The following is a 144,179-nucleotide window of genomic DNA, read 5'->3' as shown; positions in this document are numbered from 1 at the left end:
CCCTCATTCTTCAAAACACATTTGCAAAAATAGAGGAAGAGGGGCAAGGAGGCAAATGCTTTTCCACGGCACTGTGGTTATCATCTTTATAAACAGGAATTTCTGTTTGTATCTTTACCCAGAGGTAGACCAACTTCGAATGCTAGCTGGCGTGTGAGTGAAGAGGGTCCTGCCCGGCTCCCCACTCCTGATGTCATGCTTCCCTCTCCCAGCAGCTTTTCCCCTTGGATTAGCATGAATGTATCGCTCCTGCAAGTGAACTGTGATACTTGGTGCGATGACAGAAGACACAAAATTAACCAGATTGTTCAAGCAAATTATACAAAAAAAACCTGTTCTAAATCCGTTAAGTAGTTCTCTCGTGAAAAACGGACAGACAGATGTTGGATTTTATATACAGTGTATATATATATATATATATACACAAACCGGATTCCAAAAAGTTGGGACACTAAACAAATTGTGAATAAAAACTGAATGCAATGATGTGGAGATGGCAAATGTCAATATTTTATTTGTAATAGAACGTAGATGACAGATCAAACGCTTAATCCGAGTAAATGTATCATTTTAAAGGAAAAATATGCTGATTCAAAATTTCACGGTGTCAACAAATCCCAAAAAGTTGGGACAAGTAGCAATAAGAGGCTGGAAAAAGTAAATTTGAGCATAACGAAGAGCTGGAAGACCAAACACACTAATTAGGTCAATTGGCAACATGATTGGGTATAAAAAGAGCTTCTCAGAGTGGCAGTGTCTCTCAGAAGCCAAGATGGGTAGAGGATCACCAATTCCCACAATGTTGCGCAGAAAGATAGTGGAGCAATATCAGAAAGGTGTTACCCAGCGAAAAATTGCAAAGACTTTGCATCTATCATCATCAACTGTGCATAACATCATCCAAGATTCAGAGAATCTGGAACAATCTCTGTGCGTAAGGGTCAAGGCCGTAAAACCATACTGGATGCCCGTGATCTCCGGCCCTTAAACGACACTGCACCACAAACAGGAATGCTACTGTAAAGGAAATCACAGAATGGGCTCAGGAATACTTCCAGAAACCATTGTCAGTGAACACAATCCACCGTGCCATCCGCCGCTGCCAGCTGAAACTCTACAGTGCAAAGAAGAAGCCATTTCTAAGCAAGATCCACAAGCTCAGGCGTTTTCACTGGGCCAGGGATCATTTAAAATGGAGTGTGGCAAAATGGAAGACTGTTCTGTGGTCAGACGAGTCACGATTCAAGTTCTTTTGGAAATCTGGGACGCCATGTCATCCGGACCAAAGAGGACAAGGACAACCCAAGTTGTTATCAACGCTCAGTTCAGAAGCCTGCATCTCTGATGGTATGGGGTTGCATGAGTGCGTGTGGCATGGGCAGCTTGCATGTCTGGAAAGGCACCATCAATGCAGAAAAATATATTCAGGTTCTAGAACAACATATGCTCCCATCCAGACGTCATCTCTTTCAGGGAAGACCCTGCATTTTTCAACAAGATAATGCCAGACCACATTCTGCATCAATCACAACATCATGGCTGCGAGGAGAAGGATCCGGTACTGAAATGGCCAGTCTGCAGTCCAGATCTTTCACCTATAGAGAACATTTGGCGATCATAAAGAGGAAGGTGCGACAAAGAAGGCCCAAGACGATTGAACAGTTAGAGGCCTGTATTAGACAAGAATGGGAGAGCATTCCTATTTCTAAACTTGAGAAACTGGTCTCCTCGGTCCCCAGACGTCTGTTGAGTGTTGTAAGAAGAAGGGGAGATGCCACACAGTGGTGAAAATGGCCTTGTCCCAACTTTTTGGGATTTGTTGACACCATGAAATTCTGAATCAACATATTTTTCCCTTAAAATGATACATTTTCTCAGTTTAAACTTTTGTTCCGTGATTTATGTTCTATTCTGAATAAAATATTAGAAGTTGGCACCTCCACATCATTGCATTCAGTTTTTATTCACGATTTGTATAGTGTCCCAACTTTTTTGGAATCCGGTTTGTATTTATATATATATATATATACAGTGGTGTGAAAAACTATTTGCCCCCTTTCTGATTTCTTATTCTTTTGCATGTTTGTCACACAAAATGTTTCTGATCATCAAACACATTTAACCATTAGTCAAATATAACACAAGTAAACACAAAATGCAGTTTTTAAATGATGGTTTTATTATTTAGGGAGAAAAAATCCAAACCTACATGGCCCTGTGTGAAAAAGTAATTGCCCCCTTGTTAAAAATCACCTAACTGTGGTGTATCACACCTGAGTTCAATTTCCTGATTACTGCCACACCTGTTTCAATCAAGAAATCACTTCAATAGGAGCTGCCTGACACAGAGAAGTAGACCAAAAGCACCTCAAAAGCTAGACATCATGCCAAGATCCAAAGAAATTCAGGAACAAATGAGAACAGAAGTAATTGAGATCTATCAGTCTGGTAAAGGTTATAAAGCCATTTCTAAAGCTTTGGGACTCCAGTGAACCACAGTGAGAGCCATTATCCACAAATGGCAAAACATGGAACAGTGGTGAACCTTCCCAGGAGTGGCCGGCCGACCAAAATTACCCCAAGAGCGCAGAGACGACTCATCCGAGAGGTCACAAAAGACCCCAGGACAACATCTAAAGAACTGCAGGCCTCACTTGCCTCAATTAAGGTCAGTGTTCACGACTCCACCATAAGAAAGAGACTGGGCAAAACGGCCTGCATGGCAGATTTCCAAGACGAAACCACTGTTAAGCAAAAAGAACATTAGGGCTCGTCTCAATTTTGCTAAGAAACATCTCAATGATTGACAAGACTTTTGGGAAAATACCTTGTGGACTGATGAGACAAAAGTTGAACTTTTTAGAAGGCAAATGTCCCGCTACATCTGGCGTAAAAGGAACACAGCATTTCAGAAAAAGAACATCATACCAACAGTAAAATATGGTGGTGGTAGTGTGATGGTCTGGGGTTGTTTTGCTGCTTCAGGACCTGGAAGGCTTGCTGTGATTGATGGAACCATGAATTCTACTGTCTACCAAAAATCCTGAAGGAGAATGTCCGCCATCTGTTCGTCAACTCAAGCTGAAGCGATCTTGGGTGCTGCAACAGGACAATGACCCAAAACACACCAGCAAATCCACCTCTGAATGGCTGAAGAAAACAAAATGAAGACTTTGGAGTGGCCTAGTCAAAGTCCTGACCTGAATCCAATTGAGATGCTATGGCATGACCTTAAAAGGCGGTTCATGCTAGAAAACCCTCAAATAAAGCTGAATTACAACAATTCTGCAAAGATGAGTGGGCCAAAATTCCTCCAGAGCGCTGTAAAAGACTCATTGCAAGTTATCGCAAACGCTTGATTGCAGTTATTGCTGCTAAGGGTGGCCCAACCAGTTATTAGGTTCAGGGGCAATTACTTTTTCACACAGGGCCATGTAGGTTTGGATTTTTTTTTCTCCCTAAATAATAAAACCATCATTTAAAAACTGCATTTTGTGTTTACTTGTGTTATATTTGACTAATGGTTAAATGTGTTTGATGATCAGAAACATTTTGTGTGACAAACATGCAAAAGAATAAGAAATCAGGAAGGGGCAAATAGTTTTTCACACCACTGTATATATATATATATATATATATATATATATATATATACACACACAAAACACACACACTAGGGGGCTTACCCCCTGCTTGCTTTGCGTTGTGAGTAGGGGGGCTGAACGCACTCCAAGGAGACACAGTCACTCCTCTGAAGCCCCCTCTTTAACGGTGATACAATGAGAAACAAATAGTTTTTTTTTTACCTCCTCTTTGCTCGATCAGCTGCTGGCTTGTTGCTGCTGCCGTGCCGTGTGATCTGCATTTCACATGGTGCTTCAAACATTTAAAAGCCTGTAGCAAGGTGGTCCTACTCTTTGTATTTTATTTCCGGCCCCAGGCCTGGTTAAATCTTTTGGCACAAAGTCTCACGGGATGCGAGTTCTTGATATTTTTTTAGTTTATACTTTAAAAACTGAATAAAAATCTGAAAATCTAACAACATCACATTAAAGTTTGATAAACTCTGAAAAGAATGATACCAAACATATATATAGGTTTTAAAATAAGCCCCATTTAAAGCGTGACATAAAATTGCTGCACTTTTATGTTTAGGATTTTGTATATAAAGAGTGGATATCTAGAGATATACAAGGCATCATCAGCCCCCATAACTCTGAAAATGGATGGATACTCAGTGTGTACATTGAAAGACACTGCTCAAAAAATTTAAGGGGACACTTAAACACACGTCAGATCTTGATGAATGAAATATTCAAGTGGAAGAGTAATAATGTGTAATGGAGAACAAAACGAAGTAACAGCGGTCCATGGAAACCAAAATCCCCAACCCATTGACGGCTGATTCGACACCACACTGAAAATCAAAGTCAAAAACTGAAATCACAGCCTCATCCACCTTGTGTGAATTGCATCACGGCAACCCCTAATGTGGCTCAGTAGTGTGTGTCTGGCCCCCTCGTGCCCATATGCACTTCTGACAGCATCTGGGCCTGCTCCTGATGAGATGGCACATGGTGGCCTGGGGGAATCACCTACCAGAGCTGGGCATCCATGACTCCTGGTCAGTCCGTGGCACCACTTGGTGGTCAAGAGTCAGTCAGGAAGCATCAGGAGAAAGCAACTGTCTGTGGCCGCCATTCCCTTTTTGGGGGTTGTCTCGCTGTTGCCTCTCCAGGTCACCTGTTGTCACTTCCATTTGCACCACAGCAGGTGACACTGATTCACAATCGCTTCTCCTTCCTAACTGGACAGATTGATATCCATGAAGACTGGCATGATTAAGTGATCCCTTCATTTTGTAAGCAGTGTATATTCAGAGACACAGACATACTGTACATGACGCAAGTCTAAAACCATATGGAACATTTCAAATGATCCCCGCTAACAGTAGTAGTAAGCTGAGTACCATCTATGGAGTTCAAACCGATTCTTACTTGAATGTCCAGCTGCACTCTGGCGTCAAATAGCATCAGGGCTCCTCAAGATCTCAAACACTAGTTGGCATCAGCACTGCTTTATGTTCATGTGGACAGAGACACTCACATTACATTTATCTACAGTGCATCCAGAAAGTAGTCACAGCGCATCACTTTTTCCACATTTTGTTATGTTACAGCCTTATTCCAAAATGGATTAAATTAAATTTTTTTCCTCAGAATTCTACACACAACATCCCATAATGACAACATTAAAAAAAGTTTACTTGAGATTTTTGCAAATTTATTACAAATAAAAAAATTGAGAAAGCACATGTACATAAGTATTCACAGTCTTTGCCATGAAGCTCCAGATTGAGCTCAGGTGCATCCTTTATCCCCTGATCATCCTTGAGATGTTTCTGCAGCTTCATTGGAGTCCACCTGTGGTAAATTCAGTTGATGTGACATGATTTGGAAAGGCACCCACCTGTCTATATAAGGTCCCACAGTTGACAGTTCATGTCAGAGAACAAACTAAGCATGAAGTCAAAAGAATTGTCTGTAGACCTCCGAGACAGGATTGTCTCGAGACACAAATCTGGGGAAGGTTACAGAAAAATTTCTGCTGCTTTGAAGGTCCCAATGAGCACAGTGGCCTCCATCATCCGTAAGTGGAAGAAGTTCGAAACCAGCAGGACTCTTCCTAGAGCTGGCCGGCCATCTAAACTGAGCGATTGGGGAAGAAGGGCCTTAGTCAGGGAGGTGACCAAGAACCCGATGGTCACTCTGTCAGAGCTCCAGAGGTCCTCTGTGGAGAGAGGAGAACCTTCCAGAAGGACAACCATCTCTGCAGCAATCCACCAATCAGGGCTGTATGGTAGAGTGGCCATACGGAAGCCACTCCTTAGTAAAAGGCACATGGCAGTCCGCCTGGAGTTTGCCAGAAGGCACCTGAAGGACTCTCAGACCATGAGAAACAAAATTCTCAGGTCTGTTGAGACAAAGATTGAACTCTTTGGTGTGAATGCCAGGTGTCACGTTTGGAGGAAACCAGGCACCGCTCATCACCAGGCCAATACCATCCCTACAGTGAAGCATGGTGGTGGCAGCATCATGCTGTGGGGATGTTTTTCAGCGGCAGGAACTGGGAGACTAGTCAGGATAAAGGGAAAGATGACTGCAGCAATGTACAGAGACATCCTGGATGAAAACCTGCTCCAGAGCGCTCTTGACCTCAGACTGGGTTGACGGTTCATCTTTCAGCAGGACAACGACCCTAAGCACACAGCCAAGATATCAAAGGAGTGGCTTCAGGACAACTCTGTGAATGTCCTTGAGTGGCCCAGCCAGTGCCCAGACTTGAATCCGATTGAACATCTCTGGAGAGATCTTAAAATGGCTGTGCACCGACGCTTCCCATCCAACCTGATGGAGCTTGAGAGGTGCTGCAAAGAGGAATGGGCGAAACTGGCCAAGGATAGGTGTGCCAAGCTTGTGGCATCATATTCAAAAAGACTTGAGGCTGTAATTGCTGCCAAAGGTGCATCGACAAAGTATTGAGCAAAGGCTGTGAATACTTATGTACATGTGATTTCTCAGTTTTTTTATTTTTAATAAATTTGCAAAAACCTCAAGTAAACTTTTTCATGTTGTCATTATGGGGTGTTGTGTGTAGAATTCTGAGGAAAAAATGAATTTAATCCATTTTGGAATAAGGCTGTAACATAACAAAATGTGGAAAAAGTGATGCGCTTTGAATACTTTCCGGATGCACTGTATTTGGCTGGTGCCCTCATCCAAGGTGACATACAACATTTCACATACCACTGGTTCCATTTCTTTTGTTTTTCCAATACGAGGTGAAGTGACTTGCTCAGAGTCACATGGCACCAGCAGTGGGATTTGAACCCACAACCTCATGTTTTAAAGTCCTAGGCCAAATGTTTTAACCACTATGCCACAGTGCCTATCCTCTTCAAGTCTTACAGTTAGAGACAAGGTTCCTCATGCCCACATTAACAAAGAGACTCTCATGCTCCTCTTCTGCTCTGCATGGAAGTTGCCAACAATACTCACCAGGTGCCAGGAGGCAATAGGGCCTCTCATGCACCTGGTAAGAGTGAAAATATTCATGTGCCAAATGGCATCAGGGCTCTTCAAACACGTGTTGGCAACAGCTGGCATCAACACTCCTTTGTGCATGGCCTAACTTTGGGTTCCTCGTGCTGTCATTGACCATGAAACTCCTCATTGGCTGTTAATGATTGGGCTGACAGGATAAAATCTCCAAGCCGTAGATGGCATCGGGTCTTCTCAAGTTCCTATTAGCAGCAAGACTTCCTAAGCCAGATGTTTCATTACTTCAATTACTCATTTCATTATCTCAACATTTCATACACCAGATGTTTCATTTTGTAGCAGGACTCCTTGTGCTAGGGATCTTCTTGCTTAAGTTGGCACTTAGACTGGCTTCTTATACACCTGTTGACAGTGAAAACAGTCATGTACCAAGTGGCATCAGGGCTCTTCACACTTCCTCTTGGCATGGCCTAATGGTGGGAGTCATCATGCTCCTGTTGACACTGAGAAATGTCATGTGCCAGCTGATAGCAGGGCGCCTACTGTGGTGCTTCTCATGCCCCTGTTGGCACTGGAATGTCTTATGCTCCACTTGAAACATGTCTTAAGGGGGTAACTGGAGTCAGCTGCCAGGGTTTTGCTTGACACATCGGCCTTCATACTACATGCGGACACTAAAGAGCACATGCGTGACGTGAGCATGAATGACAGCACTAAATGTGGACGGCGCAGACTGAGGATGAGGAGCTCAAAGGGAGGGCGCACTGGCCACCCTCAGAAGATTTGTTTTGTTTGTTTTTTTTTTTAATTGATTTGCTATACTTTGGTAATCCTTGAGGGGAAACAGTTTTTTCGCATGACCTTGGGGGGCTCAGAGCGCAGTCCCTGGAGCAGTTTCCAGGTTAAGGGTCTTGCTCAATGGTCCAACAGAGGAGAAGCTCTGCTGCCAGTGAGATGTAAAGGATCACACAGGTGCCCAAGGAGTAAGTGCAGTAGGCAGAGTGTTTCAGCACTTCCAGCGCCAATCTTCTAGGGGGGGGACCGTGTGTTGGGGTTGAGGGGGGTTTGTCACTAAGGTAATTTACCATCCAGCTGGATGTTGGCTTCTAGAATGAGCAGCTTGTTGACTACTGCATTTCTAGGTTATTCACTACCCACCATTCCATTAAGGTGCTCCCACTCTTGGTGGGCTTTGCCTTTTATACTCGCCATCAGCGGTTCTCTTGAACCTTACAATGAACAGAAGAACAAGATTTGTGGCCACTTAGGTGCCAGCCATGGTGCAGCTGCTATAAAAAAAATAAGCAGTTAAACAAACCACGTGGTCTGAAATGCACTACAGCATATAAAGTAACAAAGATTACAGCAGTGGGTCACTAGGGGTCTGCACTTGACTAAGTGGGTTTGATGATAATGGAAGTCACCACGCTGTACCATAACTAGTACTGCAGGAAGGGCAGCAACAGTGTCACCTCAGTGTGTTGGACTTTTCCATTTGTTTGCCAGCTAGTATGCCATGTTAAGGAGTCTGCATGTTCTTGCCCATGCCCATTTGCTCCATCTACTGACTAAAGTGGATCCGAAAAAAAGATGGCAGTAAACGTGGAACCTGGACACCTGCTGAGATCAGCTGACATGTTAACGGTGCCCCAGCTGCCCCTTTGATAAAAGTAAATAGTCTAAGAACTGGGACCAATCTGTAAGAAAGCCCAGATTGTTAACCTCTCAGTGGAGATGCCAGTTGAGAAAAAAAAAAAGGGGGGGAGGCGGATACTGTAAAGTTTTGGTGTCCGCATTTCTGAGGAAAAGAGGCTCAAGATGGATTAAAGCAAAGCCTGCACATTCCAGAGGAGTATTAGCAAAGCTCATGCCACCCACCACCCTGTGCCAGGCTCTGTGCCCCCTTAACATTTCACTTGAGGATTGAACCCAAGCCACCTGTGAGGCAGGCATGGAAATTATCCACTGATCACAGTGGTGTTGCAAGCATTTGCCAGGGTGACAGTTATAAAATGTCCAACCTGCTGACACAAGTTGCACTCCTAATGCGACCCACTTGCTCAATCTGGCGGTTAACAGCTTAGCGCTCCACAAAACAGAACGGTGAACGTTAAAATGAGACCAAAACAACAGCAGAGGGAGAATTAAAGACAGCACATTAGCACACACCACCTGCCCTGCAACTGCCAAATGTTATGCCTGTGTGGCTTATTTGGTGTTGCTGCCTCTTGGGTCCAAGGATCTAAAGTCAAGTCCACAACTGTCACCAGCACCAGGGACTCCGGTGTCCACCCCACGTCACAAAATCATTGCCCTTGCGTTGAATGGCGAGTGCATTTTGAGATGTCCTGGCAAGTCTGGAAAACGTGAAGGAGTGACGCACCTGGTGCTGGACTATAAGGGGTTAGCTGGCCATTTTGAGCTGGTCAGGTGAGTGACGGTGGGGGTCCTGTGATACACTGGAGCAGAGTCAGTTACTGCCTCGTGACCACGGACAGGTTCTGGCTTCACAAGACCCTCTAATGAGTAAAGAGTGTTCAAGAAATTAAGAAACTGATTAGATGTTTGTAAATGTCAAGAGAACGCATGACAAAAAGAGAGACAGAAAGAACATGAAAGGCACTATATGATAGATAGATAGATATGTAAGGCACTATATAATAGATAGATAGATAGATATGTAAGGCACTATATAATAGATAGATTTGTAAGGCACTATATAATAGATATGTAAGGCACTATATAATAGATAGATAGATATGTAAGGCACTATATAATAGATAGATAGATAGATAGATAGATAGATAGATAGATACTGCATGGATGTCCACCTGAGCTGTTTTTACAATCACTTTAAATTCCTACAGCACATGATCTCTTAGTGTTATAAAGGTGGAGGACAGAAGTGGCACCAGGTTAGGACTACAGAGGGTACTGGTTCATAGAGGGAAGTCCACACTGCAAACTGGAGAGCTACTGTTCAGGCCCAGGTGGACAACTAGGAAAGAGCAATCAGCTCTAAAATCCCAGAGCATACCCAATGTCCCAAAACTAAAAGGAAATCAAAAAAGTTACTATTGGGATCCAAAAGGGCAGCATGTATAACCAGCAAGGTTCAGAACCATCTTGCTGATTCCAAAAGGCGTTTAAGTCAAAACTGGAGCACTTAGTGTCGTCTATCTCCCTGGGGACTCTATAGAGTTATACAAGACATCCATGACCCTGGTGATCCCCCTTTGGGGGGAGCGGGCCGAGGCCAAGTTGGTGCAAAGGCCCACTACAGGACAGAGTCAGAGGGAACAGGAGATGACAGGGCATGAGACGGCCATTCCACACTGAAGGTGTGATAATAATCTGAGTTTATTATATTAAATACTAGCAAAATACCCGCGCTTCGCAGCGGCGAAGTACTGCCTTAAAATTTTTATTAAGAAGAAAATTAAACCTTTTTAAACTGAGGGAAAATATACCAATAATTATTTGTTAAGGATCTCTTTCTATACCATGTTGTCAATTCGGCCCTCCGGTTGTAATATGACCAAGCTGTGTGCTGAGCTTACTCTTGACCATGTAACTTACAGTTGGCCATGTGAAAGTAATCTTGTCTCAAATCTCACAGCTTGGATTGCTGCTGTCATAACCGGTTTGAGTTTCATGGTTTGTTTCAATTACAACAGTATTTGTAGGACTTGTGTTGAAGAGACATTTGTCATCTGTCAAGCGTTGTAAGCACACAATCGGTTTCATCAATAAAATCACATCCAGCTTTTGAGAGTTTAAACATTCATAAACATCAAAGTGTCCACTACTGAAATCGTCACCTGTGAATCTAAGATGTTTAAGAGGCATTGGCAGTTATTGAAAGGTGTAAAATATTTGGCCATTTCGGTACACTTGAAAGCGACAACCGAACAATTCAGCGGCAGCCATCAACTCACATGCAGAACCATAGGTGAAGGGCTTAAGCATTTCACTCTTCTAGTGCTCCTGTGTAGTATAATTATCTCCTGTACCGTCATCAGTCCACACCTTGAACCTGTCCCAGTCATTCAATACATAAGACACAATGTTCCTCCGGATATCAAGAGTGAGCCTGATATGGCCGTGCAATATGTAAAAAAGAGAATGGAAAAGGCAGGTGCCATCTCTGGGCATGGAAGCCACTCGGTAAGTGACAGTTCTTTGATCGATGGTGATCACCTCGATAGACATGTTAATGGGGGTACGGTTGGAATGATAAAGGAAATGGGTACCTGAACAATGTAAAGTAAGTCTAAAATACCTACACAATAACTATAATCGTAACAAATGAACAATAAAACAGCGGAGAAGCCGTGGATTAAATAAAAAGGCTGTAGTTATCAGCAGGGAGACGTGAATCCCGTGGCGAAGCAAGGAAGGGAATGTAGAGACTGGAGTCACGGATGGCCTTATATAGTCAGGCAGCCAACGACGTGGGAAGCGTTGGGATGGGGGACCCAATGCGGGACCGAGCGCAGGCTATGGGATGGGGACCCAATGCCGCCTCACATGGTGACCGAAAAGCTTCAGGCTATGGACCAAATTTATATACACGTAAGTAGGATTCAGTTAGCGTTGGGAACTCGTACGTTAGCAAATTTCTTGAAGATGGGCCCATAAGTAACAAAGACCGTTGAAAAGTTCAATATGGCGGCCGACAGTGGCATCATACCACCGAAATAAGTACCAAATTTCAGCCTTCTACCTACACGGGAAGTTGGAGAATTAGTGACGTTGGAAAGTTCAATATGGCGGCTGACAGTGGCGCCATACCACGAAATAAGTAGTGACGTTACATTGGTTTAAGTACGTACATTGGTTTCGTTAGCGAGGGAGCCGCCTACCAAATTTTGTGAAGATGGGGCCATGAATAAGAAAGTTCAACATGGCGGACGTTGTTGACCGTTATACGTAGAATTTCGAAATGAAACCTGCTTAACCTTTGTAAGTAAGCTGTAAGGAATGAGCCTGTCAAATTTCAGCCTTCTTACCTACACGGGATGTTGGAGAATTAGTGACGTTGGAAAGTTCAATATGGTGGCCGACAGTGGCGTCACACCACCGAAATAACTACCTACATCGGTTTTGGTTAGTGCAGGGAAGCCACATACCAAATTTCGTGAAGATGGGGTCAGCCTTCTACCTACACGGTAAGTTGGAAAATTAGTGACATTGGAAAGTTCAATATGGCTTTGCCTTTTATTAGTATAGATTCTGCATTTGAACACATTATTATTGATCATTGGACTAGAGCTAATATTTTTTGGGAAGAAATAAGTGGCTAGGACTGGCGAGCTTTGTTGGCCTGAATGGCCTGTGTTCGTCTAGATTACTATAATGTTCCAGTTCAGTACCAGTATGCATGCAGAGAGAGCGACACGGATACCAACTGTGTCACTGCCCAAATACTTGTGCACAGCGCCAGTGCTTTGTGGCCAAACACAAAAGCAGAGGCAGCAGTTGTGGGAGAGAGAAATGGGGATAACCTAAACCTCCACAGCTCCCATCTGTTTCCGACATTCTCTTCACGACTTCATAAGTAGGCCACTCAATCACACAACTTACAAGACTTAATAAGCCACAGGAGTGGAGCGACACTTTTTGATTTATTTCTCTGCTCGTCTTAAATTGGTTCCCTGTGGTGCCAGGATAGGCTAATATGACCCTGAACTGGATTAAGAAGCCTGGATAATAGATGAACGAATGTTTAACTGCTAACACAGGCATACATAATGACGAGTTAAGCAGCTACGTCACCCTTCTGTCTGTACATTCATCAAACTAAACCAAGACTGCAAACAGCAGAGTCCTTCTGCAAAGGAGGATCAGAAAAGACAAGAATCACACATACACACTCAGAACAAAAAATGCATTCATGCAATACGCGTCTCAAATGACAAGCGTCTCTGATACGACACACTGCTGCGGTGCAGATAAAGCTGTAAAACTGACTTTTATTGCACGTGCATATATTTTAATTCAAACTGCTGTACACAGCGCCATCACACTGTGCTCTTTAAAACCAACAACAACAAGGAAGCAGATGATACAATGCAGTTGTTTGAAGGTCAGAATGGAGACATACCATTTTCAAAGTGCAAGGTCTCTAATTAAATTTAGCCTCAGGATCGCAGCAATCAAGTCTTTTCAAAGTGAGTTCAAACACATCCACGCGTCACAAATTTTTGGTACATGATGGGGGGGCTTAAAAAAAAAAAAATAGGAAAACCCTGGGAATCCACACAGACATAAGGAGGATGTGCAGCCTTCACACAGACATGGAGTAGACTAGGAATTGAACCAAGAATTGTGGAGCTGCGAGGCAACAGCACCAACCACTCTGCCACTCCGACACCCCGGCCAAACACAGTGGCATTTTACTCAGTTACAGTAAGTACGGAGAGTATTCAGACCCCCTTCAATTTTTCACTCTTTGTTATATTGCAGCCATTTGCTAAAATCATTTTAATTATTTTTTTCCCTCATTAATGTACACACAGCACCCCATATTGACAGACAAAAAAAGAATTTTTGAAATTGTTGCAGATTTATTAAAAAAGAAAAACTGAAATATCACATGGTCCTAAGTATTCAGACCCTTTGCTGTGACACTCATATATTTAACTCAGGTGCTTTCCATTTCTTCTGATCATCCTTGAGATCACCTTCATTTGAGTCCAGCTGTGTTTGATTATACTGATTGGACTTGATTAGAAAGCCACACACCTGTCTATATAAGACCTTACAGCTCACAATGCATGTCAGAGCAAATGAGAATCATGAGGTCAAAGGAACTGCCTGAAGAGCTCAGAGACAGAATTGTGGCAAGGCACAGATCTGGCCAAGGTTACAAAAAAATTTCTGCTGCACTTAAGGTTCCCAAGAGCACAGTGGCCTCCATAATCCTTAAATGGAAGACGTTTGGGATGACCAGAACCCTTCCTAGAGCTGGCCGCCCGGCCAAGCTGAGCTACCGGGGGAGAAGAGCCTTGGTGAGAGAGGTAAAGAAGAACCCAAAGATCACTTTGGCTGAGCTCCAGAGATGCAGTCAGGAGATGGGAGAAAGTTGTAGAAAGTCAACCATCACTGCAGCCCTCCACCAGTCAGGGCTTTATGGCAGAGTGGCCTGTCGGAAGCCTCTCCTCAGTGCAAGACACATGACAGTCCGCATGGAGTTTGCTAAAAGACACCTGAAGGACTCTGAGATGGTGAGAAATAAGATTCTCTGGTCTGATGAGACCAAGATAGAACTTTTGGCCTTAATTCTAAGCGGTATGTGTGGAGACAACCAGGCACTGCTCATCACTTGTCCAATACAGTCCCCACAGTGAAGCATGGCGGTGGCAGCATCATGCTGTGGGGGTGTTTTTCAGCTGCAGGGACAGGACGACTGGTTGCAATCGAGGGAAAGATGAATGCGCCAAGTACAGGGATATCCTGGACAAAAACCTTCTCCAGAGTGCTAAGGACCTCAGACTGGGCTGAAGGTTTACCTTCCAACAAGACAATGACCCTAAGCACACAGCTAAAATAATGAAGGAGTGGCTTCACAACAACTCTGTGACTGTTCTTGAATGGCCCAGCCAGAGCCCTGACTTAAACCCAATTGAGCATCTCTGAGAGACCTAAAAATGGCTGTCCACCAACGTTTACCATCCAACCTGACAGAACTGGAGAGGATCTGCAAGGAGGAATGGCAGAGGATCCCCAAATCCAGGTGTGAAAAACTTGTTGCATCTTTCCCAAGAAGACTCATGGCTGTATGAGCTCAAAAGGGTGCTTCTACTAAATACTGAGCAAAGGGTCTGAATACTTAGGACCATGTGATATTTCAGTTTTTCTTTTTTAATAAATCTGCAACAATTTCAAAAATTCTTTTTTTGTCTGTCAATATGGGGTGCTGTGTGTACATTAATGAGGAAAAAAATTAATTTAAATGATTTTAGCAAATGGCTGCAATACAACAGAGTGAAAAATTGAAGGGGGTCTGAATACTTTCCGTACCCACTGTATGTTTGGACAAAAAAAGCAGCAAAGGAACTGTTAGCCTGAAGGCAATATGACAAGAAGGACAGTGCCATCTACTGGTGGCTCATATTCGGCTTCTTTCCAATATGAGCTCCTGTTCCAGGGTGTCTCTCTGTCTGCCTGCACACCCAAAAAATGGGAACTGTGTGCAGTGAAGACGATGCATGAAAGAAATGTAAAATGGCTTTAAAAAGTTTTTAACTTTGAGGACGACATCACAAAGTGTTTTAAATAATGAGGCTAAACACCAGGATCAGGCGTAAGAACTGACAGCAGAATGCCCAGGTGGTCTCTCGGCCTTGGAACCACAGGTTTATTTTTTTCCTGTCCTTCCTGGTCCTCTGACCACAGTTTGTAATGAAGCCAGGCATTGAAGCCAGGCATTTCTGCCACCATAAATAACCATCTTTTAATTTGTACTTTCTTTGGTGACTGTTTTTAGCCATTATTATTGTAAAACATTTTTGAGCTACTTTCATGTATGAAAATGTGCCATGGAAAATGCATCTTGCTGTTGTGGTGGTGGTTCAGGGGGCTGAAAGATCAGCCAGAGCACAGGAATCGGCCCTGGTCAGTTTACTGCAGAGCTCCCTCACCCTCGCCCTCACACAGGACCAGTTATGAGCCCCCAATTCACCTAATGGGCACTTCTTTGGGAAGAGAACAGTCCACACAGACGTAGGGAGAGCCTGCCAACTTCCTATTAAAACAACTGGGCACAGGATTCAAACCATGCAGGCAGGATCCATGAGACTTGCCACTGTGCTGCCCACAATGCCACCATAACCGCACACACTTAATGTATACAACAAATGACAGTAACATTTACACACAAGCAGTAACTCACTCTTTTATAACAATTTGGGTTGCAAACAGGAGTGACTTTGGGGGTTTTGTGAGTGAAGACACAATAAAAGGCCAACAATTTCCAATTAGTCAGAACAGATCGACACCAGTTCACATTCTTATGTAAAGTCTGCACCGTAATTAATGCATTTCAAGGCAGCACAAGTGCCCATTCTCCAGCCCCCCTAAAGAAGCATCTAGTCAAAACAGACACGTTACCATGCAGGGTTGGCAAATAACAACCTTGTGGTGCTGCTAAAAGGTTTATAAATCGGAGAAAATGCAAAGTAATGAGGAAAATATCAATTAAACTGGTCAAGTTACAGACTCGCATGTATTTATTATCCTTTTGAATATCATTTCTACATAGACACCCCCTCAGTCTTTAAGATAAACAGCCATTATGCAAGCCATCTTCATTCTGGCAGCTGTAATGAGGAGCGTTAAGAGTGAAGTGAGCTGTTGCTCTCATGCTGCAGTCTGCTGTCTGTAGCCCACCATAATGTACCACTGAAATTCAGCTAAACTGCTTGTGTGGGTTCTGCGTCAGGTGTGTGTGTGTGTGTGTGGAGATAAGGTCTATTAGGTCACTGCTGGTGCCCCTGGCTAGAGCAAAGCCCACTCTTCTGTTGCTGCTAGGATAGGCTGCAGCTCTCCATGCACTCCAAGACTCACAGTAGTAGTAAGCAGGTAGTAAAAGAAAAGTACATTAAAAAAAAAAAAAAAGGGGAAATATTAGCAAGTTTTTGGACCTAAAAGTAAGGAGAATGCAGAGGTGACATCCAAGTGATTCTTCAGAGGGGTCTAAACATCAGAGGACAGTTAATGTAAGGAAATGATGGTCTGCATTTGACAGACTTACAGTCGGCCATTTAGTTACAAGTGTTATTAAGTTTGGCTCTTAAGCGCTCTATTCTCACCGGCAGGAGGCCCAACATCTCTTCGCTGAGCTCCAGTTCAGTCTCCACTGCCTTTTTGGAATCAGGATTCTGTTCACAGTAATCGACCACATACTTATAATATTCCACGGACTTGCTGAGGGTCTCTAGCTGTCTGTTGCCATCTGAGCTAATAATCCTGCTGTAGAGCCGAGCGATACGGAACTTTGCAACAAGGGCAGGCCGAAGGACATCTTCCTCCAGCTTTTCTGGAAATTTGTTCTCCGCATTCTTGAGTGACTCAAGGAACTGCTCATAAAATGAAATAGAAGAGTAAATCAGGTGGTTGATCTTCTTAATTGTGTGACTGTCCAATGATTCCTGCTTGTTTGCCAGTGCAATTTTCAGATCCATCATCTCAAAGTATGTGTCTCCTAATTCAAACTGCAGCTGCCTGCAAATGAGAAGGTAGTATTGAGGGTTCAGGTCTTTGCAAACAGGCTCTAGCATGTCAATGCGGCGTTTGTGCATTTTGCAGCACCTCTCATAATCCTCTTCAAAAAAGGCTAGTGCCTTAAAGAGGGCACTGTGGTCCTGCAGAATTTCAATGTGATCTGTTACGTGTCCGTCCATTTTGAAGTACTCCTTGGCCACGTTGACATTGTTCTGCCCATATAAAAAGATGGCTCGGGCTTCATCAAAATCCAGGGGGTAGGCACAGCTTACTTTCTCTTCTACAGCCAGAATAGAGTCAAACGTGTCACTGGAACCGAAGAGGACTGCCGTCTTGCGGTCAATTTCCTTCGCTTCCTCTTCTTGACGCCTCTTTGCTTTCAGCTCATCCTGCCGGTCAAGGTCTAACTCGCCAATATTATCCTGAAAAACCAAGCAAGATAATACAGGAAGAATTCAAATTGGGTTTGGCAGAAAAAAAAAACAAAAAAAAAACAAACAAGACACACAATTGTATTCAAGATGGCAGCGTAGATATTGTAGCAACAAAATTCTTTTGGAATGCATTATGCAAATAAACCCAAAAACCACAGCTTTCGACTCGGGCCTTGTCCACACGTACTTGAGTAGTTTTATAAAAACAGGCATTTTTCCTCCTTTGTTTTTTAAAAAAATAATCCCATTCACACGTTCACCGTTTAAAAAACTCCATCCACATGAAAATGCAAAACCCAAACATTTCACTACAACGTCAATAAATGAACACTTGTAATCACAGGCGGCTTGTATGTTTAGTGAAAAGCTCCCCGTGCTGTTCAAATTATCCATGGGATCTGTGGATGGCCGTTTTATTTTGTACACGAGTCCTGGTGACACCCTGCTACATGTTCCTCTACTTTGGACTCGGTGACAGGTCGTTGTATACACACAGGGACCCAAGTGGACTGTCTTTGCGTCACACTCTAACCTTGCTATTTTAGAACCCACCTGTCTTGATAACCCAAAGGCGTTCGCCGTTTTGTGTAATCTCTCCTTGCCTGCTAAATAGTAAACTGACAACACTATAATAATAATAATACATTTTATTTATTTAGGCGCTGACAGGCGATCTCATTACAGTCATCTTATAGGGCAGCAGTAGCTCAATCGGTAGAGCGGGTGGTCCAGCAATCGGAGGGTCGCAGGTTCGATCCTGGCTCCCGGCATGAGAATGCAGCTGTTGTGTCCTTGGGCAAGACACTTAACCTACCTTGCCTGCTGGTGGTGGTCGGAAGGATTGGTGGCGCCAGTGTTCGGCAGCCTCACTTCTGTCAGTGTGCCCCAGGGCAGCTGTGGCTACATAGTAGCTTATCATCACCAGCGTATGAATGTGTGTGTGAATGACTGTTGTGTTGTAAAGCGCCTAGGGGGGTTCTTGAACTCTAGTTAGGCGCTATATCAAATATTTACCATTTACCATCTTTCCTTCCATGTGTGGGCCAAGCAGCTCACTACAAGACAACAGCGGGTGCACAGCTCTCAGCAAAGGCCTGTTTTAAATAAATAATCGCCACGCTCGCGGCTTAGCGAGGGGGCGTGGTAGTTGTGTTGCTGAAGCAGTTTAGCGGTGTGGGCATTTCTCACCCAAGTGCACAGGTGAGAGACTGCCCGCATCCATCATTGTTCCTGGGGCTGCTAATTTGCTGCAGCTGCCATGCCCTCTTGAGATATAGAAGTGCAAGTCGGCTAGGAAGGAAAAGTAAAAAGAAAAAGGAAATGAAAAAGAAAGAAAAAGAAGGATGGAGGTTGCGGGAGAAAGCAGGAAGTGGAGAGAGAAAGCCGGTGTGGGAGAGCAGGTTCAAGTATAGCTGGACTGTGGGCCCTAGTGAGGTGTTTATCTAACACCTTGGGCAGTTGATGGTGGTCTCTCCCGCTGAGTATTTTGAGAGGAGCGGGAGTGACTCGCCGTGGAAGGCAGTGGGAGTCAGGAGACTTGGGAGGATAATCTCCAGCGTGAGAGTCCTGACCGTTGGAGAGAAGCTAAGTCTCGGGTCTGGGTTGAGTGCATGACCAAAGCCAGGGATCGGGAGGCCTCCAGACCTGTGCGAATGAGAGAAAGAAGATCAGCTGCAGGTAGAGTGGCTCCCCCTGTTGCAAAGCCCGGATAGGGAGAAGCAGGGGAGTCACTAGATAGATGAATACACCAGGCTCTGTAAATGTTTTGAAGGTCTGCTTCCAGCGTTGTTTTTAAAGATTGTTTTTCTATATTTTAACCTCCACGCGTTTCACTCTTTTTTTATTGGATTATTTATTGAAGATTGTTTTTAAGACACTGCACTTGATTTAATTTGAACACCTTGTTTTGGTGGCTTAGCTCATCTCGGTTATAACTATCGACGGTGATGGGTTGAAGGGCTCCCGTACATCCGCATCATCACACGTCCTTGTTAAACGAAAATTCTCTTCAGCAACAACCACTTCACTCTCAAAGTTGCCCCACCAACTGGAGGTGTGTGTTGTCAGAGCGTTCGATGTAGCAGTGACCTCCGTAATGCATTCTGATGCCTCTGTTGCTCAAAACAGTGATAAAGTAATCGTACGTTTAAATGTATACTTGTCACATGTTCCGGTAACAAGGTTAACACCAGCACTACTTTAGCTATGACTGCAACTGCACAAAATTGCCTCCTGTGAAAAAACAGATTAATGGCGCGCACACTGACGTCAATCAAAGAAGATACTGGCACAGACTCTGGACGTTGCAAGCCAAAAAAGGGAAAACGGAGTTTTTGAACATCTTCACCCTGGAAGTTTTTCAAAAGTTCCATTTTCAGGGACTTAAAACGCAGTTTGCTTGTGGACAAAACACCAAAACACATACAAAAAACTATGTTCTAAAAAAATATCCAGGGACATGTGGACAGGGTCTCGATCAACAGATGTGAATCAGAAAGAGAACCTCCAGCCAACTGGGAGCCAATACAATGAAAGCATAACATACAGAAATCACTTCATGCTGCAAATAAGAGCAACAAATTGCATCATTTAGGACGTCCCTGACAAAAACTGCTTTTGGCAAATGCAACATGATAACTAAAGCAAAGCAACAACAAGACTGGTATTGAATTATGTGGGCGACATAACAGTAAATTAACTGCGTGAGCAGTGATGACAGTCAATAGGGAATGTTAGAATTAGCACAAGTATAAGAAGCCTTTAGAAACTGAACCATTAACAAACTTACTTAGCTTAGATCAGGGCCATGGAGGGCTAAACACACCCAACATACACCGACTAAAGCTGATGTCACATTACACAACTTCTAATCATGTCACACTTGCCAGCCACAGTCACTGATCTCGTCGCAGGACCATACTCATTTAAATGAGTGAAATACTGCTGGGCATGTCATAGCGCCTGACTGAGTGCCAACCTTCCAGCACTGTTCCAGCACAGTTAAGCTTCTCTTCTGATTGTGAGGTCACTTATTCTTCATCGCTGTATTATATGAATTGTACTTCCAGATGAGTATTCATCAATTGTCAGCTCTCATGCACACAGAGTCCACCCCTTGACTAAAGACACACATAAATCTATTTTGATTGTGTTGGTGTGAGTTATGGACTAGCTGGCGTTAGTCACTGGGCAGTCTCACTAGGCTTATGTAAAGGAAGGCTGAAAATCACTGGGAAATGTGTCTAGTGTGACAAGGCCTTAACACAAGGACTTACTAGATTTACCATTAGCCTAATGATTTAACATTTTTACAGTAACATATAAACATTCAACAGAAACAGACTAGAGAAAATGGCTACAAAATGCTGGGCAAGTATTAGAATATCTGAGGGTAGCATTTCATATTTAGTCCAGCAAAATCTGTCAACTGTTTTAGTACAGTGCTAAATAATGAAATGGCACAAAAACAAAAGAAACATTTCTTATAGAGTAGCCAGTGGGGGTCCCTCTAGTGGCCAAGGGAATCAACTCAACGTACAACTATAGTGGTTTGGATATCAAACTAAAAGAAGAGTCATGACAGTGCTGCTTAATCTACAAGAGTTATATGCGGTGTGTAAAACACTCGAGAACTGTTTTGTGAAAGGTTGTCCAACTCATGCAGTTTAACCGTTAAGATGTGAACAAAGACCAAATTTGATGCTAAAGGGGGCAAGAAGAAAAAATGTAAGTGAAAACAACACTGCAATCGCATAGTGGCCGTACCTCTAGCATTTTTTTGGCATCTAAAAGAAGATTCAGGCAATACTTAATCCAGCATCGTGCAATTTCAGCTCCCCTTTGACAAAGCTGTTCTCTCTTCTCGTTCTCAGCTTCACCTATAAATATTAACAACAATAGTATTTAAAAAGTGCTCAGTCATGCAGTATAGTTTGCCCACAAACTGGTATTTTAAGGAAAAGAATGTACGCTCATTTAGAATTAAACACAGTAACAGGATAACAATAACTAAAAATAAAACTAACTGGCTATAAACTAAAGGGAGCAGCCAAAAGAAGACGACACTTACTTTTTAAATATTATTAAAAAAAAGATGCTCATTGATATTAAAGCCTTCAGCTGAGTTAAAACATGAACGAAACTCTATAAAGTGGCTCATAACATGATAATCTTACAGTAAATGAAATGGTACTGTATGTTGAATAGTCACTAAATTATTAATCCCATGCAATATTGCTTATAAACTCTTGAAATCTGGGATTACAGAAGAACCACCGGAGCAAGAAAGAAAATAAAATGAATATTCCACACAGAAACTTACTTTCTTGTGCAGCTGCTTCTGATGGAATCTCCCCAGCCAGTTCAAAAACCACAGATGCAGCAGCTAAGCAGTGACGTCCCTCCATGTAGCACGACTGATCAGGAACAAGCAATGACAATAATAATCAAAACTTAGTTCCATAAATCACATTTCCAGATTATTTTATAGCTGTTTCCTAAACAGGACTATAAGAAGCACATTTCCACACATTTTTCTTACATGTATTTTTTCAGAATGCAGTTAGGTATGAATTGAATTTTTTAAACAATAAGGCATATACAGTAGTCTATCACATTGCAAGTGGAGGAGATCACGGATGAGTATATCATCTCTATGTATCATCAACCATCTCCATCACTTGTAAGTCACGCTTTGTCTGCTTCTCTCCTGAAATCAACAACAACATTTATTTCTATAGCACATTTTCATACAAACAGTAGCTCAAAGTGCTTTACATATTAAAGAATAGAAAAATGAAAGACACAATTATAAAACAAAATAAATCAACATTAATTAACATCGAATAAGAGTAAGGTTCAATGGCCAGGGGGGACAGAAAAAACAAAAAAACTCCAGACGGCTGGAGAAAAAATAAAATCTGTAGGGAAATGTAAGAATTCTAAAGAAGTGCTGCACACTTGTAATTTTTTTTCTCCAAAATATAAGAATTGCCTAGAATAAAAAACCAAACAATACGCAGAGTCTACCACCAAGAAAACATTACAGCAAAACTACAGGTCATCTTCTTTCTTAAGGAACACCATGTGCATTAGAAGCACAGCATTTTGAAAAGACCACCTACAAATCTTCATCTAAAGCTTAACTGAAAAATAGAATCCAAAAAGAGGGGGGTCTCCTTGCATTGTCACCACATATAAACTGCAGATACATTCAAAAAGTTTGCTTTCCTCCAATGAAAACAGTTGAGCAAAAAGGTAAAATGGCGAGTACAATTACAGCAGGATTTCTCGGTGTAAAAACCACCGAAAACAATCCAAATATAAGGTGATAAAATGAGCTACTGTTTAAAATACACACAGCTTCTACCAGATTACCTATGGTCTGTCAGCAACCTGTGTGCACACTCCACTATCTCATACAACTGTAATTTTGTTCAGCTACAGATGTGCTCTGTGTGCTTCACTTATGTCACAAGAAGACATCTCATCTTTTACCAGTCAATTCAATTCCATTTCCTGTCTGCTGGACTAGGTGTTCACATGCACGGCCAAAATTAAACTGCTCAAACTTTGCAAACAGCTGTGTTTCAAAAGGTTCATGCTTGTGGGGGCATCATTTGGGGGAGGAATAGTAACAAATATCTCATACTAACAAGACAGTCCTTCTAGAAGGAGTTTGGTTTGCCTGCAGGACATTAATGCATGACAGGAACTGCTTATTGTCTTTCACTGCACCAAAGGGCCTCTATGTTTGGTCACTATTCAAGGAGTGGATGTAGAGGTGGTCCGCTCCTACAATTACTTGGGGGGTCCAGATTAATGGCAGGTTGGACTCAGAACAAAAAGGAACCATATAAGAAAGGGAGACTGTGTTCCTTCAATGTGGAAACTCTGAGATGTCCAGTGAGATTTTCTATGCTGTGGTGTGCTGGGCTGGTAACATCTCATGGTAACAAGAGAGGACCACTGAATCAACAAGCTAATTTAAAAGGCAGGCTCAGTTACAGGATGTACTGTAGACCCCCTGGAGGTAGTAGCAAAGGAGAGAATGAAAACAAAATTTTGTGCCATTATGAACAATGATGAACATCCTTTCTCTGACACACTAACACTGAGGATTTTCAGCCAACAAATTATTCAGCCGCAGTGTGTCAAGAATGGAGACTGCGGGCTCCTTTATAGCAACAGCAGTATGTCTGTATAATACCTCACTGTGACTGCAATAGCAAAGTCAGAACTTTTCTTTCTTTCAGTGTGCATACATTTACTCATTTACTTACCTTCCTATTTTTGTACTTATTTATTTAAAGAGCTTCAGTAAAAAGCCAAATTCTCCCAAGGGGACAAATAAAGTTCTATCTATTTAATGTTTCACCCTTCAAATGGGTATTACATCAATACCATACATGTTGAAAAATACAGACTATACAAAAGTTTTGTTTTACTGTAAGGTTTTAAAGCTATTACTGGTTGCATCACACATAAAACAAGGGAAATTCCTAGGTTAGCAATTCCAGGAATAACTGGGATTTATTAGCTAACATGTCGGGATAACCTGATAATTTCCTGTACTAAATATAATGACGCATACAGTACTTGCTGAGTGCTTTGAGTAGTGAGAAAAGCGCTACATAAATACAAAGAATTATTATTATTATGATGGGAAAATGGGATCGGATTTGGGGAACAGTTCAATGCCCATTATGCTCAGTTTTTTCTAAAAGAAAGAAAGAAAAAAAAAAAAAAAAAAAAAAAAAAGAGGTTGGTCAGCAAAGATCACATGCTGGACTTGTTCCACCGATGCATATATAAAGCGTCTGTAAAAAATATTGAATGTAATGCTGTTGTGATGATTCAAAGATGATTCACTCCACATTCATTTAAAATTGCTACAAATAACAATACCATATTGACAAAAACCTCTAAAATTAGACATGCCTCATCATAAAATGGATCTGAATACATGTCTACCACTAGAAGTTACTAGTTACTAATTAGTAACATCCTCAGTTTTTCTCTTTCTCCTATCCTCTAAACAAAAAAGTATAGCTTTTATATATATAAAAATATAAGGAACTGCTTTGATATGCAGTATAGTATAATCTGTTTCATTTAGATTTATTATCTTGTGCACACAGTACAATTACACGCTACTTACCAGCAAGCAGTGCTTAAAATGGAACCAAATTACTGGCGTTACTCAGTTTAGTCAGCGTCTCGTTTATCCTTCCAATTCGTTATTACACGATGGGACGGGGGCTCCCCCTTGGAGGTCAGAACGTGTGTGTATATTATATGATATCGAAGCGGGGTAAGCTTCAAGTGCTACATACAGGTCCAAAGACACATCACCTGAATCTCACCTCATACAACTACCTTGGCTTTAACCCTTTCAAACTGTGAGTGTGACGCAGCGATCAGGCCGTGTTCCCTCAGCTACAGCACACTCCTGATAAACTAACATTTCACATGGCTCCTGCTGTGAATGCGAGTGTCTGACAACTAGATTAAAAACAAATAAATTATGCAAAATTTGGACAATACCATCCACCACTGGCTCAGCCATACTTGATTTGCAAAAATGTACTAGAAACACAGTATATAGTATAGAAAGATGTAAGCTACATAAAACCCAATTTCTGCCACACAAGATTCTCTTTGCTTTGTGCGGTGTCTGTGAAGTGGGCAGCGCCTGTGGTATCCTGGCTCAATAACTGCATCCTTGGGTTAAAATAAGAACAGCTCCTATAAAATTTAAAATGCATGCAATTTCTAGATACACTATATTGTCAAACGTACTGGGACCCTCCTCCAAATCATTGAATTCAGGTGTTCTAATCACTTCCATGGCCACAGGTGTATAAACTCAAGCACCTCGGCATGCACACTTCCTCCACAAACATTTGTGAAAGAATGGGTCGCACTACTCAGGAGCTCAGTGAAGTCAAGCGTGGTAACGTGATAGGATGCCACCTGTGCAATAAGTCCATTCGTGAAATTACCTCGCTACTAAATATTCCATGGTCAACTGTTAGTGGTATTATAATAATGTGGAAGCAATTGGGAACAGCAACTCAGACACAAAATGGTAGGCCACGTAAAATCACAGAGTGGAGAGAGTGCATGCTGAGCCGCACAGTGTGCAGATGTCGCCAACAGTGCGTAGAGAGCTTCATGGGATGGGTCTCCATGGCCGAGCAGCTACATCCAAGCCTTACATCACCAAGTGCAATGTAAAGCGTCAGATGCAGTGGTGTAAAGCCCACCGCCACTAGACTCTAGAGCAGTGCAGACGTGTCCTCTGGAGTGATGAATCACGCGATCCGATGGACGAGTCAGGGTTTGGTGGCTGCCTGGAGAACGGTACTTGCCTGACTGCATTGTGCCAAGTGTAAAGTTTGGTGGAGGGGGGATTATGGTGTGAGGTTGTTTTTCAGGGGTTGGGCTTAGACCCTTAGTTCCAGTGAAAGGAACTCTGAATGCTTCAGCATACAAAGCCATTTTGAACAATGTCATGCTTCCAACTTTGTGGGAACAGTTTGGGAATGGCAACATGACTGCACACCCACCAGTGCACAAAGCAAGGTCTATAAACAAATGGAGGAACTTGACTGGCCTGCACAGAACCCTGACCGCAACCTGATAGAACACCTTTGGGATGAATTAGAGCGGAGAAGGTGAGCGAGCCAGGTCTTCTTGTTCAACATCAGTGCCTGACCTCATAAATGCTTTTCTGGAAGAATGGTCACAAATTCCCATAAACACACTCCTGCACCTTGTGGAAAGCCTTCCCAGAAGAGCTGAAGTTGTTATAGCTGCAAAGGGTGGGCCAACTCTATATTAACACTAGAATTACCAGAGCCTACGAAAAAATTTGTAGATATGTCCCACCTTAAATCGCTTCTTAAATCCCTTCACACCTCTCCTCCAGCGTCATTTGTCCTCTAAATGTGCTGATAAAAAGAAGCTAAAAGCAGCCGGCTATTCCATCCCCCCACCAATTTAGAACGTGCACGAACTTCTCTCAGCTCATGCCTTGATTGAGTATCTGGGAGTGAAGTGGAGTTTTAGAGTGGAAATAACAGATCGTTATTTGGAACACACGCATTTCATGTCTGTTCCGTTTCTAACAGAAACATTTTTCACATTCTAGTAGTAAATGACAAAATGTAGGCATAAACTATATAATGTATGAAGCCTGAAGTCCAAATATCAAAGAAACATTTTCACAAAAGGTACAAATATAACACAACAATTGCGCTTTTATTCAAAAATATAGCTGCAGAAAAAAAGCCGCCTTAACATTTGACATTCACACCCGCTTATTACGACTGCCTCCGTGGCGCAATACAATCAGTTACTGACTGGGAAGCAAAAGGTTGCGAGTTCGATCCTGCACCACTCCGTTTTGAGAAGTAAACTGTTCTTATTCTTACTACTGTATTTTAGAATAAAAGCATACATTTGATTTCAGTCTGTAACAGCCGGTGTAATTAATGATACTTGTAAAGGTTAGCTTTGTTGTTTTTTTTTTTTTAAATTCACTTTTCATTCTCTCAGTCTCGTTCAGAATCAATCCATACGCCCCAAAGGGTTCTGACACACAAATGCTGGCAAAGCTGCCTTCTTCGTATCTCACCGTCACTTGATTTTCTTTTTATTCAGTTTTATTGAGTGTTCCTGCCAGTCCACACATGTTGCTGTATGCTGTTTCTTTTGTACTCCAGGACATGCAGAGGAGAGAATGGTAAAGAGCAGTAACTTCGGCGCTATATGCAATCATCAGACACTCCCCATCTGCCCGTGTCGCTCAAACACAGGAACATATGTTGGTGTAAAAGTATAACAAAACAAGTGCACTTTTTCCATCGCCTTTTCCTATTAGAAGCAATGTGGTTTCTATTACACACCTGAAAGAAAGAGACAATATATATGAAAACATCATCGCACTAATGCAATATTATTTGAAAACGAGTAGCGTCAGATTGGGTGTGAGTTTATGCAGGAACTGGAAATTCTCTGATGTGGGATCAGTTCTGTATGGTTGTGGGCACTTGTTTTGTTACACTTTTACACCAACATATGCATCGTGGTACACTGCAGAGCTATAGCGTGTCTTTATGTGAAAACAGCCATGTCAGATGGGGTTGTATGGATTGATTCTGAACGCGACTGAGAGAATGAAAAGTGAATTTAAATAAAAAAAAACAAAAAAAAAAAAAAAACAAAGTTAACCTTTACAAGGATCATAAATTACACCGGCTGTTACAGATTGTAATCAAATGTATGCTTTTATTCTAAAATAGTAAGAATAAGAGCAGTTTACTTCTCAAAACAGAGTGGTGCAGGATCGAACTCGCGACCTTTTGATTCCCAGTCGGCAGCTGATTCTATTGCGCCACGGGGGCAGTCATAATAAACAAGTGTCAATGTCGCATGTTAAGGTGGCTTTTTTTTCTGCAGCTATATTTTGAATAAAAGCGCAATTGTTGTGTTATATTTGTACCTTTTGTGAAAATGTTTCTTTGATATTTGGACTTCAGGCTTCATACATTATATAGTTTATGCCTACATTTTGTCATCTACTACTAAAATATAAAACACTTTTCTGTTTTAACAATGTGTTAAACAACGGAACAGACATGAAATGCGTGTGTTACAAATAACGATCTATTATTTCCACTCTAAAACTCCACTTCACTCCTAGATAACCAATCAAGGCATGAGCTGGGAGAAATTTGTGCACGTTCTAAGTCGGTGGGGGGATGGAATAGCCGGCTGCTCCTAGCTTCTCTTTATCAGCACATTTAGAAGACAAAGGACGCTGGCGGAGAGGTGTGAAGGATTTAAGAAGCGATTTAAGGTGGGACGTATCTACGAGTTTTTTCGTAGGCTCTGGTAATTCTAGTGTTAAAGCCTATGTATTAAGAATGGGATGTCATTAAAGTTCGTGTGTGTGTGTGTGTGTGTGTATGTAAAGACAGGCTTCCCAATACTTTTTCCAATACAGTGTACGTTTTAAACATCTACCCATAGGAAACATCCATAATAATCAAACTAATTGTAAACTTTCATTTGTCATCATATTAATCTCTTATAACTGGTTCAGTCCCATCTGCTTTAACGTATCAACTTGTGGATACTGCAACATTATACACAATTAAAGTGGCAATTTTCCATATTTGACCACACATACAGACACCAGGGAGATTCTGAGAATTAAATTAAGTTTTTTGTTCCAGGAAAGCTGCAAAAAAAAAAAAAATAAAAAAATAAAAAATAAAAAAAATAAACACTTTCAACCCTGCAATTTACCACTAAATTTCAAGGGTAGCTTTTGTGTGTGAAAAGGGATTTCTGTTACACTAGTGGTAAATTCCATAACCAAACTCTGCTCCTTCCAAGTCTTTCTCCATGGCCTGTCATCAGTCTGTGGTCCTCACATTTACAGAATCAAAAACACAAGAAACGCAGCCAGATGGCCTTCGAAAGGATGATCTTATTTTATGTGTGGAAAACTAGCAACACTAACATCTGCAGGTGCAGGGCCGTGAATAAGCTTTCAGGATAAACACTGTTACTACAATATTGAACTGTAGTGTTATGTATATGGTCATCCAATTCAGATTTCCACAGGTAGGGCCTATTCACTATCTTGAAAAGAATATGAAAAGTATAAAAATGAAGCAGCCATAGCAGAGAATCATAGCAGATGACGAGAGGTACAAGTGGATTACCTTAGTTATGTAGTACTGTGAAAGAGTTGCAGCATTGATGGCCCATTCCAGTGGAATAAAGTCGTTGAACTCCAGTTGCCTCTGAAGAGTGGCATGGCAATAGCGGGCTGCCTTTTCATTCTGCTCCTGGTTTTTATATACTTGTGCCAAGTAGTATAAAGTATAGGTGTAGGCTTTTTCAAATCTGCTTTCAAAACATGAAATAGAAATTGATTAAAAAATGAGAAAAAAATGAGAAAACAGCTACAGAAATACAGAGCCCTGGGTGCATTTAATATGGTGACTTCATAGCATGCCCATCTAGTCCTAGTCTGCTATACTGTATACAGGAAGCCGAGGTCTACAACTGGCACCTGAGACCTTAGGGATGCAAACAACAAAACAAAAACATAAAAATGTTAATGCATCACCATGAGAAATAAGACTCCTGTTTTAGTATCTAAAGACATTTTAATAGCACTGTTGCTATTAAATGTTTATTTGAAAAAACTACCCAGTAAATCTTCTCTTCTGTGCACTTGAATATGTTTGAATTACAAATAAATGAAAACCTTTTTTTTCTTCAAAGCATTTTTGCTTTAGAAAGCTTAAATTTGCCTTAACCTGATCCAGTAACTGTTAGAAATCTGTAGTAGTCTGAATATATTTGAATATTGGTTAAACTCCCAAACTCTGGAAATCTTAGGTTGCGCCATCTTTTCTGGCTCTTCCTTAACATCTGGCTTTTGTCAGATGCGCTCTGAACTGTGCGGCACAACATACTCAGCCAAATAACGTACTTATCTAATCGATGAATGTTATCATTGCCAACACCTTTAATGATCAATTATGATGATTAGTTGTTGCAGTCCTATTCTGAATATGTTTGTTTAGCAAAACATATATTTGTTTTGGAGGTTAAGGACATACAACTGAGTAAATGACATTTGGATTGGTGACCCAAGTAATGTGAAATTTGTTGTTCATGAATTTTTTAAGTGTTTGCTCTTGTTCGGCACTGGCCCCCACTTAAATCCACTGTATCAGAAAAATTGTTATCTCCATGAAATCAAAATTCTATTTTTTCTCAGCCATCACTACATATAAAACAGTCAATGGAAACTGAAATGATCTGTGAAGAGAACAGGATATCAATGGTGAAGCTGCCAACTGTGTATTTTCTGACGAATGCCAATCACGCTGCACAGTGGTGGGCTGTGAGCACAGGTCCCACTAGAGGATGTCGGGCCCTCATGTCACGCTCATGGAGTCTGTTACCTGACAGTTTGGTCAGACACAAGCACAGCAGTAACCAGCTAAAGGTCATTTTGTTGGGCTTTGGTAGTGTTCCTCCTGTTTCTCCTCTCAAAGGAGCAGATACCAGTCCTGCTGCTGAGTTGATGCCCTTGTACTGCCCGTTGCAGCTTTCTTCATGTAATGGCCCATCTCCTAGCATCTCTCCTAGCTGTTGATATTGAGACTGTGCTGGGAGTCGCAGCAAACCATCTTGCAACGGCACATATGAATGTGCCATCCTGGAGGAGCTGGACTACCTGTGTAACCTGAACAAAACTAGAGAAGAATCAGTCAGGAAGGATAAGGAGAGAGCAACTGTCTGTGGCCACCATTCCCTTTTTGGGGTTGTCTTGCTGTTGCCATTTTCATTTGCACCAAAGCAGGTGAAGTTGATTTACAATCGCTTCGGCTGCCTAACTAGACAGATTGATATCCCTGAAGCTTCACTGACATGGTGCTGGATGATTAAGTGTTCCCTTAGTTTTTTTCAGCAGTACACTTAGGAGTACAGAATGTATTGAATGATCTGTGTTCCACATCAAATTTTTGTTTTTCACCACATATTTTAATCTGTGTCTGTACAGTCATATCATGATGCAGACTGACACACCCAGGCAAGGCTTCACTATACATAAACAGGGAAAAGGCACGAACTTTATAAAATTTCACTTGATTTTCTAGCTTGGTGTGTTGACAGTCTTACCTTCCACGGGCCAGACAGAACCAGGCCACAGGTGGCATTGGGCCTGCAGGCCATACAATGCCCAGGTCTAAACTAGGCTGTCTCTCACCATAAGCCCGTATCTGGCCTTTTCAGCATTAACACTTTAGATGAGGTAAATGAAATGGCATGTGAGAACTGGGTACTGTTATCCTATTTAGACACAAGGTCCAAAATATGCATTTACAAACTATGATCTGCATACAGAAGTAAGCCAGAGGCAGGTCAAGAAAAATAGAGAAAGACAGAACATGAGTGGCAGGAGATAAACTGATTGGTATGGAAAGCTTTCTTTGATAGTTTTGGAGGTGTGCTCCATAACCCTGAGCACCGTTTGTTACAGAATGAAGACTCCAGTGAATCATAGAAAACTCCAGTACCTCAGAGTTGTGTTTGCTTATTACGTTGGTCATTAGAATATTATATGAATTAATTACTTTAGTCAACACTATATTTTGTTAATATAGTTTTGTTTTGTAAATAAATAAGACTATTGGCTAAAATAATCTACCGTATATCATTTTTAAAGTAGCTGTTCTGTTATCTGTCAATACCTCAGTCCGAAACCCTGATGGATAATTGAGGTTTTACTGTATATATGCGTACACACATTTTATATACAGTATGTGTGTATATATATATATATATATATATATATATAGTATTCACTGTATGTAATTTTTTTTTCTTTCTTAGGAAACAGTTCTTGTACTGATGGTTGTAAGCCAGTTCATTAGAAACACTGTACCTCCGGCTGCGTTCTTGTTCAGTTAATTTCTGCTCTTCTGCCATGAAGAATTCACTTGCGTCTAAAGGTGGCTTTCCAATCTACAATGCAAATTGAAGAATCATGTTTGATTTGAGTGGCTTTTAAATTAAAAAAAAAAAAACACTTTGCCTTTGTAATCAACAGAAACAGCAACTGAGCAAAAGCAAGACACTGACAGACCTGTCACAGAATAATTTCTTCTGCTCCATCAATTCTGGCTGCCCACTACTTACTCTTCTTATATTAGTATCTCATCAGAGCACACTCACACACACACACACACACTCACACACCCCTATTCTTTCTGTATCAGATGATACCACTCAATTTTGAAGTGCAGAGAAGTCAGTGGCTGCATGCTTTATAGACCCTAACAATAAGTAACATTTGATTTTGTTACAAGTGGTCATGCGCTGCCTACGTTTACTGAACAACAGTTGGGATGTTAGCTGTACAGCAGTCACCCTGAAATGTGGACGTGGGGCAGGAATGTGTTAAAATGATGGGAAACTAGCAAAAAGCTAACCTAAACTAAAAGAAAGCTCCGTCACAAACACTCAGGCCTTTATTCATTTTGGTTTATTATACATTGCCCATGTCACTATTCTCCTGTATATTTGTGCACCTGGCAAAACAAATCTGAGAAATGTAGCAGTGACAAAAACCTTGTTAAACGATGAGAATTATTTATTAGTGTTAATGAATCAGCATGGGGAAAAACCAAACATACAACTACAAGCACAAAACTTACTTTTCATACATTAACCAACTAAGATAATTCAAGACAGTACAAAATATCAATGTGCTGAAACAGGACTGCAAAGTGACAGGGGCCAAAGTTATCGTGCGGTATGAGATTAATCAAGAAGTGTACAAAGTGCTTGCTTAAAGCAGCTGCTAAAGTCCATGGCACATTAATTACCCATCCTCTAGTCAGAGGGGATGTCAAACTTGACAACTGCAGTTGCTCATCTCTGCACCTGAGAATAACAGATTTTACAACTAGAAATCACTGGGGATGTCAAATAACTCTGTGATGGCTTTTCTGCACTGTTTCACATTTCCAAAGTATCACAAATTCTTCTTTTTTTTTTTTAAAAAAGCCAATAGCATGCTGCCTGAGATGGTTACTCTGTAACTGATTTACAGGTTTGGAGAGGTCAGACGCAATCTCCCCTGCCATTATTCCATTCTAACCTGGTACGTACAACATAAGACATCACACACATGAGGCTCTCTTCTGTTTGTGAGGTCCAAAATACTCACATTCAGTATTCCTCATAACTGTACTTCTGGCTGAGCACTCACTGGCTCTCAGCTTTTCACACCGAGCACTCCCACCCATATAGCAGAAGACTAACATTATACTGGTTTGATTTTGTTGGGGTGAGTCACAGACTAGTTGGACAGAGGCACTGGTTATATGACACTACAGTCTACAACTGAAAATCACTGGAAAAGTCAAGTGATGTGACTGGCCTTACTTAAAGTAGGTAGCACCAGTTACAAAATCAAAAGTTTCACAAGATTTTCCAACAAAGACATAAGATGATGATTTTGCTCCCCAGAGAGATGAAAAGGTACAACTTTGGTGTTTCGACAATTCTGTTTCTCATTCACTAAGGTGAGAAATGAAATGAAAATCACAGCACAAGGTTTCCTCTCCTAAGACTTTTTTTCTATGGATGTCACACTTGCTTAAAGATCCCCAAAATGGGCACTGGGCAAACTGGTTGAAGAGCAATTTGCTGCCACATTACACTTACATAATTATGTAGGAACAGCCAGAGTTGCACAATTTCTAACTACGCCAGTCCTTTAATTTAAGAAGTGTGTTTCTCTTACCTCTTTTGTGTATTTAGTGTACAGCAGCTCTGCATTCTCCAAGAAACTCTGAGCTTTGTCAGTCTCATCTCTTCCAGCCCAAAGGATTCCAAGTTGGTTCTAAAGAGAAAAAAAAAAAAAGCTTTAATCAAACTTTATAACTTTATTCTGTCTTTCAATGTGGCTTCAGTGCAACATTGTGCATACAAAAAAAACAAAATAAAAGGCAGGCGAAACTCTTTAAATAAAAATAAAATAAAAACAGCTACTGTAAGATTAGGATCTAGAAGTAAACACTCGGACCCCTAAAACAAAGGATGGCTTAAATGATCATGAAATACAATGCAAAAACCAACAGGCTTCATGGCATAACATAACCAGGGCTGTGGAGTCGGTAGATAAATCCTTTGACTCCTCTGTATTTAATATGCTAATGTATTTTGCATGTTGATTGAAGGAAGTCATTTAACCACAGAACTACTGGATAGGAAGCGGACGCTCTACCATATTGGCCAGTTTAAACAAAAGACAAGAACCCCTGAACACACATCAGGCCATAGCACACCTCCACCTACATCATTACAGTTAGAACATTAGAACAATCTAGACGAGAACAGGCCATTCAGCCCAACAAAGCTCGCCAGTCCTATCCACTTGTTTCCTCCAAGAAAACATCAAGTCGAGTTTTGAAAGTCCCTAACGTCTTACTGTCTACCACACTACTTGGTCGCTTATTCCAAGTGTCTATCGTTCTTTGTGTAAAGAAAAACTTCCTAATGTTTGTGCGAAATTTACCCTTAACAAGTTTCCAACTGTGTCCCCGTGTTCTTGATGAACTCATTTTAAAATACAAGTCTCGATCCACTGTACTAATTCCCTTCATAATTTTAAACACTTCAATCATGTCACCTCTTAATCTTCTTTTGCTTAAACTGTAAAGGCTCAGCTCTTTTAATCTTTCCTCATAATTCATCCCCTGTAGACCTGGAATCAGCCTAGTCGCTCTTCTCTGGACCTTTTCTAGCTCTGCTGTGTCCTTTTGTAGCCTGGAGACCAAAACTGCACACAGTACTCAAGATGAGGCCTCACCAGTGCATTATAAAGGTTGAGCATAACCTCCTTGGACTTGTACTCCACAGATCAAGGCGCTATATAACCTAACATTCTGTTAGCCATCTTAATGGCTTCTGAACACTGTTGGGAAGTTGATAGCTTAGAGTCCACTATGACTCCTAAATCCTTCTCATAAGGTGGACTCTCGATTTTCCGACCACCCATAGTGTATTCAAACCTAATATTTTGACTTCCTATGTGTAATCCTTTACATTTACTGACATTAAATTTCATCTGCCACAAATCTGCCCAAGCCTGTATGCTATCCAAGTCCTTCTGTGATGATATAACGGATTCCAAATTATCTGCTAATCCACCTATCTTGGTATCATCTGCAAACGTAACCAGCTTGTTACTTATATTCCTATCCAAATCATTTATATATATTAAAAATAGCAGCGGCCCTAGTTGCTTACACTCAAATGAACTTGTTAAACACATTATATCTGAAATAAAATTAAAACCCTTTTTGTAATGTACCATAATCCAGATTACAATACGCAAATGTCAGGTTGTATAATACCTCAGCTGAACTTCACACTAGTAGCAACGCAACTATACACTGGGCTTTATTCTTACATCAGAGGAGTACTCGTTTGTTTGTGAAATGGGACATTTGAACTTGCTGTATTTTTTTGTATTACGATTTAAATTTATCAGGTACCCAAAATTGTCTCTGACTCCGACTCCACAGCCCTGAACATAACATTCCAAACCCACTTAATCCTATTCAGGTTCATAGGCAGCCATAACCCATCCCAGCAGCACGGTTCACAAAATATGAACCGACTCTGGACAGGGCCAAAAGTCATTCGCGGGGCCCACTCGTCCACACATCTACACTTAAACCAATTTAAAATTGCCAGTCAACCTAAGATACAAGTGTCTGGGATTTGGGAGGAAAACCAAGACAGAGATGGAGGGAACATGCATATGCCAGGCCGACAACAATCAAGTGCAGGACTCGCTTATCTGTGAGGCACTATCAACCACTGAAAATCTATCTGCTATATAATAAAATGCTACGGTCTGCATGTGTATATGTGAGTTCGGTTCTTATGGGAAATCTGATTGGCTTTGGTATGACTAGTCAAGTCAGGCTTAGGTGACACGACTTAAAGAGAAAGTGCAAGTAAAAGACACACGAGAAAGGAGCAAAGCCATAAAAGACATACTGAGAGTCGCATTCAAAGACTTGAAGTATAAAAGTAGACAGGAGGCGAAGCAACACATAGGACAAGAATACCAAATATATTTTATTCTATTACCTGTCTTTGATAGGTAACATGGCTAGTATCACAATAAAACATAAAAGAACAGAACACACTGGAAATATGCAGTGGCAGAAATAAATTCTAAGATCTATTTAGATATTGTATCATAATTGGACAGGGTGACACACAACTGTCAAGGCTTAAAATAACACTCAGTGTTTTATGTATCCTAAAATTACTCTGTTTGGTTGCACATTCAAACCTGAGAGGTAAACTTCCAGCATCTGTTAAGACAGCAGTAGTAATGGTGGTTACTGTCATGTGCACCGAGTACAGTGAAGTTCTTACTTGCATCTCCAATCAACTTTCGACATGTTGCCACTTTCTGGTATCATGATAAATAAAAATGAAATAAAAAAGTCAAAAAGTATCAACTAGAGCTTTAGGGAGATGGCCCCAAGGATTCCAGTAGGCAAATCTGATACCAAACTTGTCCCCCGACAGACATCAAGTAAATGTGGAGAAAAGAAGAGGTGAAGATCTACTGCTCAGATGGCAGGAGGAAAAGATGTCACAGAGAGGTGCAGAAGGTAAAATGAGTAATTGTGTGATAAGTATGACAGATAATCACACTAGACGTGACTAACTGTCTCTCTTGCCCCTTCACCACCTAATAGCTAATATGTGTGGTAATTAAATTATTAATTGGGCACACCAGCAGTATTGCCTTGCCCTGTGTACAGTGAATTGTTTACTTGCATGTCCAAATGAATAGAAAGAAAATAACTTTCAAACAAGAAGCAGTATGGAATGGTCCATACAATACTTCCACATATAATCAGAAAATTCACGTGTGCAAAAAATTGTGCAAATCAATAGCCCTGGTCCCTTGACTAAACCGTGCAGACTACAAAATCCTGGCTAAATGAAACAATTTCCATGGCAGTTATCATTCAGCTGTTTTTAAAGGTTATAGAGACATGTACTGGACCAAAAACAATCGGCCTGGAACAAAACAAACACGATGCAACTTGCTTGAAGAAGAAATGTCACTTTTTCTGGAAGTTATCATTGTACAAAGACCTCAGTGTTCAGGGTGGAAACCACTTGTTCTAACTTTTTGTATGTTTGCTAGGATGTAGTCATTCAGGAGCTCTACAAAACAAAACAAATTGTTATTTTCCAATGAAAAACTGCAATTTTAGGACCTGAAAATCAATTTTGATTTTTCAAGGATACACTCATGTAAGACAGCATTTACCATGCTAAAATCAACTTTTCTCTGGTCGGAACTTCACTTGAAATCAAATATTTGACCCAATTACCAAACTTTCATTTAAATGGAAGTAAAAGAAAAACAAAGTCATTGAGGATGTAAACCTAAGATGACCTTTTCTGTCCCCACCAGTGACATGCTGGGAGACCCTGAGCAACTGTTAACAGGGAAAAACACAAAAGCAACTGTACTCCATTTGTAGAATATGTTGGGACATTTCCTTCTAGTGGTTATTACAGAGTCATTATTGTCACATGATCAGAGTACTATAGAAATATATTTAAAAATACTTTGTATAAGAAAGAACTACTTTGAATAGAATTTGGTTGATTAAATTAGTATAAGCTGTGTTGTTCCCTACATAAAACAAAAAGGTTCCCTGTTCAGCGTAAATCAGAGGTAATTTTTTCCCTATAAATCCAGCTGTTCAAAGTGACGAGATACTTCATGCTATCCTTTTTCTGTGCCACAATGAATTTTATCATCAGCTTCAGCTCAATTCCTTGGTTAAGCGGTTTGACTAATCTAAATCTGAAATAACACCAGAAATTTGCAAGACAACCTGCCATAATTAAAGGAAGTCTTGGGAAGCAAGTAATGAGGGATACAATTAAAGAAAGATGGGATAATCACACCTGTTCACTGGCACCACGTGCAAAAATAACCTAACTGAACCAGGTCAGGATGTTAAAATATCAACACAAACTGACCTGGCTTTTTTTTCTCCTTCAAAGCCACACTGCAGCTTAAAAGACAGAAACTAAACTATTACCTAGTATGTAACTGATTAATGCCTTTATCCCAGGGGACTTGCACCATTTGAGAAATAAATTGGTTCCATTCCTTTTGTTTTTCCAATTGGAGCACAGGCAGGTGAAGTGACATGCTCAGGGTCACACAGTGTGAGTGGTAGGATTGGAACCTTAAACCTCAGGGTTTGAAATCCAAAGCCTTAACCACACTGTCAACCATAGGATACATGGGACTAGACACCTGCAACACTGTTTCCCAATAATCGCTTTTAAATATGAATTTCAGAAAATGTTAATGTTAAACTGCTGCGTGTTTGAATTGTTACTAACTGTTGTTCATATTTATATACGATCAAATTAAGAAAACGGATGTAATATATTCTTGTATAAAGGTACGACTTAGAAACTTTAAAATCAAGGTTTTTCACCTAACCTTGCTGGCTCCGGAATAATTAATACAAGTAGAATTACGAGGCTATTCCCGCGAGATTTTCAGCCACTGCTGACTAAATAATCCGATAAATAAAGACTTTTGCCATCAGGTGTTGAAAATAAACCCAGGATAATGACAGATGTTTGACAGCTAAATAGAATATACATGTATGCTTTATTAAACCCGATCAAAAGCGCAGTTCTTAGGGAGGAATCCTTAAGCTGGCAGCAACTGTGGTGTCCACCAACAAAAGCTGGACTGGCGTTACTGTCACAATACCACGCTGCCAGTTTTCATGAGTATTGTTTAAATAACCATGGGGACTGTAAACATTTTCACACATGACCACGATACCAGCACCATATCGTATCTAATTTAACATGCCCAACCCAACCTGCCTCTTCCCAGCAGCCATTCAGGCCCGGCCCTCAGTGCGCATGCTGTTTTTCCTGATATCGCTGCCAAACGTTTCCCGATTCCGAGCTCCTCACGAATTCACTTCTATAGCACTATAATTCTGATGACGCTAACCTCACTTGTCACTGTCCGAGTTCTATAAATCCCCAAACTGTAACAGAAAAGCAAGTACCCGGGCCTGTATCAACAAGGAGATGCTCTCCGGCGTCGCCTCAAACGTTTCAAGCAGACGGACGCAGTTCATCAGATGCTCCTCGCCCGCGGACAGCTCCTCGGTCTCGGTGTGGTTCACACCGAGCTGATACTCGATCACTGCACGGCGGAGAGAAGCCAGCGACGCCGGACACACACAGCTCTCTCCTGCTATGATGCCAGGGCCCTGCAGCTCGGGGTCAATGTCTTGTTGACAGCTGGCCTGCTGCTCCAAGTCTGACTCGTTCCCTCCACCGTCGGCCTGCACAATAGTCGCTTTAATCTCTTTGAGCAAATCCCGGGCGCTGTACTTGGAGCGGAAAGGGTCGTTATCTGGGTCCTGTTTGGACTCGATCTCAGAGAGAAACACAGAGCGCTGGTACTTCTCACACAAGCACCTCCACTCTGAGCCGCTGAAGGAGGCCATTGTAGACCGAAGTGCAACCAAATGAGCGAACCAGTGGGGTAGCAAGAACTTAGCAGCGTCCACGAAAGCGTGCTTGTAGTTTCCAGATATTTAGTGTACAACGCAACCGCGTCAATCTTAACGAAAAGTCGGTGACCAAATGTGCACAGAAGATATGCGTCTCAAGCACCGCGCCCGCCAGTCACCGAGCTCACGCTCAGGCCACGGCAGCTTCTAGTAGCGGATTGGCTGCAGATCGGCCACGCCTCTAACGGGTGCCCCGCCCTGTCAAACTGAACGTACTCAACAGATAAAATAAAAACGGGCTTCGTTTTTGTCTGGAGCTCAACTTTTACTCCATTCATTTTATTGTTAATCAGTTTGCACGAATTACGATGAACACCATTGAAATATTTTCGGAGGCATCTGGACTAATGACAATTAAATGTAATAATGTGAACATACGTATTACCCCAATCAAAAATCAGGTTTGCTATTTAGAAATTACAAAAATGTAGACACTAGATGAACTCTAAAGTTTAGCCCATTAATTGACAGAGTACAAAAAGATTCAAATTAAGATTCCTATGGGGAATTATCCCCTAAAAGGGGAGAGCATTTTAGGCTAATTCGGGGGGATCTCCAGACTACTACTACTACTACTAATAATATTTACATGTATATGGCACTTTTCTCACTACTCAGAGCGCTTCAGTGAGTGGGACTTATGCAGCCCTTTCCCTGGATGTTGAAAGTTCTGTCTGGAAGTCGATTAACAAAATGCTTTTTTAATTTGTACGGAAAAACAAAACTAGTTACATGAAGGATTGAGCAGTAATGAAATCCACTGATACCGGTGGTTTGGATTCTCTTGATTTTTCTTTTCTGAATTCATCATCATTACCATTATCACTCTTCACTCCCTTCTGGAGCAGAGGCTGTCAAGCAGGTTCCTAGAGACAGATCTGTCCTGGGCTTTGATCTCTAGAAGCCTGCAGGTGTATCCCATCCTTTTCATGTCTGCCACCAGCAATCTTCGCCATGTCTTCCTAAGCTTTACCCTTTTTCTTTTTCCCTTGCGGGTTCCATGTTTTATTGAATTGGCACACAATTTTGACATACGAAGTGTGACAAATGAGAGGAGACCATTCAGTTAATCAAGTTTGTTTGTTTAGCTAAGAGTTTTAAACTGTCCCAATATCTCATCCAGGACATTCCTAAAGGTTGTAAAGTTTCTGCTTCGACTACTTGTCTTGGTAGTTTGCTCCAGATTTCCTCACGTCTTGTGCTTCCTGGTTTCAGTTCTAAATGCACTTCCTCTTGATTCCCATTAGTGTCTTTGAGTATGTGTTTCACCATTAAGTTAAGTGAATTCAGTTGGATCTGCTTTATCAGTGCCAGTGTGTATTTTGGATTAGGTCCCCACGTAGTCAACTCTACTTGAGACTAAACAGGTTCAATTCCCTGAGTCTGTCACAGTAGGACATGAACTCCTTAAGTCCTGAAATGCACTTAGTTGCTCATCTCTGCACGGCTTCAGGTGCTGCTATGTCTTTCTTGTAGTGTGGTGACCAGAACTGCACACTCCAGATGTTGTCTCATTTAGTGCATTATATAAAGTGAGCATAATGCCCTTCAACTTAAATTCAACCGTTTTTACGATATAACCTAACATTTTATGTGACTTTTACCCACTTCTTCACATTGCTTAGATGAAAGAAATGTGTCAACATAAACCCTTAAATCCTCTTCAGAGGTTGCTTCCTGTAGGTCACTGTCTCCCATCTTATATTTATGTTCCTTTTTCCCACATGTAGCACTTTTCTACATTAAACTGCATTGTCCAGGTCTTCTCCCAGTTCTGAAGCTTGTCCAAGTCTTTGTGAATTGTTTTTGCTGTCTCCTCAGTGTCTGCCATTCTTTGAATTATACTATCATCTGCAGATTTCACAAGCTTATTAATTATATGTCATTTAATGTTTGTGCTTGTGTGGTGTGGTTCATATGTCACTTAACAAGTGTGTGTCTACTCCACCACCACTGTCTTTTGAATGTTTCCTCCTTAATGGGCAGTTGTTTTCTCCTCTTTAATGGTTCTTTTTTTCCTATGATGTTAGGCCATCCCACTCTTAATATCTTTCTCAGACTGTTATTTTTGAAAACCTGTGCTTTCTTAATCATCATCTCCATTATCCTCCATGTTTCTACACCATATAGCAAAATAGTTTTCATGTTGGTGTTCAACAGTCAAATCTCTGAGTGTAACGTTTGCATTCCAGATGTTATTCAATGGATGAAATGTCATCCCTGTTCTTATTTCTGCATCTGTTCCACCTTCTTTATCAACAGCACTGCCAAGGAAAAATGACGGAATCCACGTCCTCCACTCTTACTGGTTAAATTCTGCCAGTAATTATTCTCACGATTTTGTTTTTCTGTTTGTTGATTTCCAAACCCATCTTAGCTGAGATGTTAGCCACTATGTCAGTTTAATCATGAAATTGCCAGTGGGCATGAGACAGCAGTGAGGGATCACCTGCAAATTCCAGGTTCTCTAGCTGTGCTTATGTTGTCTACTGAATTCCATTTCTTCTTTGATGTCCTGAAGTTTTGGCCTACCAGTGATTGTAGATATTTAAACTTCTCTGCTCTTTTCAATAGCTCTCCATGCAGGCTAACATCTGAATCCTGATCCTCATTAAACCTAATATATTCTGTCGTCTTCTTCCTATTTATCTTCAACCTTCTGTCTTCCAAAACCCTTCTCCGTTCTTCCAACTTCCTCTCCATTTCCTCCTTTCTGGTGCTACCCAACACAATGTCATCAGCGCAAAGCCTTCACCGGGGGAATGGTCTTTAATCCTATGAGTGAACACATCCATAACCAGATCAAAGAGATAAGGACTTCAAGAGGGTCCCTGATGCAGTCCTCCTCTAAATGGGGTCTTGTGTGCTATCCCAGCACTGCTTTTAACCTGAGTCTCCTCATCCCCTCTTACATATCCCTGACAACCCTCACAAACAGTCCTCTGGAGGTCCTTTCTCTTTCATGCGCTTCCAGACCTCTCGATGTGGCCCTCCATCATAAGTCTTCTCCAAATCAATACCCTCCATATGCAAACCTTTCTGTTCTTCTCGATGCTGCTCTATGCGTTGTCTCAACACAAAAACTGCATCAGTTGTTCCTCTCCCTGGCACAAATTATCATACTTGTCAAATATGAAGCGCCAGACTGAAACAAAAATACTTCAAAGTTATTTTAAGGTTAGCAGGGGCCAAATGAACTGCATGAACATCATGTTGTAAAGAAAGTACACCCTGTTTCATTTCTGTATTTTTACATATTAAGACATCACTAACAATCATCAAATCCTCACCACGTACTCAGATAGCCCTAAACTCTGGTGATGCACAACACATAACAGATTTTACTCCCTCATTATTTATTCAATACAATATAAGTACCTACCAAGGTTCAGTAGCTTCTCGAGTCGTGCTCAGAAGCAGTAACGTAAAGTAATCCTTTTCTCCATGAGTGTATAAATCTCACCCATCATACTTGGCAGGCTTCTCCTTACCACGTGGCTTCACCTGTTTACCTTTGAGCTCGTATGTTTATCCACATCTTCCTTAAGATGACTTCACATTTTGGTCTCTGGGCTACAAAAAGGACACAGCAGCACTAGAAAAGGTCCAGAGAAGAGCGACTAGGCTGAGTCCAGGGCTACAGGGGATGAATTATGAGGGAAGATTAAAAGAGCTGAACCTTTACAGTTTAAACAAAAGAAGATCAAGAGGTGACATGATTGAAGTGTTTAAAATTATGAAGGGACATTAGTCCAGTGGATCGAGACGGTGACTTTAAAATGAGTTCATCAAGAACACGGGGACACAGATGGAAACTTGTAAAGGGTAAATTTCACACAAACATTAGGAAATTTTTCTTCACACAAAGAACCACAGACACTTGAAATGAGCGACCAAGCAGTGTAGTAAGTAACAGAGTAAAGGAGATTGTGGAAGAGAGGTGAAGAAGAGAGTGCAGGAAGGGTTGAATGGGTCTAGAAAAGTGTCAGGAGTGATTTCTGACAGATGGGTATCAGCAAGAGTGAAAGGGAAGGTCTACAGGACGGTAGTGAGACCAACTATGTTATATGGGTGGGAGACGGTGGCACTGACCAGAAATCAGGAGACAGGGCTGGAGGTGGCAGAGTTAAAGATGTTAAGGTTGGACGGTTGGGAGACAAAGTCAGAGAGGCAAGATTGCATTGGTTTGGACATGTGCAGAGGAGAGATGCTGGGCATTTTGGGAGAAGGGTGCTAAGGATATAGCTGCCAAGGAAGAGGAAAAGAGGAAGGCCTAAGAGAAGGTTTATGGATGTGGTGAGTGAGGACATGCAGGTGATGGGTGTAACAGAACAAGATGGAGAGGACAGAAAGATATGGAAAAAGACGATCTGCTCTGGCGACCCCTAACTGGAGCAGCCGAAAGAAGAAGAAGAAGTAGTGTGGGAAGTAAAATTTTAAAGACCTTCAAAACTAGATTTGATGTTGCTTTAGAAGAATTAAGTGGGTAGGACTAATTGTAAAATGTATTAATATTTTAACTAGGCTGTTTTATTTACCTGGCTTTGTGGATATTTCAATGTCTGATTTAGAGCAGTCAGAAATAATCTTAACATTATTATCCACCTTAATAAAAGAACAAGTGTCTGAGTATCTGTGTATCCATCCGATTGCTTTGTCACTACCATTCCAAGAGATGGTGCATCACTAACCCTTGTAGCAAAAAATGCATTGTATTTGCCATTACAACAGATGGCACATCACAAAAATTAACAGTACTTTTATGCATCCCATACCAAATGGCATGTAACAGCAAGTATGTATCTCCCTGCAGCTGGGATTTCAAGCCAGCAGTGTGGTCATGTGCATTAGGCAGCATGTGCAATGAGAAAAGAGATTTCCTATTCACTTTACAAAATGACCAATCAGATGTTAACAGCCCTACTCAACACTGTAGTCACTCCCACTTGACATTGCCCCTCCTACTCGACTTTCGGATCCTGGCTACAGTGATACTCTTCTCTACTGTATAACAGAGACATATGCATTGCATTTGTCATTCCAAAAGGTGGCACAATACAAATATTTGTAGTAATACAATGAATTGCATTTGTCATTCCAGTAGTTGATATATCACAAACATTTGTAATGATACATTTTATTATTATTTATGTTTATTATGCATCATCTGTTGGAATGGCAAATGCAATACATTTTACTACTACATGGATCAAAAAATCCATTCCAGTAGATGGTGCACTGCAAACCTTAACACTAATATCTACGTTGATTACTTAGATTTCAAGCTGCCTTAAGTGCATAGCAGAGGTAGTTATTAATACATATAGATTTGAATTTATCTTCTTTATTTGAATGACATAATTTCTAAACAACTTCTATACTACCAACTTCTAAAAAAATTATTTGTAGGGTACATTTACTTTTTAAAGTGTGCAGTGTTTTCTCTTTGAATTATAGGAACAGGAGACATGCAGTTTATGGGAACTGGCAACACTAAATCAGCCTGTGTGTTTGCCCCGTGATGTTACCTGCGTCCTCTCCATGGTTTCTTCCTGCCTTGTGCCCCATGCTAGCTGGGATAGGCTCCAGGCTGCTCTAGATTAAGCGGGTTACAAAATATTAGGCAGAGTAGTGATGTGTATGAGGAAGTCTGCAAAGTCAGATGTTAACTCAAAGAAGTGGATTTAGCTGGTTTTAAAAAACAAGTCTTTAAAGAATATATATAACTACTCTTTACGGTTCTGCTGCTTGCGTATGGGGATGCAGATGTACATTTTAAACAGATTTTTAATATCATGGGAATTGTTACATACTGTATTCATCAACGCAATGTATAACTGCCCATGATTGACTTCATTTCTTTCTCTCTAATAAATAAAATGACTTTTTCGAATGTTTGGCTCTGAGATTTGTTAATTGTCTTTGCTAAAGCTGTTCTAACGGGAAACTTTAAATGTTTTAATACAAATGGCTCACCTTTGGTGTCTAACGTTATCCCCTGAAGATGTACTACATTACCTTTCTTGGATACATCCTTCTTTCTACAGTAATTCGTGCGGAGGAAGACCGGACAGTGTTAACAGTTGTACATGTTCTTCGTGATATTGTAAGTTGATGTTTTCATCTTCCGCACGATCGCCACCAACTGTTTCAGCATAGTCTATTGATATGCATTTAACTAATTTCATGTGTAACCGCTCAACATTTTTGGCGTTACTTCGTTTGATTTCCTTGTTTCTTGTTGCTAGGATTCCCCGTGTACTCATTTTTTATGTTGATAACCCTTCAGGATGAAATTTTTCAATAAGATTTGGACATAATACAGTGGTGTGAAAAACTATTTGCCCCCTTCCTGATTTCTTATTCTTTTGCATGTTTGTCACACAAAATGTTTCTGATCATCAAACACATTTAACCATTAGTCAAATATAACACAAGTAAACACAGTTTACGCAGTTTTTAAATGATGGTTTTTATTATTTAGGGAGAAACAAAATCCAAACCTACATGGCCCTGTGTGAAAAAGTAATTGCCCCCTTGTTAAAAATAACCTAACTGTGGTGTATCACACCTGAGTTCAATTTCCTGATTACTGCCACACCTGTTTCAATCAGGAGCTGCCCGACACAGAGAAGTAGACCAAAAGCACCTCAAAACACATCATGCCAAGATCCAAAGAAATCCAGGAACAAATGAGAACAGAAGTAATTGAGATCTATCAGTCTGGTAAAGGTTATAAAGCCATTTCTAAAGCTTTGGGACTCCAGCGAACCACAGTGAGAGCCATTATCCACAAATGGCAAAAACATGGAACAGTGGTGAACCTTCCCAGGAGTGGCCGGCCGACCAAAATTACCCCAAGAGCAGAGACGACTCATCCGAGAGGTCACAAAGACCCCAGGACAACGTCTAAAGAACTGCAGGCCTCACTTGCCTCAATTAAGGTCAGTGTTCACGACTCCACCATAAGAAAGAGACTGGGCAAAAACGGCCTGCATGGCAGATTTCCAAGACGCAAACCACTGTTAAGCAAAAAGAACATTAGGGCTCGTCTCAATTTTGCTAAGAAACATCTCAATGATTGCCAAGACTTTTGGGAAAATACCTTGTGGACTGATGAGACAAAAGTTGAACTTTTTGGAAGGCAAATGTCCCGTTACATCTGGCGTAAAAGGAACACAGCATTTCAGAAAAGAACATCATACCAACAGTAAAATATGGTGGTGGTAGTGTGATGGTCTGGGGTTGTTTTGCTGCTTCAGGACCTGGAAGGCTTGCTGTGATAGATGGAACCATGAATTCTACTGTCTACCAAAAATCCTGAAGGAGAATGTCCGGCCATCTGTTCGTCAACTCAAGCTGAAGCGATCTTGGGTGCTGCAACAGGACAATGACCCAAAACACACCAGCAAATCCACCTCTGAATGGCTGAAGAAAAACAAAATGAAGACTTTGGAGTGGCCTAGTCAAAGTCCTGACTTGAATCCAATTGAGATGCTATGGCATGACCTTAAAAAGGCGGTTCATGCTAGAAAACCCTCAAATAAAGCTGAATTACAACAATTCTGCAAAGATGAGTGGGCCAAAATTCCTCCAGAGCGATGTAAAAGACTCATTGCAAGTTATCGCAAACGCTTGATTGCAGTTATTGCTGCTAAGGGTGGCCCAACCAGTTATTAGGTTCAGGGGGCAATTACTTTTTCACACAGGGCCATGTAGGTTTGGATTTTTTCTCCCTAAATAATAAAACCATCATTTAAAAACTGCATTTTGTGTTTACTTGTGTTATATTTGACTAATGGTTAAATGTGTTTGATGATCAGAAACATTTTGTGTTACAAACATGCAAAAGAATAAGAAATCAGGAAGGAGGCAAATAGTTTTTCACACCACTGTAAATACATTACAAATAAAATGAAAACTGCAATTGTGCATTTCATACTATGTACAATATGTTCTGAAAAAGGGTCTGTGCACCCTTATGGTCTCATTATTAACACTTGCTGAAGCCCATGTGAATAGCTCAGACTAGTGTGATGGACGGTGCACATGGGTAGGCTTCCTGGCTGGGATAGGGTTAGGAATAATACCCAGCGGGCAGGCCAGTATGATGCAAGAACAGGGGTAGACAACCTCTCAGGAATACATACTCCTCCGATTCACTAGTTGGCAGCATCCGTGGGTAACGCTACCTGTATGGACACTGCAAAGGCATGCTGGGAACTGAAGTCTGTTAGGGCAGTGTAGTCAGGTTCTTTGGGGGATGCTGCAGGAATACGTGATCCCTACTTTGTGAAACTTCCAACTGACCCGGGAGTACTTCCATTGGGCTATGCACTGGCACTGGAAGTACTCCTGGTCCAAGATAAAAGGAGCTGCTTGACCTCATCCAGGTGAGTCAGAGTCAGGCAGAAGGAGGACAGATGCTAACCTGGGAGGTGTGGAGGAGAGAAAGAGAATTGTGTTGTGGTTGGTTTATACCTCTTTTAAAGCCCTTGTGCAAGGTATTTTGTATAACCTGTGAGGCTCTGTCAGGGGTTTATGGGTGCTGCAGCTCACCCAGGGGGTCACAACAGTATTATCACATTCTTAATAACTTTTTTTTTTTTCTTCATAATGCTCATTGTCAAAGTCATTTGAAATTCACCAAAAATGTGGTTGACTCATTGTGATTCACAATTGCATTTAACAGTAGCACTTATTATCAGGATATTTGCTCAGGCCATAACCAGGGCCGTCTTAACATAAGGGCACTGGTTGTGGGGGCCCAGGATGTTTCTAATGCCTTTGTATGTTTCTTTTTTGCTATCAAAACAGGGGTTCTAGTGCACTGTTTTGGGGCGCTATGATGCTGTAAAAATGGTCTTGGCCGTGACCCTCTTCATTGCCCACTTCACTCTGAGCTGCTGGATTCATTGTGTAGAGACCAACCATATTAGCCAGCCATGCCGAGGGAGATGTCAGCAGTCTCCAGTGAGCCATCAGGTCTCTGACTAAGGGGGCGTATTCATGCCTCAGTGGGCTCTCTCCTTTTCAGCCTCGCTACACCAACATTACATTCCCTGCCTGCCAAAACAATGTTACCAAAATGAAAGTTTGTTACTCCAAAAATGCCTCAGTTACTCACTTACTGTTATGTAACAAGACCTTAACAAACACTTCTTTTGGTCTTCGCGACACTTATAAAGCATCAGTAAAGTGTTTATTAATCTCTGCAATGTGACCTGATAAAAGAACATCATTTTGGAGTGGTCTGGGGTGGTGTAACCGAGACACATTTCTCTCGATATCTGCATACTTCAGTATAAGGCCTGTGAATCCTTCATATTAACACATAATTTTACTATCACGTCAAGATGCTAAACAGCACAGTGATGAATAACTGACCTACTGATGTTTTATAAGTGTCATGAAGACCAAAAGAAGCCTTTGTTAAGGTCTTGTTACATAACAGTAATGGAGTAAGAAATGCATTTTTGCAATACCTAAACAAAAGTGTTATCGATTTTTTATTTTGTTTGATTAAAATGCAATTTAGAATATCTCTCTATTATAAAAAAAAAATCTTGGGTCAAGATGAGACCTTTTTCCTGCAACGAGATGTGATCTTTTGAAGAAAGGCAGAGAGACTGGGAGACACTTTGACCTCCCGCGAGACGGTTAAGTCACGTCATACTTACAACCTTTGGAAGCAAGTCCCGTGAGACAGTGACTTTTGCAAGTCACACCCTGGACCACGGTCATCTGACCTCTCAGTTGTTGGAATGCTTTAGGCAGACACACTTCCTGTGCTCTCCGCTCTTAAAAATTGTTTGTGTCAAGAGATTTAACCATGCCCAGGGCTGGAAAAAGACAAAGTAGAACATCGCAAAGAATTCAAAAACGTTGGCGCGATACACATGCAGAGCAGGATAGAGATGATGAGAAAATTTGAAACTCTCAGAAAAATTATAAACAAACGGAAAATATTACTCGGTGAAATAGCGAAAAGAGATCGAATAGTGTTTGAGGATGTCTGGGGGAGAAGAGAGACAAGGCAGTGAAGCGAGCAGGGGGCAAAGTCCTCTAGTTATTTAAAAAAATTCACTAAATCACTTAAGAACCTGACAGTCCATCTATTTGAAAAAGCAATATTTTAATAAGAACAGCATCAGTGGCAAAGCTCAAATGAGATTCATGTCTGGGGTGCTCCCTGTGTAGAGTTTGCATGTTCTTCCTATGGGGTTCCTCAGGGTTCTCCAATTTCCTGCCGCAGTCTAAAGACATGTAGATTAGGTGGACTGGTGTTGTTAAGTTGGCCCCGACTCTGTCCAGAGATTGTGCCAGCTTGTAACCCTGCTTGGATCCGGTGATGTGCTGGCACTAATGCATGTATTCTTCACCTTTGGGAGAATGAATGTACTCTTTATGTTGCTGGCCCATCCTTTTTAGAAGGCTATACTTTGTCAATTGGTCTCGTCCGGTGTAGGAGATAACCATAAGGGGAGCTCCGTTAACAGCGGTGTTATTTTTACCCTTTTTTTAAAATTATCATACTGCGAAATCCTTCATTTACTCATCCTGAGCTGATTTAATTATATTACATGCAAGTACAAATAAGCATGAGCAGCAAACAAAGGGTTCAGATGGAAAAGGAAAAGAATAAGCCAGCAAAAACCCAAAGTCTAAATCGGTCTCAGGTTCACTGCATGGCTTCCCAGAGATACACCTGGAACAGACTGGTGAAGGTGCGGACCTGCCAGGACCTGATGCTGTCAAGAACATTAGTGGGAGTGAAACTGCGAATGAGGCGGGCAAGGAGTATTCATCTATTCCAGGAGGACTAACGGAGACTAGCACATCATCCCCCATAGGACCTGCAACTCCCCCTACAGAGATCAGGGTAGATCGAAATGCACTATCCAAGCTAAAGGTAATGATCACCTCGCTCAAGTGGGACATAAAGAGAGATATCAAGAAGGACAATAGGAAAATAAAGAAATAAGGGTCCTAAATGAGAAATAGCTTCAGGATATAAAAGACCTGGGGCCTCATGTAAAAATGTTGCGTATGAACGTTTCCACGTTCAAATCGCGATGTATAAAATCTAAACTTGGCGTAAAGCGTCAAAGCAGTGCTACTGTTCCTGTGTGGTTTCCATTTATTTTTTAGACCCACATCCCTGACACGGCTTAATAAATACACTGAAATTAACCGCATATTGTTTATTAGTTTAATGCATCTGATTGTAATTAACCTGTAACAATATAATGGTCCACAGAATGGTCAAACTATTCTAAATACCATAACTGCTTTAGTGTTGTTACTCTCACTGCACCTTCTTCTTCTTCTTTCAGCTGCTACTCTTAGGGGTTGCCATGGTGGATCGTCTTTTTCCATATTAGTCTCACTGCACCACTCGGAGTATTTATATCACTGTATCTGAGTGTGGAATCACAGCTGTACAGCAGCTGATCAGAAAGAGAATTTTCGGTATACAGCATCAAGCACACACTGCCTCAGCCATTCGCTATTTGAACTGCTCTCATATGACAAATGCTTCAGAGCCTTTCCTGTACGGACCTCGCAGTTCAGAAACAGTTTCATCCCAAGAACTATAAGCGCACTCAATCAGTAAGTACAATCACCTCAATGTAAACTTGCGATACAGTTATAATATTGCACAACCTGAGCCACTTTATAAATGTATTTACATATGATGATGATATCATTTTTAAGATGAAATGCAGCAAAATATGTTTATGATATTATACAGATAAAACTTTAACTTCATTTAAATAATCTATATTGTTAATAATTAAACATGTGAGGACACGATGCTGCAGCGCTAACGACAATCTGGCACCTATTCAGTGATTGTTCCTGCCTTGCAATGTATTCTTGTTGGGACTGGCGCAACACTGAATGGACAGAATAATTAAACATGTACTACGAAGATATTTCAATGTTCCTTAAAAGTTTTGAAAAATCGCTGTTCTAAGCTTACAGATGGCTTAATGTCTATTACAGAGCTGATTGTGTGGCGATTGGTTACTTGGAGAAAGAAAAGGAAGCACAGGATTGGAAGTTAGTATGTTTGAAAGAGACAGTACTGCTAAAATAAATTCTTTCATCGAAGGTCGCGCACAGCGCAGCAAGCATCTTGCGTGAGACATGAACAATCACTGCACCACCGTGTTCCCATGTTTAATAACCTGCTTTAACTCCTATCATCATGAAAATGACATCACGTATACATCTCAGTATTTTAATTATTCAGAGAGCTGTAATATCACGAATGTAATGGATTCTGTGTCCTGTTGGAGGAAGAGAAAGCCTGGAAGCACGTAGTGATTCACACACATTGAGCACATAGAAGATCAAATACAAAACAAAGCATTTAATGTGCTACTTTAGTTACGATGGGATTTGAGAAACTAATAAATTAAACTATTTTAAGATGAAGTTTATGATATTCTACCTTAATGACAAAATAAACTACGTGATTAAAGTGGAAATTTAGAGATTAAAGTTGACATTTCAAGCTTTTTTCCCACTGTGTGCCTATTTTTTTTTCTCTGTACCCTAATAATCTTTCATATGACACTCAGATGGTGGGCTACGACTCGCTTTTTCATGGCAACTTTGATATCTGACAACTTCTTTTTTATTTCCGGCACTGTGTGACTTTGTCAACTTGAGCTTTCGAGTTTCTCCAACACTCTATGTCACTCGATCAACTTCCTTTTGTTGTTTATACCACTGTTTAAACCAACAAATGGTACGTTTTTCTTTGCCTTCACTTGGTATTTGCTGAAATTCTTTTATTTCCCCCTGTTGTTTTGCCATTGTCTTTTCACAGAATGCGGAGCTTAAGGGCTATTTATATTGATTTGTATATTCAAAGAGGCGTAACTCTGGGAGGAGACGGGGCGGGACAGCAGGCGCGTGCACGTGCGTTACTTTTCACGCTGACCGTGATTTATGGAGTGGAAGAACGTGGAAGTTGGCATTCGCACAGATTTATGCATCTGGATTTTTTTGTGCGTAAGCACATTTCCACTTTTGTCCATACGCCATGTTATAGTGTGAATTCTACGCACGGCGTTATGCATGAGGCCCCTGGAGATACGTTTAAGCACATTGCTACAACTGTTACAGAAATGCTATGAAAAATTAATGAAAAATACAGGAAAATGTGAGAAATTTAGACAGTAAAATTAGAGTCTTTGTGGCTCATCTTGAAGTTGTTAAGCAAAAGTTCACCACCCGAATTGAAACAATTGAACAATTGTCTTCCACCACGGATGAACAAAACAATGGCTGCAAAATCAGAAGGCAAAGTGCTCGGTGACAGACTGGCTGTGCTGGAAGATAAATATAGAAGGAACAACATCAGAATTTAAGGTCTTCCTGAAAAATGGAAAAGTCCAAACCCAGTGAAATTCATAGCTGAACTATTCTCTAAAATAATTGGAGAGGACTATAAATCAGACACATAGATCTCGGCAGCCTATCAGATATGTGGATCAAATGCCTCCAAACTGAAAAGCCTAATTGTCCATTTTTGAAAACTTACAGCCCAAAGAAAACTTGACATCTCTTCTCAGATAGAAAGACAAGATTATACTTGAAAATAACAGCATTTGTATTTTTCCAGATTCCTCCCCTGCAACAGCTGCTAAATATCAGATACAGCCTTTTGTACCCTGCCAAACTGAATGTGGTTACTGAAGATCAGTTTTACATTTTTAGTTCTCCGGATGAAGCAGATAAAGAGCTAAGAAGATTGATCCTGACGTTCACACATGACCACGAGTCACACCGTATTCTGGCAAGGCAAAGAAGATTCTACTTAAAGCTTGTAATCTGGACCGTTTGTAAAGCAACATTTGCCATAGCTAATTATATTTCCTTTTCGGCAATCCCCTTCCTTTTTTTAAAGCTTATATTAATATTTCTTTCATTAATTATATGTAAATGTTGGCTACTCCTGGCTTATGGTTACAATTTGGCTAACTGGTTACTTAAAAGTAAACAGCTATTGACAGTTTTTTGTGTGTAAGCTTCAGTTATCATATTTAAATTTCATCCATTAATTATATGTACACTTTGGCTACCACACAGTAACCAGCTATTGACTTTTTGTTAAAGTTTAATTATTACATTGAAATTTCTTCCGTCAATTATATATACATTTTGGCTGCAACAAAGTGACCAGCTTTTTACAGTTTTTGTTTCATCATATCCTTGGTTTATTGTATTTGGACTGTATCTTCACACCGCTCTAGACGTGCTTGGTCTCTTGGCATTTCAGAGGACCAGAACTTCACAAAGTGATGTTTGCCTCACCTGGGTTGGTGGGGAGAGAAAGAGAGCAATGCTATTTCTTTTTTATCCCTTCTTCCCCAATAACCTTAAGTGGCGACATTAAAATAGACTCCATAGCTGTATCGCCTGGCTTTAATATGAAATCTAAGTCAAAAGTAATCATATGTAGCAATGTACCACCTTAACCTAAGACTACAAAATGTCAACAAAAGTTCAGACCCAATGTTTCTATGACCAAATAGTGAACTTTGTCAGCTGGAATGTCAAGGGACTCAATCATGAATTAAAGAGAAAGAAAGTACTCTTTCACTTAACAGGTCTAAATGCCAAGATAGTATTTTTACAGGAAACTCATTTATTAAGCAAGGATGAGTTTCAGTTGCAAAGAGATTGGTCTGGCCAAAATTTTTCAGTCCAGCTATACAAAGAAAACTAGAGATGTGGGAATCTTAATACAAAGAACTATTCTATTTGTAGTGTCAGATGTAATATCTGACCCTGAAGGGGCATATGTCATGGAGATGGGCAATTAATCTAATACTGAAATGATTTTGATTAATATTTATGAACCTAATGTGGACGATAGAGATTTCTTTCAAAATGTATTTGCAATTATCCCTCAAGTGAACACTCACAATATTATAATGCCCGGAGACTTTAGTTGTGTTTTAAATCTAGACCTGGATAGATCCTCAGCTACAGCAGCAATAAAATCTAATAATGCAAAGCTAATTACACAGTCTGTAATGGATCATAACTTATCAGACCCATAGATGTTTTAAAATCCTAACCTAAGACCACACTCTTTCTTCTCACCTGTATATCATTGCTACTCAAGAACTGATAATTTCTTCATAGATAATATTTTTTTGCCCTCTATCAAATCTTGTAAGTACGAGGTAATTGTTATCTCTGACCATGCCCCTCTGATCATGGATCTTAAATTACTGTGTTCCACACACTCATCCACAGACAGATAGGGGTGGCGAGTGCAGTTATGATACCGATCAGTAATAGTGAAAAAGGAGTTGAGCCTCCCAGAGAAAGACTATGCCAGGGCACTGGAAAGTAGAGTCTGCAAAATTATGGAACCTCAGATCCAGTAGGAGCAACGTGGATTCCATCCAGGCCATGGAACACTGGACTGGCTCTTTACCCTTATAAGGACCTTGAAGGGAGCAGAGGAGTACCAACAATCAGTCTACTTGTGTTTTGTGGACCTAGAGAAGGCTTATGTCTGTGTTTCTTACAGTATTCTGTGGGGGGTGCTGGTAGAGTACGAGATTCCAGTGATTACCCAGCCAGGATGCCAGCTGGATGGAAGGACCGGAGAAGCTGTGAGGCACTACCTCCCCTGGGATGCTAGAGGGCAGCCCTCTTGGCTGGCTGTGGCACCATGGATTCCCACAGGGAATGCAGGGACTTGGAGTTTGGTACAGCCCTTTTGGGTTCAGTGGGGGTCGTCAGGGGGAGCTGCAGAGCCCTATAGTGGACTTCCACCACACCTGGGAGTGATTCTATTTAATACTGATGAGTCACCTGGAGCACTCCCAGGAACTGAATAAAAGGAGCCAGAGTCAGGAGAACGATGATGAAACTTGCTGGGAGAGGAGTGGAGGCAGAGAGAAGAAAAGACTATGCTTTGTCTTGTGGGGAACAAATAAAGCACTTCCTCCCTAAAGAATAAAGGTGTGCTGTGTGGCAATTTGCATCCTGCCTGTCTGTGCTGGGGTCAAGGCAGCTGTACTCACCCTGGTGGTCCATGCCATATATTCAGAAAAACATCAGCACCATTCTCAGTGTGTGTGGAACTCCACCAGGTCTGTGCTTTGTCTCCAGTCCTGTTTGCGGTTTTCATGGACAGGATATCAAGGCAAAGATGTAGAAGGGATGGTGTCCAGTTCATTGGTCTCAGGTCACTGATTTTTGCAGATGATGAGGTCAGCACTTCCAAATCTAAGGCCATAATCTTCTATAGGAAAAGGTGGGCTGCTCTCTCTAAGTGAGAGGTGTCTTACTGCCCCCTGTGAAGATGTTAAAGTATCTCAGGGTCTTCTTCATGAGTAAGAGGAGAAGGGATGGTGAGATCAACAGATGGATTGGGGCAGCAGACACGGTTATACAGTTTCAATACCGACCTGTGGTGAAGAAGGAGCTAAGCCAGATGGAAAATCTCTCAGTTTACCAGTCGATCTACTTTCCTATCCTCACCTATAGCCATGAGCTTTGGGTAATGACCAAAAGGAAGACATTGTGGGTATAAGTTGCTGAAATTTGCTCTCTCTGCAGGGTATCTGGGTGAAGCTTGGAACAGAGCCACTGACCCTCCGCGGCGTGAGGACACAATCTTGGTGATTTGAATATCTGATACAGATGTCTCCCAGAGGGGACTGGGCGGTCTCTTGGTCTGGAATCCCTGCAGATTTAATTTTTTTTCTCCAGCTGTCTGGAGGTTTTTTTTTTTGTTTTTTCTGTCCACCCTGGCCATCGGACCTTACTTATTCTATGTTAATTAATGTTGACATATTTTCATTTTTTATTGTGTCTTCTATTTTTCTATTCTTCATTTTGTAAAGCACTTTGAGCTACATTTTTTTGTATGAAAATGTGCTATATAAATAAATGTTGTTGTTGTAGATGGCTCCCTGTGGATCTGGGGCAATTGAAAATGTTATAGTTAGCAGGACAGACTATAGCTGTGATCAGCTATATTTTTGGGACAGTATGCTAGGTGAGAACCATCTGATTTCATTTGGAGTCGTCTTTTAATGAAGCCATGATTTTACCTCAGCACCATTATGGGAACAACTCAAAAGCTGCTCATTCTTATGTTGGACAAAGGACATTAAGAAACTTTCTGGAATTACTGAATACTGCAACACAATGAAAAGACACTGAATTAATAGAAAAAAATGTGTAAAAACACACACATTGATCAAGGCTACTTTCCAAGATCAAAAGGAAAATTGAGGACATTTGATATTCATAAGTCAAGTGAAGATTCATGGACATGGTATGATTAATTGTAAATGAAGCTAAGGTTTTGATTTACTGTTAATTTGGTGATATTTTGGATTCAAACAGTTACTGGTGACAGACAGGAGGCAAAGGTAGCCCCAGTATGGAATCAGGAAGCCCAAGTACATTTGTGCTCTCATGACAATGAGACAACTGTAAAGTGTGGTGCACAGCAAAGTATTTTATGTGGGTACAACCACTGCAAAGATACCATCATTTACAGAGTGTCTGACTGTGACATCAGTGTAAGATGTTCTACAACCAGTTGACATACAAATTAAAAGTGCTGCAAAATGACTTATGGTAAGCTGCAGAAAGACAGGAATGAAAATAACATGAAGCTAAGACTATCACTGTCAAAACTGAAAGAGTTTTTTGAATAAAAACTGCATTCTACATTGGATGATCTACAGACCAAACCGTACAAAATTAAAGACCAATAATGACCACTAGCGGTGCTCGACCAGCTACGACTTGCTAGGGCTACCAGCATGTCATTGGTCCTAATCCTGCTAGATCTCTCTTCTGCCTTTGACAAAGTCAACCACAAAATCCCTTCTTGCCACCCTCTCTGACACTCAACTGGCTTGAATTCCCACATCTTGGGCAGATCCTACAGTGTGTCCTGGCAAGGAGAGTTGTCAAAGGCACACCAGTCATGCACAGGGGTGCCCCAAGGATCGGTGCTGGGTCCTCTACTTTTCTCTTTGTACACCACCTCGCTGGGCTCCATCATCCAATCCCATGGTTTCTCTTATCAGTACTATGCTGACAATAAACAGCTATACCAGTCATTCCCTCCAGTGGACAATACGGTATCAATTAGAGTCTCTGCATATCTCAGCCTGGATGAAGGACCACCATCTACAGCTCAACCTGGCAAAAACAGAGCTTCTTGTGATCACAGCCACTGTTTCTCGTTCATGCTGGTTAATGCCGTACAACATCCGCAAGATCAGACCATATCTGATAGAGTATGCAGCACAACTTCTGGTCCAGGCTTTGGTCTTGTCACGTCTGGACTACTGCAACTCACTTCTGCCAGGAGTACCCATATTTGCTATCAAGCTGCTGTGGATGGTCCAGAATGCAGTGGCCTGTCTTGTATTCAACCAGCCATGACGGGCACGTCACTCCTCTCTTCAGGTCGCTACATTGGCTCCCTGTAGCAGCACTCTTTAAATCCAAGTCTCTGGTGCTTGCCTGCAGAGTAGTCAATGGGTCACCACCTGCATATATGGAGACACTGGTGAGTTGCTAATCTCCTTCTCGACCACTCAGGTCAGCCAGGGAACAGCGTCTGGTGATGTCACCTCTACGTGGCATCAAGTCTCAATCCAGACTCTTTTCCTGTGTAATTCCTAGTTGGTGGAACGGGCTGCCAACCTCCATCCGTACTGCCAATTCCCTCATTGAATTTAAGAAGCAATTGAAGACCCATTTGTTCTGTGAATATCTGTCAAATTGTTAGAAAAATCTTTTGGTCTTTGATCCTTTATATTGTTTGTTAATTTATTGTTTAATTGCTTTATCAATTATAATCTATGATTGTAAATATATGAGTTATTACATCTCTTCACTTGTGGCAATCACCTTCTGTTACCTGTCCTATTACATTTGCTGAACAAACAGCCTTAAGTCTAATGTTACTCGGTTATGTTTACCACTTTTGTGAGTCACGTTGGATAAAAGTGTCTGCCAAGCAAATAAATGTAAATGTAAATACCTTTTCACTTTAGGAAGCAGGAGATAACATAGGCAAGACTAAGATGGCCACATGCACCAGTACCCTCTGAAATCAAACAGTCGTAAGGACTGCATAAAGATCCTGAACGCAGTGCTCATGCTGCAGAATGGTTCCTCATACTCAAAGAAGCGTTTCAACAGACAAGGACTAACAGAAAAGCCAGCGGGCTGCCCTCAGTGATAGTGCGGAACAGATTCTCAAGTCACAAAAGCACAAGCACAAGGCTGTTGCAGAAACAAAACCACTGACGCTAGAAAATCTGGCAAAGGAAGAAGCAGAATCGGACATTTTTCTCAACAAGTTAAACTCCAGGAAGTAAATTTTTGTTTTATCTAGAAAAGAATAGTAGCATCTACAAACATCACCTCATTGCAGATGATGAAGTATGACAAACAGGTGGAAGACTACAAAAAGTGTGAAGAAGAACATACATTGCCTTTCTTTTCTAAGATTTCATACTGCTATGCTTTATCTATAATATATACATGAACGCTGAACACATTGTGGATGAATTAATTTGAATGCTGTATTACAACAAAAAACATTAGACTCCAGCTGCAAATTCTGCAATAAGAACAATTGTATCAAGGTGAGCAATTTCTAGAAGGGTGAATCTCAAGGCTGGAGAGCAAAATATACAAGTTTACCTGAAGCTTACTTGTATCCTGACAAGCTTTCCTTTAGAAATTTTGGAAAAACAGTATTTCTAGCCCATTCAGATAAAGTGGAGTTATAACTAGTTAAACAATGTCGACTGCTATTTACCTGTCTGACCGTAACAGCAGCCCATAGCAAACTCTGATTCTTTGAACACTGATGGTTGTATAAATGCTTTGTATAGATTCACTGCCAGAAGAAGACAAGTGGTTATGGTACAACTTTATAGGAGCTGACTGTAAGTTAATCCATCTATGAAGGGAATCACTCCAAAATTTAAAAAGTTCTTATACATTAACAAATTATTTTGGATATTTAACCCACCAGCTGGCATCACATCATTTTGTAAGGTCCTCAGCATTGTTTTGAGACAGCAGATTACAGATGATGAAGGCCTGCAGATATTTTTATTATAGGTGGAAGCCATAATTAATAGTACGACAGCTTTGGATGACTCAAACAGTCTCGAGTTTTTAACAAACCCAATCACTTACCGCTGCTGAAGACACAGCCAGCTGTTTTCAAAAGAGAAGATATTCACATGCATTGAAGTTGAAAACAAAGACAGTATAGGATAAATTTCTTTTAGATCAAATATCAATATATGAATATTTGCCTTCATTACAGGAAAAACAAAAAGGTGATATGTTAATAAAAAAAATAAGCCAAAAGTCATTATTTTAGTAGTAGATAACAAAGGCCCTTGCGAATTCACAATTTGTTTGCACAAGCATCAAAACTAAAACAAATATAATACAAAATCCTGTTAAAAAAGAAGAAATGAGAATATTACAGAAAGTTGTCAAGATTATGTAACTAGATTTTGTGAACTGCTACACTATTAAATAGAAAACTGAATTGTGTTAAGAATGTGTAATTAGTTGCTAGTATTAAGAGTGGCTCTACATTTGGCAAATGTTGTGCTGTCTATCAATGGCCAGACTGGATAGTATTGTGTTTCACCTAGAGTGTTTTCCCTGGCTTATGCTTATTTTCCTTTGCTCTGTCATCTTTGTTTATTGTAAAATGTTATTTTCCTGATGTTTAGGATATTTATGTTTATTGTGTTGCTATTATTCTTTTTATTTATTTACTATCTACTGTATTACATGTTACTTAATAATGTGTTACTTAACTTATTCTGTTACTTCTGTTTTGTGGGTGAAACCCTACGAGACGGGGCTACCCCGATGTCACCGCTGAAGGACCGTCCCCAGCCTCTATATTTGAAGCTGCAAAGCAGATCCTTTAGCGGTTCATTGATTGTTGTTCTAGAGTGCTTTACTGGTAAGTATTGATTTTGCTAGTCACTTTAGCTTTCTTGCTTCTGCCCTGAGATTTTGAGGACTTGTCTGCTCTGAACGGCCTTTTAAGGCAAATTCTTTTTTGCCTTTTCACCTCTTTGTGATTTTCAAATAAATATCTTTATTTATAAAGATTCTGCATTGGCCTTGTCATTAAGCTTGAGTTTTTTTTTTTATGGCTTACCCTATATCTCCTGAAGGGTATTTTTGTTATTTTGGGGCATTACTTTTAAGCATTAAAAGCCAATTCCCCTTTATGGGCCTGTGTAGGTCGAAGCCAGCCTGTAACGTTTGGCAAACAGGCTGCCTGAAGCGAGACCTATTCTAGTCAGGTAGAGAAGCTCTAGCCTGACTTGTGCAGCTTTTAGAAGGCCTCACACCCTTTTTGCTATATTAGGTGCACTCAAATCATACCAGGTGTTGCTCTTAATTATGATAGCCTGTCCTTTTTTTAAAAAAAACTTCCTGGAGTCAAAGTAGGTTATTTGATTGCTGGAGGAGAGAACACAAGAATGTGTTTTACCAAATATTAAAAAGGACATCTCTTTCATTATTTAGTTTTGAAGTTTGTGTTCTGTTTTGTTTAATGTAAATTGAAGAGTATATATTCTGATGTTGCTGTCAGTTATGGTGAATAGCGTAATGTACACAGGTGCGTAAGACAAATCCTACAATTCTTCAGTGCTGGATCAAAATACGCATTTACAGTGGTAACAGGAAACCCTGCAAAGTGTCGCCAATATAAAAACCTGCTACAATGAAAATAAGCTGCCTACATCACTGCTTATTAAAAAAATTCATATGGTCCAGTGAGGGTTTTGAAAAACAAACCTTGTTTGGAGTTGGCCATTCTTCTTCCTATTCACTGAAGACAGTAACAAGCATCACTGTTACTAATATCATGTCCCAGGTGACGCGGCCATAGCAGAAATCACGGTTTGTTATTTCCTGGATTTGAAAATATGAAGTAACATTATTTAATTTTAAACTACAGCATTTTTTCTTACATGTAACTGATATAAAAATGTTTTGGGATACTGGCACAGGCCCTGGAAAGTGTTGTGATGAGTCCTCTTTTAAGTTTGACATGATTACAATGAACATGTTTTGCATTCATACATGCAGTCATTTCACAAAAGTATAAGAATAGACAATTTATAAACAGCAGAAAAATCATACCTATAAAGAGTGGCTCGCTTATAAGTAGCCTCTACCCGTGCAGTCCGTTATTAACTTGAAATGTAAGCATGTAATCAGGAATGGGGAAAGTAAAATATTCATATTCCTAAAAAAAGAGGACATTTTCATCTTTGTTTTAAAGTTCAATGTAGTTCAATTTGCTCTCAACAACTGGAGAACCTAGAAGTGTCACTCTTCCATATCAAAACACTGCCAGTGCACGTCAAATGGTACTCGCTGACATTTTCTCCTCATAGGCTATTCAAAGAAACTTACAGTATTTGTGAAAAAGTCTTTTTTTCTTAATTTTTTTTAGAACTTTCATAAAATTGAAAACATTGATTAGAAGTGAGGAGAAACGTGCTCGGCGAAGAACAATGAATTTGCCCATCATCCTTGTAGACTATGCACCTTACTGATTCAATTTAAAAGAAGGTAACAAAGTTTAAAAGGGGCGATTGTCACAGCAGGTTGGTGTGTTTCAGCAACCTTACAAATGAGTTCTGCGCTTTTTATGCTTGCAGTGTTGTTTCATCTCCTCTCATTTGGAACAGTGCAAGAAAATCATTACCTCAGGCTGAAACCCATTCAGACGCACCCAGACATTGCAGACTAGACATAGGAGGCATCCCAGACTGCAAGTCAATTGGACTTCAAGCAGCACAACCACTGCACTACTGTCTTGTTCAGCAGCCATCTGCTAAACAATGCTGTCACATTATTTTCCTTGCTCTCTGTGCATTGATGTTGCCAGCATATCAGCCGAGGAAGATGAAGAAACAAGGCTACCATGAACTGAACTGGGAACAACAATTATGGGCCTCTCCTGCTGAGCAGCCAGTAAATCTATAACTCTATCTTGGAGACAATTAGTTGCATCAATACTCTCAGTGATTTTCTGGTGGATGCCCACTAATTCTTCTGCCAGTTCTGACACACTTTCATTTTTTTCTGCAATGCGGGAAGCAATGCGTGCAATATTTTTATTTGTTTCACACATTTCCCGGTAAATTAGTCTATTTTGTCTAGTCAGGGTTCGGAAACCTTCCTTGAGAACAGCAGTGTGTTCCCGGTGAGCCCGAAGCAGCTGCTGCTCAAAATGGCCAACGGAGACGATTCTGTTGGGGTTGGAAATGCTGTGCATTTTTCGAGGGCTACGCAAACCTGGAAAAGAAGTTAATGGAGTGTCACAAATGTCATTCACCACTGAAAGACTGCTTTCTGATTCTGGGACATTTTGAGATGAAATCTGGCTACATTCCTGGTTAACAGTTTTTATTTCATGGTTGGCATAGGGCATACAAGGGAACTGTTCGGTATATGACGCAGGCTTGGGCAGAGGAGGCACCTGTGATGTTTCTTCACTTTGGTGAAGCTGCAGGGATGAAGACTGGGCTTCAGGCAATTTCTCACAAATAACTGGCGACAGGGCATCTTGGCAGGAGAAGGTACCTTATGAAAAAACACAGAAGACATTAAATTATGTCATCGGGAAAGAAAAAGTTGCAAATACAACTGTTGGAGATGGGAAAGAGTGTGTGTGTATATGGGGTTTCTTCATTATCTGAAAGCTGCAAACTTTGAAACGACAGGCATTTTATATGATGATCACCAAAACCAAAAAATACCCATAAAAGAAGGCAAAAAGAAGAAATGACATAATTCAAGAAAGAATAAAGGAGAAAACACAAACAAGCATGATGGTAACCGTATGCAAAATTTAAAATTAAGACAAAAAACAAAAGAAAATACTTCAAAGGCAGAAAGGGGTAAGGTTTTTTCCTCTGGCTCAGACATTTTGCAAAATTAGTAATAGTTTTCTATACTGTAAAAAACACTGAAAAGCTGCCTCATTCATGTCTATCAATCAGAACTGTCAATTTGAATCCTTTGTTTCCAGTTATTCAGATTAGTCAATTACTACCCTATGATTAATTCAAAACATGGCAGCATCTAGAAATATAAAATACAAATGTGCACTGGCTTCCAGATTAGCATCTTGTCAACACTTTGATATGTGTGGCTAATTAATTAAACCAATATATGCACTCACCCGTTTTGTTTTTCTAGTATAGTGTCCAAGAAAACCACAACCGATATTGATAAAAGAAGTCAACTGTAAAGCAGCAATCAGTCCTGGGTGACCCACCAGAGCATTACTCACTTGAACACTCATGTTCACCCACATTGGACATACCGTTAAATTATTAGTGTCACCAATCAATCCAACAGAATATCTTTGGTTTGCAAGAAGAAACCAGACAAGATGCTGCAAAGGAAATACACGCATGCAAGACACTGCACAAAATGGTACCTCAGCATGGAAACAAACCAAGGGTTCAAATGGTGTTGCATGGCAATGTCATACCAATAGAAGCAATCTATCAAAATAAGTCCATATAGACATGGGAGACACATTCATACATGGTGTACAGGTACAAGAGAAAAATGAGAACGGACTTTGTTTAGGGTTACACAGTGGGCCAAAGACAGGAACTGAACCACAACTACCCCAAACTGCCTACCTATGGATAAGCAGAATCAGCTAAAATAACAATGTAATGTCAGGTCAGTAGAATGTTAGAAAAATTATGATGAGATCTGGCCATTCAGCCCACCAGGATTGTCCATCCTACACACCTAGATTGTCAAAAATAACATCAAGTTGAGATTTGATGGTCCCTAAAGTTCTGCTTTCCATCACATCTACTTGGTTCTTTGCATGAGATAAAACATTTGTGACCCAGTGTTCTTGTTTGTTCTAAAGCAACAAATGGGATCTACTGTACGAACTGCTTTCATAATTTTAAATACTTCAATCAAGTTCCCCTGATAATCTCTGTTTTCTTACACTAAAAAGGTTCAGCTCCTTGTATAGCTCATACTTCTTGGTCCGGGTATCAGACTAGTCACTCTTCTTTGTAGTTTTCCTGGCACTGCTCTGTCTTTTATCTTATTTGAAGACCAAAACTGTACACAGTACTCCACATGAAGCCTCACTGATGTGTTATATAATTTAAGCGAGACCTCTCTTGACCTGTACTTCACACATGGTGATATATAACCTAATATCCTATTAGCTTTCTTACTTCTGTACTCTGTCTGGATGTAGATAATGATGAGTCTACTACAAATCGCAAGTCCATCTCATAAGGTGTATCTTCAAGTTTCAGACCTCCCATTATGCATTAAAATCTGACATTTGTACTTACTATGTTTCATACTTTACATGTATTTACAGTAAATTGTATTTGCTACAAAACTGCTCAAAGCTGTATGCAGCCCAAGTCCCTCTGTAACAATTTAGCTGATTCTAAATCATCTGCTCTTCCACCTGGTTTGGGACCATCTGCAAATGTAACCAGCTTATTAATTATATTCTTGTCCCGATCGTTTATTAAAAGAGCAGCAGCTCCAGCACTGACCCCTGAGGGGCACATTTTTATATTTTACCTAATTCTGATTAAAAATTACTTTATGGCAACCTCAGGACTTTTAGGGCAATTCATATATCTGCTTTTCCATGCACTACTGAGCCAAGTGTCACCACTGGGGAATAATATCATCATGGCATAGCTGAGCCTAATTAATTTTACACTGGCATATACAAACAGAAAGGCGGCATGGGTGTGCAGTGGGTAGCGCTGCTGCCTTGCAGTTAGGAGGACTGGGTTCGCTTCCCTGCATGGAGTTTGCATGTTCTCCCCGTTTCTGCGTGGGTTTCCTCCCACAGTCCAAAGACATGCAGGTTAGGTGAATTGGCAATCCTAAATTGTCCCTAGCTTGTGCTTGGTGTGTGGGTGTGTCCTGCGGTGGGCTAGCGCCCTGCCCAGGTTTTGTTTCCTGCCTTGCACCCTGTGTTGGCTGGGATTGGATCCGGCAGACCCCCGTGACCCTGTAGTTAGGCGGGTTGGATAATGAATGGGTGTACAGATAGAGCTAAAGTTAAGGAGAAATATGGAATTATCAGGGTATGCCATTCTCCATGCCCAATTTAAATAATTGTACTTAAACTGCAGAGTCATTTTGCTACTCGTGCACGTCACCTATAGCATGTATGCCCATGTCAGACCTAAACCATTAAAAGGCAATAATGGATGTAGCACATTAACTCAGGATGATTGGATTTTAAACCATAAGGCTACCAGTTTAATTCTTGGTTCTGAACTTCTGTGTTACCCTGACAAAGTAACTTTGGCCTCCTGTGCCTAAATTGTAATACGTGTGTGTATCTTAAGTAGCCTCTGGTAACATTAGCTCAAGGAATGGCAGATACCTAACTAAACTAATTAAAAAGGCTTGCTGTATTACATGGCTGATGTTGAACTCACGAGAGACAGCATCCAAAACGATGATGATGATAAAATGTCATTAACGTTGCCATTAACTCCATGATGCATTACCATCAGGAACTTTTAGCCACTTGCTCATTCCATCACTGTGTTCTACATCGTACTACTTGGGCTCTTTTTTGCCCATGGCATTTAAACTGTGCAACCTTATTCATCCATTCTCTCCCTAGCCCATTGTAACAGATATGCTGGCATACAGAAATATGCATTAGTGACATTTGCACATTTAATGTACAGTGAGTATATTGTGTTTATAATTCTGGGCCTAATACTTATTTCATAAACTGCACCTTGATTTTAAAGCTTATGATATGACTTTATGTTCTGTGTCACTGCTGGAGAAAGCCAAGTATTCCTCTGAGAATTAATAAAGTACATTCTGTATAATTGTCTGTTTATCTGTAGGTTTCACCTAAATATACAGGGTGGTCCAGATCTAATTATGCAGATCCAGATCGTCTGGATGACTTTGATTTATGCAGGGATGATTCCAGTTCAGCACAAAGACGATTCTTTATATCGTCAGTTCGCACACTTCTCGATGGTCCGGGAATTTTCAGGTGATTTTCTATGTAATAAACTTAATAAGTTATAGCGTAATGAAAATTGCATAATTAGATCTGGACCACCCTATACAATAATGTAAAACTGGGGGTTATGGAATTAATATTTCTGTACATTAAAGTGATGAACGTGGACATTCTAAATCTTTACAAACCTGGCAATTACCTTCACAAGCAGGTAAATGAGCGGAGTCCTGTTCTTCCTCTTTTACCACTGTGTGAATATTTAAGGAGTCATATACTCTCTGCTCCATTGCAGTTAGGTATAAAGCTGATGATGGGCTTGATTTTGACATGTGACACCGTGCATCTTCAACCTTCTGCTTAGTTCTGCGTTTTAAGTCTTGCCACCTCCTCTTTATCTCACTTACTGTGCGTTGCATTCCAGATGCTGCGTACAACCTGTGAGCTATTTCGACCCATATTTTATTCTTCTCATATGTCGTCATGCAGTTGCCTTGTAAGCCAAACAAAATGTCTTCTTTCTGGGTGACTTCTTCAATTAGTATATCTAGCTCTGCTTCTGTAAATTTATGTTTGCGCATCCGCTCTCTGGGCTGCATATCCTCACTGGTTTCCCCGTACCTGTTAACACACATTATAGAAATAAAAGCATATTAGAAAATGTTCCCTACCAATAAATAACAAGTTTTCTGCAAATGACTAAAACAATTTCGCAGCTGCACTTTAAAGTGCCGTAATATGCCAAGAACAGAGCATTTCTGCCTAGCTTCCTTAAGTGCAGCTAATTTAATTTAAATAGCATCTCTTGATTCCATGAGTGTTTTATTGCTTATTAGCAAACTGCACTTCTTTTAATGTAAATTATTACTTTTAGGAAATTCACTTTACTGTATGATGTGGACTTCTGAAGCAGTGATATATTGCAGCATTATTTTCTTACCTCTGCCTTAAACCAGTTTAATATTCTTCCTCATGAAGTTCATGTATCATAAGTGCTGGACATGTTTTGCTGTTGTGTTTTTGTTCCTGCTTTAATTTTTTATTATTCTGCTATTTCAACTTGTACCTTTGACAAAATGGAAGAACACTGATGTCAGGTATATGAAGAAAAGTAAAAAGTACAATGTCTGTCTATGCATTTACTACTTTTTCTTACATTGTTCTTAATGAATAACATTCCTCTTTACCTTTTGACTTAGGGGGTCATTTAATCATATGACAAAGTTACAAAAAAGATAAAATGTTCAGTTACATTATAAGACTTTGAAATACTAATTAAGGAACATGATTCTAAAACACTATAATGCACAGAACAGAAACAAACTGCATCTGTGGTATAAGGGACCTATGACAGACTAAGGGAATGAGATTTTATTAGTCTGGAACAAAAAACACTTTGTGGAGTATACTCCAGACTATGAACATCTCAAAGGACATGATAAAGTTGATGATGATTGACTTTAAAATACTACTAATGATTTACAAAGCCTTAAATAATCTTGGCCCGTCCCATATTTTGGAATTTCTGTCTCCATGCACTCCAAGGTCTGCTTATAATTCCAGGAGCCAAACTTAAAAGAAGTTGTGAGGTGGCCTTCTGCTGTTATACACCTAAAATCTGGAATATTTACCAGAAGAAATTTGCCATGCAAATATTGTGGAACCATTAAAAATTCATTATTTTAATTTGGCTTTCTCATAGCCACATTTTGGTTGTATTCAAAATAGACTACATAGTGTAGAATTATCATATTCTTCAGGGATCTGCAATCTGTACTAATTCCCACTATTCTCTGCCGTTTTCTCCAGTTCTTCCATGGTGGCGAGCTGTGCCACCACCACCTGATCAAGGCACCATGAAGCCCCCTGCATTGATGGAATGAAGGCGGGTGTCTCAGCTGTCCATGAGACCAACTTCATCAAATTCTATCTTGTGAAGCCTGAAAACTTCAAGGTTTGATTTAGGAACATCTGTGTTTGGTAGAATGCCCATTGGGGACTGGGTGGTCTTTTGGCCTTGGAACTCCTGCAGATTTTGTTTTTTTTTTTTTTTGCTGCAGCCCTAACTGAATTTTTTTTTCAGTCCTTCGGGTGATCTGATCTTACCTTTTTTTTTGTTGTTACTTAATTCTTTAATATTATTGCCAAATCTTTATTGTTTTTCTTTTCTTGTAACTTTCTCTTTGTCATCTTCTAAAGCACTTTGAGCTACATTATTGTATGAAAATGTGCTATAGAGATAAATGTAACAAATAAATGTTGTTGAAGTATAATTCTTTAGGGAAAATGCACTCAAGGAATCTAAGAACTGCGTCTTCACATACATGGTCATGGGAACCTAAAAGAATCACCCAACTCAAAATGTTAAGCATAAACCTTGACCGATAACACAACAACATCGCTATTAGTTAACTGAGTGAGTCTCACAGACTGGATTATATCCTTGCATTTGTCAATAGTTTGCAATTCCACTGTGTGCCAGAAGAAGCTGATATGAAAAGTGATAATTTGCTGAATTCATGTCACTCATCTGCAAGGGCAAAAATAACTTGTCAGTTTACAAAATGTAAAGAGGCATATTAGTCTGATGCAAATTATAAAGTCATAGCTCACTTCTCACTCATATTTCTTATTTCTGTTAGTTTAACATGATGAATCCATCCAGTCTGCACTTGTTCCACTTGTTTCAGGACACTGGTAAATGCATGTGTACATACGAAAAAATAAAAGAGTTATGTTGGTTCTAGTGACTTCAAACCATAAAGCTTAAACTTTGTATCCAATCTTGGGCTCTTAACTTGATCTACATCTAGTTTTTGATTTAAATGTCAGGATTAGAATTGTAGGGGGAACTACTATATATAAGAAAGGGCAGAACAGACTCTTTTTTTCTTAGGAGACTGCATTGCTTTAATGTCAGTAGTGACATCCTTCACATCTTCTATTACTCTGTGATGACCGGTACGTTTTCTATATTGTGGTGTGCTGGGCTGGTAACATTACTTCAAGAGATGCCCACCGAATCAACAAGCTAATTAAAAGGGCAGGTTCAGTTATAGGATGCACTCTGGACCCCCTGGATGTAGTAGAGAAGCAGAGGATTAAAACAAAACTGAATGCCATTATGAGCAATGCTGCATAACCTCTCTGTGACACACTAACACTGAGGACTTTCAGAAAACAAACTGTGTCAAGAAATGCTACTGGGGCTCCTTTATACCAACAGCAATATGCAGGCATAACGTCTCACAGTGACTAGTTTTCTTTATTTTTAATTTTCTTCATTTTTAGTCATTCTGGTGTGCATTAAGAGCATAATGTGCATGTGTGTGTATTTATGTAAAGAACTTCTGAAAAAAGCAAAATTTCCCCCTGGGCCCAATTAAAATTCTAACTATGTACATTGCTTGAACACATTCTTGGTATTGCTTGTATATAATTTTACTTAGTTTTATCAGAAACCACATAAAAGCCACAAATGAATAATGTAATTGTTGTTACACTTCTACCCTGCCAGCCCTGGTAGGTGAAGTGATGCAATCTGGATAACACATGGCATCGAGGGAAGTGACTAACCCTCTGGCTTTACAATTTTTTGTAGTGTCTCTCATGTTGAATGGAATTCAAGGTGAAAATTCTTTTTTTTTATTTTTGTCATAAACTGGGGAATTAAAACAGGAGTAAGCTGTATATTAGGTAAACTGATTTTGTTTTCTGCAAAGATAAATAAATGAATGAATAAATAATTAAAGTTATGTATTTTGGAACATTCTTGTGTATCATGGACTAGTGATCTATTGCATGTTAGTCAGGCATGCAAGCAAGAATTTCACTGTACTCTGTAAATGTGACAATAGTGTTACTACTACTACTACTATAATTTTACACATTCTGTATAACTACTGCCATTTTTCTACATATCCTTACATCCCTTATAGTTGAAATGATTTGTTTATTAACATATAAAGAGCTGATGCTGTGGAATGAAGCAGCAACCTTGTCATTTCTGGTCCATTGCTTCATCCACCAGAAGCTATGCATGGCGACAGTGTTGGACATTTTCTGAACCGGGTTAGACTTGCTACATGAAAGCTCATTAATCCTGGCTCACATCCTGCCTAGGCGCTATCAGTGTGGAGTTTATGGAGTATCACAGAAGTGTACTCTCCAGACACTACCGTTTTCTTATGCATCTCAAAGACATGTAGGTTTGGTTGGCTGCTGACTCTAAACTGGCCAGGTGAAGTTTAGATGCCTACGTGAGTGTGCCCTACAATACGCTGGCACCATCTCCATGGATGGTTCCTGCTTTGCATATGTTGCTGCTACACTGAATTATGGCATCCTGCAGGCTCAGAAAATGAACTGATAAATGGATGGATTTTCTGAATGGAATCTAACACAGGGCCGGTGAAAACTGTTTCTTAGCTCTGGAGCAATTGGCCATGACTATAAAAATTCTCTGGATGATATATGGGGACAACTTAGCCAATAGCTGACCAAATTAGCCCAATGAACCGAATGGCCTCTGCTTGTCTGTCAAGTCTGTTATGTTCCTGGTCAGCACGCCAGTCCACTGCAGGCAGGGCCAGCTCCACCATTAAGGTGAATTAGGCATTCGCCTGGGGCGCAGATCATAAGGGAGGGGGGACTCAGCCACAGGAGTTAGCTACTGAACAGTCAGTTGGCGCACTAAAAAGTTTGGCCTAGGGTGCAAAATAACCTAGCACTGGCACTGACTGCAGGGTACACACACAACACACATACAATACGTTAACAGCTGGCATCCACCTGATTTCCTTTTAATATTTTAGTACATCCTCTTAAATTTCAATGTGCCTAATTTATACTTAAACCATATCACAACTACTTCAAACTGCATAAGAATATACAATAAACAATGTGTAATCGTTATTCATTTAATCTCTGTATCTAACATGTTATGTAAGAATCGACTAATTAACAATAATTGCTTTAAACCACACATTGTGGTAAAGAATTTCATGAAGAACTGTAATATGTTACGATGGCCGTCCATAAGTCGAGCTTTGAGGTTCTCACAAAACATTCAGTAACTTTTGTGATTTCTATCGCGTTGAACTGGAATTAAAGTATACAGTACAAGAAAAGAAGTGGTTATAAAATTGCGTCGAAATGCCCCAAATGATTCAAACCAATTTCGTGATACGAGAAGCACACTTTTCAGGGTAAAGCGGAAACACTAGTGATATGTGCAAGCGCGCATCCCATTTTTAAATGCTGCCTTATATAATTAGAGAAAAAAAAAAACTTTCGATTGCGCCACTCCCACTTTCAGAAACGAATGTAACTGCAGCAAAATGGTGTTCAATTAACTCGTTTATAATTTGCACAGTTCGATCATAAATAGAGAAACAGTTCCCCGCACCTCTAATATTTTGACATATTCTGAAAAGGCACCACCTTGACTTTCCAATAAAGGTAAACGCGGCCGATGTTTTTCTACGCCACGCCTTTGGCTGCAGACAGTCAGTACACTGCAACGCTTGACCGACCAATAAGGGACTCGCTTTTTCGCATATCCCGCACCTCCTCTGTCAAAACACCACATCCGCCACGCCTACTTTAAGAAACAAACGTGGTTTTACATGTTGATGTTTTTTTTTTTTTTTTGAAATCGATGGTGCAGAAAAGAGCAATGTGCTCCACCATGGGTAATTTTACCTCATCTCTACGTTTTTAACGCACAAACGGTGCAATTTCCAGGTGCTCTGCGTCTCTCCTCTCCTTTTACTAACAGGAGCGTGACTGTAGCTGCAACTGCAGTGCTTCCTGTCGTAAAGGCCTTTTCCCTATCCCTGTGAAAACTTGTTCTTTTTAAAGCAAACTTCACCGTGCCTTCCTCACAAACGCAATGGCAAACGCTGCACTTACAATGCTGGACCCTGCAGTTTGTATCCGCTCTTTACATAATTAACTGGCGTGGACTTTGGCGCGGCAGGTATTCGTGTTGTTTATCTTTAACGTCATGTTTGTCTATGTGTTTCCCAAAAAAAGAATAAAACTACGCAAACATAAGCACCAAAATAGAGTGCTTCATCCTCTGTCAAATTCTGCAGCACTGTGATGCGCCTTTGCGGGTGCGCAATTAGCGCCTGGGATTAGCGGCGACGGCGAAGCGCGCGGATACAGAGCTCCTCATATAGTCGAAGCCTTACTGGAGAGACACACGCAAGTCCCCCAGCCCGCCGTCGTCCGTGCAGCGCCTTACCCCTGGTCCCCGCAGTGTCTTATTTTCTGCTGTAAAGCACGGTGCAGCTCTGCGTCACGTTAAGGCAATCCTGAACCTTCGCCTCCCATTTACCGCGCAGCAGCGCAATCTGGTCTTCCTGTGCAGGTCACCATAGCAACGCTAAAAGTGCGCGCTCGCTCGCAGCGGAACATATCGGCTGCACTCTGATGTACACAAACAGGTCAAAAGGACTGGAAAAGCTGCGAGTACCGCACGATCAATGGCATTGCCCCTGCTGACTGAATACACATTTGCACGAGTATACACATGCGACAGAGATTTGATGAGGGAAAGTTAGTGGGGCTGGAGTGTAGCAGGAATAACTGGCTTTAGCATTACCTAAACTGACTAGACTGGGCTATTCATTAAACACTGAGGCACTTAAGTGGGTGTCTCTTTGGGATTAAAATAGACAGCCTTTGCTAATTCAGCCTTAGATAGAAACAGTTTAGTTTTGTTTTTAATTATGGTGGGACACAAAACCGCATGACAGTCCTGTGTGACAAATGAGGTGAACATGAAATGAGAGTGCCCCCGTGCTTGAAGTAGGTTGGTACTCATCAATACGAACACTTTTTCCAATTTCAGCATAGAGTACAACTTTGTAGTGTTGTTCAGTGAGTACCAGCACCTCTTCAGGAATCTTCATGGGTGGGACACGACAATTTTTTATTGAATGTTACTTTGTTTCCATAAATGGAACATGGCCAGTAATCTGGTTCCACTTCAAGCACTGGAGCACTCTGACATACAAAGAGGACCCAACGAATTGGCTTTCAGATCTAACATTATCATAGGGATGGGACAAAGACCTGCTAATGAATTAAAAGGAGCCAGCACACCCTGTGCACAAGAATACAGGGCAGCTATCAACATGTGCAATGGGACTCACTAACTGAAGCTTGACAGGCCAAAGGACATGACTGTGGAGACCTGAGACACAACAAGCATAGGATTATGGAGGTCTAAACGGAGTGAGAGGGATCACCATGGAGCTGATACACAAAGCAGGATATAAAGTTTCTATAGGATAGTGGGACATGCCAGTCAGCCCCGAAGTTCTAAAAGACAAGACTATCAGGGGCAGCCACAGGACTACAAAAGGAGATTCCATTAGGTCCTGATTCTAACAAAGTCAAACATAGATACATTTTTTCAGATAGTTTGAAAAGTCTGATACTTCTGAAAAATACAATCTACGTAACTCATACAGTATCTTTGTGCAGCAGCCCAGAACCCCTGTGTGTTGTAATTTTAAATTAAGGAGCACAGCTCAGGGTGAAATCTTGAAAATTAAAACAGCAGTTTTAAAGTAATTTTTGGATAGCCAAGTGGCCAGTGCTACTACTTCTCATTGTAGCAGACTGGGTTCAAATCTGAGACTCTGATCGCTGTCTCTATAGAGTTTGTATGCTCCCTCTGTGTTGTCTGCATGGTGATTTCTCAGGGTATTCTTGTTTTTTCCATATGCAAGAGACATGCCTCTGAGGTATTTCAGCAACTGTAAATTATCCCATTGAGTGTTTGGTCGTGTGACCGAGACTGACTGAGGTACTGTCCAGAGTTGACTCTTGCCTTGCACCTGGTACCATTGTGATGAGCCTAGTCCTCACAGCCTCAAACTGTAGAAAGCAAGTAGAGAAAATGGCTGGGTAGGCACAATTTCAAATTGTATTCTGTCTAGCCATTTCCGAGAACCACATTTATCTCCTAGAAATTAGATTGTTCTAGTTTTGGTATCCTATTTAAGATCAAGCCATGCCTCTCAAAATCATCTGAACCTTGTTCTAGTTAAAAGCAATTACCTATTAGTGAGGAAAAGGTAGTTTCTCTGGTAATTAATATAAAGTTAGCTTCTGTTTTTTTTTTTTAACTTTATCTGTTAAGCAGTTTCTCAAGTTTGCCTAGCCCAATCGGTTACAATACTTTCACTGCTGCTTCAGTCTTTTGATCCTTGTTTTATACGAGGGGGAGTCAAGCTAAAGTTAGAAAATGAGATGTATCAGAAAATGGAATGAACCTTAACAAAACTGATCATGTCATTTCTCAATGCACTTGTGCCACCCGCCTTGAAGTGCCAGCAGAATAAAAGGTTTTGTCTCGTCCTCTCAACCACTCGTGCACCACTTTCTTCACATGGTGATTTTTCTTGAATGGATGACCACCCAGATGTTTTTTTATCTCTCCAAAAAAGGTGGAAATCACACAGTGCCAAATCTGGTAAATAAGGAGGATGTGGTAATACCTCAAACTTCAGTTTCTCCAGACAAGCCTTGGTGTTCTTAGAAGCGTGTGTGGCATTGTCTTGCTGCAAAAAGGACTCCTTAAGAAAGCAGTCCGTGACGCTTGGATCGAATAGCAGGCTTCACATTGGTCTCCAGCAAGTTACAGTAACTTGGACTAGCGACTGTAGTACCCCTCGGCATGGGGTGTTTGACAGTAACTAATGTGCATGAGTGGTTGAGAGGACAAGAAAAAAACTTTTATTCTGCTGGAATCCAGGCAGGTGGCGCAAGTGCATTGAGAAGAGTGGAGACTCCATTGAGAAATTACATGATCAGTTTTGTTAAGGTTCATTCCATTTTCTAATAAATCCCATTTTCTAATTTAGCTTGACTGCCCCTCGCATCTTGAACTGTGTCTGCCATTCACCCTTAAAATAATCTGTACCGCTCACTATGCACTATAAACCGTTTTTATTGGAGGAAAAGCTCAAAGTTTTCAGGAAAACTAGAAACTGGAGCCTGCTTCAGAAGCATTAGACACAAAGCAGAGATTATCCTTGAATGGAGCACAAGTCTGTCATAAAGGCACACTTTTTATCCCAGGCCAATTTTGTGAAAAGACCTTGGAGTACATTTCCAAAACCTGCGTGGGGTTTGGAATCATTTGTGCGGCAAAAGGACAAATGCCATATGCCCAACAAAATTGCTAGAGTGAAGCTTAATAACAAATTGTCATAAAAAGAAACTATTCAAATTATTACACAATAAACAGGCAGATGGACTAAGAAGCAAAACATTCAAAAAGGACAAATGCCAAGCAAAGTTAAAGGGCAGGATATTTATTAAAAAGAGAAGGCCTAGCAAAATAAAAAAGCCCAAAATGCAAATTGGTTTGATCAGGCTAGGAAATACAATACCCGTGCTCAGGTGGCAGACCCCTGAAGTACCACCACTTTTTACTCAAGATAAACAAAGAAATGCAAGAAAAGGAAACAAAAAGAACAAATACAAAACCAATAAAAAATGATAAAAATTATTAACAGAAAGAGAAACTTAAAAATAAATATATACTTAAAGACGTTGCTTTAACAAAAACAGCAAGGTAATTTATAAAAAAAACAAAACAAAAAGACATACATAAATGGGAAGATGATGTGTTAGTGAAATTTTACACCTCAAATACGGTTCACTAATTTCATTTTTACATCAGTGTATGTTTGAGTCAGTCTGATGACCAACTGTGACACTGCTCTGTGTAACGGGTAAGGTCAAGCTAGGATCATCCTCAATAGGACCTGTGATCACTTGCTCACCTACCAGCGACCAAAGCAGTCTGATTTTATGCCTAAGAAGTCTACCATTGACTGCATCCTGGCACTATGGTGTTCTCATGGAGCACAAACGTGATTATCGGCAGAGTTTCTTTGCAGCCTTTGTCAGTTTTCATAAAGTGTTAGACTCATTTGATTGAGCTGCCCTGTGGGACATCCTGAGACTTCGCAGGACCCCCCTAAAGTTGCTGGATATCATGGCCGGCCAGTACAGTGGTACTGTGAATGCTGTACATATTGGAGGCAGATCCTCTGCATTTTTTACAGTTGACTCTGGGGTTCATTAGGGTCTGTTTTGCTCCTATTTTGTTCAATGCTTGCATGGACTGGGTGTTGGGCAGGGTTGTGAAGGTCCAGAGGCTGTGAGGAGTCTGTTGGTGAAGGAAGATTCACTGATCTTGACTTTGCTAATGATGCTGTGAACTTCACAGAGTCAATAGAGGCTCTGATCGGACTCTCGAGAGATTGAGTGAGGAGTCTGAGTGTCTGGGCTTGCAATTGTCCTGATAAAAGGCAAGAGCCAGGCCTTTAATGACCTCTTGGGCAAAGCTAGTGGCAGAGTGTCTGTCTACAGAGAGAGTTTCAACCTTGTGGAGAGGTTTACTTACCTTGGCAGTGACATTAATATGCCTGGAGTCTCTTCTCTGAAGTCAGTAGACAGATTGGGAGAGCATGGGATGTCCTGAGGTCATTGGACAGGGTTGTGTGATGCTCCTGATATCTCTGCAAACGGATGAAAGTCCAAGTCTTTAGAGTCCTGGTGCTTCCAGTCTAGCTATATGGTTGCGAGACACGGATGCTATCCAGTGACCTGAGATGAAGACTGGACTCCTTCAGTACTGTGTCTCTTTGGAGAATCCTTGGCTACTGCTGGTTTGACTTTGTGTCGAATGAGGGGTTGGTCACAGAATCCCGAATTAGGCACGTTACCTGCATTGTGAGGGAGCGTAAGTTACGGCACTATGGCCATGTGGTGCAATTCTCTGAGGGTGATCCGGTTCACAGGATCCAAATTGTCGAGGACCAAGCCAAGGGGACTCCCACATTACATCTGGCCACAGCAGATAAAGGGTTTTCTGGAGAGTGTGACTGGACAACGTGTCTGTCCAGGGGGATGCCAACCAGAATCCTGAGCTGTTTTGTCGTGTGTTGGATGTGGCAACAAGCTGTACCAGTGCATGTTCTCCAACCTGACCTGACCTCACCTGTGACTAGGCCAAGGCACGACAAAGAAAGACTCATTCAGCTGTTGTTTTGAGTTCAGTAACTCACTTTAATACATTTTTCACAAAGAAAGATTTTTTTTTGTGTATGCTATTACTTGCTGTTACAAAATGGGGCTCCTATTGGATGGGTGCGTTACTTTTATTGCTTTTGTTTTTTATCGTCACAAAAACATAGGATGTAGACACCTGAAGCATAATAGGGAATGGCTGTGGGGCCTGAAGCAAAGAAACAAGAATCTGTGCAGTATTCACAATATGGGAAAACCCACTGTGAACCTGGTATGTGGCAGGATTATTGGTAGCTAGTAAGTAATGACAGAGGCCAGGATGGACAAACACCACATCACTTGGTTATGGGGTTATCATATAAAGACAGGATGATGTTGATTTGGCATATCATGAGAAACATCAATGGGAAACTGGTGAGTAACCGGACAGAGCTGAAAGTGCCTAAAACACAAGAAAGAGCACTAGACTTTGTGAACCTGATGCACAACGAGAAGCCTCATTTGGGCCAGACATGTAACAGTATAATGCAGAGGCCTGTAGATGTCTGACAATCAATGTGAGAGCTCTGCATGAACCTGGCACTTAAGACTATAGACAACAACAGGTGGATGCCACCTTGCAAGAGACCAGATCTGAAGGGTCCCAAAGTGTAGTGACAATAGCAAATGTGACACTGAAACAGAAAGTAATGCAACTATAATACTTAGCAATTCTAGAGTAATCTGGACTTAATATAAAAGCAGCAGACTGAGAGGGGCTTGATTTATAATCGTAAACTCTTTGAAGTCCCTGACTTGTAGTATTAGAGACCAATTTGGACCTGAAACACAAGAGAACAGAATTATGGAGGCCTATTGTCCACCCATATCTGAATATTATGAATGTTATATTAATTTGTGACTCCATATTAACATTCTGCCCGTAAGTATGTGCGTTAGTAGGGCTGTGATAGAATGGGGTGACATCCATGGCTCGTTCCTGCTTTGCACCTAATGCTGCTGTCATGATCCTGAATAAGGAGACAAATACAGTAGATGAACAGTAAGTATAATGTACTGCATAACTACAGTATAACATAATGCATTGAGACTTGACTAAACTTTACTTATAATAACACACAGAATAAAGAAAACATATATACAGTATATATAATACACTAGTACCTCATTTCTCATGCAATTACTAACATTACAAAAATGCATGTACTTATACCATTAAATAAAGGATTTTTTTTTAATAATATACATTTTGCTTTTACCAACCAGCACAATCTTCAGGCAGTAACCCTGCAGCCTCCATGCTAGTCGTGGCAGTTTCTTCTTTATGTCTTATTTCAATTATCTATAAAAAAAAATGACGTACAATAATTAATCAACTCTCGCATGATTAAAATTTCAATAAGTTATAACTCAATACAATAACAAATTTTGGTTGAACATCTGAAGAGTATATCTGAATTAAATGGAACAAATGCTCCATAAACTTTGGCCTCATCAGCACCTTCATTGAGAATGAGGAGTAAAGAGATCCCCCAGTTGTGCGTACACAAGAATACATCATTAATTTAATATCACCATTAAATGAGTCAATTCAATGTGCCATGACAGGCTAAAGATATTTTTTTGACATTCAGCAACCTTGAAATGAAAAAACAAAGTTCAGAAAATGGATTGATGAATTTGTCTATTAGATCCTCGAGTCCCAAAGAGGAACTTCTGCAGAATGAACAGGGTGGCTTAAAACTACAAACAACCATTGTTTTATATAGTATGTGGACCACCAAAGCAAAGTGGTACAAAGCACCAAAGATATAACAGTACTTTCTTCTTTCTCTCTCCTCTTCTCTCTTTTTCGGTCGCCTCCACTCCTCCTCGTAAGCTTTGTCCTCTACCTCCCGACTCTGGCTCCCTGACTGGTAGTGAGATGGCTCCTTATATAGTGTACCTGGAAGCGCTCCAGGTGTTTCTCCACCTTCTTCCGGCTGCACTTCTAGGTTTGGCAGAAGAGGTTCCCCCAATGACTCAGATGCACCTGCAGCACCCCCGGCGGCACCCACAGAGCCCAACAGGGCTGTTCCAAACTACAACTCCTGATTTCCCCTCTGGGGATCCGTGGTGCTGTAGCAACCCTGGGGGGCTTTCCTTTACTGTCTTGGGAATATATTGACTCCAATATGGTCTCTCCCTTGGTCCTTCCACCCAGGCGATGTCAATGGCCCTGGTCATCCGTCACAAGTGCTTAACATCCACCCAAAGAGATATATTAGTACAGGGCTGTAAGAAATTTGTCTATATAAATTTAAAGTAATGAATGTTTGGATTACACAGTCTTTGTCATTTGTCTCACCTACTGAATATTGTGTACTGAGTAGTATATGCAAATAAGTACACGTTACAGTATTTGACAACAGAAACATGTTTAACCACTGGAGGACAGTGTGCCACAAACCGATTCTCTCAAGTTGTTTTTCTCAATGGCTTTGACGCATTTCTCAAAACAGTGCCTCAGAAGTTCATAGCATTAATGCCATCGGCCACGGCACTATTTCAGTTCTCATTGTATTTAAACAAAATACACATATTGCAAAACAATGAGCACAACTGTCATAGCATAGATGCAATTCTCATTTGGGCATTACATGATGGTCAAAACAGATTGTAGTTTTGTCACTTGGTTATGTACATTTCACACCCACATTGATACACAATACAATGTGCAATGAACAGGGTGCTGAAGATGCATGCAGTGTCAATAAAACAGCTAAACAAGGTGGCACCTGAAAGGAACAGTGATAGGTGACACCTTTATGTAAAGGTATGATCAAAAAGTAATGGTTTTCCTTTCAGACACTGTAACAGAAATGAGAATGTAGCATGTACTGTATACTGTTACTGCTTTGTTGTATGGAATGGTGTATACCAATGTTTGGTTTTTACAATATGTAAAAAGTGCTTTTGTATGTTCTGTTGAGGGTAAAGGAGATGGAGGCAAGTGACATTCCATACACGTTTATGTGGATGAGGCTGGACACACCCTGAACAAAATTAGACAATGTGATAGGAACACCACAGAGCATCCACAGTGGAGGTGCCAGGGTAGAGTTTGGGGTAACATAGCATAACTATGAGCCAACTATACTTCCTTAGAAGGCTGGTGTCCTTCAACATCTGCAATAAGATGCTGCAGATATTCTATCAGACGGATGTGGCGAGCGCCCTCTTCTATGCGGTGGTGTGCTGGGGATGCAGCATAAAGAAGAGAGATGTCTCACGCCTGGACAAACTGGTGAGGAAGGCAGGCTCTTTGTAGGCACAGAGCTGGACAATTTGACATTTGTGGCAGAGCGAGAGGCGCTGAGCAGGCTCCTGTCAATCATGGAGAATGCACTGCATCCACTGAACAGGATCATCTCCAGGCAGAGGAGCAGCTTCAGCAACAGACTGCTGTCACCGTCCTGCTCCACTGACAGATTGAGGAGATCATTCCTCCCCACACCATGCGACTCTTCAGTTCCACCCGGGGTAAATGTTAACATTATTATACAATGTTATTGACTGTTATACCTGCCTTTGCACTCTCAAACCTTGCATTTTCTAACTTGCAATGCATTTTTTAATTAATATTGTTTTTATCAGTATGCTGCTGCTGGAGTATGTGAATTTCCCCTTGGGGATTAATAAAGTATCTATTTATCTATCTAACTATGTGTGCAGCAATATCTGGAAATGGTTTTATCTACCATGTTCCTGCCATTAAATCTTACAACGCCAGGCATCTTATTGACTTCTTGACCTATGCAATGTTTTCTTTCATGAAAATGACCAAGTAGCAGTGAGGCTTGACCTACCAAATTACTTCATTTTCACCAATCTGATATACCGGTTTGCTGGCCAACAGAAAATGTTGATGGGTTTCTGCCACCCTTTCTAACTTTCCTCAATCCAACTGGGAAATTTTTTGAAAGTGTAAAGCATATGACAGGGTGCCTCGAGAGGAGCTGTGGTATTGTATGAGGAAGTTTGGAGTGGCAGAGAAGTACGTAAGAGTTCTACAGGATATGTACAAGGGAAGTATGACCGTGGTGAGGTCTGTGGTAGGAGTGACGGGTGCATTCAACGTGGAGGTGGGATTACATCAGGGATCGGCTCTGAGCCCTTTCTTATTTACAATGGTGATGGAGAGGTTGACAGATGAGATTAGACAGGAGTCCCCGTGGACTATGATTGTTTGCTGATGACATTGTGATTTGTAGCGATAGTAGGGAGCAGGTTGAGGAGACCCTGGAGAGGTGGAGATCTGCTCTAGAGAGGAGAGGAATGAAGGTCAGTACTAACAAGACAGAATACGTGTGTGTAAATGAGAGGGAGGTCAGAGGAATGGCGAGGATACAGGGAGTAGAGTTGGCGAAGGTGGAGGAGTTTAAATACTTGGGATTAACAGTACAGAGTAATGGGGATTGTGGAAGAGGGGTGAAAAAGAGAGTGCAGGCAGGGTGGAATGGGTGGAGAAGAGTGTCAGGAGTAATTTGTGACAGACGGGTATCAGCAAGAGTGAAAGGGAAGGTCTACAGGATGGTAGTGAGACCAGCTATGTTATATGGTTTGGATACGGTGGCACTGACCAGAAAGCAGGAGACAGAGCTGGAGGTGGCAGAGTTAAAGATGTTAAGATTTGCATTGGGTGTGACGAGGATGAACAGGATTAGAAATGAGGGCATTAGAGGGTCAGCTCAGGTTGGACAGTTGGGAGACAAAGTCAGAGAGGCGAGATTGCATTGGTTTGGACATGTGCAGAGGAGAGATGCTGGGTATATTGGGAGAAGGATGCTAAGGATAGAGCTGCATGGGAAGGTGAAAAGAGAAAGGCCTAAGAGAAGGTTTATGGATGTGGTGAGAGAGGACATACAGGTGATGGGTGTAACAGAGCAAGATGCAGAGGACAGAAAGATATAGAAGAAGATGATCCGCTGTGGTAACCCCTAACGGGAGCAGCCGAAAGAAGAAGAAGATTGAAAGTGTAAAGCATATGCAGCCATTTTAGCTTCACAACCAAACGTCCTTACTGGAGGCAATGGATGCTGCTTGTTATGACATTGTACTTGAGGATTGCTGTGGTTGGCTGAGACATACCAGAAGATCACTCCCTCAGTGTCTTAGAAGGCAAAACAATGGATGTGATGTTGAATAAAATCTTGTTGCCCAGATCTTGATGATCAATAAAACATATTAGGGTGGCAGATTGGTGTATTAGTAGCACTAGGGCTACACAGTAAAGAGATCAGGGTTCACATTCTGGGTCCTCCCTACATGGTGCTCGCATGTTCTCCTTGTGTCTGTTTGTGGGTTTTCTCCATGGGCTGTGCCCCACCACATCCCCCCAACTGCCACAATACAAAGACATGCAGGTTAGGTGGATTTGCAATGCAGCATTGACCTATGTCGGGGTGTTCACCCTGTCCAGGGTATTGTTCCTTCCTTGTGCCCTATGCTCCTTGTGACAGACTCCAAATTTGCACAATTCTACACTGGATTAAGTGGGCTTACAAAATAGCATGGTAAAACATGTTAGCCTTGGTGTTTTCTGTCATTTTAGTATTTGTGTTTCTGGTGTTGTTTTCCAGTCCATAGTGTGTTTTCTTCATATTATGTGTTGAAAGAACTGTTACAATTTCTCACTTGCTTTTCATTTTTACTGTATTCAGATATACAAATACTGCTACACAATAAACATTTTATTCTGATTTGTGTGTGTTGAAGAATATTTTGCCTTCTCAGGAATATTACACAGTTTGTCCATTTGTAATTCAAGTACTTATTTTTTGTTTTAGTGTCTATGAACAAAACGTGCTATTCATTTGCAAACAGTGTAATGGCAACTGAGTGGCGTTGTGTGCTTTGACATGAAGTGGTTATGTTTGGAGTGCTTTTGGATTTTTTGAACAGGTGGTTTAGTGTTGTGAGAGATGCTTTGACTGTTTTGAGAATTGCATTTATGGTTTTGAGAAATGCTGTTTAGGTGATTGAGAAAAACTGCAATGTGCTTTACTAGTTTAGAAAATAGGGGAGTCATTGTGCCTGCTCAAGTATTTGTTATTAGCAAGTCAGGGCTCTCCTGGCAGCGTTGGATGCAAAGTAAGAAACAAATCCAGATGACACCAGTCCATCCCACTAACACCTGCCTAATATAGGTTCTCTTTCAACCAAAAGCTGTAATACCATAGGGAAGTCCACAAAAACAAAGAGAACTTGAAAAATCTCCACAGACAATGGATTAAAACATTATCTGCTGGTGCACTAACCCATGCACTACCCTGGTGTCATACATTTTGATTATCTTATATTAAATGCAAGTACAAAAAGACTTGTGATGGATGCATTTCATTCTGGTTTGTATGCAGTATTATTTTGAACTGTAGGCATAAAAACACAGCACATTCCAAAATAATTATGAAGAATAGTATTAAACAAATAGATGCACAGTTTCGTAACAATAAATAAACGACAGGCAGGAAAGTACCAAACAAGTCAGTCTAGCAGTCCAAGGCATTTATTCAAGCGAGGCGTTTCTCTAATAAGAAATACAAATTAAAGTGTTGAAAAATAAAAGCACTGGATAATTATATTGTGCCTTTACACAGCGACCATTACACTAAATAATTTATAGGTAAATCACTTTTTCCATATTCCGACAATATAAGCTTAAACTCAGGGCTACATAAGCAGCAGGTGATAAGCTGATTTTAAACATTGCCATTAGACAGTAATCGATATCCTGGGTTGCGTTACAGGTAGTTTATTTCTATATTCTTATGATGAGAGTCCTGGCAAACTAAGTTAAACCCTCAGAGCTGCACAAGGACTCTGTGGCTGGAGTGTACTTTCACATAATGGCCACCCTCCTAAAGCCCCTCACAAATAAAGTACAAGTCTTTCTATATTGCTATGAAATCACTACACGGGAATGCAAGTTACATCATCCTAACTGACTCAGCAACATCTGTAACAACATGTTTTTGATGAATCATTCTTTCCAAACTATAAGTTTTTATGTGCATTGGGTTAGGGGGTTGGGTTGTAGTTTGGTTTTATTATATTTATTTTATTTGTTTTTTTGGAGTTTCTGTAACATTTTAATTTCCCCTTGGGGACAAATAATGCATCTATCTATCTATCTATCTATCTATCCATCTTCATCCCTGACTCACTATATGACTCACTGGAGGAGTCCGCTAGGGCTATAGCTGTAGAGATATAAATCAATTGCCATTTGCTTGTGAAAAGCTGTTTTTTTAACTGGTTTTGGCCTGGTGCACTTCACAGTTAAATATTAAAGATGGTGCAAAGCTCTGAGGAATGAAAATGTACTGAAATTGGATGATATAACGGTGTGAAAATGGTACCAAAAACCAGAAGTCTTTCTTTCACTGCTGTTTTTCTGTTGTCTGTGCCTTGTACAGTGCAGTGCCCACCTAGCTTTGAACTTCTGCTGGCTTCACTGAGTGTCATTGTGTCACTTGTTGAGTTTGGTGATTACACACTGCAGGTGGTGGACTGTTCAGCGCAGGTCTTTAATAATAAAAACATCACATTTGAAAACTGAGTAGTGCTACTGCCTCAAAGACTGAACATTGTGGGTCCGATCTCGCCCATCCCTGTAAAGAGATTGTGTGTTCCCTCTGTATCTATGTAGGTTTTGTATTTCCCCCCATTTCCCTCTTTGAGTTTTCCTCCCAGGAAGTGGATTGGAGCCTCTAAATTGCCCCTCATAAGTGAATGTGCCTTGTGATGTGCTGGTATCTGCTCTGACCCCTCACACCCCTGAGCTGGGTTAAGAGGTTTTGGGAGTGTTGCTGTGTATGGTTCTCATGAACTGAATGCAGTGCCACGTGCTTTGAAAATGTTAAGGGAAATGGCGTTAAGAACAACATAATTATAAAACAAATTGCTTGTAAAATACAGTATGCTACTAAAAATGTACTGTATACTGTATATAGTGAGTTCAGAAAATCTTCAGACTCCTCTAATTTTTGCACACTTTATTGGTTGAATTTTAAATGGATTAATTTGCCATTTTTTGCCCTTCAATCTACATTCAACACCCACTATTATATAGTCCCTTTCCTATCTATCTATTATATAGTGTCTTTCCTATCAATCTGTCTAGCTATTATATAGTGCCTTTCCTATCTATCTGTCTATCTATGTATTACTGTATATCATTCCTTTTCTATCTATGTACAGTCATATGAAAAAGTTTGGGAACCCCTCTTAATTCTTTGGATTTTTGTTTATCATTGGCTGAGCTTTCAAAGTAGCAACTTCCTTTTAATAGATAACATACCTTATGGAAACAGTAGGATTTCAGAAGTGACATTAAGTTTATTGGATCAACAGAAAATATGCAAAATTAGACAGGTGCATACATGTGGGCACCCCAACAGAGATATGACATCAATACTTAGTTGGGCCTTCTTTTGCAAATATAACAGCCTCTACACGCTATAGCCTTTGATGAGTGTCTGGATTCTGAATGGAGGTATTTTTGACCATTCGTCCATACAAAATCTCTCCAGTTCAGTTACATTTGATGGCTGCTGAGCATGGACAACCTTCTTCAAATCATCCCATAGATTGTCGATGATATTCAAGTCAGGGGACTGTGACAGCCATTCCAGAACATTGTATTTCTCCCTCTGTTTGACAGTAGGTAGCAGGTGTTCTTCTTCTGCAATGCAAAGCGCTTTTTGTTCTGACCAAATAACTTCATTTTTGCCTCATCAGTCCAAAGCACTTTGTTCCAAAATGAATCTGGCTTGTCTAAATGAGCATTTACATACAACAAGCGACTCTGTTTGTGGCGTGAGTGCAGAAAGGGCTTCTTTCTCATCACCCTGCCATACAGATTTTCTTTGTGCAAATTGTGCTGCACTGTAGAACGATGTACAGATACACCATCTGCAGCGAGATGTTCTTGTAGGTCTTTGGAGGTGATTTGTGGGTTGTCTGTAACCATTCTCACAAGCCTCCGCATATGCCGATCCTGTATTTTTCTTGGCCTGCCAGACCCGGTTTAACAGCAACTGTGCCTGTGGCCTTCCATTTCCTGATTACATTCCTTACAGTTGAAACTGACAGTTTAAACCTAAGAGCTTTTTGTAGCCTTCCCGTAAACCATGAGACTGAACAATCATTGTTTTCAGATCTTTTGAGAGTTGCTTTGAGGATCCCATGCTGTCTGTCGCTCTTCAGAGAAGAGCCAAAGGGAAGCACAACTTGCAATTGACCACCTTAAATACTTCTTACCACTCATAATTGGACACACCTGTCTATGAAGTTCAAGGCTTCACGAGCTCATCCAACCAATTTGGTGTTGTAAGTAATCAGCATTGAGCAGTTACAGGCATTCAAATCAGCAAAATTACAAGGGGACCCACATTTGTGCACAGCCACTTTTTCACATTTGATTTAATTTCATAGAACTAAATACTGCTTCACTAAAAATATTTGTTCCGAAAACGCCCCAGCACTCAGATGTACTGAGTAATGAAAAGACATACCACTGTTATCTTTTTTGTTGAAAGTAGAGTAAATTATTATGCAAGCTGAGAGGGCTACTCAAACTTTTTCGTATGACTATATCTATCTATCTATCTGAGACCAGGCAGTTTAAGTGGCCCTTTTTTGGAGTTATACAAGAGATCAGTGAGTGTTCGGAATTTGAAGGCATGTGTTTGTATAGCACCTTTACGCAGTGATCACCATTCTAAAGTGCTTTTTAGATACAGTGCAATTGTCTCCATATTTGTGCAGTCTAAGACCTTGTAGTATTTAAAACAATTCCATCAAAATTAAACTGGGCAAGATAGTGCAGTGTGACAAGAGTCTTGTCTCCAGTGTTAATGGTTCATTAATTCACTTCTTAACCAGACTGAAAGACAAATACATCAGATACCAGATACTTCCAAATGATGTGCATAACCAATATGCTTCACTTATTCACTCCACATTCTGACATCAGCTTGAACCCCAACTCAGAACTGGGCAATAATAAAAATTATGACTCATATTCCTCATTAAAGAAAGACCACAATAAAGAATAAAAGCAGGAAAAATTAGGAAAAGCCCAAAAATCAATAAAAGAAAAAAACATAGTTTTGAAGGAAGCACAATGCTGCCGTAGTTAATATTGAACTAGATTCAGCTTGTGCATTGTCACTGTGGAGTGGGCATAATTTCTGCATGCTCGTTTTCTTCAGGTACTCCCGATTTTCAACCACATTCCAAATCCCTCATTAGATTAGTCGGTAATTTTAAATCCAGCCTGTGGGGGTGCCCTGCAAAGAAATGGTATCCAATCCATAGATTGTTCCTATCTTGATCTCGATGCTGCAGTAATAAGTTTCATATTTGCAAATGCAAGTCAGCAATGAATAAAATGTAGAGTCATATAATGGATGAAAGGCATTGTGAAAGTTCAAAGTCATTAAACAGTAGCTGTTTCTAGTAACATTTTTTTATTTATCCACTAGGGGACAATGTTGTTTTGAAAATACTGGTTATGGCAAAGACCATATTCTTAAGTAACAAAATATTTTTTAAATGCGTCACAAATGAATGGGTAAATAAAGTGAATTTTACACTGACAACAGCTAATTCTGATAATGTCACCTTTTTACAGATTTTGTGCACAGGCAGATGCTGTGATCTGTCCAGAGGAAACTGTGGAACCTTGTGGCATGAAGTCCAGCTCCTTATGTAGTAGACCAGGCTGGCTAATGCAGAGTTAAATGTATTGTTTCAATCTTGTGTTTTTTTGGTTTCTCACACATGTCAAAAACGTCAATTTATCTGATTTGTATGCAAACAATACTTTTTTTCATAATACATAACACTGTGTAGTAACACATAAGCACGACCAATCTTTTATAAATGAAGTTCTATAACGAGGAGCATGACAAACTATTAATAAGGGAAAATATCTTTTAAAAAGAGATATTCTGTTCCTTAAAACCCACATCTACTTAATTAATCTATGTATGCAGTAGAGAAGTGTAAGTAGCTACAGCCTGCAAATACCAACATTGGAAGGAATGACAGTCCACAGCCAGACAATCTCACACCAGCCAATATTGAATTATTGATCAACCTGTCTATCTTTACACCTTAAGAGGAAACTGATATAAAACCCAGGAGGATATGCAATGTAAACTAACATGCCAGGCAATCATTAATCCAACTAAGTGCCATGAGGTGCCTGCTGAGCAACTGGGCCACACACAGGCAACATTAAGCATTCCTTCAGTTTTTTACCACCACTTCATCACGGTGTGGAGAAGAGATGAAGTTGGTGCTGCCTGAACCAGCCACATAAAGCACAAGGTAGGGACCTTGGTTGATGGGAGAATATCTTCTTCTTCTTCTTTCAGCTGCTCACGTTAGGGGTTGCCACAGTGGATCATCTTCTTCCATATCTTCCTGTCCTCTACATCTTGTTCTGTTACACCCATCACCTGCATGTCCTTTCTCACCACATCTATAAACCTCCGCTTAGGCCTTCCTCTTCTCCTCTTGCCTGGCAGCTCTAACCTTAACATCCTTTTCTCAATATACCCAGCATCCCTCCTCTGCACATGCCCATTGATGAGACAATATGTTTACTAAATAATTTTCCAAAACTTTATTATTAAAACAAACTGAATCGTGACGTGAGAAATAAATATCGCAATAGAGTAATGATTTCTTAAACTTGATTAATCCAATTCAGGGTCATGGGGGGCTGGAGCCTATCCTGACAACATCAGGTGTGAAAAAATGTGCATAATTTGTTATAAAATGCTAAATAAAAAATGCAACCTTAATCATGTTTTTAATCAATAGATGACCAAATTAACAAAAAGAAAGCAAAATTTCACATGTTCAGCTACACAAATGATTAGAAAGTGAAAAGTAGTTAAAACAACAGATTTATTTATTTACACCAACAGAAAAGAATGCTATTGCACCTGTGCTATTTTTTATAGTAGTATCTTTCTTAGAAAGAATCCCTCCAAGGTCCTTGACACAAGCAGTACATCATAACTATAATGTTTTACCAACGCCAGCTTGGACTTGCGCCGACTTGATCCTCCAAGTAATTTTCACACTAGAGCTCTGAGAGGGCTGTAACCCTATGCCACATGAAAGCAAGCACCCACTCATGCTGGCACGGACTCTCTTCTACATCTTCATATATTTTATTTTGTGCCTTTTTAATTGCATGCTTCACAAAGACAACCACAAGAAGACATCACAACACATACAAATCAGCAATAATAATTAATGTTTTATTCCTAACAGAAGGTCATTTCTTTAGTGGTAGATGCCCCTTGAGCTAATCCCATACATTCAACCCCAGAAACAAAAAGCAAATGGCTGCCCCACTTGACATGCACCTTCTTGTAAACACCTACAAGTTACATCTTGACCCATATAAAGGCACAACTATCAGGATCTGAACCATCATTAACACCACTAACCTGGGTTTACACTTCTAAATCTTTTCTGTTAATTCTCCTGGTGGTTGCCATATAATCACACTAGCTGCTTGAAAGCATAACCTCACATGAATGTGGCTGTAGCTCTTCAGACAGCACATCACTCTTAAAAGCCCCAGAATACTTTCTTGCACTCACCAGTATACTAGCTCAATGAAAGTGGTAACATAGAAGACAGATAGTTATGAAAGGACAGATTTAACTGGTGACTGTAAGTTATATGCATACAAGTACATAGATAAGTGTCCCCAGTGATGGACTGATGTTCTGCCTGCATAGGATATGGCTCCTCATAATTCTATAACGGAAGAAAATAATGAGAAGGTGTGCAGATGGTTAATAGATACATATTTAAAGGACAGTAGCCTACTTTGTGTTGAAGTGGATCAGTAGTTAGAACAAAATCAAGCACCCTGAATGACAACCTGCAAAAGTATTCCGGAATGGTGTGTTGCGTGAAAAGTCTTATATGACATGCGTTGGTGTAAACGTTTCTCCTTAACAATGAAAGAGATTACAGAAATGGTCAAGTTGTTTGGTGAACAAAGAAAAACTCATATGCAGCTTAGTCACTATTTGACTATTTGCTGTCCATCAAATGTGTTCAGACAGTTAAGCTTTAGCAAAAATAAAAAATAACTTCTAGTTTACTCAGATTAACAATGATATGTAATTAATCTACCATGTGACAGACTGGTGGCACTTCCAGGTATTGGTTCTGCCTTGGATCTATGGTTGCTGGGATAGGCTGCAGCCTCCCTGTGACTCTGCTCAGGGTAAAACAAGTTTAGAAGATGGATGAGTGGATGGATATAATTCGTCAATTTATTAAACAAACTGGGACTTATCCCAGGAGTCACAAGCAAAAGTAAGATTTAAGCCTGGAAGTAGCACATACTCATCCCTACTCTCTAACGTACTTACACTTGGATTAATTCGCAACCCCAAATCAATCAACCTTTTTTTATTAGAACACTCTTCACATTCTTAATTCTATTGTATTAAAAAAAACATAGATAATAAACCCTACACACCCTAAAATATGGCCTTAATATGTAAACTATCCTTTTCCTAGCACACATTAACAGTACAGCCATTCATAAACCTCCTGAATACACCTCACTTTGAACGCCCTAATTAGGCATCCATGCATAAATCCGGGTAAAGTGGGCACCCTAAACAGACTCACTCCGTTTCCCTGTAACTCGGGCAGGGCAGCAGGGCAGATGTGTAGTTGAGATACAACCTCCTGGGTACGCGTCTCGTGCCAAGAACGCAAAGGTGTGCTAGGAGGTATAGGATTCTCGGGAATTGGGCGGAGCCTAAATGCCCGGACAGTATAAATGTGTCACTTGCCCATCCCCATCCAGACTAACGCTCGTACACTTGGTACCGCTGCCACCTGGATTAAAAACACACTAAGACTTTTTTTTTTGCCTTTTTTAACTTTTAACATTTCTGGTAAGTGTGGAGTTTTTTTTAAGTTTTACCTTTTAAAGCATCAGCAGCAGCTGCGCACGGCGACATCTCATCTTCCACCAGCTGGTGTACTAAGTTGTTTTTTTTCGACTTTAAAGTATTTTTATGCAGTAGGATGTACTGCTACAGTTTTTCGACACAAGGGAAGTGTAGCGCTACGACACGCAGAATAATCTTGGACATGTCCGGAACTTCTGGTGCCCGGTTTAATTGGCGCAGCTTTTGGAAAAGTGACACTCAATTCCGGCACTTCATTGTCTGCGATGGTTTGTACCTCCTGATGCCCCGGAAAGCCGTGACACGGTGCCTTGGTCTCTGACGATCATATTTTGCGCGTATATGTGATTTATTAGCACAAAGCTCTTCTATTTAGTCCTTGCTCTTACGGCTGTGAATATTCCTCCCGTTGTCTTTTCACGATAACTGGCCGAGGCGTATGGACCGAATGTCCATTTTCCTTTGAAATACGTAATTGTGTTACTCTATGTACGTATTTTCTCTTGTAGCTCACCAGTTTTTGCCTTGTGCTTCCATTAAGAGAAGGCTTCATGAATGATATATTTTTTTATTATCATATTGCAGGTGTTTCGGGACCTCTATGGGAAAAACGGACTGATCAGAGCAGGATGCAGCAAGGGAGACTGCGATTGCGACCCTGGCTAGAAGAGCAGATCAGGTCCAACAAGTACCCGGGGCTTCAGTGGGTCGATGAGGTAGGGATGAACAGGAAAGACTGGATAACAATTATCTAATAGGAAGACGGTGGATCGTGAAAGTCGATAAATCTGTGATGCATAATTTAAATAATACTATACCTTTTTTTTTTTTGGAAAGATGGCACGGTGCCAAGAAAAAGTAGTAGGCTTTTTTTCTCAAATTTAAGTGTTTATAGACTAAAAGCTTGATGCGTTACATTTGGAATGTTACTTATGAGTCACACATTTCTCTTTGCAGAGCCTTCCAGTAAAGAAACTGAAACTACCTCTGTCACTATACAGTAGTTTTTAAAATGTCATGGTTGTCCATTCCTCCTTATCAAAATATGGTAGGTTATTTGGATAATGATGGTGGAAACCATTTTGATAACTGACAAGACCACTCAAGAACAATTTTCTTCATTTTGGCTACTGAAAGGCTGCTTTAGTTGTGTAACTTAATAACAATAATAATATTTAATAATGTATTTTATTTATAAAGCATCTTTCCCATGCTCTGGATTTCTATCCTGTGGAAACACAAACCACTTTTTAAGTTTTAGGTTTCCGACAGAAGGACACCATTTTTTAGCACATATTTTTTGGATATTTAGTAAAGGGCTGCAACAGAATTCACCTGCAGAGGAGCATTGGAATAGCATCTTTCAAGGAATCCAGGTGTGATAGACAGTCCCCGCTTTTGAAAGGGTGTCATTATAATATTATGCAACAATATGCTAGGCGAGATGGTGTTCCGTGTTAGATTTGCATCTCACAGACCTTCACTATTATGGCCAAACAGTTCCACTTTGGTCTCATGGGACCACCAGATTGTCCCCCACATACTTGCAGCACATAAGTCAAGAGTGTCAAGCTCAAGTCCATGGGGGGCTACAGTGACAGCAAATTTTTGTTACAAACCAATTGTGTAATTAGACACCAATCCTTGACAATAACCTTTTATTCAATTTCATGGCTTGTTAGTGTTTTTGTTCTGCCATGTCAGGTCATTCTTATATTGCTGTTTTTTTTTTTTCCTTTCCAGTGACATCATATAAATGATTTGAAGCCAAAAGCAGAAAAGCAATTCTCAGTCCTTTTTAACAATCCAATATTTTATTAAACCAGCCTGTTCATGATGAATACACACAGGTGTAACTGAAAACGATTTACAGTAGATGGAAAACTGCGGCTTCCTTTGTCATTGGCAATTTGTTGCTTACAAAGAGCAAATCACAACTGTAAATGCAGCTGTTGAAGGCTAAAATAAGCAATTAGGGCTGGGACATCTTAAAAAGTGAGACAACTACAATGAGGCACGAAAATGTTGCTTGAGTAGTAAATGCTTCATCAGTAATAATTGACTTCTCATTAGCAAAAATCTGCTGCCACTACTTGAGGACCATCTTTGCTCTAAGAGCGTCAAACTCTAATCCCAGGGGGGCCACAGTGGCTGCAGGTTTTCATTCCAGCCACTTTCGTAATTAATAACCAATCTTTTGTCTAACTGACTTGCTTTTCCAGATTCAGAACCCTAAATTGTTTCATTTTTTTTTCCCAGCAGCCAAACAATAATGAGACGCAAAGCAAGCTTACTCTGGAGACTCCAACTTCATTTTCTTTCATCCAGTTTCTTAATCAATTTTTTAAATGGGATGTTAGTGCCCTCTTTCTGCTACATCAAACATTTTTAAAAGTATTGGTGTTCATTTTTTTCTGAGAGCACTAAAAAATGTTCTCTACGTTGGAGCAGATCAATGTTTTTCATTGTTTCATTTTTTCTCTTCACATATTTTATTGAAACAGATATTATATAATGGACAAATAATTTAAAATGGGATCAAATAAGCTGTTTTCCCTCTTTGCATCTCATTATTGTTTGACTGTTTAAGAAAAAATAAACAACGTATGGTTCTGAATCTTAAAAAGCAAAGCAATTAAAATTAAGGCAAAAAAGATGTCCCATTAGCAAGTGCAGCTACTGTGCCCCACCAACATCTGAGTTTGACACCCTTTGTTTGAAGAGTTTTGCCAACATTTAGTGGCTAATGATGCTTTTTTTTTCTCCAGATTTATTTTCTTTATCAACTACCCTAAAGGTACTAACTGAGGAACAAGTAAAGTCTAGTGGTCCATGATCATCATCATCTTTAACTGCAGGCACTGACTTCAGGAACTCATGCACAGTCACAGTTGTTCTTGTCACAGCTTCCCCTACAAGGGTATTTTTTCTGTCCTACGTAGGGACAGCCTGATCTAAGCAGTGTGATGGATGCTAGCTTTCCCCAACTTGTTTCAAGTGTTTTCTTTCCTTCCACACACTCATATTTCTCTATAATGTATTGTTTATTTTTAAAATTTTCTGGTACTGTGGAACCTTGCAGAAGGAGGGATTTTTTCTTAAACTTTAATTTAACTGAAGTGATTCACTAATTCCCAGAAAAAAGTGAAGTTTAGCAAGAAGTTATGTGACTTGTAAATGTAATATATTGCGTATGGGAATAATTTAGGATTACAATTACAAAGGAGACAGATACTTTCTATTTAATCGGATGATTCCTATTTTCATTTTGTGCATATTTCTTAATGTTTTTGTCACATTCGATGTCATATGAGATATTGCCCAAACTGTAGAAGATCACAAAATACAGAAATCTGATTTAGCGTATAACATAACATTCTCAAATCCACATAATCCAATTAAGGGAGGCAGAAATCTTATCTCAGCAACACTGGACACAGGGCTGGTAGCTTCTCTGAACAGGGTTCCAATCCATTCATCCACACACCCACACGCGGGCCTAATTTAGACTTGCCAGGTCAACTGACGTGCATGCGGTTCGGAGTGTGGGTGGAAAATCAGGAAGGAAAACACTCGCGGAAGAAGGGGAGGATTTGACCTCAGGGACTAGACTTGTGAGGCAGCAGCACTAACTCCTGCACCATTACTTCAAAATCTGAGACAACTAAATGTGGAAAAAAGTGTTAGCACTAAATACCTGAAAAAGCAGGTAAATGTGGCCAACCAAGCTGTCTCTGACATGGTTTTGATAGACAGACATAGCTGTGACTGTTCATCTCTTTACAGACTGATACATAGTGCAGGAGAGGCAATCGGTATAGAGCAGGGGTTCTCAAATTCAGTCCTAGGAACCCCCCTCTCCCCCATCCGCCCTCCCCAAACCCCCAACTAAACCCAAGGCTGCAGGTTTTTGTTCCAACCAGTTTCTGTTTTTAATTGGACTCCTGGGCTAATTTAGTGAACTGTTATGTCCCAAATTCTGTGTTTTGGGAGCAACATAGAAATTAGAAAATTATGTTTAGCAAAAAATTAAAAAAAAACTTTTGAAATGTGCTAAGCAGTTACTGTATATGGGAATAATGTATTTTTTTATTTTATTGAAATCACACAACATTCCATACAAATAAATCAACTTTTATAAAAATAATATCGAAAACAAATCAACCCCCACCCCTGAGAAAGACAGCTAAGCCAGCAGAGTAAAACTTAAAGCTAGTAAAAATAAGTAAATCGATTAATTAATAAGTGAATAAAGATAAATAAAGGAAAAAGGATAGAGAATCTGCTTTTTCAGTGCTTTAAAATCCTATGCTAAAATGTTTTTGATTAGATCTGCCAGGTTTTGAAAAAGTTTTGCACAGATCCTCAAATGGCGCTTTCCACTGCATAGTACGGCACAGCACGGTTCAGTACAGCTCACCTTGGTTCGGCTCAGTTCGGCTCGGTTTGCGTTTCGACTGCAGTTTAGTACCGCTTTAGAGTGGGCGGGATTATTCACGTGTCGTTATAGTTGCGCCGCCTCTACTGCAGTGACACTGTGGAACTTTTACAACAACACGCAGACAACGACAACACTTTAGCTCGACGACGCGCAAGGGTAAGCATCTAAAAAAAGCACGTCACTAGCTAAATTTTATCACTGTTGCAAAGCACAAAATGAACTTAACTGCCAGTGTAACATTAAAATGCTGACTCTGTATATTACAGATCTTCCACATTTTGCAAAAAAGTCGCCGCAACAGACCATCTGTTTGGACATTTAACCGTGCTTCAGAGTGGTGGGATGTGATTGTTCCCGGTTTTACAAACACTCAGTGGCTGGAGAACTTTCGAATGTCTGAAGAAACATTCATCCACTTACAACAAACTGCGTCCAGCGATGGAGAGACGGGACACAAACTTCCACGTGTGTACCTTTAAAGAAAAGAATAGCCAGTGACGCAGTAATGACGATTTTCTCCGCCAATCAGTGACCAGCAGAGTTTACACGCCACGCTTTGGTAACGGTTCGGCGCGCTTGGAACCTCGGCTGAGGTGGTACTAAAAAAAGGACCAGGTACCAGGTACTGTTCCCAGTGGAAAACCCCCCAAAAGTGAGCTGAACTGAACCGTGTCGTGCCGTACTATGCAGTGGAAAAGCGCCATAAGTGAGAATTTGATTTTTTCCAGTTTCAAATAGTATATAATATCAGTTACCCACTGACTTAGAATAGGAGAGTTACAATTCTTCCAGTTGAGCAAGAGAAGTCTACGTGCCAATAGTGTAGTAAAGGCAATCACAGTTTGCTTCTCCATTTAAAGCCCCTCTGGGAGCCCACCAAACGCAGCTGTTAGTGAAATAGGTGTGATTGTGACACCAAGACTTTTTAACAGTATTTTTATTGATTTTTATTCTACTTTTCCAATTGTTTAATTAATCTATTATTTACTAATTAGTGGGGCTGACGCTAAAGTTGTTGCAGCCTTTCATTATGCAGTATTGTTTACCTGGGTGTCTGCTCTGCTCATTTTTAATTGTCATTATTAAGATACAGCGAAGGGGGAAAACGGCACAGAGAAAGAGCAATATAATGAAAGCAACAAAAGTGAGTTAAGCATTTAAATCTATAGCAAAAGCAGAAATATTTTAAAATGGTTTATAAATGTAAATATCATGCTACTATGCTTTTCTGAATGTAGAATTAGAGAATAGACAATTAGCTAATTAAATGAGATCAGTGTTATCAGTTATTGTCACGGATTATGAATCTGGTTGAAACAAAAACCTGAAGCCGCAGTTCAGGACTGAGTCTGAGAATCCCTGGTGTAGAAGGTAGATAAATGAGACCTGTTACCTGAGATAATGCCCTTTAAGATAACTGACTGGCATATGAGACTGGCAATAACAGGTGCCTTTATTTATTGTGGCATTACAGTATTATTTTTATTTCTTATTTGTGCAGCTTCAAGAATTTTCGAGTTAAGATAGTAATTTCAAATAAGGAAGACGGAAGTTTTAGAATAATGTAGTTCAACTCACTAATTATGCTTGCACTGTGCTTCTTAGCTTGTATTATTACTTTTTTTACTATTGTACTGTATTTCTGCGGTGGCCATGATAGACTGGCCAGCTAGATCTGTGTTTTGTTTGGTGTATTGCATTTATCCCATTTTTTTGACACCCATTGCATGCCCATCCTAAAGGGCTCTCTCTCTGAATTGCCTTTCCCAAGACTTCTTCCATTCTTTATTTACCTACAAGGGTTTTTTTTTTTTTAGTTTTTTCGTCTTCTTAGGGAGTCAAGGCTGGGGTGTCAAATAAACAAACTCTATGTGCGAGTTTGGGCTATACAAAAAATAAATTGTTGTTGCTGTTGTTGTAATTATGGTGCTAGAGAGTGGCAACGTGCTGCATGCTAATTAGCACAAGCAAGTAACAACTGCACTGAACTCTGTACATGTGATAATAAGGACCCCGTAAAGCATATAATGTACAAGATAAACAAATCAACTATTTAAGACAGATTATGAAAAGCCCTACAGAGAACAGATATACAGTAGATACTATATAAATATATTGTATTAGAAAGCCAGCCTTATTTTTAACTTGCCCCACTTTCCTAGAATTTTGAAGAGGAATATCAAAGTAAAAGTAACAGGCACATTATTTTATGCTTTTGAACAAGCTCATTACTTTAAATTAAATGTCTTATTTCTCTGTTGATGCATTTAAAACTCCTAAAGAAATGAACATTTGTAATTTTTGGTACATAAATGTATTTTTGTTTAGTAGGCAGCACTGTATATTGAAATTTGAATCAAGAAGAACACAAAAAAAAGAGCCAGTTTGACCTTGGATGCATGTCTTAGAAATCGTTTGTAGAAAGAGTGCTAACTGTAGATAGTCGTGGTGGGTAAGAAAACTGACTCGCACTAAATGTACAGAAACAGTTGTAATATGGGTCTGTACTTGTAAAGTGTCTTGAGATAGTGTTTTTTTTTTTAAATGAATCATCTTTTTCTCTCCATATAGTCCACTGGCACCTTTCAGATTCCCTGGAAACATGCAGCTCGCCATGGATGGAGTATTGACAAAGATGCATCACTTTTCAGAAGCTGGGCACTGCACACAGGTAAGTGTGAGATGAACTAGGGGTGGGAAAGTTAGAATGAAAAAATCAATCCTCTTTTTATCAATCAAAACCATTTTAGTCTTTGAACTTTCAGAACAAAATGCAATCACCAAATTCTATAGCAAGTTTACAAAATGAAAATCCAGCATAAGACACAAGAATATACATTTGGTGGGAGTATTAATAGTTAAAAAAATACTTCATGCAGAAGAAGTTGGACTATTAGAAAACATTTTAATCTTCTTTGAAAGTAAAAACCTCCTGTTGTACTCTGCATGTAGAACTGTACTGTACTCATTGATCTGCATGTGACGACATGGCTAACACTGATCACATTTGTTAGACTGATTGGAAGAGACAATTGTTTGCACAAGTATCTTGACGCTTAATGATTACTTTCTTTCCTGAAATTGTTTTTTTCTATAGCCAGCTGAATACTATGTTGTAGATATGCATCTCAGCTAACTGCATACATGTATATTTTGGGGATAAAGAATAACTCATATAGAAATCCACATGAGAACTAGACCATCACAGTTTATGGCACACAGGCACCCCTTCTCTCCTACAAGATCTCATTTGATTGTTCAGTTATCCATGCATATATTTTCAACACCCACTACTTCTGCTGTGTTCTCTTCTTCTTCTTCTTCTTGTTAAGCAGTCACTGAATAAATTTTCATAATCTGAAAACCACTTGTACCCTAATGTTAGCTTGCTTGTTCTATTCAAAGCATCATATGAGGAAGTTTACAAATGACCTGAAATGGTTCAGTCTATTTTGATTGTAAGGATTAAAGAGAGATTTAACAGCATGTTCACTGCAACCAGAATGTCACGTCATTTTAGGACATGAGCACACACAGAAAATGTGCACTACAACACATTAAACTGAACTGGTGCAGTCCTAGATGCATAATTCACCAAGTAGAGTGCTCAGGAGATTTAAACAATTAGAATGAAATTGCAGAGACAACATGAAGCGCACAGGAACATAATAACTTTAAATGGGACACAAGATTAATAGGATGTCACACTGGCCTCAGTCAATAATCAATTAAAATTATCAGTATAAGTTTTGTTGTCAAGATTATTTCCAAAATGCCTGACCAGTATGACAACACAGAATCAAGGAACAGTTTGTGGTTTGCTGGGTAAATTGTCAGTGGTATGATGAGTTTCAACCATGAATTCTAGCAAACACAACACTGTAGCAGCATGCGACTCTTGTTCATATCGGATTGAGCAAAGCAAAATATAATACAAGTTTAATTAGCAATCCTAAAGAGCACCAACCAATAAAGAATGCGGTCTCTGAGCTAAAAGGGAAAAAAACTCACACTGTGTGTACGTCAACATATTGCCGTGTTGTCAGTTGCACTGTTATTTGAAAATAATGAACACATTCAACTGAAACATCCTGAAAGCAAAATCCATTACTCTGACATTCATGGCTGCAGTATGCCATGTTTCCATTGAAACTCAGTCGTAAATAAAAGACGACTGAAAAAAAAGGTAAGTTTAACTAGTCTGTACTCACTTAAATCAATGAAGCTGGTTGCAATTTATACATATGCAAAATGCAGAAAAGAAAATGGAAATGATACACATCAGTATTGATACTGGAATTAAGAGATATGGGCATTTTATTGAAACTAATTTACAAACACACACACACACATATTAGAACTACTAAAATAATATGGACAACTACACAGAGTAAGTTAAATCCTGAATTTAATGTTAATCAATTTTCTTAATTTACATATTATCCAGTGCTTTCAGTTCAGTTCATTGGTTCCTTTGCTAAAAGTCAAGCTCTCCACACAAAATAAAGTCACTTTCATCTTGCAACATCCATCCCACATAACAGTAAAGCAAGAGAGTCAAGGTAAATAGGCATAAGAGGAGAAACAAGACAACACACCCAAGAAGAGGCATAATCCCGCTGGCACCATAAATTAAGCATCACAGTGATGTACTTCAAGACGAAAACATGCAAAATATGCCACCCAAAACATCCCAAAAATCTACAGAGCACACTGCCCTCTAGGACACTGTTGCCCCCTACTTCATTTTGTTTCAACCTCTGCAGCCATTTAGTCACAGACTTTGGGGGGGTGCTTTAGTCTCATCACGCTGTGCCTATCACTTGACAGTCTATCATTAACACAAAAGTGGATGTGCACATTGGAGGATGGAAATGTCAAAAATGATGTATGTTAGTTGATTTACCTTGTGGTATTGCTTATGAAGGATCAACTGAGATAGCAGAGTATTAGCTATTTTGTTATGTCATACGTAGTATGCAGAGGGGCACCAGCCCTCCAAACCCACCACAGACAGATGCAGACACAAGTTCTCAAGCACAACACTGGCCTTATCTTAATGTGGGAAACACTTCCCAACTTTCCCACCTGCATAGCACAGACACAGTAAGTACCAAGCACAATAATATATTACACAGCACTTTCCTTCTCTTGTTTCTCTCCTTCCGCCTTCACTCTTCCTCCTGCAACCTTTGTCTTCTCCCTCCCTACTCTGACTCCTTGAATGAAGTTAGGCATTCTCTTTTATGCTGCACCTGGGAGCACTCCAGGCGGCCCATCGGCACCCACGGAACCCAACAGGGCTGTGCTGAACTCCAACTCCCATGAAGCCCTGTGGGAATCCAAGACGCGGCTGCAACCCAAAGGGGCTGCCATCTAGCGCTCTGAGGGAGGTAGTGCCCTGTGCATATCCTTCCACTATGGAGGCATCCCCTGCAGTCCGCCCCACATGGTTCTTGCTTTGGAAAGTCACTATATGGTATAATCCAGTTTTCAAAACTCATTTTAGCCCACTATGTCGGTTTTCGTTTAACTGTGCATTATTATTTTTACTAATTTTTTGTATCATTATTCTGGCAAAGCAATTTTGTGTTCTGTTTTTAGGATGAGCACCCCTGTTTCTTTACATGGTTGCAGTAATGTATATATAGTTTCTATGCTTGTTGACAGTCATGTAATTTACTGCATCATTTCACCCAGTCTATGGAAAATGGAGGCACAGTAATGCAAGCCAACCTTGTTTTACATTTCTTTACCTTTTTTTATATATTAGCTATATACATTATGTTGAGATGTTGTTTCTTTTGACATGTAGTATACGAGGACTGATTTCTTGATGTGTACTATCTAAAAAGCTCAAAGAATGATTGATTAAAGAAGTATTACTAGGGCAAGCAGAATAAAGCTCCTTTAATATGACTAGGGGGCTTTGCCCCCTGCTCGCTTCGTTCGCCAACCCCCGTGTTTGATTTTCCGGATGCACACTTTTAAGATTTTTTTTTCTTTGAATTGTTGCTGTTTCATTAGTTTCACTTTTATTTCAGAACTTCTGTAAAAACAATATTTGGAATCTTTCGAGTCTCAGTATGCTGAATCTTTTTAATGAGGTCAGTGAGACACGTGTTTAATGACTTTGTACCATAATTCAGGATAGGTTTCTCTGTTTGGAATTTTGGCACAGACAAAGCGATCTACATCAGCAGCAGTTAATAATTTTTTTTGCAAAGTAACCAATAAATGCATGTGAGGTAAACTCCGTTTTTGAAATTCTCTTTTTTGAGCATTTTCAAATTCCACTGCTTTCATAATCTCTAACCTGCTCTGCATGTGTATAGCGCCAACGTCCGGATTGGACGTGCTTTTGTTTCCAATTCCACTTGTTCCAGGCTGATAATTACTTTCCTTATTTTCTGAATTTGCATCTAGATTATTCTTTTTTGTCTCTCCAACGCTTTTGAGTCTCTTTTCTCCATGCTGCTTTCTTCTTCGCTTAGTCGTCGACGTTTCATTTATAACGTATTGTCCTTATACGCTTTATATGCGCTGAGAGCCCTGGATCTGTATGTGCTCAAAGCCTCCTTTACATGACTGAGTGTTTTGCTGCCTCTGGGCTTATTTGATATTGATTGTAAGTAGGACGTGTCTTGCAAGAATCTCATGTTCTACGTCATCGCGAGACGGTTCTGGGTCAATCTCTTGGTACTAAGTCTCATGTTTAAAGTCCCCGCGAGACGCTCCGTGCCCAATCTCTTTCATCTCGCGGTTTCTTTCAAGTATCTTTTGTGATCTTCACGCCCTAATGTTTCTCTCCAGGATTTTTTTTTATAATAGAGAGATATAAGAGACTGATACACTAATATCAAAACAGATTACTTCCAAGTTATTGTTGCAAAAGCTGGTTCTATAAACTACACAGTTATGAGGTGCACTTATTTCTTTTACACATGGCTTCTGTGTATTTTCTTTTTTTGAGCAAAAATATTTGTTAGTTGAATAGATAATAATAATAATACTACATTTTATTTATATAGTGCCTTTCCCATGCACAAGGCACTTACAGAATTTAAGGAAGAATTGCAGGGCATACAGTATATAGCATAGTACAAACCAAATAAATAAATAAAGAAGATTAAGACAGTAAATTCAGAGAAAGCCTAACAGACATCATAACTGATGGTTTAGTACACACACACAGGTTACATGAGCATCTTGACAGAGAGGTAAACTGAGAGAAGGGTAATAAAGTCAAGTAGAGCTAAAAGCCTTCCTGAACAGATGAGTTTGGAGTTGCTTTTTAAAATAATTCATGGAGTCCGCTGATCTAAATTAATTTCGGTAGGTCATTCCAGAGTCTGGGCACTCGCTATACAGCTGAAGGCCGTGTCACCCATGGAGTGTAGATTAGTGTGGGGAACAACAAGATTGCCAGAATCAGAGGACCTTAGTGGGCAGGCAGGCACATAGTGATGGAGAAGGTCACTGATGTAGTTTGGCACAAGGTTATTTAAGCCTTTGTAGGTTATTAGTAGGAGTTTATATTCAATTCTGTAAGACACAGGGAGCCAGTGAAGACGGAGCAGGATGGGTGTGATGTGCTCGCTGCTGCTGGTTCAAGTAAGGACTCTTGCAGCCGAGTTTTGAATAAGCTGGAGCTGTGATATAAGATTAGAAGGGGCACCTGCCAGCAGCGAGTTACAATAATCTATACGGGATGTGATAAAAAAAAAAAAAAATCCATTATTTTTTATTCATTATTTGTCCTATGCCACTGGATGCTTGTGACGATGCGGGTTCACTGCATGCTCCCTTTCAGCCTCTGGGAGCCCTTGAACCTGACACCGTCGGTAATGTCACTGATGAGCTAAGCAGTGAGGCACAACATAGCAAGGGGATGGTGCAAAAGTGCAAAGTGCTTTTATTTAAAACAATGATCAAAACAATGTTCAAATTAAATAAAGTGCAGTGCTTCAAAAATCAATAAATAATCCATAAAAACAGAAGTGAAAAGTGGAGGTGAAAAAAATAAATCCTTTAAAACGACGAGGCTAAAACAATGGCATGAAGCAGTGTCGGCCTAACACTGTTTCTCAGGGCTCTGCCTTCAGCTTCCTCTGCTACATCGACCCTGCACTTGCTCGCTCGCTCGCTCGCTCGCTCTCCTTCTCCCTCACACTGGCTCTCTCTCCTCACTGCTTCTGCAACCTTCCGTTCTTTCCTGTTGTCTTTCTTTTTTTCTTCCTTTAGCCGACTCGCGCTTCTTATATATGAAGAGGACGTGGTAGTCGTGGCAATCAGCAGCTCCTGGGAACAATTACGGGTGCGGACCGTTTCTCACCTGTGCACTTGGGTGAGAAACGCCCACATCACGGACTCCTCAGGAAGCGCTTCGGCCACATACCACCATGCCCCCTCGCTAAGCCGGGAGTACGGCGATTATTTATTAAAACTGGCCTTTTTGATGGGAGCTGTGGAACCACTATACCACAATGCTAAATTAATTTAATTACAGGAAATAGTGAGGGTTAGATGGCTGATATTTATGTCCTGATATGGAAAACCATTGAATTGAAATATTTAGCATACTGTATGTTTAAAACACATAATGCATGAGTGTTTGTAAATTACCTGTTATTAGTGTATTCAGGTATGTAGCAAAATATCTCCTACACGTCACCAGGATAAAAGTGGCTAAAAAGAGCTTGTAACGATAGTTTTATTTAACAGAGGTAATGGATGAAGTGATGGTCAAAGTGAGTAACAGAACATAAGCAGAGCTAATATAGGCTATGTAAATTTTCATATACATTTAGCACCTAACAAACCCAATGGGTGTCTTGTTTAATTTTCCATTACAAAGCAGCAATCCACACCCCCATCTAACTTCCTCGATGCCTTCTTCTTACTTAGCGTGTTTATATACACTTCAATAACCTGATTGTTCACAGAAACCCGATTTCTAAAATTCCATGTTAAACTCTTATTCCGATTAGAGAAATTGGGTTATTGGCCTCTAAGAAACCTTGTTAAGAGAGGTAAATTTTTCCATGTACGATCCGATTATGAGGCCATATAAACCTTTAACCAGGTTACTGTTAAGGGTTTTGTTTTCTGCACATGTCCACTGCACTTTGTCAGCCTGTGTATGTATTTGCTTTGCACATAGTTTCAGCAGCCATGGGTAGAAGTGTCCATAAAATACATTTTCCAGAGGCAAATGTTCAGGCAGTTGCATTCATTATTCTTTCCCCTTGGCTGAAATAATTTATCTCAATATCTTAGAAATTGCTAAGTTTGTGCTGGTGAGCTGAACGTGTGGTGCTAAACTCAGTAACACAATCTTGAGAGCTACAGGGTAACATGTTAAAAGTAACATGCATTAAGTATTCCGGTTACTTATTAAAATAACAAGTAACCTAACACAATACTTATCTTACTAAAGTAACAATACCTGCATTATTACTAATTCAGAAACACTGGGTTTAACCTGCAAGAATCACACATGCCAGTAAGCTGGTCCTTTGCAGAACTCAACCACACAGCCAAGCATAAAAGAGTGTACTCGTGCAATCCAGAAACAGAAACATATAAATAAAGTGTCAGAATGACTAAACATATTAATAAAACACAAGAAAATTGTCACAGACAACATGTTCATTTGCTGATTCATGTTGGCCAGTGATGACACTGAATTATTTTTTTGTGCAGTTTAATGACGTTGGAGTGTTTCGACAAAGGAGAACTCCAAAACTTGCACATGTAAACACAGATCATTAAGAAACCAAATTCCTCTCTGTGTCTACTTAGGGTTTTCTCCATTTATGCTAGTTTATCTCTTTGCATCTACAAAGCTGTTCAGGTTATGTTAACTGGCGACTCCAAAGTAGTAGACAGACAGACAGATAGATATCACTTTTCTTATCACCAGGGGGGATTTTGGCTTTTTACAGAAGCTCAATAAATAAATAAATATATTTTATTAAATTTAGCAGACAACAAACCTCCTCTCAAAAACACATCAGACTGACTAAAAAGAAAAGTTCTGACTTGGCAATGACATTGAGGCATTATACAGGGGTGATGCCTTTGGTATAAAGGAGCCCCCATCATGTTTCTTCACACACTTCTGCTAAATAATTCATTGGCTGAAAGTCCATAGTGTTAGTGTGTCAGAGATAGGATGTGCAACAATGTTCATAATGGCACTCAGTTTTGTTTTTCTTTACTAAGACCTCTAGGGGGTCCACAGTGTGTGCCATAAATGAGCCTGCCCTTTTATTAGCTTGTTCATTCGGTGGGCCTCTCTTGAAGTGATGTTACAGGCCCAGCAAACCACAGCTGAGAAAAATCGCACCACCGTTACAGAGTTGTAGATGTGAAAGAAGTCACTGCCGATATTAAAGGAATGCAGTATCTTAAGAAAAAAGAGAGACAGACAGACAGATATTGTCAGCAGGGGAAAATTCGGCTTATTAACATAAGCTAAGTACATTAATATTATTATACCTGTAGATAACAGAAATCAAATCTACTCTCAAAAACACGCCATAATGACTAAAAAGAAAGAAAATAATAAAAAAAAACTTCTGACTTGGCTAAAGATAAAAAGAGCAGTCACAATCACAATTACATATTATAAGGGCTATTGTCGTTGGTATAAAGGAGCTCTAGTCGCATTTTTTGACACACTTCTGCTGAAAGTTTTCAATGCTAATGTGTCAAGGAAAAGATGTGCAATATTGATCATAATAGTTCTGTATGAAAATGAATGTGATGTGGGTGTATGAGTGAGTGGGCCCTGTAATGGACTGGCACCCTGCCCAGGGGTGGTTCCTGTCTTGTGCCCGATAATACCAGGAAGGCTCTAGGAACGCTCAACCGTGAATTCAATTAAACAGGTTTTACAATGTTATGTTACTCTGGTTTTCCACCCACATCCGAAAAACAAACAGGTTTGGTTAATTTCCAACTTTAAGTTGCCCTTTTCTTATGATCTGGAATCCCAACCAGGGTTGGCTCCTGATACCAGGACATGCTTTGGCTTCCCACAACCTCGCAGAGGAAGAAAGAGGACATAAAATGGTTTGACGAGTATTGGTTAACTATGCATGGCTGGGATGACTTGGGCACCTTCTACACAGAAAACAAACATGTTGTCTATTATTCAAAAAAAATGTTGAATTATTGTAACATCTGCTTTTCTGTTATAAATATTTATTTAGTGCTCCCTAAAGTAAGAGATAAAACCGAGGAGTATAGTCAGTTAGGTGCCAGACTGTACAGAGACTACTGCATTTATAGTGCACTGTATGTTGATAACTTGAAAACAAATGTACTCAAAAGCAGAAGAAGGAGGAAGTGAGAGGATGACAATTTGTGATAGCCCTAGTTATTAAAGGTGCAAAGTAAAATAAAACTGTCGGGTGTGCTGTGTGGTAAGGCCTGGTTAAACTGCCATTTCTCCCAGGTTCCTCTTCACTCAGTCATGTCAGTTCATTATTTATGTACTTTGCACCAGACAACAAAAAAAAATCTAAACATAAATTAGTAAACTTTTGATTACCTAAATTTCTGCAGGCAAATTAACTTAAGTGTGAATTATGTTTAAAAGGTAAAAAAAAAAACAAGTTCACCTGTTTTCTGACACCCCTCATAACCTACTGTGCTTGTTTCTCTCAGCTTATTTGCATTTTTACATTGTTGTAACGAAACTTCCTTGATGAAGTTTGCCTTGCGGCCTTTTCCATTGAAGAAAAGAAAAAGAAAAAAAAACAACACTTTTTTTTCATCGATAGGGCACAAATCCAAAACTGAGAACAGGTTGGTCTTCTCTATGGCTCATAATCGGTTGTTCACTCTTTACACCACATTTTAGTTTTTTTTAAGGGAGCTGAAACAAATTAACGCTTCTTTTCACTTGAGACAAATAGCCTTGAAGGCACCACTTCAGGCCCATCAAACAAGAGCTTCTGCTATAGTGGAGACATGGCAAGTGTCATGGTTCAGAGAAAAGGTTCAAAGACTGGATGGCTCCAGGACTTCTGACAAGACACTGCACTGGTGTTAAGCCACAAAGACATGACTGATATCAACAACAGTGTGTAGTACCCAGTTCTTCATGTTATTAAAATATTACGCTATACACTTGCATAATAACCAATGTATGCCTATCTTTATGTAATCAGAATCTTTGGCAATTCCAACTACAGCATTTGTAGTATTGTCTTCTAGTGTATCTTTAGATATTTATATTTCAAAACTGCCTTGTTTCTTATCTTATATAGTATATCACATTGCCAGTACAAGCTAAAATGTATTACTTATTACTTGGCAGACACCTTTAATCAAGGCAACTTACAACACTTGAAAGATATAATTGATTACATTTCTTTTGTTGTTTTCTAATTGGAGAGCTGGCAGGTGACGTGACTTGATCATTGTCATACAGTGTCAGTAGTGGGATCCGAACCCATAACCTCAAGGCCAAAGTGTGATGGCACAAGTCGGCTCCAGCTGCCCTTCCTTTCTGGGAGCCTCTCAGACCCAACACTGACTCCGAGATGTAACCGAGATGAGCCCCACACTAAGCAAGGTGATGGTGAAAAAGTGCAAAAGTGCTTTTATTAATAATAAAAATCATTTAAAAAAAAGTGTCCCCAGGTGCAATACCAAAATGTCTTCACTAAATATATACAAAAAAACTGAAATTCAAGAGTTAAAACTCACTGTAAAAACGGGATCTTAAAACACAGACAGGCGAGTCTAGCACAACTCCATCTTTATCTCTCCGGCTCAACCATTGCTTGCTCAGCTGGCGGAGACATTAACAGCCGCGGTCTTCTTCACCTGACCACCGTCTTAGCTGCCCACACATTGCCAGCCAGACCACGTGAGGTGGGGCATCCTCTCGTCATCTTTCACACACTCACAGTCGTACCTCAGATCCCTGGGGAGGCCTACACCATGCTCGCACCCACTCTATACAAATAATCAGTGGGGCAAACCAGCCCCTGGAACACCACTCCATCGTTCCTTTGTGGGTCCCAAGATCACACTGCCTTTCTCCCACTAGCTGACTGGCCCATTTCATCTCTCCACCCAATGCTGCTTTCTCCACCACCTGTTTCCGTTCTCTCTCTTACCCCATTTGTTTTCTTCCTTTCTCCTTTTTCTCTCTCTCTCTCTCATACAGGCTCTTTTTAAAACTGTTAGGTAATTGCGTGCAGGTGCGAGGAACTGCTACCTCTGCGGCAGCATGGACCATCCTGATTGATCTGCCCTCCACTGCACATGAATGCTGTGCAGTCAGACAGTGCCTTCACTAACTGCGGAGTGAAACGCATTTACACATCCTCACACCCGCTTACAGCCTGCACCTACACATGGCACGATTATTTCAAATCAGCACTGCGCCATGGACCACTCGTCATGCAAAGCCTCAATCACTTCGCCACACTGCCTGATGTAGGTGTATAAATGCAAGCAAGTACAAAATATGGGAAGTGCAGGAAGAATTATATATTCATATAATCATTAGTATATCTCTGCTTTAATTATTTTCTGCACACTACAGTCATCAAAGACTATACAATGTCATAAATGCCAATGTGTATTATACAGTATGGCCACCAGGGGGGACACACCAGCGATGTGGGACACAAATCCAACAGAGAGACACCAGGAACAAGTCTTTGCAAAACACAAGACTTTATTTCAGTGGGAAACGCTTTTCACCCATTCACCACCAGCACCAAGCACAGTCTACAGCACACAGCACTTTTATTTTGTCCTCTTTTCTTCTTCTTTCCCTTACTTTTCTGCCTCCACTCCTCCTCCGGCAAGCTTCGTCCAAACCCGGACTCTGGCTCCTTTTAAGCCACACCTGGGAGCACTCCTGGTGGCCCATTAGCATGTTCCGGAAGTATTCCTAGATGTGGCGGAAGCCCAATGTCACAGGGCTCTGCAGTCTCTGGATTCCCCCTGGCAGAATCCACAGAACTCAACAGGGCTGCAACGAACTCCCATAAAGCATTTTGGGAATCCCTGGCACTGCAGCAACCCACTGGGGCTGCCACCTAGCAACCTAAGGGAGTTTTAATGCCCTGACCACTCTGCCCCCTGCCTCGGTCCTTCTACAGTATTGGCATCCCAGTTGGGCATGGCCCCTGGCTGTCTGTGACAATAAAGTGAGAAAGAGGTTAACCTCACACTGTTCCAATCCATCTGAACTAGTGTGGTGCTGAGGTGGGCACTCGGGTCCTAAACAGACATCATGAGCTGGTTTGTCATTGTAGCAATGCACTGCATCAGCGTGTGCTCCTAACCTAGTGACATTCATAATAAGCACTAAATATTCTATGCACTATTTTATATAGTGCTTACACGGGACTATTGGAAAACATTATAAAACAATAAATCTTCTAATACATAAAGCTGAGTGTGAGTTTATTTGATGTGCAAATCCACGCCACTTAATCAAATGCCAAATTTTGCAGATTTCCCATTTGTACAAGGGAAGACCATGGCCCATGTTTCATTCTGAAATTTGACTACACCTAAGCTTTAAGAGGGAAGTTCCCTTAGGAGCCATTGTGGGACTTTGACTCAGGTACGCAAAGTTCTTCCCCATTGGAACATTTAGTCTGTGAAACTTTGGTTTGGGGCTAGAATTTCTCCACCTGGGGAATTTATTATTTAGTGCACCTGAACTTTTTTCTACCCCCTGGTCAGTGCTGACTACACCTGATAGTTACTTTATGTAACTGTTTTCACCACAAGCTCTACTGACAAGCAATCAGTGCTCTTTGAGTATTTTACATAATGCCAGTTATTGCCAGCATTCATCACAATGAGGGTCTTTACTTGTTATAGTTCCTTTCATCATCAGCAGTGTCATTACTTTTAAAGAGTTTTGTAATCAGTCAGATAAACCCATTGTTCTCAGTAAGTACTTATTTTATATACATAATTTTACTAAGTGAGTTTCATTGTGGCCACAAAAACATTTACATTGCAAAGTAAGAAAATGATTAAAATCTTGAAAAATCAAACCAAAATGTCCATTAATTTCCTATTTCCTTGCTCTGCTTTTTGGGAGTTCAGAATACTGCAGCCTCCTTCACTGCAGTGAAAAGCAAGCACCAGTCCTGTAATAATAATAATAATAATAATAATAATAATAATTCTTTACTTTTAGAGGGAAAATGTCCACCTTAAGGCCAAATGACAGCCTTGTTACTTTTGTTAAAAACTTTCACCAACATCTGTGGCTCCTGGTTTCACATAATCATGGTGATGGGATTAACAGGTTAGGAAGTTTTTGTGCTGATATCTTCTACTGTCCACACACAGACTGCATTCAGAAGTGCAAGTACAACCAGTGAAAAACAACAAAAACCTGCTAGCTGAATCAGAGGGCAGTGCTACCTGCGGTGCCAATTATGTCCATCCATGACATGTTCTCTTCTAAAATGATTTCTTTTCAGTACTCTTTAGAACATAAAGCATTTCAGTCTCAGATTGGTTTTACTTTCATACACACCTTGTATGCATTAGCATAACACCTGGTAAGCAATTAAGGAAGAATAATAAATAGGTATCCAGTCTATAGGTGCCACCAGTCCCAAAGGGCAGAGTTTTAGCAGTGTTCAGCCCAACTGACTGTCTTTGAAGCTGCCATACTCAGAAATGGCAAATTCTACTTCAAATGGCGGGAATGACCTGAACAGCAAAGGGACTTGGTGGTGTCCTGAGAGATGTACCAGTTTTGGGGGCATTCTATTATATATTATGGTTACTTTTGCTTTGTTCTCAAAAAATTGTGTTCTTTTAGGAAAATATAAACCAGGAATTGATAAGCCAGATCCAAAGACTTGGAAAGCCAACTTCCGATGTGCTCTCAATTCCCTGCCAGATGTAAAGGAACTTCACGACAGAAGCATTAAGAAAGGCAACAATGCCTACAGGGTCTATGTAATGTTGCCCATACACAAAAGCCAGAGAAGGAGAAAAGGTAATTGTTTTTTTTATAAATACTCTGTTAATCACCAAAGAGAATGTCCTATAAATTAACTTCTGGACTGTCACACCTGTTCTCTTTACCATCCTCGTTACTGTGCAAATTGGTTTTTACAGGCGTGAAGGAAGAAAGGCAAACCGAAGTAAAACATGAAGACATGAACATGAACTATGAAGCAGTTCTTCCTAAGACAGAAAGCTGGTGTGCGTTGGAAGGATTTAACGGTGAGTTCTTCACACTTTTCATCTTGCATTATCCCCAAAGCTGACGAAATTCTGGCCCACCACAAGGCTACATTTCGTTATGTGGATTTAAAAAATAGATGGATAGATTAAACTTTTTATCATCAAACGTATTACAATCCATCCATCCATCCATTTTCCAACCCGCTGAATCCAAACACAGGGTCACGGGGGTCTGCTGGAGCCAATCCCAGCCAACACAGGGCACAAGGCAGGAACCAACCCCGAGCAGAGTGCCAACCCACTGCAGGACACACACAAACACACCCACACACCAAGCACACACTAGGGGCCAATTTAGATTCGCCAATCCACCTAACCTGCATGTTTTTGGACTGTGGGAGGAAACCCACGCAGACACGGGGAGAACATGCAATGTGTTTTAGTAAGCAGTAGAACAACATTAATTGTACAAAATATTCAAGTTTTAGCATCAGCAATGTTACAGTACTTTTTAAAGGGATCCATGCATCATTCCTTATTATATATAAAACACTTTTGCCAGTACTATCACAAAACTCTGGAAAATTATCATCATGATTAGGGTCATCGCTTCAACTTTTTCTTTTTCCAAATATCCTTATTTCATGCCAGACTTGCATTGTAGGGTGTCCGTGTCTATCTTAGCTACATTAGGCGTAAGGAGGTAACCAATCCTATTGGGGATGTGAGTCTACTACAAAGCACACACATGCATACATCCACACTCATACCCAATTTGCAGTCTTTAGGGTGCAACAGGACAACTTCAAGTACCTACAGAAAAAACACACAGACGTGGGGAAAACATACAAATTCCACAAAGACAGCAACCAGGCCAAGATTCAAACCCAGGTCTAAAACTGCAGTATCAGCCACAGTAGACCCTCCATACCCCATCTGTAAACAGTGTAACTTCATCTTAATTGTATAGTGCATAGGGCTTTTCAAAGTGAGTCGTGTCACACTGAACTATACTGTTTTATATGGAGCTTTTTAAACTGACAGATTTAGCATTGCAAAAACATATTGATATCACATAGCTGTATCAATCAATCAATCAACATTTATTTATATAGCACATATTCATACAAAAAAATGTAGCTCAAAGTGCTTTACAAAATGAATAGAGAAATAGAAGACACAATAAAAAATAAACATAAGTCAATATTAATTAACATAGAATAGGAGTAAGGTCCGATGGCCAGGGTGGACAGAAAAAACAAAAAACTCCAAAGGCTGGAGAAAAAATAAAATCTGTAGGGGTTCCAGACCACGAGACCGCCCAGTCCCCTCTGAGCAATCTACCTAACATAAGTCAAACAGTCCTCTTTGTATTTAGGGTTTTCATGGAAGGACCTGATGATGATGGTCACGTAGACTTCTGGCTTTCAGTCCATCAATGTTAGGAGCACTCTCAGTTTTATAAAACAGTCTTTAGTTTATAGGCCACTTGTAGCAACTTTTATACAACATAATCACTTTCACTATCAAACGTAATTGTACATGGCAATCAGTTAATCTGATTTTATTTTTATACTACTGCTCATCATCAGCAATAGCAAAAAGAATTACCCAAAGCAAATCAGCCTTATGTGAATTAGGGCCTGGCAGGGCATCAGTGTCACCCAGAAGGCACAGAGTAGGAAAATGCCCCACAGAACAATTAATATGAGAAAAACTACCCTGGCTATTAGTGAGCACTTCACTGTGAGAAAAGGGGGATGGTTTGGGAGCATAGGACCCCATACCCAAAGATGAGGCAGTGGAAGTAAAAACGCCTGCAGCAATAGAGTGAGAGAGAATTTAGTGTCTTGAGGAAGAATAGAACAAAATCCTGCAGAATACTATAGTAATATTTTGTTCCAACTAAAAGTGAGAGAGTGAGAGAGAGGTCTCTGAGGTTTGGAAAGAGGCAAAAAGACCTCTAGACCACCTGAATGCAGCAAAGGTTCCCCATAAGAAGCCACTTGGACAATTTACCCTTAAGGCCAGGGAGAACTGTGTCTCCCTATAAAACTTTAACCCATAAGGACTTACATGGAGCTCAAGGGTACCTTTCACCAGATAATGTTACCTAGAGTCAGGTGTGTCTGAGACCCAAAATTGAGAAGTGGCCCCAGGTAGGGTGTTTTAACATTTTCTCACACCACAGGCACCTTTAAGTCTATTGTTGAAAGAAAAGTTTGGATGATGGCCAGGTCTGTGAGAAAGGGTTTAAGATCAGGTGTTAAGAAGTGGACAAGTGGACATGGTGTTTACCCATGTAGACATACCTCAGAAGTGGATCTTTATTTATAGTTTATAGAGGAATGATTGTCACATTTACAGAGTACAGTGAAATTCTTACCTGTATGTTCTGGTCACATTTACATTTATAAATTCGCACTTGTATGTCTCTTCTGAACAGTCGATTAAATAAATTAAAAAAGGATGTGTAGTATTAACATATGCATATACACAATTATATAGTAAATATATTTGCAGTATTTTTTTATTTATACATACTGTTTGTTATGCTAAAAGTCACACACTGAATATTTGCTTTAATATTTAAAAGTGTGTCAATCACATAATTAATAATTATTATAAGTGACTGCACAAACAGCAGAATTAACGAAATGTTATACAAAAAACATAGATGTCTGCAAAGAGAAACACACAACGCATCGCCACTCTCCACCACCATGATTACTAAGTACAAGTACAATATGATGCTTTATGTTCTTTGGGTATGCTTTTTAAAAACGAAAACAATATTCTGAGATTTTGAATTATTTGGTGTTATTCTGGGTTAAGATAGACACCAGGAGAGCATTCACATTGGTCACTTTAATTGTATATAACACCTTTCAAAATTGGCATTGAAAGAAAATTTTAAAAGCAATGTCCGATTTCTCAACATTGTCACTTAAGGATTTTACAAAGCAGTAACAATCATGTTTTTTATATAACAACACTTTTCACAATTAACTTTTACTCAGAACATTTCACTTATGTTCAATGGAGGAATGTTTCAGATAAAACTGAATAAATTAACAATTATGCAATTAAATAAAAGTACTGCAAAATGTGACAATAATAAAGAAAAGGAGCAAGAAATGTTAATAAATGAAATGTGTCATGGAATATGTTTTTGATGCTTATTAAAAACACACTGGAGCCCACCCTCTTAGCTGTGATGCATGAAAATTCAATTTTAATTTAAGTTGTATTTCATGTTGCGTTTGGAGGAATGCTATAGACTAAATAAATAATAAAAACAAATTCTGTGACACATGTACTCATTTGCACTCACATTTCACACACTTTTTCTTTATTTACTGTCACACTTTACAGTACTTTTTTTATTTGTGCATTTACTTATTTATTTAATGCTGTCTGAAATATTTTCCTGAATTTCACACCAGGGATGAGTTTAGCACAGGGTTTGTAATTCTAATCTTATGGCATGCTATTTCCCCTGTGGCATACCAAACACGCAGCCCACTGATATTTTTATTATTATAAAGTGGTGAAAATTGGGCCTACTGTGCCAGATGTTAAAACTAAACAATAATAATAATAAGGAAGATTTTTTTTATCATTCTGTCAAAGATGTTGCACAGTTGTGTGGAGAGGAGCGGTAACACATCCAGAACTGGGTTTGAATCCCACGCCTAAACCCTGTCTCTTGTGGAGTTTACACATTCTGCCTGTGCGTCTGTGGGTTTTCTTTCCACGTTCTTTAGGATGTTTAGGGTGGGTAATTTTTTGATTCCAAATTGACCCTGTGTAATGTGAGTCAGCCCTGTATTATTTAATAATGAATCAATGTCCCTGATTAGTGATAAGCAAACCCCACTGAATATGCTTCACCTTGAGTTTGCCAAACTCAGTGAAAAGCACAATGAATTAGTTTTGAGTGGATTATAATGGTGCAATGGTCTTCTAAATGTTTCTGCGAACCACAGAAGTGTCTTCTAACTTTGTTGGACACATTATAGTAGCCAAAAGTGTGACAAGAGCTGTGCAGTTTTACTGCAGTCAGCAGTTTTAACCACTGCGTCACTAGGCCTCCCTGAGATAAAACTAATAGAACTGAATGTCAGATCAGTACAATTTCTTACAGGCAATGGCAACAGGAGAAAGAAGGATGAATTCATCGAGACTTGGCCGCCCAACAGGTATATCTGATAATATTAGAATCTTTGGACAGACTGACCCTCCCTCCAACACTAAAAACCTGCTCGGACAGATACAAATGCAAGCTGGTGGCCAGCGCTGTGACCCAGAGCTCCATCTGGTTATCAATGCACTTAGACTTACATGCACCAATGCATCCCAGTTAGTCACTAACCATGCAGTCCAGCTGCAGGCAGTGACTGCTGCTATTTCTGCCCTGTGTTGGACTAGGTTATTGTAGCTGGAAAAAAATCACTCCACAGATCCATCAGATTGTGACCACCATGGGTACTGCTGTTAATGCTACTCACAGCTCTCATATGGACATTTGTAGAGGTGGCACTTGCTGGTAAGGTTGTTACATCACATCTAACATGGGCTGCTACAGCCCTGTGATGTCAGGCTGGGCTTGCAAAGCATCATGGGGTGCTGAGTATACAAGTTCACTTATGAAGACTGCCTGACCAGTTTTTAGGGAATGATTGGGCAAACAAGGTCACTGTCGAATACATAAGTTTGCTGCAGAAACCACATTGGCAAACATACCTGTTGATTTACCAACCAGCCAGACAAACATTACATTCCGAGTTCAAAAAACAAATGGCTCCCCTTTACGACTAGCCATTTATTTCTCTTTTTCACTTTGTGCAGGAGTTTCTAATACAAGGAAGAAGTACAGTATACATTTTATATATGATCACTTAAGTAACTCACCAGAAAGGATGCTGCAGCTGCCGCGGAGCAGATCCTTTTCTCTGTATACGTTGGTGCATACCACTACCCTCAGGGACCCCGAAGATGTTACAAAAAATGAAAAATAAAAAATACTGGGACGCATACATACTGCTGTCCCGGCTTTCCCTTTGTCCTTATGTCTCTCTCTCTCTCGTTTTTTAACAGTATTGTCTGTGCTCATCTACGACCCAACATTCAACTGTCCTCCTAACGCAAAATCCTTCCCGTTTAACACGCAGGCCGGGTCTTCGCGCTCGAACCTTTTCCCGTGACGTCATCAAAAGGCTTGCCCCTCAAGAGCATCTGGCTGCCCCGGGTGTAATTCCCGCGCTGCCTACTCCCGCCAGTGTCGCACTTCGTTCATATTAACTGAAGGTATCGGCGTATTGCACTTACTCAGTTGGTTTATGGCGAGGAAATTCTTGCAGAAGTTGTTTTTTTTTTCCGACTTTCTTGTACTCTTGCTCGCCGTTTTTGTCGCCATGTTCGGCGTTTATAACACGAGTCACAAAGTACTATTGGAACTCTAGCACCACTACTGGACCGCTTAGTAAGTTTATAATATACTCTATGTTCGAAGGTCTTTCCTATGCTTAGAAAGATGAAGAAACATTAAAATCGTGTACAGTATGTTTTTCTTCACTTTTATGCACGTAGTGGGCTTAGAATCAAACAGCGAGTTGGAGGCATGGACTGAACTCTGTGCTTTTGGCTTAAAATCAAGGGACTTTGGAAGAAATGACTATATATATATTAATATAGTGCCTTTAATCACACACTCATTTCAAAATGTCATTAACATTCGAAGGAAACCAGGATACTAAAGTAGCGATCTTTCCAATCCTGACCTTTTAATTTAAACATCGAAATTATTTTTAAAAAGCATTGGATGGTGAGAACATGATTAAATTAAACGTATCATTTTGTGTAAAATGGGAGCTGCTTTTCCTTCCGCACTTTTCATCGCCCAGCATTCACACTGGCAGTGCTGCGATCCACCAGCCAAAGCAGAGGGACTCTGTATGTGAGGCAATAACAGAAAGAAAGCGAAGAGATGTTTGGAGTTATTTTACGCCACTGAGTGAACAATAATTAAGCAAAATGTGATACGTGCCAGAAGACCATACGTTATTGCGGCAACACCACAAACTTGGTAACCCAAATGAATGTCAGCCATGTTGCCGAACACAAGGAATTACAACGAAGGCGACCTGATCAGGCACTCGGGCAGCAGTCTACTCTTAAAGAAGCCTTCCAGAAAGTCAGGCAGCACCCAGGTAAAGTTAGTATGGCAAATTGATGTGAGGTTGTTGTAATTGTTTGAATAGAAAATAATATATGTTTTTCGGGAGAAGTATATTACATTTATAGCTTGACGAAGTTTTCAAACTTTCCATATTTATTATGTCAAATATTTACTAATTGTTACAAAATGACACTTTATGTTTTATCCTTAAATCCAACCCCCTAGCATTAGAACCGAGTGTAAAAACAACGCTAAAAGTGGTCGTCCCGAGCGTTACCCGGGCAACGGTTTACAAGCGTTACCCGGGCAACGGTATTGGCGCGTCTTCTGCTCTCACCTGTAGGCTTGCTTAGTAATAATGGCAGCTCATAATAAACGGTGTTTAGCAGTCCAAGTGCTACAAGCTCTCGACAGTGATACGAGAAGTGATGTTAAGGAGCCTCTCATCAGTAGTTATGACGAAGCGAATCTGTGTTCAGACAGTGAAACTACAACAGACGGTGAATCCGAAAGTGACGCACACTAGGTATTTGTATCATACTTTTTACTCATCTGACTGCATGTTTTTAGTGTTTTGCACATTATATAGTAAAAATAATAATGTCATTCTTTGAGCAAAATAATGCAATGCTTTGTACATGTTTTTATCGAGAAAAATTGAAACGCTAACGCTTGTTTGTTGTTCCAAAGATCATTTGCAAGAGCTGAACTTGTTTAATAATTTCTATGAATAAACAAGAAAATAAGTCTGTTTTTTGGCATTCTATGTAATAGTCTATTAATGCAAAGTCTTCAAAATGTGACTTTTTGATGTCCACACATACTGTTAAGTTTTTACAGAAGATTAACCATTCTTTCAGGATGACACTGGCTGCATCAGTATCAGCAATCCTGGCCTCAGTATCACAACAAGAAGCTAGTCATAAAGTGATTCCACGTGGTATCAGTTACACCCATAATGCACAATTCTGAGGGAAGCACAAAAGTGATTTGTTTTATTTAAATGCAATTGTTATTATATGATTGCAGAATGATTCAGAAAGTGGTTGACTGGACTGTGAATTCAATTACCTATCGTCACCTGAACAAAGCTGGCAGCACTGTGTCGATTCTGTTTTTTGATTTCTCCAGTGCTTTCAGTGCCATCCAACCATCCCTGTCAAGGGGCAAACTCATACATATGCCGGTGGATGCGCCTATGGTGTTCTGTTTAATGAGCTGTTTGTGAGACTCAAGGACTTTGTGAGCAACATTGGAGCACCGCAAGGAACAGGCCTGAATGGATGTCGAGGTGGTGCACTGCTACAAATATTTGGGGGCCCTCATGAATGACAAGTTGGACTTGGTTAGTAATACAGAGGAGCTATATAAGAAAGGCCAAAGTGGGCTCTTCTTCCTTAGGAGATTGCAGTCCTTTAATGTGGGAAGTTATGTTCTTCACATCTTCTACAACTAGGTGATGGCCAGTGTGATTTTTCTATTCTGTGGTCTGTTAAGCTGGTAACATCACTTCAAGAGAGGCTCACTGAATTAACAAGCTTATTAAAAGGGCAGGCTGAGTATTAGGGCACACTCTGGAATTCTAGTAGCAAAGAATAGAATTGAAACAAAACTGAGTGCCATAATGAACTGGGTTTCACATCCTCTTTCTGACACAGTAGCAAGAAATTCGATCTATCTACTGTATCTGTCTATCAAAAACCACCTTTACCACCTTGTACATACAGTATACAGTGTATCTCAGTTATATATATATATATATATATACTGATAAAGAACAATATTAAATTAAAGAGTGATAACAATGAAGGTATAACAGACAGACAATAACTTTGTATAATGTTAACATTTAAGGGGGTGGAACTGAAGAGTCGCATAGTGTGGGGGAGGAACAATATGGACTGATGCTACCTTGAATAACTTAAAACTCAGATAAAGCGGAGGTCCGCAGCCATTTCATATTAATCATTACGGATTAAAAAGATTTTGCTAATTTATATGGCACAGTATCACTTTTAAGCCTCTTATCATACCATGGTAGTGTTGGATCAGTACCTAAATGTTGACTTTGGCATCGACAGCTTTCATACCGACCTCATGTTTGGTGTAGAGAAACCCTCCCCATCTTTATCCAGACTCCCTGGTGGGCTGTGCCTTTACCTGCACTACATATCATTTCCCTTTTGATAGGCATGAAGTCCCATTCATGTTGAAACAATAAATTGAACCCCCAGATCATGCCATAGCTGTTTGTGCTCGGTACAGTATTTTCGCCAAAGCTTTTATGGATTACTGTAAGAAAAGTAATGTACTACACTTTCAGATTTTCCTTGAATAATACAGAACCATAGTAAATCAGGGCACAAATAATCATTCTATTGTATATTGAATGATGATTCTGTGTTAGTGTTTCAACATTATGGTCTGTTGTTGTGTTTTACTTGTCATCATCCATTATTTATAATTCTTGTATGGTGCACTGTCTCAAAGTGGGATTGCACTTCTTAAGAACAAACTGAATTGATTATAGGATTAGAATAACAAAAGATTAAACCAGCTTCTGTCTACATCTAGATGTTGGAAAATATTTCATTTTTTTGATTTTTGCCTAGTTACCTAGAAAGTTTGTAACAAGGTTGCTTCTTGGAAACCTGGAGTCACGTCTTCTTGGTGGTTGATGTACTGCCAGGCTCACTTAACCATTCTACTCCAGGAATTCCTCTTAGACATTGTTTTAGAGTACCTTTAAAGTTGTTTGTTTTTAATATGCTTACATTATTTTCAAATATACAAATACAGTAATATTGTTTTTTTTATTTCTTTTCAGTTGCTTTCTCCAAATACTCACTTGCCAAGAACAATTCTTCTGCATGGAATAGCAGGTCCAACAGCGGCCAAAACCTGATGAAGAGCACACCCTTTGCTGGCCAGAGTGCTTTCTCCTGCCTACCAGATAAACATGAAGAAGGTGAGGAATGTGTGTGCTGAGACGCTGGTGGGGTTTGTTGCATAGGTAGTTTTATTGTTTGAAGTGAACTTGTCATGTTGGTGAAGAGTTGAAATGAGGTGTGAATGCGGCCTTGTCTGCTATGGAAGATTGAGTTCAGCTATCACTTTTCATTGGATGAGCATTTAGGGGCTATGATGTGCTAGGACTTGTTGTATCTGCTTGGAGTTAAACTAAGGGACATTACATGGTTCAATTTGATAGCTCAGCCCTTACTGCATTTGTGCTTATCCTGATAAGAAATTAATTTACGCATAAAAGTTCCTGGGGGTACTATTCACAGCATAGTGCACATCTCTTGTACATAATGGTGGACCTGTTATATCTGCTCAGAGTTAACTTAAGGGGCATTACATGGTTCAAGTTGATAGCTCAGCCCTTACTATATGTGTGTGTAGCGTGAAAAGAAATTCACATTACATGTTAAAATACATCTCAGGAACATAATGGTCATTACTGCAAGATCTGCGATGAAGTGCTTTACAAAGAAAACAAGCAAACTTTGTTGTGTATGGTACCTTTCACTATGACTGTGGTTTGCAAAATTATTTTTATTTTATAACTTTTTTTGTCAGCACTGCTGCAAACCATCTCCTTTTGAATATTATTATACGGCATTTTTCAGAATAGGTGACATTTTCAATAAATAAATCACTGCATGTATATTACTAGGGTATTATACTGTGTTCGCCATTATAGATGTAATGAGAAGTCCAGCAAAATGACCCCTTTTATTGGCTAACTAAAAAGATTACAATATGCAAGCTTTCAAGGCAACTCAGGCCACTTCTTCAGGCAAGATGTTATATTATAACTGTCATGGTCTTTAATATAATTTAATTCATAAGACAAGTATTTTATACCCAGTAGCAGCTATAACAAACATTTCACCATGCAAACTATACCATTTTTAACTGAGATTAGTATTGAAAGCACCTTATGAACCATTTATCTATAACCTGAACAAGCTCTATTTAAGCTTCACAAACCAAGCAATCTTTGTTTTATTTGTTACCATTCTTCTAAAATGTTTGTTGTTTAAGCACCTTTATTTTATATAGCACCTTTGGCATTACACATTATTCTTTTTTCTTGCATTCTTTCTGAGTGCTTTTTGAAAGCCTAATCATGTGGTCATATTAATCCTTGTTTATCTTTTATATTTTGCACTTCATAGAGAATACTAACATAAGATGCTTTACAGAGAAATAAGTATGCTTTTAAAGTAGGAAAATAAAGTACAATATCATGCAATATATGATAAATTCTAGGGAAACACATTTTGAAAGCCAGCAGAAGTAAAGATGAACTGATGGTCAGTGAGAATAGACTATCAGTGTGAGATGCCAACACAGTAGATTGAGAATTAGCATGGTGGAGAACAAGGAGAGCCTTAGAGAATAAAGTAAAGCCAAGTATAATGCATGTAATTTCAATTAACTCTCTTCACGACCACATTACAAAGCTGAGATAATCATACAACATATTGAGCTAGTAGGTGCTACGTTTGCAGCAAGTGGCACTTATCCACACAAGTGGCGGAGTGATAGCGTTGCTGGCTCACTGTAAGTAGATCATGGGTTCACATCCTGGGTCCTCTCTGCATGGAGAGTGCTTTGAATAGTGAGAAAGTGCTATATAAATGTAAAGAATTATTAAATGCCAGCTTGCATGATGTTCTGTCCTTGTCTGCAGTGCATTTTATACCCACATACCAAAGTTGTGCTTGTAATGTTCATTAACCACTCTAAATTGGCCCTGTATGACTGAGTGTGTGCTTCACGAATTTGATTAATCTGGTTTGAATATTAGGTTCCAAGGTTATTGTACTGTAGTTTTGCCTTTTTATATTAGTTTTTATTTCTATATTTTTTCTGACCTTACTTGGAAATTCAGTTTAGTTTTAGTTTTAATTTAGTTTTTATGTTACAGATACATTTTTATTTTATTTATATATATATATTAGTTTCAGTTTTAGTAATTATGGTACAGTTAAAGAGTTACTGTGGAGTTTCGTTTTTGTGTCACAATGAGACAAAACTGTACACTTACGTTTAATGTTAGTGGAAGCTTACTACACTACACAACACAGTTTACGATTTCATTTTGTTTTTGTCTGATAATTACAAGCATAATCAAAACCAGGTACGGAATATGAACAATTTTTAAAATATTTTCTATGTCATTTGTGCTCAATAAATCTGCACTGACTGTTGGCACTTTTTTTCTTTTCCTTTTATTGCCCAGAATGGGCCAATTTGTAATGAAATTTAGGTGAATTTTAAGGTTTGAGGGTTTTTTACTCTAAATGTCTACAGCACACAACATATCCTGCTACAACGACAAAATTCTTATAATAAATGCCTTCAACATTACATTCAAAAATCTCAAATACTGGGCTTTATTTTCTACCAGCCATATTGATCTCTGATTCCATCTCAGGCACAAACAATTTATAAACTGAATGCTGCCACTTGCAGGCCTGAAAACATATCAAAAATTAGAAAATAGATTCTACTGTGTTCTGACAGGTGACCATGAAAATCACGGGGGCTAAGGAAGAACAGTGCTCTTAGGCTTGAATCAGTGTGCAGACCCACCTAGCTGTATTGAGGGAAACAAAGAAAGACAAGTATGTAGTGTGAAAGTTAGCGGCAGTGAGACTTGAATAGCCCACCATAAGAACAGTAAACCCTTAATGAGCAGAGCAAGAGCAGGTAATAATAATAAAACAACAGAGACAGCATCTGAGATTAAAACAATATATATGACATTATCTAAACCTGTTTATCCAGGTCAGAGATCACAGGAAACCTGGAGCCTACCCAAGCAGGTTTAGATGCAAGGCAGGAAAAATCCCTGGTATGCAATATCTATGGTATGGCTGATGTTCAGAACGAAAAGAATATGATATTTCAACTATCTATTTTGAGAGAGAGAGAGAGAAACAATGAAATAATGGGGACAGATATAAAACATAATTCTGCTACTGGATTATTTTCACAATATCAGGTATTTTGAGCTGTGAATATTAACTAAAAAATATAAATTAATAAATATGGCATGAATACAAAAAAACAGTATGTTTAGCTCTTCATCACTTGGCAGACTCTCATCGCTCTCATCAATCTATTTAGTTGCGTTTTTGAGTTATCGTGTTTACACACACACACAATCCCAAAAAACAGTATTTTTGGACTCGGGGAGGTCTAAAACATCAAGATTCATCAAAATCTCGAGGTCGAATCATTACTATACTTTCTCTGTACTTCGTGTATGAAGTGGTAGGTGAATTACTGTCAACAAAAAGCAGGCACCTGAGAAATCAACTAAAATGTTACTCGTGATTTTTCTCTCCATATGGTAAAATTTTTGTTGACCCGCACATTTCGATTTCAGTGCAAAGAAAGATGGCATGTAGGTCGCTTTCTATTCCTCACGCTTTACTCACATATTCCGCTCTCTCTGTCACTGAAAGCCATCCACCACGAGCCTCCCGCGCATATTCATCCAGTGAATGGCGGCTGGTGATGGTGGGCAGCTCATGGTGAATGACTTTCAGTTTTAGAGTTAAAAGTTATAAGGGTTAAAAACTAACAGCAAGAATATTCATTCAAAAACGAAAACTAAAATTATTTTAGTAAATTATTATTTTATTTCAGTTTAGTTTCATTTAGTTTTAGTTTTTCATTTCGTTTTTTTTAATTATTTTATTTCAGTTTACGAAAATGTTTTTTTAATAATAGTTTCAGTTTTGATTTTAGTTTTCGTTAACTATAATAACCTTGGTGCGATTGGAGACTAAGTTGACCTCATCAGAATGGCATTGTATTTCATGGCACACTTATGTAAGCACCCACCCTCGGCCAATGTAGAGTTAACATTTAACCTTAAGCCTTTGTCACATTAGGTGACCTTTTCAGCTGTTTGTAGTCGCAGCCTTCATTTACATCACCTTTGCAGGTTGCAGGCAGTCAGTGGCATGCTCCCTTGAGGCTAGTCCCTTAGTGTGACATACCCAGTGACTCACTCCAAGTAGTCCACAATCACACCAGTAAAATGAAGCAGATGTGTGCATGAGAGCTGGCAACCAAAGAAGGCTCACCCAAAAGTACAATGCATAGAAGGAAGCAACAAGGAATGTGAATGTTTTTTGGACCTCACAAAGAGAAGAGCAGTATGTCTGTCTGATGTCTCGTGTTATATGTAGATCAACAGAATAGAAAAAAATTGAAAAAAGTCTGATAATGCCGGTAAACTTGACACATCTGTTAACTCTTCGTACAGAGCCAGCACGCTATTGGCTGTGAGAAAAAGTGGTGAGCATGATTGTGCTGGAAAGTCGTCACACAGTCACTAAATTTAACACGCCCAGCGTTTTTCAAATGACGTGGTCCAGTGACGAGATCAGTATCAGCAGACATCAAGTCTGACATACCAAATGACAAGTGACATCAGGTCAACACACATATCTTAGGGGCATTTCATGAATATTTTTCTTTTTCCCTGCTTTGCTTTGGCTACCCTTTTTCAAGATGGCTTCACCAGGATTTTTCCAAGTGAAATATATTTTTAGGGATTTCATCATTATTTTGTTTGAGGCAGACTTAAAGTTATAGACTCATTGCTGTGGGGAAGCCTCAGGGGGCCATGCCCATCCAATCAGACTGCTAGGCCCATTCAGTAATAGGTTTTTAATGACAAAAAATATGCTTTTTCATACAAAGTATATATATGTACTTGTTGGTTCACAGAGAACTGGATATGGATTTTTTTGGTTGATACACACCATTTTAGCAAGTATGATGACATATCATACCCAAACTAATTAATTGGTGTGGGCTATAGCTCAGCATTATCCTTTGACAGGAGGTCAATGTGGACAGTTAATAATTACATAGCACATTGCATCAATTAAAAAAAATACATTATAGGCATTGAAAAATGAGACATTGTGTCGTCCGTCGTCCCCCCCCTCTTAATTAAATAAGCACCTTACATTTCAACTTAAGATCCTCATACTGGCAACAGAGTCCAGCTACCAAGATTTAGGAGCGGGGTGCCAAACAGAGTTAGCCTGATTAACATATTCCAAGTTCAGTCGCTGTGGATGACTTGGGCACGGACAGTCCTAACCAAGTTGTACTGAACCAACACTGAGGGAGCTCTATATGGGGCAAACTTTAACTTTGACCTCTTTCTGTGTTTCCATAGCCCCCAGCGTTGTCTCTTTAACTTTATATGTATGTGCTGTCTGGCTTGGTGGTGGACTACTCCAATGTCAAATTATTAATATAGTCTGTAGCATCTGATTAATATTCAAAAGCCTGCAATAGAATTTATTTATTGGCTGGTTTTATTATTATTTTGGTGCCCTCAGCCAAATAATAGTAATACATTTTATTTATACAAGGTGCCTTTTCTAAGAACTCAAGGACACCGAACAAACAATAAATAAATAAAAAACCACATTATAAACAAATTAAAACATATAAAATATTAAAAAATACTTAAAAACAAAGCCACTGTACTCATAGAGAAAAAGCCATTTTAAACAGATGAGTTCTAAGTTTACATTTGAAGGTTGAAAATGATTCAATATTTCTAAGCTCAGTAGGTAGTGAGTTCCACAACGGCTGAACGCTGCGCTCCCCAAGTTGGTTAGACGGGCGAGAGGGACGGTCAGATGGACGGAGGAAGAGGACCTAAGGTTACGGGATGGAATGGCAACATGCAGAAGGTTGGACTCATATGGAGGGGCAAGGTTATGAATGGCCTTAAATGTTAACAGCAGAATTTTAAAATCAGTTCCAAACTTAATCAGGAGCCAATGAAGCTGCTGCAAGACCGGAGTAATATGGTGAATAAATGGGGTTCAAGTAATGATGCGAGCTGCAGAATTCTGGACAAGCTGAAGATTATGGAGAGATTTATTAGAGCGACCAAAGAAGAGTGAATTGCAATAGTCCGGACGAGAAGTAACAAGACTGTGAACAAGAATGGCAGTGATATGGGGGTGAGGGAGGGGTAGATGCGATTAACATTACGTAGGTGGAATAAGCAGACCAGGTGATGTTATTAATGTGAGATTGGAAAGACAGAGTACTGTCAAGGATGACATCCAGACTCTTGACCTGAGGTGATGGAAAACAAAGGAGTTATGAATAGCAAGTGAAAGATTATCGGCTTTGGATAATGATGATTTTGAACCAATGAGGAGAACCTCAGTTTTGTCATTGTTTAATTTAGGAAAATTAGAAGAAAACCGAGATTTAATTTCAGCAATGCAGTCAATAAGCAAAGATGGTGGAAAAGAAGAGGTGGGTTTACTAGCAAGGTAGAGCTGGGTGTCATCAGCATAGCAGTGGAAATTAATGTTATATTTACAAAAGATGTTGCCATGGGGAAGAAGGTAAGTAATAAAACGAAGAGGCCCCAGGACAGAACCCTGGGGCACACCTGAAGTAACAGCGGCGGGTTGGCTCGTGAAAGTTTTAAGCTGAACAAACTGAGTGCGGCCTGAGAGGTATTGTTCTTTGGCCAAGTCTGTTGTGTGGAGTCTGAGCGAGAGGTTTGCTCTGTTGATGACTGTATGTTTCCTGCTCAGAGTGGCACAGATTTGCATATCTGCCATTCCTTTATTGTGAAATCAATGCTTGGTTAAAATTATGCAATAGGATTCACTTTATTTAAAATTGGAAATTCATACAGACACATAAATACAAAGGACCACCTTAAGATTTAGTCAGAGCAATGGGTCTGCTTGTTTGTAGCATTTGGTGCTTGTTCTCTACAGACGTTATAGAGATTTCATGATATAAATAATAGTCAAGAGTGAATTCCTGTTCTTGGCACTTTGGTCTTGTGTTTCATCTTTAGATTCAGTTTGGTTATCTTTTTATTGTTTATTTTGTTAAGTTCTTCCCTTCTTGTTTGTTAATCCCTTCATTACTTTTTTGAATAATTTTCTTTAGTGCCGGTTTATTTCTGATGTGTTTCCTAATAATTATGCTTTTTAATTAAATATAAACTAATTGGTGTTGGTTTTATTAAAATTTAAGTAAACATGAATAGGTCTTGTGTAATTTTTAGGACATACACAATCTTTTGCCATTAGCCAATCGAGTCATGGCACCCAGGAAAAAAACTATACACATACATGGCAGGGCTGTAAAACAAACTGGCACCTTGGGAAGGCAGCAGCACTGACCACTGTACCACCATGTACTGTATGTGTAAAATATAAATGTGTTCAAACCGTGGTTATCCAGAAATCTGTTGAATGTTCTTATAGATTTGCTCTGTGCTTTGTAACTGCAGATGCAATTGGCTGACATGGTGGGTCAGATTGTTTTAAAAATGCCACATCACAGAATAACGTTTTGTCCTCTTAATTCTGACGGAATGCCCCTGTGATTGTTATGAAGTTTATTAGTAAAAACACAGGGATTTTCTTGAGCAAGGTGGGGAATCTCTCCTGACATTTCCCCAGGTTCAGCCATGTGACCTGTTATCTATAGCTACAATCCACTCGGCTCGGTATTTCCCTTACTCAGTGAAGGGCTTTTTGCAGAGAGTTTCTTGAGCGTGATTCATTTCAAAATGAAATTGTCGGGTCATTTGTTTTGGCAGACATGACTGATGCTGTCATGGTGGCCATCGAATACTGCAGAGTCCTTTAATGAGATTCAGGCTGTAGTCTCTTTAGTGTCCTTTGCTTATTTAAATTGAAACTATCCATAGTGATGCTGCAGATCGTTCTCTTTCATTCCACCGATTACCTTCAAATAGGCCATGCAGAGTGACTTACTGTTAAAAAATATATATTTGCCATCCTTCCTGGAAAACTCATTTTTCTTAATTAATTTTTAACTTTGCCTTATTTGTCTGTTGTTGGAACTTTGTTTCCTAATTGCAGTTAGACAGCAACATTTTTGGAATGTTGTGAATGGCAAATGAAAACCAAGGAGGTTAATAATAATAATAATTCTTTGCATTTATATAGCGCTTTTCTCACGACTCAAAGCGCTGAGCAATTGCAGGTTAAGGGCGTTGCTCAAGGGCCCAACAGAGCAGAGTCCCTATTGGCATTTACAGGATTCGAACCGGCAACCTTCTGATTGCCAGTGCAGATCCCTAGCCTCAGAGCCACCACTCCGCCTACCTGTTGCCAGTCCTTAACTCAACATGTACAGTAAGGTTTAGGCACAGAGTAGATGTGTAACAACATGATGGCATGGCCGCAGAATTTGTACTGCCCTCCATTGGCAGAGTACACTGCTCTACTGGTGGAGTGGTGGCTCCTAGGCTAGAGATCTGCGCTGGCAATTGGAAGGTTGCTGGTTCAAATCCCATAAACTCCAAAAGTGACTCTACTCCGTTAGGCCCCTGAGCAAGGCCCTTAACGTGAAATTGCTCCGTCCTGGGTAAGACGTTAATCTGCATCCAGCCCTGCATGTAGGCCCTCCAACCTGCAGGGAGACACCTGGGGGTTGGTGGCAGAATTGGCACTCCAGCCACCATAACAAAGCACTCGTGTGGTGCTGAGGTGTCACCTGTTGTATGACTGCACTCTGGTCCTAACCTGGGGTCCAGGTGGTGGTGGGTGCGGCTGCTAACCTCTATTACCTTTCTCTATTGGCCAACTTGATAAACCCTCCATCCATCCATTATCCAACCCGCTATCTCCTAACTACAGGGTCACGGGGGTCTGCTGGAGCCAATCCCAGCCAACACTGGGTGCAAGGCAGGAAACCAACCCCGGGCAGGGCGCCAGCCCACCGCAGACTGGGGAAAAATACAACATACTCAAACCTGTTTAATCCAGTTCAGTCTGGTTTAGAATTGTCAGTTAAACTAGTACACATGTCTTTGGAATATTAGAGGAAAACTAGAAACCTGGATCAAAGTCCTTGGGGGTCACTTTGAGAATATATAAACTCTACATAGTTATTGTCCAGGCTGTGGATAGCAGGATTTGTCTGGCAATGGCACTAACATTATACCATCATGCCACCTAAGTGCATATAGTGAATTGTAAGCAGCCCCTTCTTGAGTGTGAGCTTCAAAGGACTGATGCCACATGAAGAACTTTTTATTTGCCTATTGCTCAGTACTGCTAGGTCCAAGTGTGGCTCTTGTGACCCTAAAACTAGATTAAGCAGGTTAGATAAGGAATTGATGTATATAGTAAATATAACTATTCTTTCCTTGTGTCTTTTTTTTTTTTCCTAACAAAACAGACATCACTAATCAGGATGAACACGCTCAAGCCATTTTGCAGGTAAGCATTTTATGTATTCCAGGTGTGATAACCATTAAGAGGTGATTCAAATGTAGCCAAATATGATATAAAATGTCTTTTCAGAGCAGTCTGCCCTATCTCACTCAATGTCAAGTTTCCAAAATGGGCCATTAAGTGACTGAAGTAAGGCATAGCAGTTAGTGAATCAGCATTAGCAAGAACAAAAATGCTTAAATGAAATAATAAAAGTGTTGTGCTTTTCCACAGTTTACCATCTTGCGAATTTCTTTACGCAGTCAGGGATGTCCTGGTGCCAGATCAGTGTTGCCTGCTTTTTTGTAGGACAGTCCACAAGACTCCTAACTGTAGTGCGATATCAAGGAATCAAAATTACTAAGTGCGCGCAGGTCAGATCAGCTCTAGCGTATGGACAGTCTGAGTGAAACCTTAGAGATGTTACATCCTCTGTTCTGGTGTTACTTTCCAGCAGGGGACAGTTAATGTGTCTGCAGCAGGTTGCTCTCCATGTGGATTTTAGTGGAACCACTTTAGTAGAAAGTGGACCAACCACCATTGAAGTAAAAAATAAGAAGAATGTGGAGAGAACAGCAACTAATTGCATCCAAGGATTAAAGAGCATGGGCTTACTCTGACAGGATAAGGGAATTAAACGTCTTTAGATTCAAGCAAGAGAAGACTGTGTGAGGACTTAAATCAGGTCTTTAAAATTCTCAGAAAAATTAATAAACTGATTCAACAGAATTCTTTCTGTCATATTTCTTTCAAATAGTGAATCGGTGTGCTCAATGGAACCCAACAAAATTAAAGGGAATGGCATTTAAGACTGAAACCAGCAAAGACTTCTGTACACAAGAAGTAGTAGGGATTAGTGAAAAGAGAAACCTTTGAAAAGTACAGTAATCCCTCCTCGATTGTTGGGGTTGCGTTCCAGAACCCCCCATGATAGATGAAAATACGTGAAGTAGAAATCATATGTTTGTTTGGTTATTTTTATATATACTGCTCAAAAGAATTAAAGGAACACTTGTTAATCAGAGTATAGCATAAAGTCAATGAAATTATGGGATATTAATCTGGTCAGTTAAGTAGCAGAGGGGGTTGTTAATCAGTTTCAGCTGCTGTGGTGTTAATGAAATTAACAACAGATGCACTAGAGGGGCAACAATGAGATGACCCCCAAAACAGGAATGGTTTAACAGGTGGAGGCCACTGACATTTTTCCCTCCTCATCTTTTCTGACTGTTTCTTCACTAGTTTTGCATTTGGCTACAGTCAGTGTCACTACTGGTAGCATGAGGCGATACCTGGACCCTACAGAGGTTGCACAGGTAGTCCAACTTCTCCAGGATGGCACATCAATACGTGTCATCGCCAGAAGGTTTGCTGTGTCTCCCTGCACAGTCTCAAGGGCATGGAGGAGATTCTAGGAGACAAGCAGTTACTCTAGGAGAGCTGGAGAGGGCCATAGAAGGTCCATAACCCATCAGCAGGACCAGTATCTGCTCCTTTGGGCAAGGAGGAACAGGATGAGCACTGCCAGAGCCCTACAAAATGACCTCCAGCAGGCCACTGGTGTGAATGTCTCTGACCAAACAACCAGAAAGACTTCATGAGGGTGACCCAAGGGCCCCATGTCCTCTAATGGGCCCTGAGCTCACTGCCCAGCAGCATGCAGCTCGATTGGCATTGCCATAGAATACCAGAATTGGCAGATGCACCACTGGTGCCCTGTGCTTTTACAGATGAGAGCAGGTTCACCCTGAGCACGTGACAGAAGTGAAAGGGTCTGGAGAAGCCATGGAGAACATTATGCTGCCTGTAACATCATTCAGCATGAGCAGTTTGGTGGTGGGTTAATGATTGTCTGGGGAGGCATATCCATGGAGGGTCACACAGACCGCTACAGGCTTGACAAAGGCACCTTGGCTGCCATTAGGTATCAGGATGAAATCCTTGGACCCATTGTCAGACCCTATGCTGGTACAGTGGCTCCTGGTGCACGACAATTCCTGGCCTCATGTGGTGAGAGTATGCAGGCAGTTCCTGGAGGATGAAGGAATTGATACCATTGACTGGCCACCACACTTTTCTGACCTAAATCCAATAGAACACCTCTGGGACATTATGTTTTGGTCCATCCAATGCCACCAGGTTGCACCTCAGACTGTCCAGGAGCTCAGTGATGCCATGGTCCAGATCTGGGAGGAGATCCCCCACAACACCATCTGTCATCTCATTAGAAGCATGCACCGATGTTGTCAGGCATGTATACAAGAACACAGGGGCCATACAAAGTGCTGCGTACAATTTTGAGTTGCTGCAATTAAATTTTGGCAAAATGGACTAGCCTGCCAAATAATTTTTTCACTCTGATTTTTGGGGCGTCTTTGAATTCAGGGCTCTGTAGGTTGATCATTTTCATTTCCATCAAACGATGTGGCATCCTTTCGTTCCTAACACATTACCCAGTCTATATCAGTATAGATATCCAGGAGGATTTCTTTTTCCCATTGAGATCTGATGTGTTTTCAAAGTGCTCCTTTAATTTTTTTGAGCAGTTTATTTTAAGCCCTTAGAAACTCTCCCACACTGTTTATAAATATTCTCCGCACAGTTATATAGTAAACCCTTGTTTATTGCGGTTAATCCGCTCCAGCCAGATAAATGGATTTCCACGAAGTAGGATCCTTTATTTATAAATCTAATATTTTCGCAGTTAGAGCATTGAAAACCTGTTTATGACCTTCTAAATATGTTTTTTAACATTATTAGAGCCCTCTAGACATGAAATAACACCCTTTAGTCAAAAGTTTAAACTGTGCTCCATGACAAGACAGAGATGACAGTTCTTTCTCACAATTAAAAGAATGCAAACATATCTTATCTTTAAAGGAGTGCCGTCAGGAGCAGAGAATGTCAAAGAGAGAGAGCAAGAGAAAATCAAAAAATCAATACTAGCTGTTGGGCTTTTAAGTATGTGAAGCACTGCGATAAAGCGGCCGCAATGAAGGGATCAATGTGAAGGTAGTCTTTCAGCATTTTTTAGAGGAGCGTCAGTATCTTCTAAGCAAACAGCCCCTCTGCTCACACCCCCTCCGTCAGGAGCAGAGAATGTCAGAGAGAGTGAGAGAGACAGAGAAAAGCAAACAATCAAAAATCAATATGGGCTGTTCGAGCTTTTAAGTGTGCGAAGCACTGCGCGGGAAGCATATCTTATATCATTGAGGAGTTTTATTTAATACGTAATACGTGCTCTGAATGGGTAGCTTCTCAGCCATCCGCCAATAGCGTCCCTTGTATGAAATCAACTAGGCAAACAAACTGAGGAAGCATGTGCCATAAATTAAAAGACCCATTGTCCGCAGAAATCCGCGAACCAGTGAAAAATCTGTGATATATATTTAGATATGCTTACATTTAAAATCTGCGATGGAGTGAAGCCGCGAAAGTCGAAGCGCGATATAGCGAGGGATCACTGTATATGGATGAGATATTGTGACAACTTAAATACTACTGAACCAAACATAATGGGCTGAATCGTATTGTTTTGTTTGTTAAGCTTCTTACATTCTTATGGGATGAAGAAGTTATGTTGCACCAGTAATGCCTAAAAATACATGTCTTTGTCACAGATAGTAGATCACCTGTCCGGTGTGGATCACTGGAATGAATCATATGGCAGCCATAAGATGTCCAGGTCCTGTGTGTCTGCTCCATGGATACATCTTTACAGTAAGTGGTCTAACATGGACATTAAGATTTTGAAACAAATAGCGCATTGCTGACTGGTAGAACATGGCTGCTATTTGTGACTTTGCTTTAATGAGGGGCTCTATTTTAGCAGTTGCTTATCTTTACTATTCCAAATCCATGTTTTTTATCTGTTATATGTAAAACTGACACACCTGCACAGCTGTAGCCAATAGCCATGTTGCTTGCACACGTGCCTTTTGGTAAGATATATATTTTTTATCTTCAAGGTCACTATCTCATTCATGAAGTGCTTCCATAATGGTAAGGCTAGTTATGAAAGATCTCCTTATCAGTTTCATTAATAATCTTTTGATTGATCTTTCTTTTATGTGGCATCCTTTTTAGTGACTAACTGACCAGCTCCTTCTCAAGTCCTGTACCAACTAACTAATATACTTTCATGTTCCATAATAACTGCCCAGTTGACATACTGTGTGGTTCCTATTTTACTCCATATTGACAACTGCACAATCTCTCAATACCGAGTGACTAGTTAGCAGTATTTTGAATGGAGTACTCTTATTATTTTTATATGTCACTAACTCCTTTATCCAAGGAAAAAAATAAGTCCAGTAGTCAGTACTTACAATTGTTTGAATACTTATTTTATACCATCTTAGCACTTTTGATTTGTATGAATTGGGTGTTGGGCAGGGTCGTGGGGTCCAGTGGCTGTGGGGGGTCTGTTGGTGAAGAAAGATTCACAGATCTTGACTTTGCTAACAATGCTGTGATCTTCGCAGAGTCAATGGAGGTTCTGATCAGGGCTCTCGAGAGACTGAGTGAGGAGTCAGAGTGTCTGGGCTTGTGAGTGTCCTGATAAACACCAAGAGCCAGGCCTTTAATGACCTCTTGGGCACGGCCATCAGCAGAGAGTGTCGACCTTGTCGAGAGGTTTACTTACCTTGGCAGTGACATTCATGTCTCTGGTGACTCTTCTTATGAAGTCTGTAGACGGATTGGGAGAGCATGGTCATGAGGTCGCTGGGAAGGGGTGTGTGGCACTCCCAATATCTATGAAAAAGGATGAAGGTCCAAGTCTTCAGAGTCCTGGTGCTTCCTGTCTTGCTGTATGGTTGCCAGACATTGACGCTATCGAGTAACCTGAGATGAAGACTGGACTCCTTTGGTACTGTGTCACTCTGGAAAATCCTTGGGTACTGTTGGTTTGACTTTGTGTCAAATGAGCGGTTTCTGATAGAGTCCCAAATGAGGCACATTACCTGCATATTGAGGGAGCGTCAGTTACGGCACTACGACCATGTGGCGTGTTTCCCAGAGGGTGATCCAACTCACAAGATCCTTATTGTTGGGGACCCAAGTGGCTGGACCAGGCCAAGGGGTTGCCCACGTGACACCTGGCTGCGGCAGATAGAGGGTCATTTCTGGAGATTGGGACTGGACCGCGTGTCTGCCTGGGGAGTTGCCAACCAGGATCCTGAGTTGTTTCGTTGTGTGGTGGGTGCGGCAACACACTGTACCAGTGCATGCTCCCCGACTTGACTTGACTTGCTCATGATCGTACAACGAGTTGTGGGTGAGAAATGAACTGTCAGCCTTTTTGTTAAAAGCTAAAGAGTCAGGCTGCACATTATACTGCCTACTACTGCTGCTGATTAAATTATTTTTTATTGTAAAGTATTTTAAACATTCTGGTTTACAGTGGTGCCCAAGAGTGTTGCATGTTGGTCAGACATTCAAGTAAGAATTTTGCTGTATTCTGTATGCATGACAATACTGTTATTACTACTCTCTCTGCAGACAGACACACTGCCACTGGCTGTGCCCAAGAGGTCATTAAAGGCCTGGCTCTTGGTTTTTATCCAGGACACTCACAAGCCCAGACACTCGGACTCCTCCCTCAGTCTCTCGAGAGCCCCAACCAGAGTCTCCTGTGTAGATCACGTCAAGATCAGTGAATCTTTCTTTGTCAACAGATGCCCCACAGCTGCTGGACCCCTCGACCTTACCCAACACCCAGTCCATGCAAACATCGAAGAGAGTAGGAACAAGAACACACTCCTGCTGAACCCCAGAATCAACTGGGAAAAATGCAGAGGTTCAACCCACACACACTAGGGGCAATTTAAAGTCGCCAGTTCACCTAACCAGCATGTCTTTGGACTGTGGGAGGAACCCAGTGAATCTGGAGGAAACGCACGCAGACACGGGGAGAACATGCAAACTCCACGCAGGCAGAAGCCAGGATGTGAACCCTGGTCTCCTTACTGTGTGGCAGGTCACTATCACTGTGCTACCTTGTAACCAGGTTATGTACATGAGTGCAAAGCTTACTGAATAGACAGATGACAGTGATGTAATCCTTGAATGAACTTTGTTGCTGCCTGAATGGAGCCTGCACATCGGTCTCTTAGGATGACTTCACCATTAATTGAAAGTATATATGGATTGTCAGTATGTTTGTTAAAGTTAAGCCTGATAGAGGGTTCTATATAACAGAAGCAATAATTAATATAGTACTAGTCGTCTTCTTTTGGCTGCTCCGGTTAGGGGTTGCCACAGTGGATCATCTTCTTCCATATCTTTCTGTTCTCTCCATCTTGCTCTGTCACACCCATCACCTGCCTGTCCTCTCTCACCACATCCATAAACCTTCTCTTAGGCCTTCCTCTTTTCCTCTTTCCTGGCAGCTCTATCCTTAACATTCTTCTCCCAATATATCCAGCATCTCTCTTCTGCACATGTCCAAACCAATGCAATCTCGCCTCTCTGACTTTGTCTCCTAACCGTCCAACTTGAGCTGACCCTCTAATGTCCTCATTTCTAATCCTGTCCATCCTCATCATGCCCAATGCAAATCTTAACATCTTTAACTCTGCCACCTCCAGCTCTGTCTCCTGCTTTCTGGTTGGTGCCACCATCTACAACCCATATAACATTGCGGCTCTCACCACCGTCCTGTAGACCTTCCCTTTCATTCTTGCTGTTACCCGTCTGTCACAAATCACTGCTGACACTCTTCTCCACCCATTCCACCCTGCCCACAGTCTCTTCTTCACCTCTCTTCCACAATCCCCATTACTCTGTACTGTTGATCCCAAGTATTTAAACTCATCCACCTTCGCCAACTCTACTCCCCTCATCCTCACCGTTCCACTGACCTCCCTCTCATTTACCCACAGATATTCTGTCTTGTTCCTACTGACCTTCATTCCTCTCCTCTCAAGAGCATATCTCCACCTCTCCAGGGTCTCCTCAACCTGCTCCCTACTATCACTATAGATCACAATGTCATCAGCAAATGATCATAGTCCACGGGGACTCCTGTCTAATCTCGTCTGTCAACCTGCCCATCACCACTGCAAATAAAAAAGGGCTCAGAAACGATCCCTGATGTAATCCCACCTCCAACTTGAATGCATCCATCACCCCTATCGCAGACCTCACCACTGTCCCACTTCCCTCTTGCATATCCTGTACAACTCTTACGTACTTCTCTGCCACTCCCGATTTCCTCATACAATACCACAGCTCCTCTCGAGGCACCCTGTCATATGCTTTCTCCAGGTCCACAAAGATTCAATGCAACTTCTTCTGGCCTTCTCTATACTTCTCCATCAAAACCCAGCCATAGGGGATGCACAAACCAGTGTGTTTCTTCGTACCAGTCCCAAGCCCAGATAAATGGGGAGGGTTACGTCAGGAAGGGCATCCAGTGTACAACAATACAAATTTCAATTAATATACTACTAATACATCTGCAAAATTAATATTGGGCATTTGTCACTATAATACTAATGTATTAACTATTCAGGCTACTTGCACAAGATAGCCAGTCAGTTTGGCACATGTGGATCAGCTTTTCAGCCAGTAGGGAGCTTCTTGGTCATTAAGCTTAAAGCCCTTCTCAGTTATTCAGTGCTAGGCTTGTGCTTCAGGTGGTTAGTGTCCACTGGACCCAGTAAATGAAAAGGCCAGACATTTTGCATTATGTCTAGTTGCCATAATGTACTGTATATCAACAGATCAGTTATTATAATTGTTGATTTATGTGATGGTCAGCAAGTACAGAACTTGCCCGTGTTATTGGTTAGTCAGTTCTTGTATATTAGTTACAGAGTCAATAATGTCAGTAAGTAAAGAACCAGGATGTCATGTTGAACCTTCAGTGCAGGGGGCTAACATCGGCCGACCAACTTTAATATGGAGGTGGGAAATGAACTGGTAACTCAATATATTGACTGAACGGTGCTTTTTTTTTTTTTTTTTTTTTTGACTGACCATCTGACACTCCAAGTCCACAATAACTGACAGGCCTTTCTATTAATCTGGTTCCACATTGACTTAATGAACACAGTGAACAGGACTCGGACTCTGCCCTGTTTTAGTGGACTTGTTTAGCTGTGTCACTGCGTGAGCTCTGATTTTGTCAAACAGAGTGCGCTATCTACATAGTTGGAGAAATTCCGGTGAAGACAACTTGAATTCAAATTCTGCAGGGTGGGAACAACAAGATTCCTTAGTGATAAGCAGGCAGTTCTTGTGAAGTGCAGGCTCGGGGCTGTGCTCACACCCAAGATTTCTTCAAGGTCCTGGACTACTGCCCAGTAATGCTTGCTGGAGTGCTATGCGAGATGGAATGTAAGATGCAGCTTGAAGCCGCTGCTTGTTTTCCGGAATTTCTCATCTTTCTGAGTGGGGAAGCGGAGCTGTTCCTGGATTGAGACATGTCCGCCAAGCCAAAGAAATGCAATTCTTGCAAAGATACCTTTCTTAGAGCAGTCGGTAATCTTGCCTGCCTCAGCGGGTTCATTTGAACCGTGACTAACTTTGGCTTTTTTTTCTTCTCTGCACAGATGAAGGGCTTGAGCACAATGAACACCCACCCTTTGTAGACCACAGCTTGGAAAATGAGCAGCAAGGACCCGTCTTTTCTGATTTTATATGTTCACATTTAACCATGATCCCCAGCTAGTGAGGGGGGTGCCAGGAACTGATGGACAGAGCATCAGTCAGCAGTCACATGAAACTGGGACAATAGTGAAGGTGCTCTTACTGGTCTAAGAAGAAGGACTAGGCCATTTCACCAGGTGCCACTGAGGTACCACAGTGCAAGTGTCACTCGCAACATCAGCAGAATAAAGTGAAGTGTGTCCATTCAAGGGGCCAGTGCCGGCAGAGAAAAGGAAGACAGCAGATGCCTTCACCTGCTTTGTTATATTGTTACTTTATTTTCTGATAGTATACATCATGGAAAAACATTATAAAAAAATTTTTTATTAGAAGCATATGTGGAATATACCCATCTCTACTTGTCTAATTATAATTTAGTCCTTCTGACCAGCAGTTCATTTAGCAAGCTGCTGGTTTGGGGATGTTCACCGTGAGGCCCACTTTGGCCTGAACTTTTCTGTTAACAAGTTGGATCCCAGCCAAAGGCTCAAGAAGGTGGCATCTCAGTTTAGGTAGATGAGATGCTCCAGCACATGAGAAGATGGGTTTACACTTCTTCTGTACAACTTGCCAGTGTGCCTCTGTGATTCGTTTTCAATACGTTTCTCATCAGCTTCCGCCAACTGACCTCAAGTGTAAGCTTAGCAATTTAGTTAGAAGAATTCCACCAGACTTCATTTTGGTCAATGCCCTATACATTTTGAAAAGTGTACGAGAAGATTTCCAAGAATGTAAGCTTGCCTTTTGGCTCCATGGGAGTTATATTTCTTCTGTATAGCCGCTCTTTTGACTGCGGTACTTTTTATTTTTCCATTGGCACTTCCTTAACTAATTCTGTTTGTTTTACATTAATGTGAAGAATTTTGTAAAAGGTTTGAATTCTGCTTCTGGTCATTGTTCGTGTAGAATCTCCCCGTCTCTGAGTGGTGTTTCTTCACAAATCATCAAAGATGTGTTTTAGAATCAGGGGTCGCCAAGTCCGGTCCTGGAGGACCACCGTGGCTGCAAGTTTTCATTCTAACCCTTTTCTTAATGAGTGCCCTGTTTGCACTGGCATCCCGCTGACCTTATACTGAGAATTGCCAATCATGGAGAAGAAACAAAAATTATGGTGGATTTATCTTCTTTAAGGGACTGTGAAAAATAGGAAAATGCAAAGTATTGTCTTTTATAGGGACTGGGCTCACTGAATTAAGACTTTGAACAAAACTATTTTGTATAGTCTGTGCCAAACGGAAGCTCACATACCAAGGGATTAAAACAAACAAATCAATAAATGCCTTTCTTTTATTTTGATAAGAATTCCAACACAGTGGATGTCCAGGTAGAACATTTTCATGATACCCAACTGACGCAGACAATGGCGGAAGAGTTTACTACAGGATTATGGCATGAGAGGATAGTGCTGGGTGCTGACAAGACCTTCAGCCACTTGCATGAAGTCAGTCAGTCAGTCAATTTCTAACCTGCTCAGTCGTGAAGAGGGTCGCGGGTGGTCTGCTGGAGCCTATCCCAGCTAGCATAGGCTGCAAGACCGGAACAAACCCTGGACAGGGTGCCAGTCCATCACAGGGTAAACATACACACAAACTACGGCCAATTCAGGATCACTAAGCCAGCACATCTTTGGACGCAGACACAGGGAGGACACAAAGCCAGGTCTCCTTCCTGGGAGGCAGCAGCGCTGTGCCACTGTTCCTCCCCACTTACTTTAATCTGAATGTATTTGCTGCTTTAATGTTGTACACTACTACAATATCCTTTCATGTTCATCGTGGTGTGACAACATGTTGCATGTTGGTTGGACATGCAAGTAAGAATTTCACTGTACTCTGTAACTGTGACAATCTGACTAATTCTGGTTTGAATACTACAGTCCATATCATGTGGTGTTAGAATACTGGAGGGTAATGCCAGTCTGAATATAACTGTCATACCTGGTTGCAGGAAAAAAATACCTCATCTCATCTTCCCATTTGCTTTTCTTGGTGAGGTTTGCTGTGAAGAAGACATCCTACCAATCTCACTGCTGCTTAATGGGGTCACAGAGATCTGTAGCAGTGTGCCAGGTTGTCACAGGGCCCATTCACCCGCACAGCCTCGCAGGGGATCACCTCTATAAGGTGGAAACATCAAACTCCACAAGGGTAATGTCCGGGTGTGGGGTTTGAACATAGGATGTTGGTTTTGGAAATCACTGTGCCCCCCTTGTAATGCCCAGGTTGCCCACAGCCTTGGCACCTTCTTTAACCTGGGTCATTAATAGTCACGACCAGGGTGAACCAGGGTAAGGAGGATACAAAACAACGAGATTGGTGCAACAAAGTTCACAGGGTAGTGCCTTTCCTATCCTATCTATCTATCTATCTATCTATCTATCTATCTATCTATCTATCTATCTATCTATCTATTATATAGTGCCTTTCCTGTCTATCTAGCTATCTGTTATATAGTGCCTTACATATCTATCTATCTATCTATCTATCTATCTATCTGTTATATAGTGCCTTACATATCTATCGATCTATCTATCTGTTATATAGTGCCTTTCATACCTATCTATCTATTATATAGTGCCTATCTAGCTATCTGTTATATAGTGCCTTTCCTATCTATCTATCTATCTATCTATCTATCTATCTATCTATCTATCTATCTGTTATATAGTGCCTTTCCTGTCTATCTAGCTATTATATAGTGCCTTTCACATCTATCTATCTATCTGTTATATAGTGCCTTACATATCTATCTATTTTGCTTGCTTTTTCATTTTCTTCTTTATTTTGCCCCCCCTTTGTCCTGCTCAGTTGCTTTGCTTGACGGTCCGCGGAGTGTCCATAAAGAACAGCTGAGCTATTGGCATCTGTATGTCTAACAAGCAATCAGCTCAGTCCGCCATTAAACACCCCACATCCTCACAGCCCCCCAGCAGCGCACATCCTCACACCCACAGGCCCAAGTCACACTGTTTTTTTTTTGGCTTATTTTTACTAAAATCCTTCTCTGCCATGGACCCCTAACATGTAGTGCAACACCTCTATTAAAAAGAGCAATGTGAATTATTTACCTTCAAGTTATTTTTTGTCATAAAAAGAAAAAATGAAAATAAAGGCGGTCATTACATAGGAGGCCATAATGCTCCTTGATCTATCATTGTGTGTTTCTTCTTTATTTATTCATTCCATCCAGTCATGTTTTAAACCATTTTAACGTTGTGTCACAATGCAGCCCAGAGCGCTCCTCAATCAGCTTGGCCGAGATAAGCAGTTCCACTCCCAGGCGAGAGGGGGCGCTGTTGCTAACGGTCTCCTCTCCTTTTTCCACAGCCCAGAAAGCACACCCAGTGAGGGCAACCAAGCCCAGCATTAAGGTCAGAAGAAGGTCAAGCCGTTCTGGTGCTGGCAACATAAAATAATGGAACTGCCAGGAAGGTGGCGTCATCTTGAGAGGATGATGGAGGGGAGAGGAGCGTTTACATGCTCTGTAAGCCATTTCAGTTACAGCTGTTTCAGTTCTTTTGAGGTCTGAGGTTGTTATTGTCAGGATTATTTTTGTTAACTTTTTTTCTTTCGAGATAAACAGGGTTGCCGGGGTGGTATTCCAAACTGGACAACTGCTTTTCTCGCCAGCTTCCTAACCACCAGTCACACCTATCTAGCAGCACTGGTCATTAGATGGGATAGAGGGCCAGGTCATCTTGTAGAGTCATGCAAGTGTTGGTTTTCACAAAGTTTGCTCCTTCATTGTTTTTAGATCTTTTTGTCCGATGTTTCTGTGGTATACTGAAGTAGAGTTACAAGCATTTCAGAAGTTTCAAAGGCTTTTATTGACAATTCCATTAAGTTTAAGTGCAGAGTCCATATTTGCAGTGTTGGCCCTTCTTTCTTTTTCAAGACCTTTGCAGTTCACCCTGTCATGCTGTCAATGAACGTCTGGGTCCAATCCTTACTGATATCATCTCATTCTTGCATAATCAATACTTGAAGTCTGTCAGAATTGGTGGGTTTTGTTTGTCCACCCGCCTCTTGAGGATTGACCACAAGTTCTCAATGGAGAGTTTCCTGGCCATGGACCCCACATTTCGATGTTTTGTTCCCCGAGCCACTTAGTTATCACTTTTGCCTTATGTGCCCAGTGCTCCATCATGCTGGGAAAGGCATTGTGGGGCACCAAACTGTTCTTAGATGGTTGGAGAAGTTGCTCTCTTGGAGGAGGTTTTGGTCCCATTCTTTATTCATGGCTGTGTTCTTAGGAAAAATTGTGAGTGAGCCCACTGCCTTGGCTGAGAAGCAACCCCACATGACATGAATGGTCT

At 40.4% G+C, this 144,179-nt stretch overlaps 3 protein-coding genes and 1 long non-coding RNA gene across 6 annotated transcripts; 1 reads left to right on the top strand and 3 right to left on the bottom strand.

Moving 5' to 3' along the window:
- Positions 1 to 16,271: 16,271 nt before the first annotated feature.
- On the bottom strand, positions 16,272 to 40,090 carry LOC120516151 (kinesin family binding protein). The gene is made up of 7 exons (XM_039737626.1): positions 39,427 to 40,090; positions 34,071 to 34,169; positions 32,205 to 32,284; positions 29,461 to 29,644; positions 22,044 to 22,137; positions 21,488 to 21,600; positions 16,272 to 17,710 (listed from the first exon to the last, which is right to left on the bottom strand). The coding sequence occupies exons 1-7, from the start codon at positions 39,871 to 39,873 to the stop codon at positions 16,829 to 16,831; spliced, it is 1,899 nt and encodes a 632-aa protein (XP_039593560.1). The 5' UTR covers positions 39,874 to 40,090; the 3' UTR covers positions 16,272 to 16,828.
- Positions 40,091 to 59,616: 19,526 nt separating this feature from the next.
- Positions 59,617 to 73,497, bottom strand: LOC120516143 (myb-related transcription factor, partner of profilin-like). Of its 2 annotated transcripts, XM_039737612.1 has the most exons (4): positions 73,284 to 73,497; positions 67,974 to 68,099; positions 67,236 to 67,654; positions 59,617 to 63,606 (listed from the first exon to the last, which is right to left on the bottom strand). In XM_039737612.1, exons 3-4 carry the CDS (start codon positions 67,630 to 67,632, stop codon positions 62,873 to 62,875), a joined length of 1,131 nt encoding a protein of 376 aa, XP_039593546.1. In that variant the 5' UTR covers positions 67,633 to 67,654; positions 67,974 to 68,099; positions 73,284 to 73,497; the 3' UTR covers positions 59,617 to 62,872. The 2 variants fall into 2 exon arrangements, with proteins under 2 accessions (XP_039593546.1, XP_039593537.1); XM_039737603.1 differs by lacking the exon at positions 67,974 to 68,099 and having other exon boundaries at positions 59,618 to 63,606.
- Positions 73,498 to 78,186: 4,689 nt separating this feature from the next.
- LOC120516135 lies at positions 78,187 to 117,905 on the bottom strand. Its single transcript, XR_005630791.1, has 3 exons — positions 117,659 to 117,905; positions 79,358 to 79,436; positions 78,187 to 79,104 (listed from the first exon to the last, which is right to left on the bottom strand). It is a non-coding gene; the product is annotated as an uncharacterized LOC120516135 (long non-coding RNA).
- Positions 92,011 to 142,268, top strand: LOC120516122 (interferon regulatory factor 2-like). 2 transcript variants are annotated; one of them, XM_039737582.1, is made up of 9 exons: positions 92,011 to 92,088; positions 92,689 to 92,819; positions 99,116 to 99,215; positions 112,374 to 112,553; positions 112,676 to 112,783; positions 121,753 to 121,893; positions 131,175 to 131,215; positions 134,830 to 134,929; positions 139,768 to 142,268. In XM_039737582.1, exons 2-9 carry the CDS (start codon positions 92,733 to 92,735, stop codon positions 139,884 to 139,886), a joined length of 876 nt encoding a protein of 291 aa, XP_039593516.1. In that variant the 5' UTR covers positions 92,011 to 92,088; positions 92,689 to 92,732; the 3' UTR covers positions 139,887 to 142,268. The 2 variants fall into 2 exon arrangements, with proteins under 2 accessions (XP_039593516.1, XP_039593523.1); XM_039737589.1 differs by lacking the exon at positions 92,011 to 92,088 and adding an exon at positions 92,491 to 92,592.
- Positions 142,269 to 144,179: the final 1,911 nt, after the last annotated feature.

This window comes from Polypterus senegalus, chromosome 1 (genome assembly GCF_016835505.1).
Source record: "Polypterus senegalus isolate Bchr_013 chromosome 1, ASM1683550v1, whole genome shotgun sequence".
Taxonomy (NCBI): domain Eukaryota; kingdom Metazoa; phylum Chordata; class Cladistia; order Polypteriformes; family Polypteridae; genus Polypterus; species Polypterus senegalus.
The sequence above is the reverse complement of the archived record's forward strand: the minus strand, read 5'-3'. Positions and strand labels throughout refer to the sequence as shown.

Coding starts and splice junctions, on each gene's coding strand:
- LOC120516151 (XM_039737626.1), bottom strand. CDS start 39,873: ATGGCCTCCTTCAGCGGCTCAGAGTGGAGGTGCTTGTGTGAGAAGTAC. Junction 21,601..22,043: donor AGAAGCAGCTGCACAAGAAA/GTAAGTTTCTGT, acceptor TAATATTTATAG/GTGAAGCTGAGAACGAGAAG. Junction 17,711..21,487: donor ATGCCAAAAAAATGCTAGAG/GTACGGCCACTA, acceptor TTGGTTTTTCAG/GATAATATTGGCGAGTTAGA.
- LOC120516143 (XM_039737612.1), bottom strand. CDS start 67,632: ATGCAGCCCAGAGAGCGGATGCGCAAACATAAATTTACAGAAGCAGAG. Junction 63,607..67,235: donor TCATTTACCTGCTTGTGAAG/GTAATTGCCAGG, acceptor TTTTTTCATAAG/GTACCTTCTCCTGCCAAGAT.
- LOC120516122 (XM_039737582.1), top strand. CDS start 92,733: ATGCAGCAAGGGAGACTGCGATTGCGACCCTGGCTAGAAGAGCAGATC. Junction 92,820..99,115: donor GGCTTCAGTGGGTCGATGAG/GTAGGGATGAAC, acceptor CTCTCCATATAG/TCCACTGGCACCTTTCAGAT. Junction 121,894..131,174: donor ACCAGATAAACATGAAGAAG/GTGAGGAATGTG, acceptor CTAACAAAACAG/ACATCACTAATCAGGATGAA.